This window comes from Ovis aries, chromosome 1, assembly GCF_016772045.2.
Source record: "Ovis aries strain OAR_USU_Benz2616 breed Rambouillet chromosome 1, ARS-UI_Ramb_v3.0, whole genome shotgun sequence".
Taxonomy (NCBI): domain Eukaryota; kingdom Metazoa; phylum Chordata; class Mammalia; order Artiodactyla; family Bovidae; genus Ovis; species Ovis aries.
The window spans coordinates 101320419-101426096 of NC_056054.1; the positions used below are offsets into that span (position 1 = coordinate 101320419).

The 105678-nt window shown below is 42.3% G+C and overlaps 2 protein-coding genes and 1 long non-coding RNA gene across 17 annotated transcripts; 2 read left to right on the plus strand and 1 right to left on the minus strand.

The window, feature by feature from the left end:
* The first annotated feature begins 16165 nt into the window (after positions 1-16165).
* Positions 16166-18471, plus strand: PSMB4 (proteasome 20S subunit beta 4). The gene is made up of 7 exons (XM_004002491.5): positions 16166-16329; positions 16574-16780; positions 17003-17149; positions 17316-17397; positions 17760-17876; positions 18075-18163; positions 18348-18471. The coding sequence occupies exons 1-7, from the start codon at positions 16190-16192 to the stop codon at positions 18358-18360; spliced, it is 795 nt and encodes a 264-aa protein (XP_004002540.3). The 5' UTR covers positions 16166-16189; the 3' UTR covers positions 18361-18471.
* A 1492-nt stretch (positions 18472-19963) lies between these two features.
* On the minus strand, positions 19964-79915 carry POGZ (pogo transposable element derived with ZNF domain). Of its 15 annotated transcripts, none has more exons than XM_042255053.1 (19): positions 79785-79915; positions 51869-51993; positions 50736-50894; positions 41396-41571; positions 40386-40494; positions 38938-39228; positions 38639-38857; positions 35907-36013; positions 34887-35224; positions 34340-34494; positions 29374-29474; positions 28545-28691; positions 25541-25675; positions 25252-25424; positions 24955-25095; positions 24419-24475; positions 24108-24220; positions 23833-23857; positions 19964-23703 (listed from the first exon to the last, which is right to left on the minus strand). In XM_042255053.1, the coding sequence occupies exons 2-19, from the start codon at positions 51990-51992 to the stop codon at positions 22032-22034; spliced, it is 4242 nt and encodes a 1413-aa protein (XP_042110987.1). In that variant the 5' UTR covers position 51993; positions 79785-79915; the 3' UTR covers positions 19964-22031. The 15 variants fall into 15 exon arrangements, with proteins under 15 accessions (XP_042110987.1, XP_027830656.1, XP_027830644.1 ...); XM_027974855.2 differs by lacking the exon at positions 79785-79915 and adding an exon at positions 68471-68816 and having other exon boundaries at positions 38639-38830; XM_027974843.2 differs by lacking the exon at positions 79785-79915 and adding an exon at positions 68471-68816.
* On the plus strand, positions 79761-95242 carry LOC105613571 (uncharacterized). Its single transcript, XR_003588241.3, has 4 exons — positions 79761-79896; positions 80271-80396; positions 83124-83431; positions 93271-95242. It is a non-coding gene; the product is annotated as an uncharacterized LOC105613571 (long non-coding RNA).
* The last annotated feature ends 10436 nt before the right edge of the window (positions 95243-105678 follow it).

Sequence of the window (105678 nt, forward strand, 5' to 3'; positions counted from 1 at the left end):
TCCCATCACCTCATGGTAAATAGGTGGGGAAACAATGGAAACAGTGACAGATTTTATTTTCTTGGGCTCCAAAATCACTGTGAATGGTGACTGCAGCCATGAAATTAAAAGATGCTTGCCCCTTGGAAGAAAAAGCTATGACAAACCTAGACAGCATATGAAAAAGCAGAAATATCCCTGTGCGGACAAAGGTCCATCTAGTCAAAGCTATGGTTTTTCCAGTAGTCACGTATGCATGTGAGAATAAAGAAGGCTGAGTGAGGAAGAATTGATGCTTTTGAACTGTGGTGTTGGAGAAGACTCTTGAGAGTCCCTTGGACTGCAAGGAGATCAAATGAGTCAATCCTAAGGGAAATCAACTCTGAATATCCATTGGAAGGACTGATGCTGAAGCTGAATCTCCAATGCTTTGGCCACCTAAAGTGAAGAACTGATTCACTGGAAAACACAGATGCTGGGAAAGACTGAAGCCAGGAGAAGAAGGGGACAACAGAGGATGAGATGGTTGGATGGCATCATTGACTCAATGAACATGAGTTTGAGCAAGCTCTGGGAGATGGTGAAGGACAGGTAAGGACTGCTGCAGTCCATGGGGTCACAGAGTTGGACATGACTGAGTGACTAAACAACAATTTTTTGGGAATTCCTCTAGTGGCCCAGTGGTTAGGACTCCATGCCTTCACTGCTGAGGGCCTGGGTTCAATTCCTTGTTGGGGAACTAAGATTCCACAAGCTGTGTGATGCAGCCAAAAGAAAAAAATTATATATATATATAAACACTTTTCATCAGCATAATTGAAACTAAAATAACATAACATTTTCTTTATCAGATTGGCAAAAAGTGAAACAGTGATAATACCCAATGGTTTTGAGGGTGTGGGGAAATTGGGACACATTCTAATTACACAATCATACACCATTTACGAGAGTCAAAGTTTGATACAATCTGTCTTAGTTGGCTTGGGCTGTTATAACAAAATACCACAGACTGGGTGGCTTAAACAATAGAAATTTATCTGCGTAGTTTCGGTGGCTGGAAGCACAAGGCCAAGGTGCCAGCAAGGTTGATTTTTGGCGACATTTCTGTTCCTGGATTACAGATGGCTGCCTTCTTGCTGTGCCCTTACCTGGCCTTTGTGCATGTCGAGAGAGAGAGCTCTGGTGTCTCTTTCTCTTCTTATGCAGACACCAGTCCTGTAGGATCAGGGCCCTACCCTTCTGACCTCACTTAACCTTCAATTACCTCTGTGCCTTGTCTCCAAGACAGAATTCAGAGCTTCAATACGTGAATCAGGGCGGCTGTGAGGAGAAGCAAAATTCAGGTCATGACACAGTAACACAGTCTTTTTTTGGGGGACTGCTCCACCAAGCACGCATGTGGAATTTTAGTTCCCCAACCAGGGAGGGAACCCATGCTCCCTGAGGTAGAAGCCTGGAGTCTTAACCACTGGACCACCAGGGATGGTCTAGAGAATTGCAGATATATATATATATGTGTGTGGGTGTGTGTATTTTAAATATGTTTATTTATTTCTGGCTGTGTGGGTCTTCGTTGCTGCTCAGGCTTTCCTCTAGTTGCGGCGAGCGGAGGCTACTCTGCAGCTGCGGTCCTTGGGCTTCTCATTGTGCTGGCTTCTCTTATCACAGAGCATGGGCTGTAGGGCGTGCAGGCTGCAGTAGCTACAGCTCCTGGGCTCTAGAGCAAAGCTCAAGGGTTGTGGTGCGTGGGTTTAGTTGTTTCACAGCATGTGGGATCTTCTCAGACCAGGGATTGAACCTGTGTCTCCCACAGTGGCAGGTGGGTTCTTTACCACCGAGTCATCATGGAAGCCCCATTTGAAATAGTTTTAATATGTCTAAGTTTTTAAAGATTTATTTTAAAAATATTTTGGCTGTGCCACACAGCACGTGGGATCTTAGTTTCCCTACTAAGGATCAAACGTGCATCCCCTGCAATGGAAGCATGGAGTCTTAGCCACTAGACCCCCAGAGAAGTTCCCATAACATAGTATTTTTGAAAAGCATCTGCCAACATCTATTAAAATTAAAAATATGCTTATTCATCATAGCCAACAGGTGGAAATTACCCAAATGTCATCAATAGATGAATGAGTAAGTAAAATATGGTATATAGCTTCTGTAAGATCTTAGCTGGTGAGGGACAGGGAGGTCTGGCGTGCTGCGGTTCATGGGGTCGCAAAGAGTCGGACACGACTGAGCAACTGAACTGAACTGAAGATCTTACAGAAAAATCCAAATGAACATTTTGGCCAATCCAATACATACAACAGGATATTATTTTTCCTTAAAAAAGAATGAAATTCTGACAAACAAAATGAATAAACCCTGAAGATACTATACTAAACAAAATACGTTGGACAGAAAATGACAAATATCGTGTGGTGCCACTGACTATGAAGTATTTAGAGCAGGTAAACTCATAGAGATTCAAAGTGGAACAGGGCTTACCAGGGACTGGGGTGAAGAGGGAAGGGGTAGATATTGTTTAATGGGTATACAGCTTCTGTTTGGGATTAAGAAAAAATTCTAGAAATGAACAATGATGTTAGCTGTACAATATCGTGAAGATACTTAATGCCATTGACCTGTACACATAAAATGGCTTAAATAATAAATTTCATGTTATGTGTACAATAAAAAACTCAAAACAATTTTAAACGTACACACCAATTTATACAATGGAATACCACACAGTAAAATAAACAAACAAAAACAATCATACCATTATATGCAACAACACAGATGAATCTCAAAGTGTTGAGTGGAAGAAGCCAAACACAAAGGAGTGCATACTGCATTATTCTGTTTATCTGAAGTTCAAGAGCAGACAGAATTTCTATGTTGACAGAAGTCAGAATAATGGTTTTCTTTGCTGAGGAGGATTATTGATGAGGAAGGAGGAAGGAACATAATAAGAGTTTTCTGGGGGAAAGATTTATATCTAGATCTGAATGGTGGTCACATGGATATCTACACACATAAATGTTATTTGAGCTGTGCATGTAGAATTTCTACACTATAGATAAACCCATAAAGATGTAAAAAAAAACCCACGTATCTTTGATTTAGAAATCACAATTTTGGGACTCTAACAAAAGCATCACTAGGTAATAATAAAAGTTTGCACATCATAAAAACAAATCACAAGATTCTGGGACAATGATGATTACACAGTTTTTGAATCTCACTGAATTCTCTCATAAAAATAGAACAGCTAGGCAGCAAAGCCAAAATCCCAGTAACAGTGACAAACTGACAGGACCGGAGCCCCAAGATATCCAAAAACAAGCGGATGGGGACAAACCACTAAACGTTAAAAGACCAGTGTGGTGTCAGCACTTGTGTGGGAGACACCCTGGGGCCTCTGACACACCTGAGAATACCAGACCCCCAAAGAGCCAACAGACATTCACGGGAAAGCAGAACAGGGTAATTTGGAAACAGCAGTTCAAGCAGAGCAGGGCTTTGCCCAGTGATGCAGCTGAAGAATGCAAGGAGTCCGTGGTAAGGTCTGAGGGGGCTGGAGAAGCCTCGGTCCCAGGAACCTCTGACTGAGTGGGAAGGCTCCTTCTGGGACAGGGCTCCACACTGAGGAGAAATTGATGCAAGCAGAATAAAAGTCAATTAAAACAGGACAATAGAGCCAGATGAAGAGAAGGAAGGTCTAAGGAAAAGTGAAGAGAAAGCTAGGAAATCTCAGAGAATGTCTGTTTTTTGAAACATTACCTAAAAACAACAGCAGAGGGAGCCCTGTGATGTCAGAAAAGCTATCCTGAGCCACGCCTCTTAGAAGCTCCGGAAGACAGACATTTCCGAAAGAAAAGAGAAACAAGAAAGGATAGAGGGCAATTCCCACACAAAGTCATTATAAAAATAAAGAGAATAAGAAGCAGAATAGCATCCTTACTGACAATGAAAGTACACCAGGCAGACATGTCCACGAGCAGAACAAACTGTTCAGTTCAGTTCAGACACTCAGTCGTGTCCGACTCTTTGCGACCCCATGAATCGCAGCACGTCAGGCCTCCCTGTCCATCACCAACTCCCGGAGTTCACCCAGACTCACGTCCATTGAGTCGGTGATGCCATCCAGCCATCTCATCCTCGGTCGTCCCCTTCTCCTCCTGCCCCCAATCCCTCCCAGCATCAGAGTCTTTTCCAATGACTCAACTCTTCTCATGAGGTGGCCAAAGAACTGGAGTTTCAGCTTTAGCATCATTCCCTCCAAAAGAAATCCCAGGGCTGATCTCCTTCAGAATGGACTGGTTGGGTCTCCTTGCAGTCCAAGGGACTCTCAAGAGTCTTCTCCATCACCACAGTTCAAAAGCATCAATTCTTCGGTGCTCAGCCTTCTTCACAGTCCAACTCTCACATCCATACACGACCACTGGAAAAACCATAGCCTTGACTAGACGGACCTTAGTCGGCAAAGTAATGTCTCTGCTTTTGAATATGCTATCTAGGTTGGTCATAACTTTTCTTCCAAGGAATAAGCATCTTTTAATTTCATGGCTGCAATCACCATCCGCAGTGATTTTGGAGCCCAAGAAAATTAAGTCTGACACTGTTTCCACTGTTTCCCCATCTATTTCCCATGAAGTGATGGGACCAGATGCCATGATCTTCGTTTTCTGAATGTTGAGCTTTAAGCCAACTTTTTCACTCTCCTCTTTCACTTTCATCAAGAGGCTTTTAGTTCCTTTTCACTTTCTGCCATAAGGGTGGTGTCAGCTGCATATCTGAGGTTATTGATATTTCTCCCGGCAATCTTGATTCCAGCTTGTGTTTCTTCCAGTCCAGTGTTTCTCATGATGTACTCTGCATAGAAGTTAAATAAGCAGGGTGACAATATACAGCCTTGACGTACTTCTTTTCCTGTTTGGAACCAGTCAGTTGTTCCATGTCCAGTTTTAACTGTTGCTTCCTGACCTGCATACAGATTTCTCAAGAGGCAGGTCAGGTGGTCTGTATTCCCATCTCTTTCAGAATTTTCCACAGTTTATTGTGATCCACACAGTCAAAGGCTTTGGCATAGTCAATAAAGCAGAAATAGATGTTTTTCTGGAACTCTCTTGCTTTTTCCATGATCCAGCGGATGTTGGCAATTTGATCTCTGGTTCCTCTGCCTTTTCTAAAACCAGCTTGAACATCAGGGAGTTCACGGTTCACGTATTGCTGAAGTCTGGCTTGGAGAATTTTGAGCATTACTTTGCTAGCATGTGAGATGAGTGCAATTGTGTGGTAGTTTGAGCACTCTTTGGCATTGCCTTTCTTTGGAATTGGAATGAAAACTGACATTTCCCAGTCCTGTGGCCACTGCTGAGTTTTCCAAATTTGCTGGCATATTGAGTGCATCACTCTCACAGCATCATCTTTCAGGATTTGAAACAGCTGCACTGGAATTCCATCACCTCCACTAGCTTTGTTCATAGTGATGCTTTCTAAGGCCCACTTGACTTTACATTCCAAGATGTCTGGCTCTAGATTAGTGATCACATCATCATGATTATCTGGGTCGTGAAGATCTTTTTTGTACAGTTCTTCCATGTATTCTTGCCACCTCTTCTTAATATCTTCTACTTCTGTTAGGTCCAGACCATTTCTGTTCTTTATCGAGCCCATCCTTGTGTGAAATGTTCCCTTGGTATCTCTAATTCTCTTGAAGAGATCTCTAGTCTTTCCCATTCTGTTGTTTTCCTCTATTTCTTTGCATTGATCGCTGAAGAAGGCTTTCTTATCTCTTCTTGCTATTCTTTGGAACTCTACATTCAGATGCTTATATCTTTCCTTTTCTCCTTTGCTTTTCACTTCTCTTCTTTTCGCAGCTATTTGTAAGTCCTCCCCAGACAGCCCTTTTGCTTTTTTGCGTTTCTTTTCCATGGGGATGGTCTTGATCCCTGTCTCCGGTACAATCTCACGAACCTCATTAATACACTATTTCAAAATGAGTTGAAAGATATTGTGAAAATAATGTAGGAAATGAAAGAACAACAGCAATGAGAATTTGAAAAATGCAGCTATTAGGTGACTAAACATAGGAAAGAGCTGAAAATAAAAGAAAAAATCTTTTCAGAAATGAAGACTAAATTAGAAGGAATATAAGACTAGGTATATATAATAGGTAATGTCTTAAGAGAAATAGAAGGTAAAATTTTTTAAATTAAAATAAATGAAGAGATACAGGGAATACATACTAAAAACTAAAAATCAAGAAAAAAATTAAACAACTATATATTGAACTAACATACCACATATAAAAGATTATCAATTCAGAATAACCACTGTTGTCACGTTCTGGTAAAATTACTGAGATTTAAGGGAAAAAGTATTTCATTATCCAAGCTATCTACATGAGGGGGAAAATTATATTGTCATGAGACTGTTTGACAGGAACAAATTATGTCAGAAGAATTCCCTGGTGGCTCAGTAGTAAAGAATATGACTGCCAATGCAGGAGATTCAGGTCAGTCCCTGGGTTAGGAAGGTCCCTTAGAGAAGGAAATGGCTACCTACTCCAGTATTCTTGCCTGCAAAGTCCCATGGACAGAGGAGCCTAGTGGGCTATAGTCCATGGGGTTGCAAAAAGACTTATCAACTAAGCAATGACAACTGAGATACACTCAAGGGGGAAAAATGTGGGCTAAGGGTTTTATATCCAGCAAAACTGACTTGGCAGTTTGAAGGGCACACACAATTTTTACTAGTGATAACTAAGAGAATGTATATTCCATGAGCCCTCCCTGAAGGATCTAGAAAAAAGCTTTACAAACAAAATGATTACAGCAACATCAACAGAAGGGCTGGTGGTAAGACATATATATGTGTGTGTATATATAACTTATAGAACCAGGAATAAATATATGTTTATTTTCTTTTCCCCAAACTCTTCCTTTGGTGAACAATTCAGTCCAAAGCCATTAGGTGGGACCAAGCAACGTGGGCAACCGTGTATGAAGCAGAGAATGGTGGCACAGCAGAGATGTGAGGAGGACATCTGGGCAGGGAGGCAGGTGGCAGTGATAGGGAACTGACACAGGCTGTTGGAGCCACAGGAGGATAGAGGGTGTGCACTTGGAGAGATGGCCCAGGACGGTAGCCCGAATGGGGTCCAGAGAAACCTTCATGAATGGATGGTCCAGTAGGCTGTTGGAGCCAGAGCAGAGTGAGGAGGGCAATGCTGAAGGGATGCAGATGCTGACAGTGATGGAAGATTGGTTATGCATAAAAGAACTGATTTACATACAGAGAGAGGATAATTGGAGCTAGATTTCTCATTTTCAGAAAAGGAAATTACAAATATGGAAAGGGAGGAGGTCAGAATATGCCCAACAGTGCTGGATTGAAATTGGAGATACTGGTATAAACCTGTATAGATAGTTTTCAGTTCAGTTCAGTTCAGTTCAGTTACTCAGTTGTGTCCAACTCTTTGTGACCCCATGGACTGCAGCACACCAGGCTTCCCTGTCCATCACCAACTCCTGGAGCTTATTCAAATTCATGTCTATCAAGTGGGTGATGCCATCCAACCATCTCATCCTCTGTCATCCCCTTCTTCTCCTACCTTCAATCTTTCCCAGCATCAGGGTCTTTACAAATGAGTCAGTTCTTCACATCAAGTGGCCGAAGTATTGGAATTTCAGCTTCAGCATCAGTCCTTCCAATGAACATTCAGAACTGATTTCCTTTAGGATGGACTGGTTGGATCTCCTTGCAGTCCAAGGGCCTCTCAAGAGTTTTCTCCAACAACACAGTTCAAAAGCATCAATTCTTCAGTGCTCAGCCTTCTTTATAGTCCAACTCTCACATCCATACATGACTACTGGAAAAACCATAGCTTTGACTAGATGGACCTTTGTTGGCAAAGTAATGTCTCTGCTTTTTAATAGGCTGTCTAGTTTAGTCATAGCTTTTCTTCCAAGGAGCAAGTGTCGTTTAATTTCATGGCTGCAGTCACCATCTGCAGTGATTTTGGAGCCCCCCAAAATAAAGCCTGTCACTGTTTCCACTGTTTCTCCATCTATTTGCCATGAAGTGATGGGGCCAGATGCTATGATCTTAGTTTTCTGAATGTTGAGCTTTAAGCAACTTTTCCACTCTCTTCTTTAACTTTCTTCAAGAGGCTCTTTAGTTCTTCTTCGCTTTCTGCTATAAGGGTGGTGTCATCTGCATATCTGAGGTTATCGATATTTCTCCTGGCAAACTTGATTCCAGCTTGTGCTTCATCCACCCCAGCATTTTGCATGACATACTCTGCATATAAGTTAAATAATCAGGGTGACAATATACAGCCTTGATGTACTCCTTTCCCGATTTGGAACCAGTCTATTGTTCCATGTCCAGTTCTAACGGTTGCTTCTTGACCTGCATACAGATTTCTCAGGAGGCAGGTCAGGTGGTCTGGTATTACCATTTGTTGAAGAATTTTCTACAGTTTGCTGTGATCCACACAGTCAAAGGCTTTGGCGTACTCAATAAGGCAGTAGAGGTTTTTCTGGAATTCTCTTGCTTTTTTGATGATCCAATGGATGTTGGCAATTTGATCTCAGGTTCATCTGCCTTTTCTAAATCCAGCTTGAACATGTGAAAGTTCATGGTTCATGTACTGTTGAAGCCTGGCTTGGAGAAGTTTGAGCATTACTTTGCTGTCTTGTGAGATGAGTGCAATTGTACAGTAGTCTGAACATCCTTTGGCCTTGCCTTTTTTGGGGATTGGAATGAAAACTGATCCTTTTCCAGTCCTGAGGTCACTGCTGAGTTTTCCAAATGTACTGGCATAGTGAGTGCAGCACTTCAACAGCATCAACTTTCAGGATTTGAAATGGCTCAACTGGAATTCCATCACCTCCACTAGCTTTGTTCATAGCTTCCTAAGGCCCACTTGACTCTGCACTCCCGGATGTCTGGCTCTAGGTGACTGATCACACCATCGTGGTTAACTGGGTCATGAAGATCTTTTTTGTATAGTTCTTCTGTGTATTCTTGCCACTTCTTCTTAATATCTTCTGCTTCTGTTAGGTCCATACCATTTCTGTTTTTTATTGTGCCCATCTTTGCATGAAATGTTTCCTTGGTATCTCTAGTTTTCTTGAAGTTTATATATAGTTTTCAGTATATATATTGATTGATAGATACAGAAATAAATATGATGTAAATGTATGTGCACAGCTCTATCCACTAAGTAATCTTGGGGACAGCAAAATCTCAGTAATGAACTCACTAGAAACCAAATTTGGCCTCTAAATACCAAGGTCAAGAATTTCAGTGGTGGTCCAGTGGTTAGAACTCTGTGCTCTCACTGCCGAGGGCCCGGGTTCTATTCCTTGTAGGGGAACTAAAATCCCACAAACTGTGTAGCCAACAAACAAACAAACAAACCCGTCCTAAAACAAACAAACAAACAAAAAGAGGAATAAATATCTGTCTCCACTAAAAGGAATCAAGGTCCTTTGGGAAAATGACTGATCCAGGGCTGGTGCAGAGAAGGTATGCGCCTGGAACATCTTGTTTTGCTAAAACGTAAGGGTGTGATCAAATAATGACGTGTGTGTTGGTCACTCAGCCATGTCCGACTCTTTGTGACCCCATGGACAGTAACTATCAGGCTCCTCTGTCCATGGAAATCTCCAGGCAAAAATATTGGAGTGGGTAGCCCTTTCTTTTTCCAAGGCATCTTCCCGACTAAGGGATCGAACCCAGTCTCCCACATTGAGGCAGACTGTTTACCATCTGAGCCTCCAGAGAAGTCCAAATAATGATAGGCTACGTTAAAAGGATCCAGAAGCCAGTATTTTTAAATTAAAAGGCTCTTACTGGCCAAATCTGGAATAATTTGAGCATCAGAATGAATGTTTATATCTATGAGTTCATGCTGCTGCTGCTGCTGCTGCTGCTGCTAAGTCGCTTCAGTCGTGTCCGACTCTATGCGACCCCAGAGACGGCAGCCCACCAGGCTCCCCTGTCCCTGGGATTCTCCAGGCAAGAACACTGGAGTGGGTTGCCATTTCCTTCTCCAATGCGTGAAAGTGAAATGTGAAAGTGAAGTCGCTCAGTCGTGTCAGACTCTTAGCGACCCCATGGACTGCAACCTACCAGGCTCCTCTGTCCATGGGATTTTCCAGGCAAGAGTACTGGAGTGGGCTGCCACTGACTTCTCCCTATGAGTTCATAAAAATATATTAAGAAAACTAACTGGTCACATTTAGATAATGATAGGGGCAAATCATTTTAAAAGTCATTAAAGAGAAAGAATAGAGCATTTATCTGACCTTTCTTAGATGGGTTTAACACCAGTTAACCAAAAAGTAGATGAGAAATGTCTCTTTATGGAAACACTTAAGTTAATGAATGAAAACAAAGTTATAGAATTAGAATGTCATTATTGCGCAACACCAAATAAATTAACTGAAAAGGAGCAATTGATAATATCACAATAAAGAGAGACAACTAGACACAGTGGGCACACTGTGATTAAAAAACACACCACCGCTTACAGTCTTGCCAAAGGCATCAAATATGTAAAGAGACCTCTGGATTGAGCTGTCTATGTGCAGGAACTGAAGAGGACTGAAGAACATGTCAAAATACTCTATTAGCATGCAATCAGTAAAACCCAGGCTGTGGGCACAAGGTAGGGTACACAGCGCAAACATCCTGAGGTCTTCAGCAGATACACTGCCATGCAAAGAAAGGGCTGGAGGAGGAAGTATGTAGATTAAGAAACTCAAAACACATATAAGTCAAATAAACAGGAAATCCAAAGTATACTGTCCAGGGAAGCACACTTGGATAATGAAAGTATAAAGAAATCCAAGGGGATAATTATCACAAAATTCAGGAGAATGGCTATTTTCAGGAGAGGGAGACAACTGCGATCAGAACTGGGCTAGCTGGAGAAGTTCCATTTCTTGATTTAGATGGTAGTTTTAAGGGTGGTGGCCTTAAAATGATTCATTAAGTCATATACTTATTTATGTGTGTTTTATTTTTCAGTTTTACAAAGGTTAACAAAAAAACAACACCTAATAGCCTTCTGATTACAGATGTGGTAGGCTGATAACGGTTTCCCAAGATATATCCACAGCTTAATCTCTGGAAGCTGTGAATATTTCCTTTTCTGCAAAATAAGGAAAAAGAGCTTTTATGTGGAAAAAGGGATTTTCCCTGCAGATGTGATCAAACTAAGGACCTTTAAATGAAGAGACTATAATGGATTATCTGGGTGGGTCCTACATGTAATCACAAGTGTCCTTATGAAAGAAGAGCAGACGGGGATCTGATAGAGGAGGTTCCTGAGCAGAGGAAGTAAGAGGAAGATGGAGAGAGATTAGAGTGATGTCAGGACAAGGAACACCAGGTAAGCAATGCCAGCAGCCACCAGAGGGTAGAAGAGGCAAGGAATGAATTCTCCTCCAAACCTCCAGAGGGAGCATTGCCTTGATGTTGCTTGGCTTTCGGAGTCTGGCTTCCAGAACTGTGAGAGAAAAAAATCTGTTGTTCTAAGCCACGAAGGTTGTAATTACTTGCTAAAGCATCCACAGAAAACCAATACATCAAGCAAGCTGTAGGGCAAGGCTGGTCAGTATTCCTCATACAAGAAGCTAGAAAAGTTATAAAAACCATATTCTTTTGAAGGAAACAAGGACATGTCAAAGGAAAGAAGACTAAACCAAGCTGAATTCCAATGACAAGAGAATCTTTCTGAAGTGAGGTGAGCCCAGGCTAGAGATAAGGCCTAACTTAGCTAGAATGTCTCTGCTTGGGGAAATCACTGAAGATTTTGATGGCCATGTAACATTGGAGTGACAAGTTAAAACTTAAGGGGACTCAAATGATGGCTAGTTTTATATATGGAAAATTTGCTGAACTCTGGGAATGTTCATGAGACTGGAGAGTTGGACTAAAAGCTTCTAAAAGGCACAGTGAATCTCCCCTGTGTGTGTGCTTATTCACTCAGTTATGTCCAACTCTGTGACCCTGTGGACTGTAGCCCACCAGGCTCCTCTGTCCATAGGGATTCTCCAGCCAAGAATACTGGAGTGCGTTGCCAAGCCCTCCTCCTGGGGATCTTCCCAACCCAGGTCTCCCGCATTGCAGGCGGATTCTTTACCATCTGAGCCACCAGCAAAGCCCAGTAGTGGAGTGGATAGCCTATCTCTTCTCCAGGGGATCTTCCCAACCCAGGAATCGAATCGAGGTCTCCTGCACTGAAGGCAGATTCCTTACCGGCTGAACTACAGGGAAGCCCAAATCTCCCATAGTCTGGCATTACTGACTAGGAAATGAAGACTTTCTGAGGCAGGGAAAGAAGAGCCTCAACCACTCAACTGGTCTCCTCCTCAAGATACTTGCCAGATTTTGAGACTCCCTGGAACAGGAGCCTGGAGAGCTAGCTCAATCTTCTACCTGTCCAGCTTTTAGTTAAAAGATTGTGAGGAACATGCCTGAAGAATATGGGTGAATCGGGCTGAAACAGCAACCCAACCTTGACATAGCCTAATCCTTGCCAGGATGGACTGCTCAATCCCTCATCTTATCTGCCTAATGGGAAAAAGGGAGAACCCTTTCTGGGGGAAGGGAACATGATATGGAGCCTCTGTAGTTATTCACAGTTTCTGGAAAACAAAAAAAAAGCATGGGACTTGTAAAGAGAAGAAATATGACCAAAATGAAAAGAAAAAAAGAGATAGTAGACTCACAGATGACCCAGATACCAGAGTTAGTATGTACGCGTGGTGCTCAGTCGCTAAGTCAGGTCTGACTCTTGACAACCCCATGGACTGCAGCCTGCCAGGCTCCTCACACATAGGATCAGTGATTTCAACAAGGGTTCCAAGCCCATTCAGTGAGAAAAACAGTCTTTCCAACAAATGATGTTGAGAAAACTGGTTATCTATATTTGTAATAATGAACTTAGACCCTTACCTTACACCATAGACAAAATTTAACTCAAAATGGATAAGAGATCAAAACATAAGGGCTCTAAGTATTAAGCTGCTAGGAGAAAACATAGTGGAAATGCTTCTTAACAGTGCATTTGGTAATGATTCCTTGGATATGACATCACAAGTATGGATATGCTATCAAAAGTATGGGCAAGAAAAAAAGATATACAGGACTACATCAAAATCTGAAACTTCTGTGCATCAAAGGACACTGTTGAAAAACAATCTGTTTCTGCTTTTGTGGAAATTTTGGTGTAAAACGACAGCCAGTTTTTAGATGAGTGTAACACATGCTGTGAGAAAGACATTGCAGAACTGAATTAGAGAGGATATAAAATTGCAAAAATCCCTAGCGCATACCCACAGGCAAGTGCATCTATGAATAAGCTGGACACATTTTCTTTTTCATCTGTCTGTTATAGCCCCCAGAGCCTGGCCCTGAGCAGGTCAAGAAATGATCCTCAACGCTTTTGTAGCTGAAGTTTAAAATTCCACTTCTCCTAAAGTATGGAGCATTAGCACTTTCACTGTGGGAGTGTAAAATCTTAATGAGGTGGTGGTGATGGTGATGATTAATTTCAATTTAGTCTAGTGTTATTTCTTTTCTGAGCATTTCAAGACATTCCTTATAACCAGGGATATCCTGACATGTTCCAGAACCAGTCTGATGACTACTGATTTAAAACCTTGAACACTGGTGAGAGCTATATACTAATTAAACTCAAAGCCAACCACAGAAAACTGGGCGAACTTAAAAATGACTTTCCAGATAATACCAGACCTGATTTAAAAAGAGAAGAAACTTCTTAACTTGCCTTGTTTCAGTTTAACTTACGACTTGCTGTTTTCTTCTTAGCACAAAAGACATGCTAGTCACCTTCTGAATACTGCATCATCAAACCTTTTTAGTGGTTTGCTTTCCCGGTCATCCTACTCTCAGGCTGGACGAATCTAAGGTTCTTTCACTTTTCTTCTTTTCGACCCTGTAGAATTTGACTGCCTGCCTGATCTCTGGAACTGGTACTGGTCCTACCAGAGCCTTAATCTAGGGATCTAAAATGGAGTGAGACCAGAAACCAGCAAGCCACCTCAGGCCATTTCCAAACAAGGATATAGTCAGTTAATTGATGGCTAAATTGCTTTAAAGTTCATGTGATGAGGGCTCTCCTAGCTATGAAAGTCAAGGATTCTAGCAGTTTTGGAGGAATCCCAGTAAGCCTTTTGTTATCACCTGCTATGTGTCTAAGTAAGCTTCTGAGAGGCCCAAGAATCACCTGGAATATGGGGGTTGGGAGAGGATGGCTATTAATTAGAAGGAAAAAATAGACTACCTGGTTTTCAAGTCTAAAAATTGACACAAAGAGCATCAGTTGGGTGCTTATTTAATTTATATGCAGAGTACATCATGAGAAACGCTGGACTGGAAGAAACACAAGCTGGAATCAAGATTGCCGGGAGAAATATCAATAACCTCAGATATGCAGATGACACCACCCTTATGGCAGAAAGTGAAGAGGAACTCAAAAGTCTCTAGATGAAAGTGAAAGAGGAGAGTGAAAAAGTTGGCTTAAAGCTCAACATTCAGAAAACGAAGATCATGGCATCTGGTCCCATCACTTCATGGGAAATAGATGGGGAAACAGTGGAAACAGCGTCAGACTTCATTTTGGGGGGCTCCAAAATCACTGGAGATGGTGACTGCAGCCATGAAATTAAAAGACACTTTCTCCTTGGAAGAAAAGTTATGACCAACCTAGATAGCATATTCAAAACCAGAGACATTACTTTGCCGACTAAGGTCCGTCTAGTCAAGGCTACGGTTTTTCCTGTGGTCATGTATGGATGTGAGAGTTGGACTGTGAAGAAGGCTGAGCACCGAAGAATTGATGCTTTTGAACTGTGGTGTTGAAGACTCTTGAGAGTCCCTTGGACTGCAAGGAGATCCAACCAGTCCATTCTGAAGGAGATCAGCCCTGGGATTTCTTTGGAAGGAATGATGCTAAAGCTGAAACTCCAGTTCTTTGGCCACCTCATGAGAAGAGTTGAGTCATTGGCAAAGACTCTGATGCTGGGAGGGATTGGGGGCAGGAGAAGGGGACGACAGAGGATGAGATGGCTGGATGGCATCACTGACTCGATGGACCTGAGTCTGAGTGAACTCTGGGAGTTGGTGATGGACAGGGAGGCCGGACAGGGAGGCCTGACGTGCTGCGATTCACGGGGTCGCAAAGAGTCGGACAGGACTGAGCGACTGAACTGAACTGAACTGAACTGAATGCAAGATCTTGACCCTTCCCTTTCCAGGGTTTCAAGACCTAATGAAATAACTTCATTTCAATTAAGCTAAAATTTCATGCATTGCTTTAGTTCAAATTAACTCAGGGAATTTAAAAAACAAAACTGCTTTGGTTTCCTGCTGAGTAAAAAATTTTGCATCTAGTTGTGAAGGGAGGAGTGGCAAAGGAGTAGTTTTAGGATTATTGTTTGATTCTAGACACTGCTTTCAGGCACTGCTACAGAATCACACTGAGATGGGAACGCTTGGAATTTAGTTACACTCCCACAGTCGACCGAATTTTTCTGCTAAGAGGTAGGCAAGAGCATCTGACAATCAGAAAACTTTCACAGATTTGTCCAAGGTCCTACAGAGTGAGTGATGCACCTGACAGAGCACATATCCCAAGGTACTCGCAACTGTTTGATTCCTTTTTTAAATTCTGAGTTTGAAAACTCAGACCTACCATTACTTGCTCTGTGAACGGGTTAATCGCTACACAAGTCTCGGTTTCTTATCTGTAAAATGGGTCTAATATGCCACATGAGGCTGCTTTGAGAAATACAAATTTAACAGACCCTGAGTTCACTGTTAGTTTCGTACGGGGTTTTCTTTTCCAATCTAGAAAGAGAGCTGCTTCCTCGCGCAGCGTCAGCGTCTTGAAGTGCCCCACCCCCGCCCCATATCCATCTCCCACACCACCCACCCCTTCCTTGAATTCGTGTGTCTGAACACAGTTCTAGTCCAGACTCTTCCGCGTTGTGACACGAGGTCACGCAATTCCAGTTCTCAGGGTCTCGATCGCTGCCCGGGACACAGGTACGGTCGGCCCCGACCTCATCAACATGGCTGCTGGAAGTGGCTTGTAGGAAGAAGAAAGGTGCGGCACTGCAGGATCACTTCCGCTTCCGTTGGTGCAAAAGCTTTCACTTCTCGTGCTACCGTGACTAAGATGGAAGCACTGCTGGAGTCGCGGTCCGGACTTTGGGCCGGGGGTCCGGTCCCCGGGCAGTTTTACCGCATTCCGTCCACTCCAGGTTCCTCTGTGGACCCGGCGTCCGCGCTGTACGGGGCTCCGATTACGCGCACCCAGTAAGCTCTTGGCGCCTTAGCCTGCGCAGGGGGAGGGACAGTGGGGCCTGGTGCCTCCCGCCGGTTCTGGGAGCCGGGGAAGTCGAGGCGAAGACCCGGGGCGCGCGACAGCGGGGGAGCTCAGGGAGGAAGGTCTCGGAGAATGAAAGGAGCCGTGGAAAGTCAGAAACGGAGCCCGCAGCTCCGGAAGCCGGCTCGTGCTTTTCGCCGCGCCGCCCCTCAGCAGACCTCCCTCTCTCTCTAGGAACCCCATGGTGACCGGGACCTCTGTCCTGGGGCTCAAGTTTGAGGGCGGAGTGGTGATCGCAGCAGACATGCTGGGCTCCTATGGCTCCTTGGCTCGTTTCCGCAACATCTCTCGCATTATGCGAGTCAACAACAGCACCATGCTGGGTGCTTCCGGAGACTATGCTGATTTCCAGTATTTGAAGCAGGTTCTCGGGCAAATGGTGTAAGTCATCTAGAGAGTAGAAGTAGTTGCCAAGTGGGGAGGGGAACCCACAGTTTTTTAATCCCTTCAAAAATTTCTGCGGGTAGAGAACAGGGAGACTTGCTGGGGGTGAAAGATGTGAGAAGTTTTGCAAATAGTTTATTTCAGTGGGTTTAAATGGGGAAGATTGTGGTAACGTCTTTTCGGGGTGGATGGAAATCCTGACTTCTGTTCTTTTATAAGGATTGATGAGGAGCTGTTGGGAGACGGACACAGCTATAGTCCTAAAGCTATTCATTCATGGCTGACCAGGGCCATGTACAGTCGCCGCTCCAAGATGAACCCCCTGTGGAACACCATGGTCATTGGAGGTTATGCTGATGGAGACAGGTTGATTTTAATACAAATAACTTAATTTCCTTGACCACCCAACCTCTAGTGCCTGTTTAGTGTCTGTCTCTCCCCCCTGAGTGAATCCCACTTCTGCCTCAGACCCTATAGTCCCATTCTTCAGCTAAGATACAGAAACCTAAGATGACCTATTGTGTCTTTTTAGCTTCCTGGGTTATGTGGACATGCTTGGTGTGGCCTATGAAGCCCCTTCGCTGGCCACTGGTTACGGTGCATACTTGGCTCAGGTAAGTAGTCAGTTGAGGGGTAGAAGACAGAAGGTAAGATTAGTGGCTGTCTGTTTTACCCTTTAAATTCGGGCATGAGAAACAGACTATGTTCCCTACTGCTGGGTTTATTTTTGGTCTAGAGGCTGTAATGACAAGGTGGGGTATGTCTTGGAGTGAGTCAGTATATGTATGCAAAGTGAGGACACCCATGAATTTCCCCTTCAAGTGGGTCTTAGCACAAGTAAGCAGAATTCATTCTGCTGAGGCAGTAAGTAGAATGTCAGCTTTTCACTTATGATTCTCTTTACATCATGGATTTGCAACAGATCATCTGGTATTCAGCCCATGGTATCTCCTGTTTTTTCCTCCCATCTCCTTAGCCTCTGCTGCGAGAAGTTCTGGAGAAGCAGCCAGTGCTGAGCCAGATGGAGGCCCGAGAACTAGTGGAACGCTGCATGCGAGTGCTGTACTATCGAGATGCCCGTTCTTATAACCGGGTGAGAAGTGTGAATAGTAAATGGGGATCTAATTGGCAGGCTGTGCAACTCCTGAGTCTCTATATGTTGAAGAACAGGCCATTTCTGTGTCTATTTTTCACATTTCAGAAAAACCCTCCATTTGACCTTTGACCAGGCCTGAGGCGTCTTTGATGACAGGGTTGGTATTTTCATTGAGAGCTCTGCTTTTTTTTTCAGTTTCAAATTGCCACTGTAACTGAAAAAGGTGTTGAAATAGAGGGACCCCTGTCTGCGGAGACCAACTGGGATATTGCCCACATGATCAGGTGACTGACATTAAAATTACAGTGGAATAATAGTTGGGAGATCCTGGTTGTAGTAAGGTTGGTTTTTCTGGAGGTCTCAACCAAAAATTCTCTGGGTGGCAAGGGTTTGGGTTGAAGATAGAGCTACTTTTGGGAATTGATTTCTCACTCTATGGCTTCATGATTTTATCATCTCTTTTTTTAGTGGCTTTGAATGAAATACAGATGTGTCATCCAGAACTGAAGTTGTACCCTTCTTCTAACTTTGAACTTGGTTGGTTCAAAGGTACTATTCTTTTTGTAAAATAAATAAATCCTTTGAAATGCTGGCTGAGTGGTTGTATCATTTGACTAAGTCACACCAAGAATGAAACTGCTAAGTACTGCTATATGCCATCTCCCTGCATAGTCAGAGAACTCTGGTTCTTGTAGCACATATAGACTTCTCTGCATAATACAGAAGCTCCACTACTGTCTTCATTTGGGTCTCTACTGAAGGCTGCTTTCTGTAAAAGTCAGACTTGATCTTTGTGTGATAATTAGCTTTTGTGTTTAACATTTTTCTTCAACATTCTCACCCATGCACTAGACTCTGAAATAGACTTTCTGGTTAATGTTGACTGCATATGGAATTTGTTAAAACATCATTTCAAAGATGGAAATGTAACATCTAGTCGACCTGTAGATTACTCCCAAACCTGAAGTAATAGCCTTAATCCTGCACCCATCCAACGTCCTCACCCTTCATGGGGAAACCTAATTTTGACATATAACCTAAATGTTTATTTCCAAATCTACTACTGATTTCTAGCACTGTAAGATCAGAGAAGGCAATGGCACCCCACTCCAGTACTCTTGCCTGGAAAATCCCATGGACAGAGGAGCCTGGTAGGCTGCAGTCCATGGGGTCACTAAGAGTCAGACACGACTGAGTGACTTCACTTTCATGCATTGGAGAAGGAAATGGCAACCCACTCCAGTGTTCTTGCCTGGAGAATCCCAGGGATGTGGGAGCCTGGTGGGCGCGGTCTATGGGGTCACGGAGTCGGACACGACTGAAGTGACTTAGCAGCAGCACTGTAAGACCTCTTAGAATATTGTGTTCACTTAGAAGTCCTGTAGTTGTGAGTCAAATCAGTTGGGAGTTATTAGCCAGTTCTTTTGCCAGGATGGTGTTAAACTTGAATTTTAAAAAACATCCTGGGTAATACTGATGGTGTAGTATCTTTTCTAAACCTCTTTTTGAGAAACTAGTATAGGCAGGAAACCCCAAAACTACTACAGGCATACCTTGTTTTTATGCTTTGCAGATACTGCAGTGTGTTTTACAAATGGAAGGTCTCTGGCTACTCTGCATTGAGTAAGTTTAGGTGTAATTTTTCCAACAGCATTTGCTTACTTTGTGTTACGTTTGGTGTGTTACCCTGATCAGTGATCTTTAATGTTACTACTGCCAAGAAAAGATCCAACCCGCTGAAGTCTCAACCGGTGATAAGCATTATTTGGCAGTATTTTTTAAGGTATCTAACTTTTTTAGACACAGTGCTATTGCCTGTTTAATATACTATAGCATAAACATATGCACAGGAAAACACAAAAAATGTGTGACTCGCTTTGTTGTTGATAGTTGCTTTATTGCGGTGGTCTGGATCCCAGCCTGCAGTGTCTCCAAGGTATGGCTGAAATTCAGGGAGGTGAGAGCTGAGGGAGAAATCAAAACCCTTTCACTTGTGTCATCCATGATTACAGTTAGCAAAATTTAAGCAAAAGAAAACCATCAGCTTTCAATCTGGATTTCACACACTCAGTCTCAACACAAAGTAGTCAATAAATACTTGTTTATTGATTAAACTGAATTATAAAAAACAAAACAAAAAAAACTTCCTTCTACTACTAAGCCATGCAGGCAGAATCCACAAAAGTAATAACTTCCCGGCCAAAACCCAGCCGATCCACTGTTGGTATTATGGCCTTAGAAAAATTACCCATCAGGAAAGTCATACAGTGTGCAGAGGCCAGGAACCCAGCTCTGCTAAGTCTGGGGCTGCTGCGGAGACTACCAAAGAGAAAGATTAGTCACTGTACACAAGAGCTGACCATAGTTCTTGAACTTTCTGAAAGGCAAAGTTTTGACTCAAAAGTCCATATTCTGTCAAAATGGCATCAGGCAAAAAGCTGAGGAAGAGAAGCCCAGGTGGTTCCTCCATTCATTTTTCATATGCCACGGGTTCACAAAGCTGGCCAAGCTGTTTACGGAAGGGAACACTCCAGTTCACTATATTATAGTGTGCTGGGCGTTAAAAACACAAAAAGAAAAACAGGTGAGGAGAAACAGGTGGTGTACTACCAGGCCCATCACATTTTGAGCACCTCCCAGTCTGTGAAAGCCTGTTCAAATAGGGTCACCTAGGAAAAAAACCACATTGCTTATAAATCCGTTTCCCCTCAATTTATTAAATGTTCCACTTATGTACATTTTAAACTTGAACCATTTACAAGCCTACGCGGGTTGCCTCCTTGGCTCACAGAAGGGAAACGCTGCAGAAAGCCTCAGGATGGACAGAAAGACAAGATAGTTGTGGGAAAGGTAGACCTGGATTTCTTTTGCTCCTTTTCTGTTACAGTACATTTCAGTCTACAGTCATGAGTACATACGATTAAAAAAAAATCCCTCATGCAAATTGTAGAAAAACTTTTCTTTCCTTGAAGCTGGCAGTGAAAAATAAAGATTCATGTCTTTTTCTTTGTGCACACCCCTATGTGTTTCTTCTTCAGGTCAGATTCTTCTCTAAGCGTTGAGAGAGAGAGGGGAAAGCCACAGGATAAGCAGGATTTCAACAAGTGGTCTTTTTAAAGTTCAATACAACTTCTTGCAGTTAGCTGCTGGCTGGAGGACATGTGATCCCTTGAACAAGTATGCTGTCCACTTAATAGGAAGTTCGACAAAGCAGGGGCTGCCCCGTGGATTGCAGGATGAAGACCCATACACTGGGAATGGCTTCCACCCTAAGGTTCTGTGTGATCACCTCAGTACCTCTTGCTTGCTAATGACCCATGTATGATCCTTTGTCCAGAGGGATGGTGTAAGAATAGGGAAGGGGGTCAAGGATCATGAGTGCAAAGAATATTGGTTTTATTGTGGTTTTGTTGGAGGGAGGGTGGTGAGGAAAAATAATCTCATCATCTTGGATGATTAAAGGTGGTTTCATGCATTTTTAAAGCCACAATTTTATATCTAGAGTTTCTGTGGAAACCAACATCTCTGGAGAGGGAAGGAAAGAAAGGAGAAGGAAGAGAGAGTTCAGTGGGATTCTTTTTCCATTTTCATTTTTATATAAAAGTGTTAAGACCACAATGAAAAAACTTTATCCATATATATATATAATAAACCAGTTTGTGAGCTACAACGTTTGTCTTTCCCATCTTCAGAAATGTTCTCACATTGACAATGGTTGGATAGCATCATGCCCAAAGACATTGGCCACACAGTAAAACAAACAAAACCCAGATGTACTATGATACAGTTGAGGTAAAAGGGGAAACAAAAAATTTAACATTCGCCCACAAAGGATTTTTTTTTCTTTTTCTTGATTTTTGTCAGAAAAATACCAAACACAGTGATTTAAATTTAAAAAAAAGTCACAAAAACCTGTTTTTAGCAGAAGTGAATGACCAACAGGCCAGCTTATCGGCTCAGACGTGATCGCTATAGATTTTCCTAATAATCCACAAATCCACAGGGATGTATATATAAGTCAACATCAGGGGGGAGTGGTGGCATAAAATTAAAAAATATAAACCCAATACCCCCACTTGGTATGCCCCTTTATCCTCTAACCCCCCTCACACTTCCCCACCCCTACTCCACACCCCTTTGTGACCCCAACACTCAAATCTCCATCAGATCTAGGTCAGCTTCTTCAAAGCCATAGAAAGACTCGGTCTCGCTTTCACCCTCAAAGAGCTGGTGAAGGCTTTCAGGCTCAATTGTCTCTTCCGGAGATGACCTGGGTCGAGGAGTGGAAGCTGAGGGTTCCTCGGACTGTTCCCCACTCAGCTTTAGCTGCTCCTCTAGGGAGGCAATTAGCTCCTCCTGCATGTCAGCGTTTCGTGTGGGTGAGTTCATGTTGCCATCAGGGCCAGGCAGAACGCTAGCCACCAGGAAGGACCGCTGAACTAGCTCTGGACAGTCCCCAATAACACCAAGCACCTCAGCCAGCCAGACCAGAACTAACTGAAGCAGAACATCAGAATCACACGCGGTATCTCCCATTTCCCGAGCCTGCTCCTTCCACTTTTTGTGCAGGAAGTTCTTGACAGTCCGCTTGATGCATACATCTAACGGCTGGATTTTGGAGCTGCAGCCTGCGGGGACGACCGCAGGCAAAGTGCTAGAGGCACTAAGCATGGCCAGCACCTCTTCCGATAAGTGAGTGCGGTGGCAGTCCATCACCAGCATGCCTTTGCTGCGCTGGCAAGCCGTGTGTTTTCGCCACACTCGGGTTGACCACAGCTCCATGATCTCATCGTCACTGTAGCCACTCTCCTTCGCCTCTAGCAAGATAGAGTCTGGCACGTTAGCAGGCTGATCCATCTGTCCTCGGTAGAAAACCAGGGTAGGGAGGACAGTGCCATCTGCCAGGATGGCCAGCACCACGTCACACCAAGGCTCCCCCGTGCCCACTGTCTGCAGGGCATTCTCCTTTCGGTCTTCACTGCTCAGTACCTCCGTATCGAGGAACAAGGAAACCTCATCAATAGCCACAATCATGGACAAGGACAAGTCCTGGTTGTGAATTTGCCGCTGTACAAATTCAATGAAGAGTCCTGCATTCTCTGCCACATCCTTAGGTAGAGTGTGGGCCACAGCGCGCCGTGCGTGGGGAGTCAGGTGGTGCCGTAGCATGAAACGCACAGCCCACTCGTATGAGATCTTAAATCCCCCCTCCAAGGAACGTCCTATTTTGGTGGCTTTCTGGAACAAGGTCTCCTCATTTACAGGTAGCTGTTGCTCTCGCTGGGTCAGCACCCACTCAGCCAGTTTCTCTTCTGCCTCTAAGCTCAGATACTTGCCCTCCAGACTCTCCCCCTGAGAGGCCTGGAAGCGCCGAAGCCAACGCCGGATGCGTCGCTGGGGGTTTCGGAAGTGTTCAGCTGCCTGTTCCGTGTTGCAGCATAGGGCAAACAGGACCACTCGAAGCTTCTTCACAGAAAGCTGCTCTTTCTTGCCAATGCCACTGCTACTACCACCCCCTGACGCTGGCTCAGGCTCCTGGGTGACTGGGCTCCCTTCATCCTGGTCGTCAACATTCAGACATTCGGCCTCCTCCGCAGCCAAGGGTGGAAGGGCTAAAGTCTGGAGGTGCGTGGGGGTGGGTGGTGGGGTTGCAGTTGAGGCCGGTGACGGGAGTGCCTGGGCCACAGGAGCTGGCAGCTCTTCAGGCTCAGCTGGGGTGACTCCAGCAGACTTCACAGTGGCAGCTTTATTAGAGGAGAAGGAAGGAGGAGGGTACAAGTTTTTCAAGTTCCGGTCGTGTGCTCGGTCACGAGTCTGGCCATGCCTAAAGGGTTAGCAGAAAGGAAGAAAAAGCTCAGTTAAATTAGGAAAACAAAATAATAATATTTGTAGTAGTAATAAAGAATAAACATACTATAAAATAAAAGTTAAACCATCAAACGAGTTCTGTTACCTTGAGTGAGATATCCAAGTGAGTCCTATGGGAAATAACACAATAAAAAAATGTTAGCTTGGTGAAGAAACAAACCCACCTGAGACAGTTCTTGAGATTTTAACCAAAAAAGCAAATCTACTACTTTCCCAGTCTTATCTAAATCTCAAGTTAGAATGCTTCCACCCTGGTGAAGTATGTCTCAGCAGCAGATGGGTTAGGCTGGGAGCAGACGCACCTGCTCACTGTGACCTGCATCCTTAGTCCCACCTACAACCCCCATCTCTCTTACTCACCCCGTGGCAGGATGCTACTGGATCTATGAGAAGGGTTGAATACCAAATGCTTAGCCATGGCATCTCCCACAGAGGTAACAAAGGTACATGAAGTGCAGGCCAGCTTGCTTCCACTGAGAAAGAGAGTCAAGAGTATGTCAGACAAACACAGCAATGACTACTGAGAGTTAAGCTTCAAGGCTTAGTAAAGAAAAAGAGTGTCCCTCCTTTCTCCTCTCAAATTAATGCATATGTCTATCCCCCAAAGTAATATAAGGGATTTAATGTAAAAGCTTGAACAATTAACAGTCCATCAGTAAGTTTGTCATTACCTCACAGAATTTTTAAACAAAGCCAAATACTTGGGGCTCTTCCGTGGAACATGATTGCTGAGAAAGACAAAGAGAAAGTTGTATGAGTTACATGGTTCAGCTCACTAAACTAGAGATCACCAGCCATTGACAAGGCCTGAACAAAAGAAATGCCTCTTCAATCAATCCTAACCTCAACCCAAGCCCATCGCATTAATATTTCCTATTAATATGCAAATAGATCCTGCAGGTGGGGGGAAACCTATTAAAAGGCATAGTCTGGTTGGAGGTGGAGGGGTGGTGACCACGTCAGAGGCCATATTTCTAAGAAGCACCCTGGCCCTCGTACCACATTTTGAGTAGCACGGTTGTACAAAACCAGATTACAGACCAATGAAAGCCAAATAAAGCCGGGTCTGGCCTCTGACTCTACTAGCAAAGGTGCACAAACAGCTCCAAAAGTTGTAGGGGGAACCACCAGAAGCAGGGGAGGGAATGAAATGAGTTCTGAAGAATCTGAAATCCCAGAGAGGAACACTGGTTTAATCCTGACTCACTTGATCATGTGGTTGGCGTAAGCTCGAGAACAGCAGGTACTATAGCGACACAGAGAGCAGTGAACGTAAGTAGGGAAATGATTGGGGAAGTCTGGGATCTCAAAGCTGCACTCCAGACACGTCTGCCGGCCCATGACACTCCTGTCGAGAAACAAAGAAAATCTTATTACTGCCTCAGGGGTCCCCAAACCATACAGATTTAGGCAACAGAGTCTGCTTAAAAGGCTACCAGATGACACTGGCTCTCAGGAATAGCTGTGCCCACCCGGCCCCCAGCCTCCAAGAGAAGGCACTGACATTTTCCTAACAGCTCTCTTCTGGACGTTGCGCTGCACAGGGGGGTAAAGGAAGACGGGCAGAGGGTCTGCTGAGGAGGCCAGTGGTGCTGCTTCCTGCAAGCTGCCAGGAGGTCCATCACTGGAGGGTACAGGAGCAGCTCGTGGCTGCCCCCGGGAAGCCCGGATTGTCACCTGGGAGTCAAGGGAAGAAATAATTAGACACTACCTACGAAAGACCCTCAGAACACTGAAAAGCTCTCTTCCTCCCCTTCTTGGATCCGTGAAGGGAATGCCGACAAACCCCTTACCTTGGTGCCTGGTTTCAAGCCTTCCAGCTGCTTGGGTTTACGGAAGGTTTTATGGTGCTGCAGCTTGTGTTCAATTTTGTCCTTGGCAAAGAGAAACTGTAGCCGGCATTTGTTGCAGTGATAAACATTCCTCTTCTGAAGGGAAAAAAAGAGACAGAATCCTTTAAAGGTTCCCAATGAATTTTCTTCCTGAGGAGAAGGTAGATCATTGCCAATCATAGCATTCTTTCCATCTTTCTGTTGATAATTTAACAGAGTTAAAAAGAAATAGACAACATTTAACACTGAACCTAATTTTCCAATCTTTATCTATAACTTTATATATTTTGCAATACAGTTACAAGCCTTATTATTAGGTGGTGAGAATCATCACGTCCCATGCTCCCAGAGAAAGGTGGACTGAAAGCCAGGTTAACTAGGTCCTCAGAGCATCACCCACTGACTTGCTTTAACAGTTTGGCCGAGTGGCTTCAGCTTTACTTGCCCTATTACTATTGTTTTTAGTTTAGTTATCATTTTTATTTGAAGTACTGTCAATGTTCTTTTCATCCTTGATAAAATATAAGCTTGAGACTGTCTTATTACTTTATCTTTACAGTGTGGATGGACATTGCTACTATTTCTGGATATTATTTTTAAAAAATACAATAAAATGTACATGGTGAAAAAAACCCCATACTTTTATTTTGTACTCCTTCATGCGCTAAGTTTACCTTCAACTGCACTCCTCAGTCCCCTTCCACAGAAACAACTTGTTACCAGCTTCCTGGGTATTCTTTCACAGATGGTCTGTGCAGATAACCATATAGCAAACTCAAATGTCTCCATTCACCACCCCTGTTTTCCTTTCTCTTTTTTAACAAACAAACAAACAAAAAGTACTTTCCTACACAGTGCTGTTTTTTTTTTCCCTTTTAACACATCAACACAGATATGCCTCCCTGAAAGGCCATTTTGAGGATTCAGTCTGCCCAGTATCGAAACAGGACACGTCTACGATTCCTTCCTAGGACAGCGAAGGCTCTGTAACATCAGCTACAGGTGGCAGTTCCTATGCTAGTATATGGAAATACACCAGTGGGGGATTACAGCAGTCACTATGTGTGAACCTAAGAAGGTGCTTACAAGCGAGAAGCCAGGGCACGCGTGCACACACGTGGATGTCACCCACTGGTGCACCCATCTTGTTCTCTGTTTTGGTCCCTCTCTATGTACCTTCACTCGCCTCCTCTAGGGGCTCCTTTCCTGCAGCATTTTAAAACCAAGGCTTATATATTCCATCTTCAAACCAAAACACAGCAGCAGCAGCAACTTCTCCCTTGCTCCTCCTTCCCTGCGTCTGCCACCCCTGGTCCTGCCCTTCATAACTTTCTTTAAGTAAGTTCTCTCCATTCCTTACCTCTCATTCATCCGTCCCACTGAAATCTGGCTTCTACCCTGCTGACCAACGAAATGGCTAAATTAAAGGCTGGCCTCTCACGTTTCTATCTTGCTGATACCTTCTTGCAACATTTGACCACACATTTTCCTTCAAAATGCTTTTGTCCCCGCCTCTTCCTCGACATCACGACTCTTTGGATTTTCATCCCAGGACTATGGCCCTGGCTTTGTAGAGAGAGAACTCAATGGTCTTTCACCTTATTCTCAATTTGGGGGTTTGGGGGTGGGGGTGAAGCTTCGCACTTTCAAGTTTAAATCTACTGGATTTATATAATGATGATTTCTAAGTATCTTTCACAATTCAGGCCTCAGACCTATATATCCAACTATTTAGTACTCAATTACACTTGATGTCCATAGATACTGCCAACTCAGAATATCCATCCAAACAGAATCCTCCCCTCAAAAGTTACTTTCTCCAGTGTTCCTATCTCAGTATAGTCTCCCCATTCATCCAATTACCCAAGACAGAATCCTGGGCACTATTCTTAACTACTTCCTCACTACCTTCACCTAATCCATCTCTAAATTACAGATAGCACTTATCTTCTCAGTATCTTGCAACTCTAATCCTCTTCATTTCAAAAGCCAATAGCCACTATCATCTCTCAGGTAAACTACTGAAAAAGCCTTTGGCTTGTCTCCCTAACTCTTGGAGCAGCCAGTGTAATCATAACTAAAAGCAAATGTGAACACATCACTCCAGGATTTGAAAATCTCTTCAATGGCTTCCCAACATCAACTTTTGTTTTAATTAACAGAAGTCTGTATTTTATGTTGATTTGCTTAGTTTTTACATACACTCTCTTTTTTGGTTCTAGGTTCCCATCCAGGATACCACCTGGTATTTTACTAGTCATGTCCCGAAGTTCCTCTTGGCAGTTTTCCTCAGGCTTCTCCCAACTTTTTATAATAAAAGATGAAGCGCCTTTTTATTTTTTAAACTATTTTATTTTTTGGTCAGTTAAAGCCACAGGTTTGTTTACTGGTCATGCCGTGAGGCATGGGGGATCTTAGTTCCCTGACCAAGAATCGAACCTGGGCCCTGCATCTGAGAGTGCAGTCTTAAACAGTGAAGCGCCAGCAAAGCTCTGGAGACTCCTTTTTATGGCTCTAAGATTCTCCATGATATGTTCTCTAACCTCCAACCTCCCCCATACCCTACACACTCCAACCACACTGAACTTTCAATTCCTTGAGCCTCCCTGTGCCTCTGAGCATGCTGTCCTTCTAGTCCACTTCACCTGGCTCATCCTTCCTCATCCTTCAGGTCTTGAACAACACTTTTCCTGGAAGACTTTCTAGGTTCCCAGAGCAGGTTATGTTCTTTTTTATATTCTGTATTTCCCCTAACACAACATTGCTCCTGCTTTATTGTACTATTTAACTGTCCCGTTTAACCACTAAATCTCCAGCATCTAGCCCAGTGCCTGGTACATATTACTGGAATTCAATACATTTTTCAAACTCACACATATAATCTTCTCCACCAAAATTATTTGCCTCGCTCAGATCTGGCCCCAGCACCCATAATTAAGCAGGGCAATTGCTTGGTGTCTGGTACCTGGTGCCTCATGTAATGCTGCTGGAACGCACTGCCATTTTTGAAGACCTTCAAGCAGTAAGGGCAGAGCAGGTGCCGAGTATCTTCATGGATCATCCGAAAGTGGACGTCCACCTCAGAGTAGAGTGAGGAGCGGTACTGGCACACCTGAACCACATAAGGGAAATAAGCTACAAGTGAAGTGAACAACTGAGGCCTTAGAAAAGGGGTAGCAACAAAGTGTTAACATAGAAAGAAAATTTCTCCTAAATGTACAGAAATCAAGTTATTTTTCTGAATTTGTAATGCAGAGTTATGTTTGTGATCATGAATTCAGCCGTGAAATATAGTAAAAATGGGAAGGACAGGAAAGTCTGAAAAGTCCAAATTCTCGCTAAGAGGAGCAGATTTTTTCCTATCTCCACAGGAAACATTCAGGGGACAGACACTCCCTCACTTTTAAAAAACTACGTATTTATTTGGCTGCACTGGGTCTAGAACTGCATGTGGGATCCAGTTCCCTGAACAGGAATCAAACCCAGACCCCTGCACTGGGAGTGCAGAATCCTAGCCACTGGGCCAACGGGGAAGTCCCAGACACTCCCTTACTACAGGCATTGTGTTCCAAGACTGGGTTCCTCAGCTGGGTACATGCATATATCCTTTATGTTTTTCTCCTGCATGAAGAACCCTGAAAATAGAACCTGGGTTCAGTATTTCTTTTGTATTTCCTCAGTGTTCCTTAAACTGAGTATGTGCAATAGATACTGGGCAGTGTTCATTAGTGGAATCTTCACATTCAGCCCGAGAGCAAAAGACCAAGCAAAGCTCCCTAAGGAGAAGGCCGTACCTGGCAAACATAAGGCATCTCTCCAGGCTTATGAGTGTCCTTCATATGCTGGAGAAACAGTGGCTCGCTCTCAAATGCCCACTCACAGATCTTGCACTTGGCTGTGAGAAGAAAAACAATCGGTAAATACACTCGAAAATATGACCAAAATCCTGCTGATTCATAATCTTTACTTTCTGACTCCTGTATCTTCATTTGCAATAGTATTAGTAACTTATGGGGTCTCTTCTTTTCTTTAAAATGGTTGTCAACAGTTGTGTTGCTGATAAAAAGTATCCTTCTGTCTCTAGCTCAGATGTCTTCACCAAAGCTCCTTTCTAGATTTTGAACTCTCTACAAGACATTTACACAGGAATAGTTTACCATCTACAAATATGGATTTGTCCTTCAAAGACTGACAACATGAACAGAATTTCTTGCCTTCTTATGAGTTATTGCTAATAAACTGAGATAATTAAACTTTAAAATTAGCCATTTTATCAAATGTCTATGTAAGGCTGCAATTCTAAATTTTTGGCAAATATTTTAATTGCTACATACTGTGAATTATACAGGCAAAATAAAGACAGTTATTTGTATTTTTCTTAACATTACTAAAATTATTTTCAAGTTTTTGTGAACACAAAAATTGTAAATTGGAAGTGCTAAGCGCTTATTTACTGTCTAACCCCTGCCCACCACTCCCAAATGAGTGAAGCTGAAATAAAACAAATGAACAAAAACCAGGGGTTTTTAATACGGGGTCCAAGGAACCCAGGTATCCCCTGAAATTATCTGCAAAGAGTGAAATGTTTATTTTGGGGGGAAGTTTTGTGTCGATTCTCAAAGGCATCTGCAACCCATTTAGAACCACTTCCCAGAAGTACATCAGGTATGAGAACCAGATAAATAAAAAATTCTGCCTAGAATGAGGAAAAGTTGATCACGTAAGTTGAACCTTGAAAGAATAGTGATTTGCCAGACAGAGAAGACAAGAGAAGAACTTGAGCAAAGGCATGGAACTGCATGACATGTTTGGGATACTGTAACTAGTGGCATGACAATCTTTTCTCCTGTTTTCCTGCCCTTTACTTCTCAATTCACTTTGCTTAGCTTCTTTTTTTCTTTTCTAGAACACTTTAAAGCACTGGTATTTCCCAGCCTTCTGTCCAAGCCTTTTCCTAAATCAGCTCTATTGTTACAACTGCCTCATAATATCAATAGTAACATTTATTAAATAATTTCTAATGCATAAACAATATCCTAAGATTTATATGGATTATCTCATACACAGAAAATCAGTGAGAAAGGAATCAAAGCCATCAATGGATTTAAGGGATCTCTAATAACCTTTCACACCTGTTCTAAGGGGAAGGAGTTGATTTGAAGAAGATTCAAGAGGGAAACTTGACTGATTTTCCAAAGTGGCCATCCTAACACTGTCCCTCCCAGCACTGTCACCCTCACCTCCTTAACACCTACCTCAGTCTCTTGCTTTGAGAAAACAGGTGTGAAATACTATAGACTCTGCTTCCTGCTTTCCAAACTTGGAAGAACAGATCCTTTTTGCCTTTCTAAGGTTCATCCAATCTCATCATTCCATGTATATATACCATGACTTTACTAAACAAGGGGTTCTCCCTTTCCCGAGTCTTTCTTCACAAAGAATCCTCCTGACATGTGAACACAAGAAAGCATCTATCCCTCAACCTTACCTCTTCCTTCATCTATTGCCCTTAAACAAGTTTAAACACAATAACCCACTGATGTTCTGGAGACAATTCAGGAAACTTGAAAATGAAGACAGATGATGTTGAAGATTTATGATTAATTCTGTTAGGTCTTGATAAAGATACTATGGCTATGTTTTTTGTTTCTTTCTTTCAGGCTGGAAATGACGTTTACTAAAGTGTTAACTGTATCAGCTGGACTGATCAAGTTTATACTTGTTTAAACTTGTAGTTATCACAAAGTATGACTTCCATTAGAACCCGTAGCTTGAACACAGATCTGGTTGCTCAGGGCATGAACCCCAGGAAGACCACTGGACTCTTGTCGCACCTGGCCTCAGTTTGTGACAAAAGTCCCACTCTCCCTGGGTGTCTCCCATGGCGTCTGCTCCGTGGGTTGTACAAGAATGATTTTACGTATGCAGAGCCATCTACCTGTTTCAGAGTAGGGTAGTTATGCATTTGCTCACATGAATAACCAAGTGTGTCTCTTCCCATCACCCTTCAGAACCCGCATTCTTCAGGGACCCATCCTAAGTGTTCCCTAAGATTCCTGATTGCGGTCCATGTAGAGTCATGAGATCTGCAGTGGGTTTTAACTCTTCAGTAAACGTCAGCTCTCTTACCTCTTGGCCCCACGTTGAGAGGTGTAGGTGGAAAAAGGCCATCTTTTCTGATGAGGACGGGAATGCCTATGTATTTTAAATGTCCTTACTTTTCAGAGATATATAATGAAGTATTTAGGAGTGAAACGTCATTATGTCTATAATTTAAAAACACTTCAGAAAATAAAAAAAAAAATTTCAAAACTAAAAACAATGATCTCAAGATGTTAACATGAAAAAATGAGCTACTTTCATGAAGGATCTGCCACAGATGCAAAAAAAAGGGAGTTATAAAAGAATCCAAGAGTAAAATTGATATATACTAAAGCACAGAAAAGGCATTTACCTGTGTTCGGATCAACAATGTCTGGGTTTTTCATCAGTATAAACCGAAGTCATAAAATACTCAAAAAATTAAAAGTCAAGGATAAAACCGTGGTAAACGAAAAGGAAAAGACTGATGAGGTTCTGCACTGTCCACTTTGTTTTTTCCCATTAGGAAGAACTTATCTTGTTATGTATAGTACAATATGTAAGTGGACTACCACACACCACCAGATCTGTATAAAAGCAGATGTTTTCGCTGGGAGATTCAGATGAGTAATTTGGACTTTCCATCACTGACAGTGAAGAACGTGGGACCTAACTTAGACCAAGTTGCTACTCTGCTGCATGTGGTGTTATGATGGTTGAAACCATTATCTACTCCACCCACTAACTGTTAGTCCAAAGTTCCACTGCCTTCTATAGGAACCACCAGTATACACATAGCTAGTGACATATGAAATGGGATGAGCTCAAATTGAGACTATTTGCTCTGGTGTACACACTAGATTAAAAAAAAAAGAATAATTTAAAATTTGTTTATTAATTAAAAAATTTTGATTATATACTAAGATTATCTTGGCTATTTTGAATTAAATAAAATATACTATTAAAGTTAATTTCACCTTAAAATATTTTTATTTCAAATGACTACTAAAAAAATTAAAATTACATACACAGCTCATTATATTTTCTGTTGATAAGCACTCATCTGGGCCACTCATGACAATCCTACTTCCCTTAACAATATGATCACAGCCAAAGAGATATAAACGGAAAACAATTCTGCCTTACAAGGAACAGACCTAGGAAAGACACAGGAAGACATGGCCTCTTTTTCATCTGCACAATCTTACATTTGAACGAATTCCTGAGATTAACATAGCTTTTCTGCTAGAAAGCCAGAGACAAGAAAATTGTTGAAAAGTAAAGACTTAAGTTCTGGGCTTGAAGCTTACTCCACCTTAAGTCTTCTCAGTTAAAGGATCTAATCATAGATGTCTTTAATGTTTAATCCATTTTTAGTTAAGATTTTTAATCTGCAGCAAAAGCATCTATATTATGCATATTTTTCTCTCTACATGTTTGCTCATGCTGTTCCCCATCACATAAAATCTTTTCTTACTGTTTTCCATCCACCTAAATCCTTCTTGTATTTAAGACCAAGTTTATACATTACCTATTCTGTGAAATCCAGCCATAAGGATCTTTTCCCTTCTCTGAACTATTCTACCGATCATTCATATCATCCAATGTCTGTATTTATAATAAATACATAGTCTTGTTCTCTTGTCTCTTCAACAAAACTAGAAATCCCTTATATGATAAAGGAAATATTTCTAGAAGACTGGATTCAAATCCTCACGTCATCTTATTAGAAGTGTACGCTCTTTAGTAAATGACTAAATATTTCTGGGGTTGTATCCAGCCTGTTTCTCATCTTTAAGATGTAGCCAACAAAGGTCCGTCTAGTCAAGGCTATGGTTTTTCCAGTGGTCATGTATGGATGTGAAAGTTGGACTGTGAAGAAAGCTGAGCACCAAGGAATTGATGTTTTTGAACTGTGGTGTTGGAGAAGACTCTTGAGAGTCCCTTGGACTACAAGGAGATCCAACCAGTCCATTCTAAAGGAGATCAGTCCTGTGTGTTCTTTGGAAGGACTGATGTTAAAGCTGAAACTCCAATACTTTGGCCACCTCATGCGAAGAGTTGACTCATTGGAAAAGACCCTGATGCTGGGAGGGATTGGGGGCAGGAGGAGAAGGGGAAGACAGAGGATGAGATAGCTGGATGGCACCACTGACTTGATGGACATGAGTTTGGGTGAACTCCGGGAGTTGGTGATGGACAGGGAGGCCTGGCGTGCCACAATTCATGGGGTCGCAAAGAGTCGGACAAGACTGAGCGACTGAACTGAACACTCCAACTCATCTTATATTTCATGAAACTCTTAATGGTAAAGTACTTTATAATATTGTTTTATCCTACATAAAAACTACAACATTACTAACTAAAGTGAAGATCCAAATACAGATGTTTGCTCCTTCTATAAAACAATCTAGGTAGCAAACCCTTAAAATATACCTCTCTACGGTGGACCAATGCCCCTAATATTTGGAATTGAGCACTGAACTCAACTCAAGCTTGAACAGAATAGAAGCCAGGCTTGTAAGAAAACAGAGCAAGTGAAGTACTGACTATAAACATGCAAAAACCTACCTGACACTGTTACCCACATATGAATAAATATAAAGGGCTCCCCGCTAGTACCATTCATTGAGTGAAGAACAAAGTACACCCCTAGAGTTTATGAACTTCCAAACTTACTAGTTGATTCATAGGGACTATGAACATTTTCCAAGTGGCACTGGAGCTGGAAAGGAGTGGAAAACTGGCGGTAACAGTGCTGGCAGATAGTATGACCATCCACCTCACCATTCTGCTGATCAAGTTCTACATGATGTTTCATATGGTTCATAAATCTGTAGCACAGCACAAAGGAAAAGTACAGACAACACAAAAATCAGAAGCCTTGGAAATGTAACAGCGGAATCACAGAACAAGACTGTACATATGTCCCGCCCTCCACCTTCCCACCCAACTTCCTCTCTTTTGGGACAGTCCTTTGCTCAGCCCAGAAACTAAGAGAGTTCCCGAAACTTATCTGAGAAAGGAGATGCACTGGTCTCACTCTACCCAAAGTTATCTTTTATTTATTACCACAATATTTCCTATAATAGTAGTTATTGATTTGATAACCCTGAGCAAGAGAGGCTATAATCAGGGCCATTCTCCAAACAGAAAAACTGAAACGTGTAAGCAGCTTTCAGCCTTCACTTGTCCAAGGTGAGCTCCAAGGCTCTTCAACACTCACCGAATGTTGTTTTTTAGCCTTTTGGTACAATGTGGGCATCGGAAAGATGTGGCGACCTTAGGGAAGTTTGTGAGCTGGGCTACCGTGCCACCATCCCGGCCATAGTAGAAGTCATCTACTAGCATAATGAGCTTGGTCTGGACGGCATCACCCACATTCTCATTTGGCTCTGGTACTTTGGTAGGTGGTGACAGAGCAGGAATAGGTGTAGAAGAGGGAGTGGAAGCAACAGGAGCTGTTTTCTCAGGGGATGGGGGCTTTGCTGCTGATGGGACACTGGGTTCTGAATCCAGAGATTTTCCTTTCTTCTGGTATTCAACCATTTCTGGACAACAGTACTATAAAGAAAGAAGATATCTGATCATCCTGGTTCTCCTGGGCTGGGATGCATGCACTCCTCAGGTCCACTAACATTCCTTGCCAACAGTTTGGTTCTAGGTATTCTCACCTAGCTTCCACCCTGCAGTTTTCTACAATGTCCAGGTCTCACTCTTTTTCATGTGTCTGTATGAGGGTACTTAATATATAGATATATGCCACTCCAAACACCATACTTTGTACTTCTTCCTGTTTTAGAGCCTTGAACTACTCACTAGTATAAGCTGGTTCTGGGGTCCCTGGTAGGAAGAAGTCCCAACCTTTGCATCTGGACTAACACCAAAAAATGAAAGGCTTGAGTTGGTAATTGCTTAATAGCTCCTGATTCATCCAATGACACAATAAACAGAAAATGAACTGAGGCCAAAAAGTTCTGATTATCTAACAAACCCATCCTTCTGTGCAGTTCAAAATCTACCAACTAAGGAATTAAGGTCACATATGCTCTGATCTATTTGAGGGACTTTAAATGTTTCCTATTACATTTTTGAGTTCATTCTAAAACAGGCCAAGAGTATAACCCATTAAAAAGCTTCCAAGTCATTTCAGAGCCCTTGCCTTACACTCTCCCAAGACTATAGGAAGTAAATAGTGAATGGTAGCCATTTATGCTGGATTCCTATCACAGGTAACATCACTTACACACATGTGACCTCTCAAAGCTTCAGTAACACGGAAGTGAGCATTACACTGTGGACATATCTTCCGTCCACCATCCTGGAGGTCAAACACTGGGATGGGCGAGGTCACTGGAAGAAGTGAGAACACGGTAAGATTAGTAAGATCCTAGAAAAAGACTATCAGCCTTTTAGAAAAAAAGGTTATTGAACACTTCATAAGGGGTATAATTAAGGCTGGTAAGCAAGCATGAGAGGTCACTATGAGGCACATTCCTTTTACCATTCTTCTAACTTTAGGCCAGGGGTTAGCAAACCACAACTTGGAGACCAAATCCAGCCAGCTGCCAGTTTCTGCTTGGCTAATGAACTAAGAATGGCTTTTAGTGGGTTGGCCAAAAAGTTTGTACAAGTTTTTCTGTAAGTTGTTGGGGAAAACCGAATGAACTTCTAGGACAACCCAATGTTGTTGTTCTGGTTATAAATCATGGTGAAATATACTTCACATAAAATTTCCTCTTAAGCATTTAAAAATGTTTGGTTCAGTTGTTAAGAATGTTCACATTTTCGTGCAAGCAATCTCCAACACTCTTTTCATCCCTCAAAACGGAAACTCTATGCCCACTGTTAATCCCACACTGTCCATTCCTCCTAGAACTCCAGCAACCACCACTCTACTTTCTGTGAGTTTGACTGCTCCAGATGCCTCACGTAACTGGCCTCACAGTCTCTGTCCTCTTGTGACTGGCTTATTTAGCATGATGTCCTCAAGGTTCATCCATATTATATCATGTATCAGAATTTCTTTCCTTTTTAAGGCTGAACAATATACCACTTAAGTATTGATGCTTTTGAACTGTGGTGTGGAGAAGACTCTTGAGAGTCCCTTGGACTGCAAGGAGATCCAACCAGTCCATCCTAAAGGAGATCAGTCCTGAATATTCACTGGAAAAGACCCTGAGGCTGGGAAAGACTGAAGGTGGGAGAAGGGGACAACAGAGGATGAGATAGTTGGATGGCATCATCAACTCAATGGACAGGAGTTTGAGCAAGCTTCGGGAGTCGGTGATGGATAGGGAAGCTTGGCATGCTGGACATGAATGAGCGACTGAATATACCACAGTATATATACACACCATATTTTGTTTATCCATTTATCAGTTGATGAACATCTGAGATGCTTCTATCGACAGGCTTTTGTAAATAACGTTGCTGTGAACACGGGGGTACAAGTATCTGTGTGGGTCCCTGGGTGTATATACCCCAAAATGGAATTACTACAACATGTGGTAATTTCATGTCTCATTTTTTGAGGGACCATCATTGCATTTTACATCCCCATCAGCAATGCACAGGGGTTCCACTTTCTTTACATCCTTCACCAACAGTTATTATTTTCTGCCCCCCCTTTTTTTTTTTGGATAAGAGCTATATTAATCGGTATGAAGCAGTATTCTCTGTAGTTTTGGTTTGCATTTTCATGATTAGTGATGTTTAACATCATTTTGGTGCTTAATGGCCATTTGTATATCTTCCTTGAGAATTCTCTATTCAGCTCCTTTGCTCATTTTTTAATTAGGTTGTTCTTTTGTTGTTGGTTGAGCTGTAGAAATAGTTTATATATTCTCTATATTAAGCCCTTATCAGATATATGATTTACAAATATTTTCTTCCATGAAAAGTGAGTTGCTTTGCCACTCTCTGTAAGCCTAACCCTTGATGCTCTAAAGTTTAAAATTTTGAAGTAGTCTCATTTATCTACTTTTTCTTTCGTTGCCTATGCTTTTGGTGTCATATGCAAGAAATCACTGGCAAATCCAATGTCATGAAGTTCTCCCCCTATGCTTTCTTCTAAGAGTTTTATGGTTTTAGGTCTTTTATTTTGGTATTTAATTCATTGAGTTAGTTTTTGTATATGGTGTATGGTAATGGCCCAACTCCATTTTTTTGCATGTGAATATCCAGTTTTCTCAATACCATTTGTTAAAAGTTTCCGTATTTTTAAAGGGTTCAAATAAAAGCAAAAGAAGTGTAAGATTTTCTGACACATAAAAATAAAATGAAATTCAAAATTCAGAGCCCATAAATAGTTTTAGTGGCACACAGTCATGTCTAGGGCTACTTTTGCACCAAAATGGCACAAAGCAGTTGTGACAGAATCATACTGTACATGAAGCTGAAAATATTTACTATCTGGTCCTTTACAGAAAAGGTTTGCCAAGTCCTATTCTAGGACTGAAACTGAAAATGGTTATGCTCATAATCCTTCTACACCTGAAAACCTCTCTACCAAACCTCAACTTTAAAATCGAGTTCAGAAATCCATCTCCTCTTCCCTGAACTATCTTTTTTGATTATCCCACTCATCTCTGACCACTCAATCCATTTCATTAGTCTCCAAAGCACAATTAACAGAAAATTCCTTTGGGCTGACTTAGTTACACTTTTCTGGAGAAGGAAATGGCAACCCACTCCAGTGTTCTTGCCTGGAGAATCCCAGGGACGGGGGAGCCTGGTGGGCCGCCGTCTATGGGGTCACACAGAGTTGGACACGACTGAAGCGACTTAGCAGCAGCAGCAGCAGTTACCCTTTTCACAAGTGGCAATCCCCTTTACCACACTAAGTTTCTGTGATAACAGACTATAGCAACTATACCCTATTTTCTCTATTTCACAGTATAGACGTCTGATACAATAAATACATTACACTAATGTTTTTGAATGATTGGCAGCCCAGAGTCTTTCTGATTATCGTACCTTTCATTGAAGACTCAGGCCCGCTGGTTCTTTGAGAGCCATGTGCGGAGCTGTTGTTGGATACCACCACTGGCCCAGGACTCTGGCCCAGGGAAGGGATGGTGTTAAGGGTATTCACCAGTTTGGCCACTTCATTGCTATTTTCACCTGTAACACCAGGTCGCTTCACAGTGACAAAGCTGGCAATGCTCACTGCAGGTGGAGAGGGGAAGGAGGGAGCTTTGTTGACCAAGTGATAATCACCTGTTCTCCAGCCGCCACCCATCCCAGGTCTGCCATCTCCTCTTCCCAAGCCTCACCTAGTTTGGGGTTCTGAGTCTGGCTGGATTGGCCTGGAGGCTGGACAGCAAGGTGCCCCAGTGAGGTCGGCTGTGTGGCAGTGGGCGTGGTGGAAGTGCTGGGAGTGGACTTGGTCGACTGGGACTGGGACTGTGGGACGGTGCTTCGAATGGTCAGAGTGGCTGGGATGACGGTGGTGAAGGTGTTGGTGGTGGGCCGCACAGGCATCGTGGAGCCTGGCCTCACAGGGGTCATCTGAGAGAACACTTGTGGGACGCCAACTGTCGGCTTAACAAACTGGGTACCTGGGGCTTCAAAAGAGAGACAAAGAAAAGCACCAAATCTTGGTTAGTGAGCTCTCCTAAAACACATTCCCTCTGTGTTTACCGGAAATACTGCAATAGGAAAAGATTATTTCCCCAAACTGCTGAAAGCAGTTAGCCTCAGTAAACAGCCCTAAAAACATTACAGTGAAAGCAGATTTCCATCAGCTCCTCCCGAAACACCTTAGCACACTGCCCTTTCTATTCCAAGAGTAAATCATGAATAGCCTCACCTTGGTATTGGAAGAGAATAATGGGTATAGAGTGGGAAGCAGTATGGGTATACACAGGCCAAGAGGCAGAGCTGGTTCTGAAAAAAGTAATCCTCCTTTCTCAGAATACTAAACAGAGTCTTTCATTCTCTTATACAAACTCACATAGAAGACAGACTGTGTGTGGCATTCTACTAGGATGTCCCAAAGGTGAGTCTCCTGGATCAACTACAGACAATTCACTTACAAATATTTAAGAAATATCAGAACTAGGTAGGATAAGCTCAGACCTGAAGGCCAAAATCCCAATGGGCTCTGAGAACAATGACAAAAACTTAGGAAGACAAGCTACCTTTACCACAACTAAAATAATATAGTATTTTTTGTCCCAAAATGTCGTAAACACTGAATATAGAACTGGGGGCAAAATTACAAGATTTTAAAGAATTACCTTTCAATTTAATTTCTTAAAAAAAAAAAAAACAAAACCACTAGTCATTGGCAATATTCATCCTCAAAGAATATGCCATTTAACTTATATTCCAAATCTATGCTGTAAAATGCAAGCAAAATAAGTTTATAAGTCCACCATGTAAGTAAATAGACTTATTAGGAATATAGAATTTGGGAGTTTGCATTAATAACAGTCTTTCAGGATAACAAACAATAGCTGAATAAAACAGCAGAAACAGAAAAATAACTATAAGAACCCTGTTTTACTACCTTATGAAAGGTGGTAAAAAGTTAAAAAGAAAAATAAAATTACCACCCTGGCCAAAGGTTAGGAAGTTTTTAAAAAAATGGGGCTTAAATCAATATGATTTTTATAGTTTCAGAAAGTATACTTTTTAAATGACCTTCCACACTTAGAAACAACAAAAGCAAGTCTTTTGGATGCTGGTTTATTCCAAATGGGTAGACATTTTTCCTTACCTGGGACTAGTGTAATTGGTCTAACCGTTTGGCCTTGCTGTACGTTCAACACAATCCCAACCTGATTCATTGCATTTTGTACAGGCCGGACATTTCTTACAGGAAATCCCTGCATTAAAAAGCAAAATGATCTTTAACATGGAGATCAGCTAACACTAGCAGAGACTGTATTCAGACCTATGTCCAAAAAATTCCCACACTCTCACCTAATGATTCTCTCTCTCGAATTAGAGCTTTTAAATGACTGAGATGGAGAAAATTTTGGACTTCTGGCAAACTTCTGAGTGACAAATATTAAAACTGGAGACTGAGGTTTGGTGCATATGAACTAAAATGAAAACCTAGTTCTTGTCTTAGGAGAATCTCAGTTTAAAAAAACTCATTCACATACTGACCCTTAGGAATGGGGGAAAAAAACTGACACTAACGGAGTGATTCAGCATATAAACAACTGTAGGAAACTGTTCCCAAAGTCTACTTCAAAAGGCCATACGCTCTGGGAAATTTGTAAGACAAGGCAGGAAAAAGCATCTGCCTTTTTATCCCACACCAGCACTGGGTTTTCAACTCCAATTCACATTTATATCAAATAAGCCATCTTCCTTCTCTTTCAAAGATCTCCCTGCACTTCACCAATTTTGCACCTATATTTCTGTAAGTCAACTAACTCACCCCATTTCAAGAAAAATAGCCCAAGCAAAGGGTGAGAACTTTTGAGGACCAAGTGTTAAGGCTTCCTCATGCAAGCTTCCCACTCTCTCCTGCCTAGACCTCAATCAAATTACTTAATAGCCCTCTGGGGGTATAAAGAAGAAATTACCCAGCTGTATGCTATGTTGGGCTTTCTACTAAAGTCAGCATCAAATTAAAAAACTAATAAATGAGAAAGCCAGATCAATGGACATAACCTAGAACCATTTGTAATTATGCTGGAGACTCAAGTCAGAGCCTTCAAAGGTTCCCACAGTTCCAGAATTCTACCAGGTCCCAGAATTCAGAGTCCTACTTACCTGTGTAGTGATAAATATTGGCTGTGAGGCTACCGGGGAACTAGTCACATGGTTGGCATTCTGCATGACCTGCACAGGCCTCAATACTGGTTGAGTAACCATTGTACCAAGACCTGGGGCTGGATTCTGGGTTAGGATGAGCGGCTGTCCACCTTGTTGGACCAAAGAATTGCCAGCTAAAGGGTAAAAGGAAGAAGAAAAAAAGAAAGAAAACACTGTAAGCCACAATTTATAAGCAACACAATGGTCTTAGGTAAGAAATGGTGTGCCCATGTATTAAGATATCCAAGACTCACTCACCTCAGGTTTAATGTCATCAAACTTACCAAATATTTAAGCTTTACCCAAAGCTACAATTAACAAAAAAATACACAGATACAGAAAGTTCACTAAAATCTCCCTCATATATCTTAACTTGTTATTTAATTGCTAAATTGTGTCTAACTCCTTTGCAATCCCATGGACTGTAGCCTGGCAGGCTCCTCTGTCCATGCAATTTCCCAGGCAAGAATACTGGAGTGGGTTGCCATTTCCTTCTCTAGGACATCTTCCTGACACAGGGATCAAACCTGTGTCTCCTGCACTGGCAGGCAGGTTCTTTACCACTGAGCCATCAGGGAAACCCATGTATCTTAACAAGGCATGTCTTAACACACATGGTAAGACTTTTACATGGCTATCACTTTGATGATTTAAGTGACCACATATAACTTCCCCACACCAAATCAGCAAAACCAAGTAACATATAAATTCTTTCTCCATATTTTTACTACGTAAAACCTATTTTATTGGAATGTGATTTGTTGTTAATCTACCTTAAACTTTTTAAGAGGAATATTCATCAACAAACATTAATTCAGCTTCCTAGTGAGCCAAATCTCAGAAATGCAACAGATTCTCTAAATATCCATTGCCTTGTACAGGATGTACAGGTATGGAAACAGAGACTTATGTCATCAGAACTTAGAAAGAAAACACCTGCCAAAACCAATAAATATGGCTTTAGAAGGTTCTTTCATGAATAAATAGTAATAATATCATAAATATTTGAAAACTAAAGTATTTTAAATTCTTTTTCCCTTGTGGTAAAAGTAACTTTGGAAATGTTTTTAAGTCCTCTATTTGCTGGATGTTCTCAGTTCCTCGGTCATGTCCAACTCTGTGGCTCCTTGGACTGAAGCCCTGGAGAAGGCAATGGCAACCCACTCCAGTACTCTTGCCTGGAAAATCCCATGGACGGAGAAACCTGGTAGGCTGCAGTCCATGGGGTGGCTAAGAGTCAGGCACAACTAAGCGACTTCACTTTCACTTTTCACTTTCATGCATTGGAGAAGGAAATGGCAACCCAATCCAGTGTTCTTGCCTGGAGAGTCCCAAGGATGGAGGAGCCTGGTGGGCTGCCGTCTATGGGGTCACACAGAGTTGGACATGACTGAAGTGACAAGCAGCAGCAGCAGGACTGTAGCCCACCAGGCTCCTCTGTCCATAGGACTTCCCAGGCAAGAATCCTGGCACAGGTTGCCATTTCTTATTCCAAGGGGTCTTTCCAACCCAGGGATCGAACCCTTGTCTCTTGAGTCTCCTGCACTGGCAGGTGGATTCTTTACCGCTAACTCCACCTGGGAAGCCTCCATTTGCTAAGTTTGGCTAAAAAATCATTAACGCTGTTTCCTGATTTACAAAGACTACTCTAAATTCTATTTCAGAGAGCCAGTATGCCTAAATCAAAGATTCAAGCAAAATACTGCACTCTTTTCACTAGAATGGGATAGACTCCTCTGAAGTTTTAAGTTACATGTGACAAATGGTGTTACTAGTTAGTTACAAAGCTAGACCACCGAAGTGGGTATATAGATGGCTGGCTATTAACGGGCCAACAGTGACTTGTTCTCCCAGAAACTGAGAGACCATCAGTGGACTAGACTCTCACATAGTTACTGGGCCAGCAGACAAGTAATTATAGAAGCTGACAGACAAAAAAAATCCAAGTTCTGTCTATGCTAACTATATGAGTCCTTTTCTATATATATATGTATTTCAACTTAAATATTTTATTATGAAAATGTTCAAATATATATAAAAATAGAACACTAAAATAAACCTCCATGTACCTATACTAGCTTCAATAATTATCAACTTAAGGCCAACCTTCTTTCATCTGTACCTCGCACCCCCCTTACCAGCTCCCATATTATGCTGAAATAAGTATCAGATCATATCATCTACAAATACTTCAATATATATTTCTAAAAAATAAAGATCCTAAAAAAGAGGAAATATAACATCATTATCACTCCTAAAAAATGTTATAATTCTGTGACTACAGTGGATAACACAAGATATAATTAAAGTTTGCCGAGAGAACTTAAACATTCTCACTATTCCTATCCTAGCCCCCCAAATGATAAATATGTAGGGTGATGGATATATTAACCAACAGTGAGAATCCTTTCACAACACATACATATATCAAATCCCCACAATGTACACATCAAGTATCTTACAATTTTATTTTTCAATTATACTCAATAAAGCTAAATACATAATTCTTAGGGGCTTTCCTGGCGGTCCAGTGGTTAGGACTCTACACTTCCACAGAAGGGTGCACAGGCTGGATCCCTGGTCTGGGAACTAAGACCCCACATGCGGTGCAGTGCAGCCACAAATAAACAAAACAATTCTTTGATCTTAAATATCCAGTTAAAATTCAAATTGACAATTATATTTTTTTTGTTTGAGTTAGGTTACAAAAGGGTTCATAAAGTCCAACTGATGGGCATCTTTAATCTCTTTTAACCTATAGCTTCCCCATCCATCTCTTTTTATTCCTTCACAATTTATGGTTGAAAAATATTGACTAAATAAAAAAATATATTTTTATTCACTATTTTAACTGCTAGGGTAAAAGAAAATAAATTATCTGTTATTTATCTGAAACTGAAAATTCTTAAGATAAAATCAGTGCCTCGACATCTCATCTAAATATAGGAAGGGAAGGATGGAAAATTTTTTGCATTTATGTGGAATCAACTAGCATTAGAAAATCTCAAAAGACAGGCCTTGTTTCCATGAAATCTATACATAGTCTGCTACTATAAAGAATGTTAACATAAGCATTTTCTGCAAATATTCTCTGATGTCAGGGTCATGTTTGAATTTTGGTGAATCGTTAGGACCTTTCCAAAAATAAAGTGCAAATAAAGAAGGTTTCTAAGCCTAGACTAGGTTTACAATTCAACTGAAAGCAAAACCAGCATATGGCAAGTCACCCAGAGTAAATATTTATTTAATGAATTCTATAAATTCATTCTAATACAATAATTCCAATTCAAACAAATGAATTGTTTTTAATGATTCCTGCATTCTTATTCTTTCCTAAAAGAAATGCTGACAATTCAAACGTCTTCCAAAGCTCTATTTCCAGAAAATGAAAAAGTCAGTCAGAATCTTGAGGCTTAAAAAAGCCTTTAAAAGAATCATCCAACCAATTCTCTACCTGTAGGTCTGCTCTGTTAGGTACCACAGCCTTAAACAGATTAAATAATAGAACATCCAACTGCTTCTCTCAAAACACATTCTGTTTATTTTACAAATCTGAAGGTCTTGATTTTTTTCATTAAGTTTATTTACATAGCCTTAAACCCCAGAGATAAGAGGGCTAAATGGAGTTGAAATGGACCAAACAGGAATTGAAAATCGTAATTACAGTAAAAAACTTATAACATTAAATTCACATCATTCACAGCTCAGAATTAAGCAGGTCATTCCATTTCATAATGTTCCTTTCCAATGCATACATACGATCAGCCAGAACTATACGAATAATTTCTGAATGCTGAGTGATGGATTCTGAAGAATGGCAAAAACAACAGTAAAACATCTTCTGCAATTTTATTCCTAATATTTTCTTAAAAAAGAAAAAAGCCTCACTGAGATGTAATTCACATACCATACATATTATATCACCCATTTGAAGTGTACAATTTGAAGGCTCTTTAAAGGTGATAGCACCCCACTCCAGTTCTCCTGCCTGGAAAATCCCATGGACGGAGGAGCCTGGTAGGCTGCAGTCCATGGGATCACGGAAGAGTCGGACACGACTGAGCGACTTCACTTCGCTTTAGTATATTCCACAGGTTTTATGCAATCATCACCACTATTCAATTCCAGATTTCATCATCCCCAAAAGAAACCTTATACCCATTAGCAGTTATTCCCCATTCTACTTTCCCCAGCCCTGGCAACCAACAATCTTACTTTCTGTTTCTGTAGATTTGTCTATTATGGGCATTTCATAATAATGGAGTCATACAATATGTGGTGGCCTTTTTGTATTTGACTTCTTTCAGTCAGCATGTTTCCCAAGGTTCATTCATGCTGTAGTATACACCGCTATTCCACTTCTTTCTATGGCCCAACAATGTTCCGTTCTATGAATATACCACATTTTGCTTATTCATTCAACATCTTACGTAGTTTTCACTTCTGGGCTATAATGAATAATGCTGGCATTTCAAGAGTATTTGATAGAAGTCACACAGTTGTATATTTTATACAAAAAAGAAAGCTAGACAAACTCAATCTATTAATATGTGCTTATCTATGCATGAAAGAAATTTTAAGCCTTTATTTATTTTTGGCTGTGAGACTTACGGGATCTTTCCCAACCAGGGATTGAACTCAGGCCCTTGGCAGTAAAAGCTCGGAGTCCTGACTACTGTACCACCAGAGAACTTCCAGAACTAAAGAATTTTTGGAAGGACACACAAGACATATGTAACTGTAGTAACCAGTCTATACCTTTTTTTAAAAAACAATGAACACGGGTCAACATTTTAATTTGAATACTAGAACGTTCTAAAGTAAATAAAATCAATTTTTATATTTCAACAAAATTTTTGCATATAGGCCACAGGAATCAAAGGTCCATTCAAAGAAATTAAGTCATATGATCCTCATCTTGGGCCTTGGAACGCTGTGATCAAAGGAAAATTTAGCAAAACTGGTTGCTCATAGCACTTTGACAAGATTATTTTGAGAGAAACATAGGAAAGGAGTATAATGCAGTGGGAAGGCCACAAGTTTCGAGTCTAAATAATTCAAATCCAGTTGAGTCACTTACTATTTGACTCTCTACACCTTGGTCTCCACATCTGTAAACATGAAAAAATCTCCAGCGGTTCCTCATCTTTATATATATATGAGGGTCACTAATTACATGTTGAAAAAGAATTCTAGGGATTTTCCATGTAATAAAAATTTTTTTTTTTGATATCCAAAGATTGACTGGTGAGGCCATGTGTAGAGCAATCTCTTATGGCAAATTTTAAATGCCTGTCCCAGGAATCTCACTTTATATGACAGATATGCTCTCATAGTAGGCACAGATATGATGCCTGAGAATGTTCATCGTAACACTGTTTATAATCACAAAAAATGGGATTGTAATAAATGTCTAAAAATATGGAAGGTAAATGGTTATATCCAAAAGTAAGAATACCAGGTTCACTTCTACTGGAAATGTAAGATACAACATGTCTAGATAGGCATTTCAGGAAAAATACTGACCAAAATCCTTAAAAACTGTGATAACCTCTGATACAACAATTTGACATTCAGAAATGTATTCTCAGAACTAAGGATATGAGAAAACACAGATGTTTACAAAAACTCTACTACGGCTGATTTGTCTGTTTTCTTCTGCCTCATCCTGATTTACAAGCAAAATCTAGAAAACCTGCGGAAGTGTTTGGTGGCTTATCTAGGAATACTACGAAAACAATGCTGTTATTTTTGGTGAAGAAAATAAATTCTGTATAGTTTATTTTAGCGTAAATAAAATGTGAATTTTGTGTAAAGTTCAGATATTTTTGGGGGGTGGGGATGAAACATATTCTTATGGTAAATTCTCTTTTCAAAATATTTATCATCTTCACAATTGAAGACAAGTTCTTTTTTTTTCTTTCCTTTTTTTGGTATATGGTTTACTACTTTGGGGAATAAAAAAGCCATTTTAATTGGGAAATTATTAAGATTTATCTAACTTTTAAAATATTACATGCTATATGACCCCTGATATAAATTGTTAATTGACTATGTCAAAGTCTTTGACTGTGTGGATCACAATAAACTATGGAAAATTCTGAAAGAGATGGGAATACAGATCACCTGACCTGCCTCTTGAGAAACTTATTTGCAGGTCAGGAAGCAACAGTTAGAACTGGACATGGAACAACAGACTGGTTCCAAACAGGAAAAGTGTTAGGACCAAACAGGCGCCATGACAGGCTTCAGGGGGCCAAGGTAGGCCTAAGTCTCCTTTACAGAGGGGCTGAGTTATTGCCAAGGAGGAGCTGAGATCATCCTCTGCAGGCGCCAGGACTCGACCAATCAGTATACTCCCTGTAGCCTGGTTCAAGCTTATCAGGACAAGGACGAAAACCCCCTGAGAAAGGCCGCGCGCGGGAAAATCTAGCCAATTAGCAGATGCTAAGGAGCCCTTGCAACCAATCCGCCCCTGCCAATGCCCTGTCTTTGTCTTAACCTTATAGGGCTCGGGCCCTCGTTCCATTCCACTGCATTGGATGAAACTTGGGTCCTGGCTCGAGCTAGCAATAAAATTCCCTTTTTGCGTTTGCATTGCTGTGGATGTCTTGTTCTCTCAGTTCTGGGGATTGGGACCTTGGGCATAACAAAAGGAGTACATCAAGGCTGTATATTGTCACCCTGCTTATTTAACTTCTATGCAGAGTACACCATGAGAAACGCTGGGCTGGAAGAAGCACAAGCTGGAATCAAGATTGCCCGGAGAAATATCATAACCTCAGATATGCAGATGACACCACCCTTATGGCAGAAAGTGAAGAGGAACTAAAAGCCTCTTGAAGAAAGTGAAAGAGGAGAGTGAAAAAGGTGGCTTAAAGCTCAACGTTCAGAAAACTAAGATCATGGCATCTGGTCCCATCACTTCATGGGAAATAGATGGGGAAACAGTGGAAACAGTGGCAGACTTTGTTTTTTGGGGCTCCAAAATCACTGGAGATGGTGACTGCAGCCATGAAATTAAAAGATGCTTATTCCTTGGAAGGAAAGTTATGACCAACATAGATAGCATATTCAAAAGCAGAGACATTACTTTGCCAACAAAGGTCCGTCTAGTCAAGGCTACGGTTTTTCCAGTGGTCATGTATGGATGTGAGAGTTGGACTGTGAAGAAAGGTGAGCGCCGAAGAATTGATGCTTTCGAACTGTGGTGTTGGAGAAGACTCTTGAGAGTCCCTTGGACTGCAAGGAGATCCTACCAGTCCATTCTAAAGGAGAAGTCCTGGGTGTTCTGCTGGAAGCCAGCGTGAGGAATTCCACCCGTGACAAAGTCATGAGGCAGAGATCTGATGGGCAGGGTCGAGTCAGATCTCAGGTTTTCCCCCTGGCATTTCCTGAACATGTACCCCCCAAAATAAGAATCTGCCTGCTTTTCCACTCTTCTGACATTCTCTGGAAAAAGTCAATTCAGGGCTTTAGTCTTCTGCATTTGAAAGAGTGTTTCAATCCAAAAACCCCTCTGATGGCTTTCTAGCCTGCCTGCAGGACTCGTACAGCTGCTCATGTGATTGTTTGTGGCCTCCTGACCTCAGGAGGCACAGGAAGCTTAAAACATCCTAGGAATGTAGGGGCTTCCGAGGAGTCAAAATCATTAGAATAGGATTATTAAAAGTTTCATTTGTTGAGCCAATACTTGCTGCCAAATTTTCATATCCTTTATTTTTAGATATAGTTGGTATATAGAAAAACAAGTAGTAGACCTGGTATTAGCAACATTAGCTCTTTGAGTTAAGTACCTTCTTTGTTATAACCCACTGCGCCTTTGTTCTATAGAGATGTAACTTAAGTGCTTTAAGGAGATGCAGATTAAAGAAAAACACTTGAGGGGAAACGAGATTAACATTCTTTAAGAAAGAGAGCCAAAAAAGTGTTACAAGCCTCCTGGCCAGAAGATCATGTAAATCACCTGAGACCTTTTGTATACAAAAAAGATATACAGAAAGGGTCAGGACTGCTGCCCCCGCATAACTCTGTATCTTCCATTATGTAAAATTTAGGGTATATAAACAGCTTTTAAATAATAAAGTTGGAGGGGGTTTTTGCACAAGCCTGGCCTCCCCCATGTCGATTTCTTGCTCCCTCCCTCTCCTTTTCGGGCTGATTCCTTGGAACATGGAGGCTCACTGTGTCTACTTACTTGTCCCGGCTTCTAAGATCTGTAAGAGAGAGAGCCCAAGGCGGGGCACTCTCCGATATTCAAACGGGCGCCGGCGGCCTAACGTAGACAGTGCAAGTTCCTTGTCCGGAACTTTATTGGTTTTCCACGTAAGCCAAGCTAATCAGCCTCTTTTCTCCACTAAATTTTCCTACTACACTATTTCTTCCTGATCTAATCTTATATTAATAAATAAATAAGTCTTTCCTCGCCAACGCTGTCCCCGCTTCGAATTCCCTGGATCTGCCAGGGTCCAGCCCTGAGGCTGAAACTCCAGTACTTTGGCCACCTCATGCGGAGTTGACTCACTGGAAAAGACCCTGATGCTGGGAGGGATTGGGGGCAGGAGGAGAAGGGGACGACCGAGGATGAGATGGCTGGATGGCACCACTGACTCGATGGACGTGAGTCTGAGTGAACTCCAGGAGTGGGTGATGGACAGGGAGGCCTGCATGCTCCGATTCATGGGGTCGCAAAGAATCAGACACAACTGAGCGACTGAACTGAACTGAATGTAAATGAATGAATATTGCAAAAAAAAAGAAAATAGGAAATGAAACAGAAGCCAATACTATGTAACTTCACTAGTCAATAAACTCACTAAAAAACAAAAAAAAAAACCACTACTCTTTCACCATTTCCTTCAGGTAGACAACAACCCTATCCTATTTTCCACACCCAGGAACCAATGACCAAATGAAGCTGCCAAAGAAATTAGGAACAAAACTACTCTGGGAGAATTCTTACCAGGCTAGTGGAGCTCTTCTAATTAAAAACAAACAAACAAACCCGTCCCCTTCATATCTCCTTAACAGTTAGGAATTTGGGGGTTACATTTTCTTTCCTAGAAATTATCAGTAGTAAGACAGCTGCCCTCTGACTTGAAACACCAGCATCGATTCAGCACTAACTCAGAATGAACACCACCACTTACTTCCATATCAGAGAATCAGGACTACACTCACTCCAACATCAGCAGAACCACATCAGTACCTAAAACTGAACAGGTACAGCTAATCTTAAGACCTCTTTTAGTCTCTCAACCCTCTAGCCCAGGAAGAATTTCCCAGCAGTCCCACTTACCATTGTTGTTGGCAATGAGTGTGACAAGAGTCTTCTTTGTACTGTCGCTGTTCTGTGCCCCGCTGCTACTAACGGTGGTGGATGTAGAGAGATGCCCAGCGACAGAAGCATGGGCAGCGATGGGCACTGGAGCCGAGACAGGCTGCTGGCTCACAGAAACTGCGGGGAAGGGGAGGCACAGTCACTTGGAGACAGGGACAGATGACACTGAAGGACACTTTCCTAATCTTTCATCTTACTGCAGGTCTCTATAGCCAGAAAGTTTCCTGCTTTATTCGTAAATCTGACTGGTTATCTGATTTCTCCTCCTATGGGTCCCTCACACCACAAATTAGACACAATGCCTTCTTTATTGTCTCAGATTTCCTGGTGAATTAAGTTAGATTACAAGCTCACTGAACCAGATTTCACTATTTTGCTTATAGAGCACAAGCAAACCTCTAGAACTCAAAAGGCTTATTATCACCACTACTGGTATTCATAACTGTGCATTAGTAAGCTCTCCACAAGACCACGAACTGTCCTGTTTCAAACCAATGCCATCTTCAGTTCTCAAGGCAGGAAAGATTTAAAAAAAAAAAAAAAAAGAGCAACAGATACAATTCAGGAGAAAAAGAACTATCACCCACTTTATGAATTTAGGGCAATCTAGAATTTGACCCTGCAACCACACCTTTTTGAAAAAGAAGCTACAAGCCTAAGTTTGTAAACTGTCCCTGAAGGCAGACACAAAGCAAATTCTGCTCAGCTCACAAAGGAAACCAAGTTCAAATAAAACAAACCAAAAAATCCCTCAAGACTATGGGAACCTGTTTCTCACTGGGTATATAAATGAACACTAACACACACCACTTGTTCACACATCATTTCGTAAGAGAACTGCTTACGTGTTTGATAAATATTGGTGAACCCAACTCTCAATGTTTTAAATTTATTAAATATAGTGTTTCTAGTTTTGTGTATAAGGAAAACCAAAGCATTTACAGACCAGAGAACAGGGGGAAAAGGTCGTACCAGTGCCACAGAGAAGCAACCCTGAATTCTTAAAGTTTTGCACCTCATACTTTCTTAACAAAACCGCCATTCAATTCAGTCAATATAACAACAATCTAAGATCAAAGAGTTTTTGTTACCTGTAGTAGTTTTATCCACTGAATTATAATCCTCAACTACAGAATCCTCAATGACATCACTGATTTTCTGCCATGGCTCCAACTCCTCCTCCTCACATTCCATAAACAGGTCGGTGTCCGCCATGCTACAAGAAAAAAGATTAAATTAAGATACTGACCTCACAATGGGAGAAATAGTTTTATACAAAATATGGAATCAGACTCTGAAGCTATTGGTAACCTACACCACTGCGCTTCCTCTACCATTTCCCCTAACCTCCTCCATTTCCAAGGTTCCAGAATGATAACTTTTATTCTTAAAAAAAAAATTAGTGTGGAAGACTCCACAGCAAATTATTTAATAATTACGGTTGAAAAAATTTAAGCTATAATACTCAGGGCTGGGATTAGGGTGAGGTGAACTTTGTAAGCGGAGGGTCAGACCTTTTTTATTTACAATTACTACTTCGCTCATTATGAATTTTTTTGCACGAATACGGAGTTTTAAAAAATGATACATTTGCCATTTGAGGAAAGCATCCTAGGAACTTGTTTGGAAAACCAAGAACTTCTGAAGAAAGCACTAACCATTCTGTGCCTAGACTGCTGTCCTACTGATCCTGGACTTGAGGTACAGTTCCAGTCTCCAGCCAACTCTGCTTGCTTCAGACTGGCCCCCACAATCCTAAGTGGCAAGAGCCAGTTCCCGAGCATCATCCTGTGGCCACTGTTTTGAATTCGGTGCTCTCTGTGTGCTGACAGACTCTTGGTTTGTCACATGTCTGAAGTCAAGGGGAGGTTCTGTCAGCAACCAAGGACCTCTCTGCTCAGTCCTGAATAGTTTCCTCCAAGTCCCTGGCTTATCCTGGAATTTGTGCTAGCAAATCCATATGGTGGTTGTTTAATCACTAAGCTGTGTCCAACTTTTGCAACCCCATGGACTGTAGCCCGCCAAGCTCCTCTGTCCATGGGATTTCCAAGGCAAGAATACTGGAGTGGGTTGCCATTTCCTTCTCCAGGGTATCTTCCCGACCCAGATATCGAATCCCAGTCTCTTGTATTTAGCAGGCAGATTCTTTACCACTGAGCCACCAGGGAAGTCTGTACCTATCTAATACCTAAAATATATTTAAAGGTAGTTATAAAATATAAATATACCAACTCTATAAAGGTATATAATTATACCATTCCCTAGATTTTTCTCTAATTGTTTAATATATTGTACAATTTTAAACACACTGTATCCTTAAAGTTGTTTGCCCATTTACCTTTATTTCAAAAATCTGAACAAAAGCCCAGGATACACTTAAATTCTGTGGTGAAATTTAAATGTAAATAAAATAAAAATAATAGCACAAAAATGATATATAAAATACGATTTATCTTGATTACTGAGCCTTTCTGTACTCAAGATAAGGGCCATACTCTAATTTCAACCTCTGTGCATGCGTGCATGCTCAGTCCTTGACTCTTTGCGACCCCAAGAACTGGGCAGCACCTGGGAATTCCAACCTTAAACTCCACCAAGATTTTGGGAAGTCAGCCTTTAATTTGAAAAGGCTTGAACTACATTCTTCTTTTAAAAATAAAGCCTGCCTATCTGCAATGCAAATGAACAGCTATTATTATTATGCTGCCCTCCAATGTTAGTTGAATGAAGGTCAAGTTTTTTGCTTTGGAATGGGGTAGCACTACCGCCCAATGTTCAAACAAAGCTTTCACTGCAAGAGTTCTCAGTGCCTCAGTAGCTCAGAATTTTTTCCACCACACCCCTAAGGCAAAACAAACAAAACCACCAATTTAACCATTGCGTTAGGGCCATACAATTTGATAGTTTGCAAGATGCCCAACAGATGGCGTTGTTTACTTGAAAATTTAAAATATTCCATAGCTAGAAAAGGGCCCATTTTAACGAGTAAAGTGCTTTACCTGATTCTAAGTGGTCTCTAATATTCTAATTATTTATGTTTTCTCAAATCAAAACCATAAAGGAGAGATGCTATGAGTAAGGTAAGAAAAGGCTCTAAGGTATCAACTTAAATTTCCTTGTCATTTAGTTGCTAAGTTGTGTCTTGACTTGAGATTCCATGGATTGCAGCCCACCAGGCTCCTCTATCTGTGGGATTTTCCAGGCAAGAATGCTGGAAGGGGTTGCCATTTCCTTCTCCAGTAAATTTTCTTAGTTTTTCATTTAATTTACATATACAAAAAACAATGCTAGCCAGAAACTGAATTTAAAAGAAGCCAAATCCGTATCACAGGCGTTCTTTAAGACTACACAACACACTTTTGTATTTTCCAGTCTAGTTCCACTGAAAAAGATAACATTCTAAACAACTTTTTTCTAACTACTTAATTGTGGTTTTCAGTGTCATGAATATGGATATTTTAATAGTATATCCAAAGGCTAGTCTTCTACCTCAACCACTTATAGCATCTTAAGAGACTGAGTTCATGTTTTGTCAAACAATGAAGATTAATAAAAACGAAAGTTTCCTCCACCTCACAGTCAAATTATGTTATTTTCACCATGAAGAAGGTATTCTAAGAAACAAAGAGTGGAAAAGGCAGCTGTGAAAAGATGGAAAGGACATTTATATCCTAATTACTTTTTACCAAGTGAGAAAAAATAACTCCCTAGGGTATATGCTCTGCCAAGACAACCAATGTAAATTAAAGGGTTAAAGATAGAAAAGAAAGTTCAACTCAGAATATATTTTTCAAGATTTTTACAATGTGAAAGATGGAGTTAACCAACAAGGCGTATCAACTCAGAAAAATAAATCTACTGACTGAACATATTTTATGACTTACACCCAAAACATCTCAGGAAGACACTGAAATCAAGTTTTTCAAACAGTTCTCAATTCTGATCTAGACTCTGTATCCGAGAATGGGATCAGTCCTTTCATTTCACCATCTATAGCTCAGGGTCAAAAAATTAACTCTGCTGAAAAGATGGGCCATGCCAAAATAGATATCAACCTGAATTAAATTCCCTGTAAACTTTAAAAATGAAAAATGCAAATTTAGTACCCTTCTATAGTTTTCCAGCTATCAAAAAGGAATTTTCATTAATACAATGAAGTGCTATATTTAATATCTTCACCAAGATGCTCAAGAAACACAATTCTCTGATCCATGAGAATACAGTCAAGTCATCTGTGGCATATAGTTACCTTTCAACTATTGTTGAACAAAGACAAGAATTACTATATATGTAGTACTAAAATGAATAAAATTTTCCAAATGATCAGTCTACTTGTGTTTAACTTCTCTACACACTAAACCTTCAACTTAATTTCTCACAAGGAAAAAAAAAAAATCTGTAAATTTTCCCTATTATTTTGCTATAAAGGATAAGTGTACTCATAGGCTTGGCATATATTTCACACTAAAAAACAAAGTTATATTCAAGTTGAAACATTTTCATTTCTCCTGAAAAAGTGCCAGGTAAAAATGTGAATTTTGGAAATTAAAGGCCAGCATGTAGGGAACACCATACTCCATCAAGAGGAAAACCTGGATAGGCAGTAAATTTGAGGTTCACACTGTAGCCAGTAAAGGGGCAAACCCGCCATCAATACCCTAGGGATTCCTTTTCTGCTGTTCTTAAAATAAGATATAAACTTTAATTATATACAAGAGTAGGGAACTCACTGGCAGTCCACTGGTGAGGACTCTGACTACAGGGGGCCCAGGTTCGATCGTTGATTGGGACACACACCCACACCCACACCCACACACACCCATAACCCAGCTTTAAACATTATCAACCAGGCTTTCCTGGTGGTCAAGTGGTTAAGAATCCATCTTGCTATGCTGGGGACACTGGTTCAATTCCTGGCCCAGGAAGATCCTGCATGCCCCGAGGCAACTAAGCCCATGAGCCATAACTAACGGCTCTCACACTCCACCATAAAACAAGCCACCACAATGAGAAGTCTGCACACCGCAACTAGGGAGTAGCCCCTGCTTGCTGCAACTAGAGAAAGGCTGTGCACAGCAAAGAATATCCAGCACAGCCAAAAAATAATTTTTAGAAGTATCAACCAACCTTATTTCATGTATGCCCTCTTTCCTTCATATTATTTTGAAACTAATTCCTAATACCCCATTCCTAAATATTTTGTGTGTTGTATGCGCTCAGTCATGTCCAACTGTTTTTGACTGTAGCCGTCCTCTGTCTATGGAATTTTCCAGGCAAGAATACTGGAATGGGTTGCCATTTCCTACTCAAGGGAATCTTCCTGACCCAAGGATTGAGCTCGTGTCTCCAGCACTGGCACCTGAATTCTCTACCACTGCACCACCTGAAATATACTGTGTATCTCTAGAACGTAAGGACTTGAAAGATTATGTATATATTAAAAAAAAAAAAATCACAGAGAATTCCTTGGCAGTCCAGTGATTAGGATCTGGCGCTTTCACTGCCAGGGCAGGATTTGATCTTTGGCTGGGGAACTAATATCCCACAAGCCCCTCAGCTAAGTTAAAACCTAATCAAATAAACAAGTCATAGTACCATTAACATGGAGAAGGCACTGGCACCCCACTCCAGTACTCCTGCCTGGAAAATCCCATGGATGGAGGAGCCTGGTGGGCTGTAGTCCACGGGGTCGCTAAGAGTCAGACACGACTGAGCGACTTCCCTTTCACTTTTCACTTTCATGCATTGGAGAAGGAAATGGCAACCCACTCCACTGTTCCTGCCTGGAGAATCCCAGGGATGGGGGAGCCTGGTGGGCTGCCGTCTATGGGGTCACACAGAGTTGGACACGACTGAAGTGACTTAGCAACAGCAACAGTACCATTAACATGCCTAAAAAATTTATAGGCAACACTGAAATATACAGGCAACACTGAAACCTCAAATTCTCTCAAATACCATAGTTTTTCTTTTTTTTTAAGATTTATTTATTTTTGGTTGCACTGGGTCTTCACTGCTGCATGTGGGCTTTCTCTAGTTGAGGCTGCTGCTGCTGAGTCGCTTCAGTTGTGTCTGACTCTGTGTGACCCGAGATGGCAGCCCACCAGGCTCCCCCGTCCCTGGGATTCTCCAGGCAAGAACACTGGAGTGGGATGCCATTTCCTTCTCCAATGCATGAAAGTGAGAAGTGAAAGTGAAGTCACTCAGTCGTGTCCGACTCAGCGACCCCATGGACTGCAGCCTGCCAGGCTCCTCTGTCCATGGGATTTTCCAGGCAAGAGTACTGGAGTGGGTCGCCAGTGCCTTCTCCAAACAGGGGCTACTCTTGGTTGCAGTGTGTGCCTCTCATTGTGGTGGCTTCTCTTGTCGTAGAGCAGGGACCCAAGGTGCGTGGGCGCAGTAGTTGCATTACATGGGTTTAGTTGCTCTTTGGCATGTGAGATCATCCTGGATCAGGGATTGAACACCCCTGAACTGGCAGGCAGATTCTTGACCACTGGGGAAGCCTCTCAAATACTGTTATTGGAGGATGATTTACAATGTTGTATTAGTTTCAGGTGTACAGCAAAAGGATTCAGTTATACACGTTCATATATCCATTCTTTTTCAGATTCTTTCCCCTATCGGTTACTATGGGATACTGAGCACAGTTTGCTGTGCTATACAGCAGGTCCTTGTTGATTATTTTATACACAGTAATGTGTACATGTTAATCCCAAACTCCTGATTCATCCCTCCCTCCACCTTTCCCCTTTGATAACCGTACATTTGCTTTTTTCTCTCGTTAAATTATTTATTTGGTTGCTCTGCATCTTCACTGCTGCGTGCTCCCTTTTGCCAGTTGTGGAGAGGAGGGGCTACTCTGGTTTATGTGTGCAGGCTTCTCATCATGGTGGCTTCTCTTGTGGAAGACAGGCTCATAGAACCCAACGGCTCAGTAATGTGGGGCACAGGCTTAGTTCTTCTGTGACACGTGAAATCTTCTCAAACCAGGAATCAAACCGGTGTCCTCTGCATTGGGTAGATTCTTACCCACTGTATCACCAAAGAAGTTCATAGATTTGTTTTTGAAGTCTGTGAGCCTGTTTGTTTAGTAAAGAAGCTCATTTGTACCCTTTTTTAAGATTCCACGCCTAAGTGGTATTCTGTATTTGTCTTTCTGTCTGACTTCACTCGGTATTATAACCTTCAGGTCTATGCATGCTGCAGCAGACGGCACTGTCTCAGTCCTGTTTATGGCTGAGCAGTGCTCCACTGTACACATGTACCACATGTTATTTGTGTCTCTGTTGATAAGACATTTAGGTTGCTTCCATGTCTTCATTAAATATCATATTTCTTAAAGTTTGCTTTGATTTGGAGTCAAATAAGGTCTACATATTATGATTATTTGATAGATTTCTTAGGTCTCTTTTAATTTCTAGGTCTTGATTAGCTGGATCTACAGGCGTGGTTAGATATAGGTTTAACATTCCCCTCTCCCCCAACAAGACTACTCTTAAGGGCAGGATTTTCTTCTATCAGGAACCCTCTCATTCAGGCTCAATGCCTAGATATAGTCATTCTAAATCTATAATTTCCTTTTCATTTGTTAACTGAAACACTCTGATTTAAAAAACAAAAACATATCTACTATCTGGTTACCCAGTGGTGCAGTTCACATAGAAGTCTTGATTCTTTCCATCTTGCTTCTCTTTATTTACCAGTTTTCAAAATAATAATCTGTTTCACTAGCATTTCTTCAAAATGACCAATAAGCTTGTTCTTAAACTATCATTATATCACATTACAGATTTAATCATTTGATGGGCTTTGATCCACAGCAGTTAACCTTATTGATATTCAAAGTGTCCTATTTTGCTCACTGGAACTTCTCAGATGGCTCTTGAGTTCTTTTGACACAGTGCTCAGGAGTGTTTGATAAAATTCTGGGTATGGGATAAATAAAAAGTTCCAGGCTCATCTCATACATTCCTGCCCCATATCAAGAATCATCCATTTTCCCAAGGAACCCTGATTCCTTCTGTTACAGAATGATATTCCAAGATCAGACTAGATGCTAGGGGTTTTTCTGCTCATTTTAAACATAAAATTATTTCCACATTAATCCCCAAGTCTTAGTCAGCTACCTTCAATTTGCTTCTGTGTCATTTGGGAAAAAAAAAAAAAAAAATCCACATCTACAAATAATCCTTGTCTTAGAACCTTAAAATTCTGTTTTCTCCTGAGATTCTTGAGATGTTTCAATCTTTTAAACTTATATTTATTAGTTCTCAGTACTTTCACTCTTTTCCAAACCTTTCCCTTCCCCTTCACAAGATGCTGACATCATTTTCCTTACTGGTAGAATTCACATCTAGTTAAAAAAAATTTTTTTTAAGAAGAATCAAAGAGGACACAACATATAGATTTTAATCAAGTCCTTTAGCAAGTAACTTTTTTCTTTTAGTCTGCCTTCATTACCTTAACACAATCATCTAGGTTTTGTGGAATTTTTAAGCAGTTTATTTTTTATCACTGAGTAGAAGCCGAAACTCCAGTACTTTGGCCACCTCATGCAAAGAGTTGACGCACTGGAAAAGACTCTGATGCTGGGAGGGATTGGGGGCAGGAGGAGAAGGGGACGACAGAGGATAAGATGGCCGAATGGCATCACTGACTCAATGGAAGTTGAGTCTGAGTGCACTCTGGGAGTTGGTGATGGACAGGGAGGCCTGGTGTGCTGCAATTCATGGGGTCGCAAAGAGTCAGACACGACCGAGCGACTGAACTGAACTGGGTGCTTCATTTATGGAGAAACCATCATTTGTTTATCCATCCACATGTTGGCAGGTAGTTGTTTTCAATTTTCAGGTTATTATGAATAAATCTGACATTTGGGCACAGGTCTCTGTATGTACATATGTTTTCATTCTTTTGGATAAGTAATCTGAGAGGAACTTCTGGGTCATACGGTAAGCCTGTGTCTGGCCACTTTTCCAAACACTAGGATAAGCAACGTCTGCTGCTAAGTCGCTTCAGTCGTGTCCGACTCTGTGCAAATCCATAGATGGCAGCCCATCAGGCTCCATTGTCCCTGGGATTCTCCAGGCAAGAACACTGGAGTGGGTTGCCATTTCCTTCTCCAATGCATGAAAGTGAAAAGTGAAAGTGAAGTCGCTCAGTCATGTCTGACTCTTAGCGACCACATGGACTGCAGCCTACCAGGCTCCTCCGTCCATGGGATTTGCCAGGCAAGAGTACTGGAGTGGGGTGCCATTGCCTTCTCCAAAGTAGCGTCTGACTTTCCCAATTTACAAGTCCTGCAGACACGGCCTTGTTATTTATTTATTACTTTATAGTCATGCTACAGGGCATATGGGATCTTAGCTCCCAGACTAGAGAGTGAACCCTGAATTAGGAGCACAGATTCCTCACTGATGGACCACCAGGGAAGTCTCTGCAACTTGCTTTATAATGTGAAGTTGTTTAGCTCCTATGACCCTTGAAGTTTCGGGCTCTTAGCTGATACGCTGGAACAATAGGAACATTCATATTTAACTAACATGTAAGACAATTCAATTTAACATTCTTCCCTTAACTACCAGAAATATCTGAGTGGGCAGGAACCATGTCTTTCTTACTAAACTGAAACAAACAGATCTACGATGTGTCAGCTTCAGGTGTACAGCAAGTGGCTCAGTCATGCCTGCGTATGCTCTTTTTCAGATCCTTTTCCCTCACAGGTACTGAAATAATGAATACAGCTCTCAGCAACTATTTAAAAGACTGTCTTCTCATGAATGCCGAGATATAAACAGATCACTCGAGAATTTTAATCAAAACTTTTAAGTACTCCTAACACAAACTTTATCCACAACACATAGCTAATAAGGTTCTTTTTCAAGCAAACTGGGAGGTGGGAGGGGGATGAAATAAAGACCTATACTTGACTTACAAAGGAAGAGCTGCTTTCTACCTTCAATAAAATTTCCAACATAGCTAAAAAAATGTCATCATATTCCAGTGTTCTTCAACATATAGTAAAAACAGTCCAAACTGCGCAACATATCTACAGAAGGTAACTATGTTCAACAGCCGCACACAGATTATAGAAAAGGAAAGCTAGATCATTAAGGAATCTACATATGCCAGTGGCTTTTATCCAACTCATAACATTCAAACAGGGATAATCTGCCCCCAGAAGACATTTGGCAATGTCTGGAGACACTTTTGGTACTCATACTAGGGGTGGGGCTGGGCAAGGGTGCTACTGGCATCTGTCTAGAGACAAGTGCCCAGGGGTGCTATTACACATCCTACAATGCATGGGATAGCCAGGGACTTACCAGGCCCAAAATGTTAACAGTGCCAAGATTGAGAAGCCCTGATCAAACTGAATCCATGTTCTGAAGCAGAAATTTAAAAAAAAAAAAAAAAAAATCATCTCACATTCTATGCATAAAGAACTCTCATTTTCCTTTTAAACTGAAGTACAGTTGTGTTCAGTTCCGTTGCTTAGTCATGTCCAACTCTTTGCGACTCCATGGACTTCAGCACGCCAGGCTTCCCTGTCCATCTCTATCTAACTCCCAGAGCTTACTTGAACTCATGTCCATTGAGTCAGTGATGCCATCCACCCATTTCATCCTCTGTTGTCCCCTTCTCCTCCCACCTTCAATCTTTCCCAGCAATTCTTCTTCAAAGAATCCCAGCGGATTCTTTACTAGCTGAGCCACAAGTGAAGCCCATAGTTGATTTACTTTGTGTTAATTTTCTCATTTCTTTCAAAAATAATTTATCCTCTCTGCAACAGAAAAGATGAGCACAAGATTCCCATGAATTGTTCAAATGGTTACACCTTACACAATAAAAATATTTTTATAAAGCTCATATAAATCTAGTTTTGTTTCACCCTATAATGATCTGCCCGTGAAAGAGCTTGTTCCTGCCTAAGTACATCATTTCTCCTTAGAAAACTTTAGCACAGCACTATGACATTAGTTCTCTAAATTTATGGTTACTATCAGTAATCCCCATTATCAGTATTAACTGCGGTAAATAATCCTTGTGAAAATAATTTACCAAAGTCCCCAAATCTCCATTTTGAAAATTTCTGGTTTTGACCTCTTTACTATTCTATTTCTCTACGGGTTGCTTTTGCTAAATATATCAATTGTTCTCGCCTCTTTAACTTTCAGATCATTTTCTCAGAGGGTGGCGAACCAAAATGACATGATGCAAACTTATTACTACGGTCCTTCTCAAAGTCTTATTGTGCTTGAACTTAAAATTACAGAAGTAGCTCTATATCTCAAAGCCAAAGGTTATGACAATAATAAACTTAAATAGAAAAATGTGAGCTGATAATCCAAACTCTACCTGTCATCAGCTGTTCTTTTGTTAAAACAATAAAAAAAAAAACAAATAAAAGCTATTAACAACAATATGCAACCTGAATCAAATCTAGCACTTAAATTTAACTTCCAGTTTTTAGGAAGTATAGCAACAGAAGAATAAGTAGTACCACAGGGAAATAATTGAGATAAACCCAAAAGTGGGACATTTTAAAACAAAATAATCAGACAAATGCAGAAAACAGAATACTTTATAAAACTAACACACTAAAAATGTCAAGCACACACCCACAATTACACACATGCACACACACAGAGAAGACTAAACCAGACTGAAAGAAACTAAAGAGATATAACAAAATGCAACATGTGAAACCACTGGATTCTGGTTCATAGAAAAGGTATAAATGACATACTGGGGACAACTGGAACATTCAAAAATAGACTAGATAAAATTATATTTGAGAATTTTACTTTTCTTAGAAAGGATAGCATTATTAGTTATGTAGGAGAACGTATTTAATCTTAGCAAATGCATGAAATGTTCAGTGGAAGTATCACGACTTTCAGGTGGTTCAACAAATATGTATTTGGGTGTTTTCTTATAGACATCAAATATGCCAGCATGTTAAAAATCACTGAGTCTAGCTGGTGCGTTCATTGTAGATTCTCCTTGTATTCTTTCATCTTTTTTCACATGCATGAAATTTTCTTGAATAAGGTCTGAGAATCTAATGAAAAATATGGTGGCTACAGTTGATAACACTGTATAACTGAGATTCACTAAAAGAATAGAACTTAAATGTTCACACATACACAGCCTAAGTATGTGAGGTGACGGGTGTGTTAACTGAATGGGGGAATAGTTTCACAATATTTATGTATGAAATTATCACGAGGTACACTTTAATATCATACAATTTTATGTCAGTTACACCTCAATAAAGGAAAAAAAAAGGAAAAAGAAAAAAACAGGGGGAAAACTACTAATCATCTTTTGGTTGTGATATTTTATACCTGTATATTCTGCCATTTCCTTTTTGCTATTAATTAAGTCAAACTGGTAGCCTTGTGGGCTGAATTTTCTGTTAACCTCTTTTCATTTCTAGGAGTAATTTTCACATAGATTATATATACATATTTCTTAATATATTGCATAATAATTAAATAGTCCTAGGAAAAAATAAAACTAAGCTGGGGTACACAGATTTCCAAGGAGGTACTGCAAGATGAGATGAACACTGCCATCTTCCATTAATCAAGGCATCTCGATCAGCTGACATCTTGGTAACTATCTGATTCCTCTGTTCTGTGGTAGTAATCTCACTGGTAACGTGACTTCTGTGTACTCAGTACATTTTACTCCACACTGCAACTATTACAGGACTACTGGCGATTTTCAGTCTTTGGCATTCATCTTTCACCGTAAGATGGGTGTACCAGATACATACCTTTCTAGGGAACTGTTACCTTACATGCTGGCAAATATGGTCCTATAAAACCAGCTAGTGAGTAAAAACCTATAGAACTGAAAAGCAAGATACAAAGAGACATGCAATCTTATTTAAAAGTAGCAAAAAGAACCCCTCAGTTACAACTGTCAGTGTACTTCTGAGGTATTTAATGGGCAGAAAGGTTTACCTATCTTCATCTCAAATAAGATGAAGAAAACATCTGTTTTCTACCAAAATTCTCCAGACAGATTTGGCTTTTGAAGCTCTGGATTCCTATGTCTGACTCTTTTATAGTGCTGAAGTTCCAGGAATGAAGAATTCAGTACCTAACATTTTCAATTCACTGCTAGTGCATACCCACCCATAAATCAAGATAAAAAGAACATGTGGAACAGTAAAAATGTTTTAAAAACAAACAAAAAATTTAGAATACTACTCTCTCTTGCTCCTGGGTGAGAAATAAACAATAGTAATCCTCAAAACAATTTGCATTTGTATTCAAATTGAAGGCAAAAGGAGAAGGCGGGGGCAGCAGAGGATGAGATGGTTAGATAGCTTCACTGACTTAATGGACATGAATTTGAGCAAACTCCACAAGACAGTGAAGGACAGGAGAGTCTGGCGTGCTGCAGTCTATGGGGTCGCAAAGAATCCGGACACAACTTAGTGGCTGAAAACAACAAACGTCAAGTTACCTCAATTTTTTCCTTTAAAAGGGATTAATTCCAGAAAATCTATAGGGCTGAATACTCAGTATGGCTACGAAACAAATTATTGTTGAACTAGTAGTAAGCAGCTTTTATTTACCCAGTCTATCATTCACAGGAACTATTGTAGAACCTCACATATAACTTTCACAATGGGTTCTTAAATACTCTTAATAATCTAATATTCCTAAACATAAAATACTTCCCACTTATCTGGCAGCAAACTTCCTATCAAGAAGAATCCATATATATTCATTATAAGCTCTCTACTGAACTGAAGTGAGCAGTTAAGTTTCCTATTTTTAAAGAATTCAATATTCAGTTTCTCTCCCAAGAAAAGTTCTTCATTGACATGCCTGTTGTCTAAATTCCATTTCTACTCAATTTAACTCTGCCAAAGCTAGCAAAATGTTATTTCCTTCTCCTCTCCTCCTGAGTTACATATAAAAATGTTTTTGTGGATATGGTTTATTATCACAAACCACACTGCCAAAGAATCTATCAAAGTCTTATCATACTGATCTATAACAAAGACACTACCAGTTCTAGGATTTGCAATTTAAATCAGAAATCTCCACTTACAACCAAAAGACCTATACGGAGAAAAAAGACGAAACACCATTTGGAATATATTTTATTTTACTGTCATATAATACCAAGCATTATTATGCACTTTACATTCATTACCACAATGAATTCTCTAACTGTGTCCTAAATAATACACTTTATGCTGCTGCTGCGAAGTCGCTTCAGTCGTGTCTGACTCTGTGCGACCCCACAGACGGCAGCCCACCAGGCTCCCCCGTCCCTGGGATTCTCCAGGCAAGGACACTGGAGTGGGCTGCCATTTCCTTCTCCAATGCATGAAAGTGAAAAGTGAAAGTGAAGTCGTGTCTGACTCCTAGAGACCCCATGTACTGCAGCCTACCAGGCTCCTCCATCCATGGGATTTTCCAGGCAAGAGTACTTACTGGAGCGGGGTGCCATTGCCTTCTCCTAATACACTTTATAGATGAGGTCAAATGAGGTTTAGAGAGTTTAAGTAACTTGCCCAAGGTCACAGCTGGTCTGGTATATTTACTAAGCTTTTTTGCTCTGCAGTTCTCTTCCAATTCACTGCCTCTTCCACTATTAACTCCAACTAACATTTCTGAATTCTCCAGAAGTTTCTAAATAGGAGACAGATTTGGATGATCTCAGGAGCAGAGGATAGGGCAAACCCAGTTTCTGGTCTCAGAACCCCTTCACATTCTTAAAATTATTAAGTATCTTAAAGAGCTTTTATTAATGTGGAAAAGATCTTTTGATATTTACTTTAGAAATTAAAACGTAAAAAGTTTAAATATTTATCAGTACAATAAAAAACAACAAACCCATTACATGATAACATAATTAAAATATATCAAAAATTTTCAATTAAAAATGACTCTTTTCCCCCAAACAGTGAAATGATGTTGTTTCACATTTTCGGAAATCTTTCATGTCTAGGTTAATAGAAGGCAGTTTGATTCTCAAAGCTGCTTCTGCCTTCAGTCTGCTGTTCTATGTTGTTTTGGTTATGCATATAATGAAGATCTGCTGTCACACAGACAGAAAAAGGGAAAAGCATTCTAAAAACCTTTTCAGATAGTTGTGTGTATTAAGACAGTACTAAAACTAGACAAATAATAGTTTCTTAAACAATAGCTGGATATTGGAATCTGAACCCCTCCTGATGAAAGTTACGTTAAACTCCATCAGTGTATGCTGAATTTTGAAGATTACTCACAGTGACCTGAGTTATGCAAAAGTCATTTGAAAATACAGATTTACTGAATTATGCCTATCTTCCCAATGTTGACACATTTCACCATAAAATATGTTTGAAAAATCAGTCATTAACAATGACTTGCAAGGAAAGTCTTTTAAGTACCAGAAGTTGTTAAACTTGATATCAAATTTTTAAAAATTCTAATTTTCACTCTCAAATTTTTATCACTGAGAATACTGTCAATTGTTTTCCTTGAGGTGACAAGCTCACTTCACTTGCTTTCAAGAAAACATCGCAAACACTCAAGTGTGAAAAACTGTAGTCAGTCGTTCTTTCCAAGTAAAAATGCTGGCCCAGGAAACCAGCAACTCGCCGCTAAATCTCACAAGTGCCTTTCCTTATGACAAAGATTTACCGCAGTAGGCAGAATCAGTGGTTTATGCACATTTCCCATTTGGTCACGGATTCTTACGAATTAAAAATACATGTACCGAAGGGTTGAAATTTAACGGTTATTTTTACTGCTTCATCAAAGACATTCTCAAGTAAGTATGGTAGTTGTTTCCCACAGTAGTTTTTATCAAGTGTTGCCTTTGGACCATCAGCGCAAATGCCAGTGAAAAAGCTAACCAGGGTTTCAGTATTATTTTGAAAACAGTTACCACCTCCTAGCTCTCCCAAGACGGCTTGAGGGGAACCCCAGAAATTAGCAGGCCACATTTTGGGAATGGCTTTTCCAGATTTTACCACTGGTTCAAGGTGGGGTGGACACAAAATCATGTTCATCCCAAGAGACTATTCTGTCAGTTCCTTTAGCTTGAGATACTTCAGCATGGCTGGTATATTACAACCATAATATACAAAGGGGAGGAAATCAAGGGCATAGACTGCCACTTAATTGTTCCAAGATGATAGTTTGAGCACCTTTATGCTAAAACCGTAACTCTTAATATGGTGGTTACCTTAATCTGTCTCAGCTGAAGGACTGCAGATTAAAAGCGAAGAGACGATATACCCCCCTCAGCATCCCATCCAAATAAGCTTGGAGCTGAGGTATCCCGCAAACAGCACTTTTAGCGACCTGCAAGGTACTTTTTATGCATCCTGAAGTTACGACCGATTGTGCTAACAGTTCAAACTCCCAGAGCCAAAAGCAACGGATCTCAAAATTTAACGTCATTTGCCAAGAAGCAGCCCTCCGCCCCCGCCGTTTCCCTTCATCTAGATGGAAAAATTCCTTTGAAAGTCAAATTGCACGTCTGTGGGGTTTTGCGAGGAGGTGGGAGGTGTCTAAAGGAGTGTAGAGGGCTGGGCCACAGTCTGCAATAGAATGACGGCTCTTCGGAGACAGGACACCTGTATCTCAGTTTCCATCTCGAAAAAGAAATTTTGACTAAATGTCTTACAAGACTCCTTCCAGCTCTACCTTTTGCTGAGGTGAAAATGTCCTAGACAAGCAGAGAAACGTCCAGCATTATTAACAGTTAGAAGGAATCCCGCGTCTGCCGGGAGAGAAAGCAGGACAACTTGCGAAAGCAGAAAAAGCAGGTGGATCAACGATATCCCTCCTTTTGAGAAGGTGCTAAGAATCTAGAGAAAATAGTCCCTGGGATAAACATGGCGCCCACCGCGGCAGGATATAACCATACGAAAATAAGCTTTTTCCGCCCCATCCCATTTTATAAATCACGGCGCCATCCCGAAGAAATTTTAGAGCCAGGGGAGGAGACTTTGTAAACTAACTGCAGCGCACTAAGGCTTCGGATGTACTACAGGCGGGATTACATAACACAAGGGAGCGGCTAAGCAATCACTCATTTTCCTCCCCGCGCTCAAAAAGAGCGCCCCGCTAGCTCCCCGGCGGGGGTGGCGGGGGAGGGCCGAGCACCACCCCCACCCCCGGGGGACGTCGGCCCGCCGGCCTCCCCGGCGCGGCCTCGCCCCCTCGCCCGCCCCTCCCGCCGCGCCTCGCCGTCTCGCCACCGCCCGCGCCTCCGCCCCTTCCCCAGCGGGCCGCCGCCCGCACCCGCGCCCGCCCACTCCTCCGAGACGCCTCGCGCCGGGTGTGCGTGTGGACGTCGGGTGTGTGCGGGACCGTGGGGCGCGAGTGCGCGCGCGCGCCGCGGCGGGCGCCGGGGGGCGGGGGCGGCCGGCAGGCAGACAGGGGCCTCCCCGGCCCGGCCCGCCGCGCGACTCCCGCGGCTCCCGGGGCGCACGCACTCACACACGCGCCCGCGCGCCGCACCCCACGCCGGCTGCCACCGCGGACCGCGCCGCCACTCGAGGGGGGCGGGGGCGCGCGCCGCCGGGCCCCCGCCCCCACCCCTCGCGTTCCCGCCCCATCCCCCTCTCATTGTCTCGCCTCGGAACGTCTCGCCGAGCAAAAAGATAACGGAACCCCCGGGAGAAGGGGGTGGGGAGAGGGAAGGCTCGCTCGCTCACTCACCTCCCGTGGTCGTCGCCGCCGGTAGTCTGACCCGAGGAAGGCGCCGTCGCCTTAAAGGGACCTTGCACCCGGCGCCGGGAGAAGGGGGTGGGAGCAGGGGAGGGGACGGGGGCTTGGGGGGGAGACGGAGAAGAGGGAACCGTTGAAATCTCGTCTCCGCGAGGGTGAAAGGAAACCTCCCTCGGGTTCGAGTGATTTGGGGTGGATTTTTTTCCCGAGGGGGGCGGGGGGGCCCCGAGGGAGGGGGGCGGGGGGGCCAAGGAATGCGGCTCCGTGTACGGGAGCTGGCGCGGGGGAGAGAGACGCCGACTCCCCCCACCGACCCTCTCGCTCCGCGGAGGGATACGGCTCGTCACTTCCGCCCTCCCCCTTTTGTGGTTTTTCAATTGGTTGGAGTGCGTGGCACGTCATGGACTCATCCTAACTCATGCCCGGGCTTCTTTTCTAGTCAAGTTTGTCTGGGCCTGCAAATAAATAAATAATTTAAAAAATGAAATGAAAAATAATTAGCTTTAGAAGCAATCTCTAAATTTTGGTGAGAACGATGGGGTTTCCAAAGGAAATACTTCCCTGGACTTCCTGGGAAAATTTTGAGAGTCTCTACACTTTCCACCCAAGGCTTATACCTAATCAAGAGGATAACCTCATTCTATAGGCCAGATGGTGAGGCCCAATGGCACCAACGACTGTCATTGGAACAAAGGCATCAAAATGGCACTCACTGTACCTCAAGAGACATTTCAGTCAAGTAGCATTAAGTGAAGAGCTTTTAAAAGCTATTTTTACCCTGAACCTCTCTAGATTCTGGAAGCCACACGTGATTGCTTATCAAGGTGATTCATGTATGGAAGCTGCTTTGAGATGAATAGACTCATCGTAGATCTTCAAAGAAACTGTAGACTCCCCAGTAGCTTTTAGCTCCAATCAAGGCTGAGATGGATTGGCCTAAAGAAATTGTTTTGTCCATTCAAGATTATCCTCCTGTTATTCTACCTCAAACAAAAACTAACCTCTTTCCCAGGTTAACTTAAGAAATTTTTTCCTTTATGACCTCCTGAGGTGATAAAATTTTAGTATTTCCCTTGGATATTTGAGGATATTATTGCTCTTTAAGCAATACACAAATATTTGTTCCAAACCAAATGCTAAGTCAAAGTACTTGGTGCAAGACTGGCGGATGCAGAACCATATTTATTCCTTCTCTTGTACACACTCCAAACCACCAGACTATGAAAATAGGCAGTGGGAGGAAGCATCCCAGATTGTGCTCCCATGCACACGCATGCACCACCACCTATCTTCATCACCCATTTCACACCAGAAACATGTGAGTGGTTTCAACTAGTCATTCACAGGAAGAACTTTATTCTGTGAATTGTAAGACTCACTGAGCCTTCTGAAAATACTTCTGAAGCTTTTCCAGACCCGATCTGGAAAGGCCCATGGTGGGATTATGGAATGAATCGTCAAAAGACATTCTGCATGAAGCTCTAATCCTATTTTATGTTTTCCTCCAAAAATTATTATAATTCATTATAATGTCATTTGCCTCAAATATTCTTGCTGAAAAATATTTTGCCATGCTCTTAAGTGCCAACTTATGATCTATGCCAATGAGGTCTAACCCAGCAGATTGTACCATCTCCCACTGATCAATAACCATTAGAGTACCTTACTGAAAATGCATCTATGCATCCATTCATTTATTCAACAAATATTTATTGAGTACCTGCTATATGCCAGGCACTGTTCTAGGTGCTGGGAATGCAGTAACAAAGAAAACAAAATCCTTGAATTCATGGAACTTTAGTGAGGAGAGACATACAATATACATGTAAATTGTTCCAATATCTATTATAGAATACCAAATGGTTGCAAAACTTGGTGGCTTAGCACAACAGTTTTATTATTATCCCTCACAGTTCTGGGAGGTCATCAGAGGACTAAGCTAAACAGTTCTCACTTGGAGTCTCATGCAGTTGCTGAGGCTGAAGTCATCCCAAAAGCTTCCTCAAAAGTTTAGAAGTTGATGATGACTGTTGGCATGGACTGCACCTAGGGTTGTTGGTCAGGACAGTCAACAGTTGGCCTCTCCATGTGGCCTGCTGCTGCTGCTAAGTCGCTTCAGTCTTGTCCGACTCTGTGTGACCCCATAGACGGCAGCCCACCAGGCTCCCCCGTCCCTGGGATTCTCCAGGCAAGAACACTGGAGTGGGTGTTTCATGCATTTCCTTCTCCAATGCATGAAAGTGAAAAGTGAAAGTGAAGTCGCTCAGTGGTGTCAGACGCTTTGCGACCTCATGGACTGCAGCCTACCAGGCTCCTCCATCCGTGAGATTTTCCAGGCAAGACCCATGTGGCCTAGGCTTCCTCATATCATAATGGCTGAGTTCCAAGATTGAGGGTCCCAAGAGGACCAGGCAGAAGGTGTATGGGTTTTTGTGACCTAGCCTCAGAGGTCACTGAGGCTAGCATCACTTCCACCACAGTTACACACCCACCTTGGTTCAAGAGGGATGGGAAACATCTCTCAAAGGAAGTAGCAGAAACATCACATTGTAAGTAAAGTAATAATAGTGATATGGTGTAAGTGCTAGGGGTGAGGAAAAGGGAAAACAAGGAATTGAGGGTGTAGGAAAACAGTAGGGGTGGTTGGCAGAGGCTTCGTCATTAAGGTGACACTTGAGCACAGCCCTGAAGAAGGTGAAGTCAAGGGAGGATTTTGAGCCAAGGAGTGACATGGCCTGACTAACATTTTTAAAGGACCGCTCTGGCCACTTGGAGAAAACAACTGGTAGGGGCAAGGTTAGCGAGCTATTGCAATTTGCAGGTGAGAGATGATGGTGGCCTGGACCCGGGTGGGAACTGTGGAGCTGCACTTCCGTTGAGTGAGTTCTGGAGTATGTTGTTTACTTCTATGTGACCTCTTTTTCTCTAATTTAGTTTGTGCCCTGGGAGACAGTTTTGACCCATAAGGGCTAACAACATGTGTGTGGGTAATGGTACTATGCCTGCCACAAAGAAATAAAGGAAGAATATTCTGCTGAATGTTAAAATGGGAGTTTTGCAGGGGCTGGGGACACCTTTGAAGAAAGAATTCAGGAAACAAGGATAAAGATCAACAGATCATCACAGGATGGAGTAAGTTCTTTGACACTGGAAAAGATATTCTCGCTCTGCCACAGCCTGGGGGGATTGATCAACAGCTGAATGACTGATAGCTGGAAGAAACCGGGGAGAGAGGCATCTGTAACCTCAGAGCATTTGAAGAAAACTCTAAACCTTGCAACACCAGAGCAGCATCTCGAAAAAAACTATATAGTTAGCATTTCCATTTCCAGAAATGTATTCCCCTAGCTAAACAGGGAAAACCCATATTACTTTGGACAGTCTTGGAACATTGTGTCATCAGCTAACACACACATTTCTAGAGTGAAATATTAATAATATGATTGATACTTGTCATTCTCCTGTATTTGAACCATCTTGATGATTACGGGAAAAACCAAAGCAGCAGAACAAATAGCCTGGATCAAATCCTTAGGAATGAATTCACGTAGGCCTCTATAACATATTGGGGATGGGTCTGAGAGCCAACCCAGTTTCCTGTATTGAAGAAATTGGGACCCTAACACTGCTGCTAAAAAGCTATTCCAGTCTTCAGTAACCAGCTTAGAAAAACTGAATCGTCTCCGTATGAGTTTCTAAGAAAGAAGGTCAAAAGTTAATGGAAGTCCCAAGTTGGGCATTTCACAGTTAGGTAGCAGGAGGGTGTTTCTTTTCAACAGTTTTTGGAAACACTTATTTGCTTCCTTGGCTTATGGTTTCTGCCACGAGTTGAAAATTGGAAACACCTGTAACTTGGAGAGAGTCAAGGCAGAGATACAAATGACTTCAACATGTCTTCAGAAGTAGTGAGCCTTGGGTGCCCCTCTGCTGTCATTTTGTTAATGTACAGACCCAGTCACTGACTGCTCAGGTTCAGTGTGAGGGTGACCAGTACGTGTCAGGGTGGGGATTGGAGAGGACTGTGAGGTCAGTCTGGGAAGAAAGCAGCTTTGTGGGGACCAATGCCAGGTTTCCTTAAAAATGAGCATCCCGTTCTTATAGAACACACTTAGGGTCGTCAAAACCAAGAGCTCAAAGGGAGCGACTCATTTTGGAAGAGCTAGGAAAACAGTGGCAACATTTTTCACCATCTGAACATCTCCCAGCTCAAAAAGATTGACAACTGATTGCACTTAGCCTGGAAGTCTACAGAAGTCAACATGTAGGAGGAGAAGGAGACACGAAATGTCTAGCTTGACAGGGAAATCATCGGGAAATAAAGGGCAAGTGAAGAGCTATATCTGACCGCTGTCAAATAAAAACTGGGGAACTTGGAGGCTGCTGTAGATTGTACTTATGAATATTGCTTGGTAATTCCTTCTGTTTATAGGCTCTGAGGTTTTTCCAAGGGGCTCAGAAAATTCTCAGGAGGTGAGAAATAGTGGAGGAAGTTTTTCATATTGGGTTTCTCAAAGCAGAATTCCTCATTCTCTTCCAGCAAGAAGCAATGGAACGTCTCTGTCTTCAAAATATATTTTTCAAGAAATGCATGAGCAGTAACTGCATCAGTCATGAAGACTTCTCTGTGAGCTGCTATATGATTTCATGGAAGATAATACCTTAGTTAAATTTAGAATTAATATTAGTTAAGAGATACCGAGAAGCAAACCTATACTTATTGCATCTAGGTTGTTGCCATGGAGGTGAGCAGGTATAAGAATTGAGTAATTAAACTGATTCCATAAAACTTCATGGAAAAATGAATTGGATTACTTCATGGACACACTTGTGGGTTTTGTTTGTTTTTCTGGTTTTACCAGTTTATTGCTACCAACCCATCTCCCTCCACCCTCATGCATGCATTCTCAGTCATGTAACCCCACGGACTGCAGCCTGCCAGGCTCCTCTGTCCATGGACTTTCCCAGGCAAGAATCCTGGAGTGGGTTGCCATTTCCTTCTCTGCTTTATGGACACACTTGTTATGTGGCTTGTTCCTTACAAGAGATTGCAAAGCAAAATTTAATTAAAAATTGTTTTTGGTCTAAGATACATTCTTTTTCTAATTTAGCAGTGTTTGTTTTTTATTATGGTTGTAATAATTTCCAGACACAACTGTGGATATTAAAAAAACTTGAGTCATCCTTTTGAAGGACATGAGGATTAAAATCATTGTTTTACAGTTGAGGAGATTGAGGTATCCTCCAGAATTAAGTTTAAAAATTTTCTGGTGTAGATAAGTGGTCAGATTTTTGGGGGGTATCTTCTAATTGTTGGTTATATACAGTAAGAGTTAGAGATAGCACAGAGACCATCTCCTGTGATAACCAAAGAGGCATTTTTAATGCCTTTCCCATTGCCTGAAACATAAAGGTAATAAAATTTGAAAATGTGAAAGTGCCAAGATTCACCAATTTAAAATCATTTTAAAGGAGGAAAATTATTTAACCTTCATTCAGCCAGGAAATAATTCTCACTTCTAGGTTTGCATATAAATGCATTGGTGTGTTAGTACTATGAGTCAGGTGGGGATATGAATTTCCTCTTTCCTATGCACCTGCTTCCTGACAGCCTCTGATCTCCGCTTCTCCTATTTAGAAATCCTATTCCTTGTTTAGAAAAGTAAATGTTAACGTTTTATGTATTATGAAACTATTGATAATCTCTGTGAAAGCTATGGATAATCTCTACCAGAAAAATGCACATTTGTGCATATACACAAAATTTTGCAAACATTTTGCGGTTTAAAGCCCATTCCCATGTCTGTACATGGTCCCCAGGGAAAGCACCTCAGGTCCAGGGCTCGGGCAAGATGCTTCATGTCCTATCTTCCCAGAGAGATGATAGCCTCTCAATAATCATATGAACAGGTGTGCCCAAAGAACTATAGAGTTCCTTCTTATTATAAGTAGCTTATTATTGTTGTTGTTACTGTTATTTTATGTCTTCCTTTACCTTTGCCCAAATGTTCTTCAATATCTGTGAGAGTCCAAGCACCTCTAAAACCTGAAAGATGATCAGATAGTCTAGCTACCTCAGCCGGCTGAACTTGGTACCACTGGAACTGAGGAGGTTATCTCTGATTCTCCAATCCTACAAATAAAGTGACCCTCTTGGGATGCCTGGCCCCACTCCACCTGATTCATTGGCTGTGGCTTATTGAATATTCATGTTCTCTCTGCATTTCTCAGGCTCCCTTGCGAGTGTTAGGTAGGGCCTCAAGATTGAGTCCTGGCAAATGGGAATATGGGTATTAGGTGATGGGTGATTCCCAGCCCACTTAGAGACTGGTGTGGCTGTCCTCTTCCTCTTAGAGGAACGGTAGAAACATAATATAGAAACATATCAGCCAAGGCTCCTAAGTCACCCCACGGAGAAGACCTGAACTACTGAGCTTTTCAAAATACATTGGGTTTTACCAGAACGACCACAAACCTTTATTGTGCTACGCCTTTGAGATTCGATTAATTTGCTAATTCAGCATGGCCTAACTATACTGATAAATACATTGGTATAAAGACTGGATTTAAAAAAGAAGAAAGAAATTACCCCAGCACATTTTTATGGCTAAGAATGGAAATAAGTATGGTGTACTCTTGCCTGGAGAGTCCCATGGACAGAGGAGCCTCGTAGGCTGCAGTCGATGGGTCACAAAGAGTCAGACACGACTGAACGACTTCACTTTCACTTTCACAACTTGATAGAGCTTGATATTCCCTACATCGCAGGGTTACTGTATTATAGATATGACATTATATAAAATGCCTAGGATGGCACCTGGGTGATGTTAGTTACTCCATAAATGGTGGCTTTTATTAGTTCTTGAGATATCCTAGCCCATAAGTATTTAATGGGACATGATAAAACTTGACTACACTCATGGATGATAGGCTCCATATTCTGATTCTTTCTCAGATTTCTTCCCTTTAGGGTGTCTCTCCTAACTAGTTTGGGTGTGGGGCTCAAGCATCTTTTATAAAATCACTGCAAATCATAACTTCCAAGAAACAAACTGTATACTGTCTTTAATCCAATAAAAATTGAGTCAAACCCGGTTATTTCTTCCACACGTTAACTAACAAAACAGCATAACAGGCAGAATACTATCTCTAGGTGCTAATTCTTGTAGTCCAGACAATGAAAGAATATGACATATGAAATATTGCTATATGAGGGACTTCCTTGGCGGTCCAATGGCTAAGGCTCCATACTCCCAATGCAGGGGGCCCTGGGTTTGATCCCTGGTCAGGGACTAGATCCTGTATGCTGCAACTAAAGATTCTACATGCTGCAGCTAAGACCCGGAACAGCCTAAATAAACAATTCTTAAAAAATAAGGTAATGCTGCCGGAGACAGACAGTACATTCTGGATTGGTGGGGAGGAAAGCTCTATGCAGGCTCAAGTCTTCAGTGAAAACTTGAAAGAATTAGGGCTCAGATCTTGTCTTAAAGCACAGGTAGCATGTAGATAAGTGAAGGAAAGGAAGAAAAACATTCTAAGTGGGCAACAGAATGATCAAGGTACTGATCAAACTTACAAAGGTTAAATATCAGGTTAAATCATATAAAATTATTGGGGTTTTTGGGTAGGTAAAAAACAGTCAAATATGGGCAATTTCATCTTGTTCAACCTAATAAAAGTGACATCTGTGGCATGGTATACTGGAAGTTTCAACTGTATTGGAAATGTTCCTGTCTTTTGTACTGAGTAGTAGTAGATACATAAGTTCTTTACATGACTTCTTATTTCTTAAATATTTCACAATTATTAAAATAATTAAAAGAAAAGCAAAAAAAGAAAGTTAAGTCTCATCAAATAAATAACTCCTTTAGGTAACACTTTTTCTCTGGATGAAAATAACATTTCTCAGCAATCTCACATTTTCTCAGCATTCTCATACCTTCACCCTCTTTCCCAGCATTTATCCAAGTGTACCAGCAGGGCTTATCAACCATATGACAAAGGAGAGAACCCAGAGACCCCTCAAGTGCAGTGTCCTTTGACTCCTCTGCCTTTGGGGGCCATGTCCCCTCTCCACCTGGCCGCTCCTTGCCCTGTTGGTGTTTGCAGCTGAAATTTGTGCTTGGAGACCATACAGCTATGATCTGCGAGGGGGCCTTCCTCAGGGTGCTCAGGCCCTGTGGCCCTCCCTCAACCTCTTCTCAGCTCTCTGACTGTGGGTCCATGAGGCCCATGGCGCCCTGGCCCAGGGTAGCCGAAGCAGGTGGTTCCCTCTGCAGTGTTCACTCCGGGGTCACCTTGCCCTGAAAGTTCACCCCTCCAGCCACCAGCCAGAGAGTCAGTCACTGTGGCTTTCTCAGGAAAGCTGAATCTCCAGGCCTCCTGCCTGAGCACACTTCTGCACGGTGTCACAGAGCGGAACAGAGCCTCCCGGGCCTCCTGACGAGGGCCCAAGTAGGACCAGTCCCTGCCATTCCCTCCGATTCTATGATGCACCTGGGTCATCTCTACGCAGAAGCCTGGAGGGGAGAAATTGGGACACAAATCTGGCAGTTTCCCCCTTGTGCTTATTTCTTGTTCCCATCTTCCCATCATTCCCCAGGACCAAAAACATAGCGTCCTTCTGCCACTGAGCAGCAGGCATCGGGCCTGGCAGTCATACCCTCTGGGAGAACTTCCTGAATTAAGTTCCCCAAGTGGGGCTCTTCAGGGAGGCACAGGAATTCTCTTTTTCAAAGGGAATTTAGGAAATCCTCTTTCAAGCCACTAACCTGGGCTTATAAAGTTCTTGTCTTGCTATAAAATCCCATGTTGACTGTCAGAAGCCAAATATCTCAGTTATTTCCCCCTCATTCCTCTGTAACAAATCCTTATTTCCCCTAGGCAGATGAATGTCAAGGGCCAACTGAGGATCAAGTCATTTTCTCAGAAAGGGAAAAAGGAAAGCATGTTATTCTTCAAAAGATTACTTTTCTAATTGCACAAAAATTCTCCCCATCCCCTGTTGCTCTCCCTCAAAGAGCTCCAACGACTCTCATGACCCTTAAAGGTCAAACACCAAGATTTACTGGCAGGATTGGTACTCAAACATGAACAGCTAGCTGAATAGCAACCCTGACCCATGACGAACATGTACAGGAAATAAAACCAGTTAAGTAAGTTCACAGTGTTTGCTTTTCTTCTCTCCCAAAACACATCTGTGTACAGCTTTGTATACAATTTACCCAGGGGCTCCCCTTCCTACATCCACGTTTGCAATGACCCCTTCCTGCCTGGGAAATAAAATCTGTGGTGCACTTCAGATGCCAGTTAACAAGGCATGACTTACATAATCTATCTCACTGGTATCACAATTGCCTTTTAGGCAAGAGGTCTTTGGAGGAAAACACTCAGATTCCGTATTCAGTTAGTGAAAAAAAAAAAAAAAAAAAATGAAAGGAGAGACCAGGTAAAGAGTCCTGCCAATCACAAACCAGCACATTACTTACCCTCGTCTAAGCTCAGTTTCTTCAATTATGAGATAGGGTTATTAGGAGAATTCACTGACCCGATGCACGTAATTTGCTTAGCACAGAAAAGTGTTGAGAAATAGGTGTTAATGATAATCATCATTATTATTTTATTGTTATTACTGGGCCAGTGGCCCACTACTGATGATGGAAGTGTTTCCCTGCCATCAGCACCTTTACCCACACATACATGTGAGCCTTTTGATCCAAATGTTGAACTAATGAAAATGGCAGGAATGAAGTAAGCGTGTGTAATGGGGGCAAAAACAGAAATTTCAGTCAGAGACCATAGTCCTGATTAGCACAAAAGCAAGCTTCCCCCACTGAGAAGGGACAAAGTCAAATTCAAGCACTTCAGGCTCTCATATGATTTATATAGACCAATAAAAATATTTTAATAAACAATTAGGGAAAAGAAAAATGTTTATTTTAAAGTAAACATATATTAAAAAATAGACCCACAGGAATACTTGACCACATGATGTTCTAGTAACCCAGGCTTTCAGGTCTGCACTTCCGACAGCGCTTCCAGACGTGGAATGTGTCCAGGGCCCCGGGGTCACACGGTAATAGAAGAGCCATAGAGAAAAGAGGAGCTTGGCAGAATTCCCTTCATATTTTAAGCTACAGCTTTCTTTACTGAAATAATAGCTTTCAAGACACAAATTGTTCACAAGCCATTAATAGTATATATTAAGATGGGAAGATAAGCAAGAAGAATAACTAAGTCTGGCCTATTCTTTAAATGGGGACATCCTTGGTGGCTCAGACAGTAAAGAATCTGCCTGCAATGCAAGAGACCCAGGTACCATCCCTTGAAAATTCCCTGGAAAGGGGAATGGCAACCCACTCCAATATTCTTGCCTGGAGAAGTCCATGGACAGAGGAGCCTGGCAGGCTACAGTCCACGGGGTCTCAAAGAGTTGGATAGGACCAAGCAATTAACACACACACTCTTTAAATGAAACACTGCCTAAGTAGAGCGGAATGAAGTAGATGACTTTTCAAACCCTTCTAGGTCTCTTAACATAATTCCATTGTCTATTGCAGTGGTTTTGCAGACATTTTTTTGACAACACACAGCAAGAAATATATTCTACTTCTTGATCTGGTACATGCAAACATGATACTGGTTTCATGAAAGAATACTGACTCTTAGTACATAATGTTTTTCTACTCTTTTACTCGGGCTCCTTCCTTCCTTCCCCTTTCTTTCTCCCTCCCTTCCTCTCTAAAATTCCTTGCCAAACTGATTTTTGCCACTTATAATCTTAAAAAATACAGGCCTACTGGGTTTTTCTAATCACTACATATTTCTGCAGGTGAGTTTACCCATCCCGAATATGGATAGAATTCAGCCAACTTCCCAGGACAGCAGTTTCTAGGTTTGACTTTGGTCTCTAGGATATTTAATAAGTCATTCCCAGGGGATCTTGTTTTCTCTATAGCTGAAGGTAAGGATTTAGGAGCCTGGGGGAAGAAGGGATTCAGATGAGAATCAACAGAAGGAACTGCAAGGTCTGAAGACAAGAACCATTCATCTGGTACAATATATTTTGTTAATTTAAGAAAAACTCTTATCTTAAATATTTAGCATCATCAAGCACCTTTTACAGTTAACCCAGCAAACAAAGCTCTGGCTTGGAGGCCCAATCATTTATTTTCACTGAAAAGAGACCTCTTTTCTAAAAGCCAGGTCCCATCCCCCGCCCCCAGAGCCCCGACCCCTCCCAGGCCTCGGGTAACTTTTCCCTCCAGTTTGGTGGAAGGTTACATTAGAAGAAAATAGTCCCTACCGTCTAGAAACTTTTCAGGGGAAAAGAGGGCGTTTGACGTGTGGGTGGGTGTGCGGAAAGCGCCAGCAGGAGCAGCGGGAGCGGCGAACGCCGGGGGCTGGGCTGCAGACGGGTGCGGAGGCGCCAGCGGCGGGGGCGGGACGGGGCGGGGGTAGCGAGGCGGGGCGCAGGGGAGACGTAGCCCTGAACTCTCCCAAAGGGCAGTGGCTGCCGGCTCTCCTCGGTTGAGCGGTCTCTGCCCGCGAGGGGGCGCTGGCGGCCGGGGAGTTAAGGATGGGGCCTTGGCCTCCCGAACCCAGTGAGTGGCTTGGGTTGTCAAGACTCGTCTTTTTTTTGATAATTTCTTTTTGTCATGATGGTCTTTTGGCCTCCGACTCCGTGAAGGGAGCCATATTAAGAGTGCAGAAGAGGTGACCTGGAGGAAAAATTAAAAGGCGACTTTTAAACATAGAGTTTTTCTTTCTTTTCTCTCTCAAATTAATTTAGATGTAAATTACATTTGGAAAGATCAGGCTGCAAGGCTCTCATTTACCCTCACCAGATACTTAGAATAAGATTTCGGTGTGATAGTAATTTTGCCAGTGGAGGCCGACTCCCCAAAACATCACCCTGGTAAGTAATGAACATTTCCATGGGTTATGACTTTGAGGTTTTGTTTTACTCCATTCTAATACATGGCCTTTCTAAAAGTGCTTAGATCATAACTCAGCCCAGGTTTAATTAAAGTTATTTTTGAAAAATCTCGATGGGTAGGTAATTTACCTAGCTTCTCATTCAGATTGAGGAAATTTTGCTTAATTGCTGCATGCATTTCTAAGTATCTTTTGCCATGCTGTTTTTAGTGTGGATGGAAGACAGTCTCTCTCTTTCCTGGTTGGTATGTCAACAAACATTTGAGGAGTGTTTAGTTCAGAATACTGTTGGGTATTAAGCATTAAATGATCTGATATACCTGTCAATTTCATCAGAAACAGCATTTATGTATACATATAGTCTATATCGGGCTTCCCAGGTGGCACAGTGGTAAAGAATCCGCCTGCCAGTCCAGGAGATGCAAGAGTTGCAGGTTTGATACTTAGGTCGGGAAGATCCCTGGAGAAGGAAATGGCAACCCACTCCAGTATTCATGCCTGGAGAATTACATGCGCAAAGGAGCCTGGAAGACTACAGTCCATGAGGTCAAAAAGAGTCAGATGCGACTGAATGCACACACACATACACACACACACTCACACTCACACATCTATACCATGCTATACACCAGAACACACACACACACGTCTATACCACGCTATACACCAGAAATCTTTGTGAAATGTAGACTCAAATTAGAGACCTTGTTTTATTTTGCAATGAAATGGAGTTAATCTCATTGCAGTGTTGTGTAGATTTTAAGATACCTAGGATATAATAGGGACTCATTAACTGATAACTATTTATTATTTATCTAGATATGCTCCAAAGTGCTTTGCTCATGGCAAACAGTAAATACTGGTTGAATGAATGAACATGGCATGTTCCTTACTATATACGTAGGGAAAACACCAGGATGGGGATCCAGTAGTGCAATGACGTCATCAATGAAGCTTAGCATGGAGGTGTCTGCCCTAAAGCCCTTTCACCAGATGCAGGCTCTCTTGACCTTGGAATGTGGATTACTTAAACTTAAAATTTTAGGGGGAAAAAAATGGGTGCCTACTTGACTAGTAGGCCCTCGCCTCTTGTTAGTATGGAGCTTGAGAAGTTTTCTTAAATGTGGAAAAGCTAAGCTCACTTGACACAAATCAGGGGGAAGAAAGGTTTCTACAAGTTATTCAAGTTATTCATGTCAAAAGCGATTAGTGGGCCCCAGCTTCCATTACATCATTCACTGGGAGAGTGTAGGCTGGGAGCTCTGCAAGTCACATGATTCCATGGAGGAATTAAGGCTGAATTTTCTTTTGTGTTTCTGCCCTTAGCTATATTCAGTAGTAAGCATGTTTGGAAAAGGTTAAAACAGAACATGGAGCTCTAGTTTATTTTAATGCTGTCAGACTGCAAAGCAGTGGAAACTTGCTGAAGAGATTTACCAAGCTGTTTCCTTAAAGACTTTAGTGAATTAATTAAAAGGATTCTGAGAGATACAACATGCCAGACCCCTACTGGCTCATAAAATTGTTCTTTCTGATTGATGTGACTTGACAGCTAAGCACAGCGCATGTAAAGCTGCAGGGGAATAAAACAAGAGTAGTGCTGATGTGTTCAAAAGACATGTGAGTGTTCCGCTTGAATTGGCTGTGACCACAGAGTCAGCTGGACACTGTGCTCGTTTCCTTTGGCTCAAGTACCCGAGCTCCGTAGCAGCTCAGATTTGGCAAGGTGCTCAACCACTGAGTGAAAATCAAGTCACAGCTTCAGAAGAGATTCACAGATGGCGATGTGTAGGTATTCTGTTTCATGTTTTAGTCATTGCCTTTAGAGTGCCTGCTTTAAGGTGGTACTCGGTTACGGAACCATGCCTGCGCCACGGTCTCCAGAGGGACTGAGCCACAGGTGAACTGTGTTCTTTAGTAGACAAATATCTCAGACAAGCAGATGGGTCGCAGAAGTATTCTAAAGTTTTTAGCCAAATTCTGGGCAATGTTGGGTCTAACTGATTTAGAAAACACATTCTTTTTCAGCCAACAGTGAAGCCAAGATTGTTAACAATATGATCCAACACTGAAAGCCTTCATCATTAATACATACCTGCAGTCAGAATTTGAATGTGACCTGGCCAAATATATTTACTCATTGAATGCTTATTTAAATAAGTGGTAGGCCTTGGAGATACCTCAGTTCTTATATTCTCTCATAGTGCTGTTTAGTAGGAGCATAATGTGAGCCATATAAATAATTTAAAATTTTCTGGTAGCCACATAAAGACATTAAAAAGAAACCAATCACATTAATTTTAATAATGTATTTTATGTCCACCAACTATATAGATATCATTTTAATATGTAGCAATATAGAAATTATTAATATTTGCATTCTTTATTCTGAATTGTTTTCTAATTCAGTGTGTGTTTTACACTTAGAGCACATCTCACATTGCACTGCTCAGATTCCACATATGACGAGTGATGTTGGGCACCCCAAGTCTAGAGGGAAACACAGAGGAGTAAAAAGGTAATTTCAGTAAGACGTAATAAAGGCAATGATGAGAGAAGTGTAAGGTACAATGAGAACACATAGAAAGGGCTTAGTTCCTTTCGTCTTCCACCTGAAATTTCCATACTTTTCTCTGCTCCTCTGTATTCTTCCTGCCACCATGCCAATCCAAGCTGGCATCATCTCTTTCCTTGATTTCCCCAACAGCCTCCAAAATTGTCTGCCTGCATTCACCCACGGCCCTCTCTGCAGCTACAGTGGTCTTTTGAAAATGACCGTGTGGGACTTCCCTGGTGGTCCAGTGGCTAAGAATCTGACTGCCAGTGCAGGAGACATGGGTTCGATCCCTGGTCTGGGAAGATACCACGTGCTGCAGAGCAACTGAGCCCCGGCACTGCAGCTGTTGAAGCCTGCTCACCTACAGCCTGTGCTCCGCAACGAAGAGCAGCCGCTGCTCACAGCTAGAGAAAGCCTGTGCACAGCCAGAAAGACCCAGCGTGGCCAAAAATAAAGAAGTAAGTACTTTTGAAAAATGTCCATCTGATAATATCATTCCCCTGCTGCAAACCTTAACTGTATGATGAACGCACGTTGAACAGGTGTGGAATGATGGATATAAAACCCCCGGCACAAGGCTTCTGCTCACTGGTTGGTTCTCCCATCTCCCTTTCGCTGTCTTGTTTCTGTCCTTTCCCTCCCTGGCTCTGGAAAAGCCATCTGCCTCTCACTTCCTCTCATCACTTCTTAGTCCCTTATCATTTGACTTTTCTTTTTTCTTTCTTGCTTTCCTCTTTCCTTTTTTTTCCTCTCTCTCTCATGCTTTAGTTTATTACAGTATAGAATTTAAACAGGCGTAAATTTTAGTGCTGTAGGGAGTTCCCTGGTGACCTAGTGGTTAGGATTCTGGTCGCGATTCTGGACTTTCACTACCGTGGCCTGGGATCAGTCCCTGGTCAGAGAACTGAGATCCCATCACACAAGCTTCACAGCACAACTGACAAAAACAGACAAAAAAATGTGTGCTGTAGTTATGTACTTCAAGTTCTTCATTTTATTTGTTTATTTGCTACTCGGCATGTGAGATCTTGGGCTTCCCGGGTGGCGCTAGTGGTAAAGAACCCGCCTGCCAGTGCAGGAGACATAAGAGACACAGGTTCAATCCCTGGGTCAGGAAGATCCCTTGGAGGAGGGCATGGCAACCCACTCCTGTATTCTTGCCTGGAGAATCCCATGGACAGAGGAGCCTGGCAGGGTATAGTCCATAGAGTCGCAAAAAGCTGGACACGACTGAAGTGACTTAGTGCAAATGCACTCTTGTGAGGTCTTAGTTCCCTGACCAGGGAATGAACCTATGCCCCTGCACTGGAAGCGAAGTGTCAACCACTAGACCATCAAGGAAGTCCCAAGTCTTCATTTTAAAACTTAGAAGAGATTGACCTTGTATCAGGATTAAATTAATATGCTTTTTATTTCAGCATGGCCTTCAGTTAACTCTTCTTATAGAGAACTTCTGTAGACGCAAACGTATTCTCTCCTGGGAGGAAAGCAATCTCCTTTCATGTTTTGAGAGGAGAAAATGATGCAGCTATATACACAGTATCCTCCTCTAGTGATTTGGAACAAGTCAGAAGGAGAACCCAGGTACCTGCCCGTAGCTGTGCCTTTCTTAGGTAGATGGCTGCTGCCTTCTGGCAGTAGGGCAGTGAGGCAAGTTAATTATTCAGTGTCAGTGGAGGTAAATAAATAAATGAATTACCTAATTAAATAAACCTTCGGGGTGCTAAAAGCTGGCAGTTTCCTTAACCACACACTTTTTTTTTTGAGAACCAGTTCTCTTGTATGAAGGAACAGCCAACCCAGGCATATGGGCTCTTCCCTTTTACCTCTGAGAAAGTGGATTTATGACCGTCTGTACTCATCTCTCTGTTTATGTCTCTGACATAGGCCACTCTGCCAGTTGCAAGCGCTCTTTCTACCTCCACTGAGAACATGGAGAGATTCTGCCATTACAAAAGGAAGTGTTGGTTGCTCAGTCGTGCCCGACTCTTTGCAACCCCATGGACTGCAGCCCTCTGTCCATGAGATTTTCCAGGCAAGGATACTGGAGTGGGTTGCCATTTCCTTCTCTAGGGGATCTTCCCAACCCAGGAATAGAACCCAGGTCTCCTGCATTGCAGGCAGATTCTTTACCAGCTGAGCTACAAGGGAATCCCCTACAAAAGGAAAGAAAGTTATAATTCAAGAAGGACTTCCTGGGCTTCCCTGGTGGTCCAGTGGTTAAGAATTTGCCTAGCAATGCAGGGGACAAGGGCTCGATTGCTGGTCCGGGAGGACCCCACACGCTGCAACTACTGAGCCCACACGCCCTAGAGCTGTGCTCCACAACAAGAGAAGCTGCAGCAACAAGAAGTTCATGCACCACAACTGGAGAGAGGCCTCACTCACCATAACTAGTGAAATTCCACATGGAGCAACAAACACTCAGGGCAGGCATAAACAAATAGATATTAAAATTAAAGAAAAAGAAAGGACTTCCTGCTGTCAAGGCATGACAAACACTAACACAAAACAAGTGAGGGAAAATCTTAGCTGAGAAAAGATGTCTCTGTTATAGAAAACACCCCACCTCACCCCCTTCCCCCATCCCAAGCCTAGCTTGAGCCCTACTCCCAGAAAGGCTTGGGCGTTCAGAGTCAGAATCAGCAAGCTTTTGTTGAATAGACAGATACTGCATACAAGGCAGTCCCATGTACTTCTTTCTACTACACCCATTTAATATTTGAACTTAAGAGAAACCCTCCAACTTTTTCCTAAATGGAATTTTATTTTGAAATGAGATCCTGCAGCATGAGGACCAACTACAGAAATAATTTAGTGTTAAGGGACCTCCACAGCCTGAAGCATTTTTCCTGACTTGGACCATGTTCCATGCACATCCAGAGGCTATACCACATCCTACACTAACAGCTTGTTCTTAACCTCCCACTTCAAAGATTTACTGAGAATTTCTTTCTGAGCAGAACTACTCTTGTGAAAGAAATAGTAGAAGCATGCTGTGTTAGTTAGGATAATTGCTATAATAGAAAGATCCAAGTAAAGGACATAGCTCACATACAGTAGTTTATTTCTTGCTTCTAGGGTTATATAACTTTTGAACTGTGGTGTTGGAGAGAACTCTTGAGAGTCCCTTGGACTGCAAGGAGATAAAATCAGTCAATCCTTAAGGAAATCAGTGTTGAATATTCATTGGAAGGACTGATGCTGAAGCTGAAACTCCAATACTTTGGCCACCTGATGCGAAGAACTGGCTCATTGGAAAAAGACCCTGATGCTGGGAGATATTGAAGGCAGGAGAAGGGGGTAACAGAGGATGAGTCTGTTGGATGGCATCATGGACTTGATGGACATGAGTTTGAGCAAGCTCTGGGAGTGGGTGATGGACAGGGAGGCCTGGCGTGCTGCAGTCCGTGGGGTCTCAGTCAGATATGACTGAGCGACTGAACTGAGGGCTGCAGAGCAGCACTCCTCCATGCAGCCATTTAGGAACCCAGGTTAATGAAAGCCTGCAAAAGGCGTGGAGGAAACACCTAGGAGGTTTTTATGAATCTAGAAGTAGGGCTGTTGTCGTTTTTTTTGCTAAGTCATGTCTGACTTGGCGATCCCATGGACTGTAGCCCACCAGGCTCTTCTTGTCCACAGGATTTCCGAGGCAAGAATACTGGAGTGGGTTGCCAAAGAAAATTTTCATATATAGAGAGGACTGAGCCCCCAGGATGAGGGTGAGCAATGTGGAGCGTATCCATCCTACTTTCATTCACCCTGGAGACCACTGACGGCCATTGGCATTAGTTACCATCCAGAAGGATGTGACAGCTAAGGCCTGAAGGAAAACTGTTGTGTTTATTGACTGTTCATCTCTCACACTCAAACTTTTCTTTCCATTCTCCCAACTATGTCTTAATTCATCATTTCCTTTTTTTAAAAAAATATGTATGTATTTGGGGGCACTTGGTCTCAGCCGCTGCTCACAGGGTCTCTGATCTTTGTTGTAGCAATTGGGATCTTCAGCTGCAGCATGCTCAATCTTTTAGTTGTGGCATGCAAACTCTTAGTTGCAACATGTGGAATCTAGTTCCTTGACCAGGAATCGAACCCAGGCTCCCTGCATTAAGAGCTTGGAGTCTTAACCACTGGACCACCAGAGAAATCCCCAGTTCATCATTTCTTAAACTACATAAATAGCCTCCTAACAGAGGCCCCTACCTCTGTCCTCACGCACCTCAACCCCATCTAACATGTGACTCTCACCATCTTATGCTTCAATAGTTCCTTGTCACTCACAGGCTTGAGTCAACTTCCGTGATAAAAATCCCATCAGGACATTCACATTCCAGTCCCTTCCTACCTCTTAGACCTCATCTCTTGGCATTGCGCCCTGGGCATTCTGTGTCCAGCTTTGTCTTCCCGGCATACTCTAGGTACTGACGTGCCTCCTTGCCCGGGATGTGCCATCCTTCCTGGGATGTGCATCCTTCCTGGGATGTGCATCCTTCCTGGGCCCACTCCCACCTGTCCGTCAATTCTCTCTTTAATGTCACTCCATCAGTGAAACCTTTCTTGATTCTCCTCAGCTTGGTGATGCACCCCTTCTTCAGAATAATCGTAATTGATTGGTAAAGAATAGTTATCTCTCTAAAAAATGTATTTTTCTCCCTTAGACTACTAAGTGAGGCCCTAGAACGTGTGTTTTCATTGTGTATCTCAAGCGCTTCATGTGGTTTCTGATGAAGTGTTGGTGTTCAGTGAAGATTCGTCAAGTGAATGAATGAATGGTTTTTAACATTTGGATCATTTAAGGATGAAGATGCTCGTTCTTGTCTGTCACCCACCTAAGAATAAAGGGTTTGGAACTTCCCTGATGATTCAGTAACTAAGACTTCGTGCTCTCAATGCAGGGGACTCTGGTTCAATCCCTGGTCAGGGACATCCCATATGCCACAACTGAAAATCACACATGCCACAACAAAGACCTGGCACAGCCAAAAAAAGAAAGAAGAAAAAGAAAAGAATAAAGGGTGTGAGGAAGATAGGACAGGAAGTTGACACAAAACCAGAAGAAATGAAAGTTGGATCTCAGAAGACTGTCGAATGAGAGGACTCTGACATGTCAGTGTGTAGGGTTGGATGGGACATCTCAATGCTGTGAGAGAGGAGACTGCTCATCAGTACCCAATCTTCCATGCCTCCTTACTAACAGAGAGCCCTTATATTATTCAAAGTGTCAGTAAGCCTAGCTTATTGGAGGGGGTTTCTTGGAACAACTTTGAAAGATGGCTGACTTCGCTGGGAGGTCTTCCCTTTCCCTCAGCCTCATTTCTGCTGCTTAGAATGGATGTGGTATCTGCAGCTGCAAATCTTGTTACCAGGAGACAACCCTGAGGATGGAAGCCATGGGCTAAGGAGAGCAGAATAGAGACATAGAAGGAGCCTGAGTCCCTGATAGGATGGAGTCACCCTGCTGGGCCTGCCATGCCTATTTTGAACTTCTTCCCCATAAGAGAGAACTAAAGTTTCAATTTGTTTAAATCACTCTTACTCACATTTTCGGTTTTATGTGAAAGTGAAGTGAAAGTGTTACTTGCTCAGTTGTGTCTGACTCTTTGTGACCCTATGGATAGTAGCCCGCCAGGCTCCTCTGTGCACAGATTTTCCAGGCAAGAATACTGGAGTGGGTTGCCATTCCCTTCTCCAGGGGATCTTCCCGACCCAGGGATCAAACCTGAGTCTCCTGCATTGCAGGCAGATTCTTTACCATCTGAGCCACCAGGGAAGCCCAAACTAATCCCAGCTGATACAGAGGAGATATTTACAGAGTCCTCATACATCACATATTTCATGCATGTTACCGCTATAAAGGATAGTGCTATAAAGGTTAGCCAGCTTGCTCCTTGTCCAGCTGTGTGTTATTGGGAAAGTTACTTCACCACTCTGTGCTTCAGTTTCCTCATCTGTAAGATGAAGACAACACAATAATAGCACCTCCTCATAGAGTTATGAAGACTGGAGAGTTCCTGTATGTAAAATGCTTAGAACTGTGCTTGGCGTATAGTCAGTGCCTACTGTTGCATGCATGCTCAATCACATCCGACTCTGTGACCCTATGGACTGTAGCCCACCAGGCTTCTCTGTCCATGGGATTTTCCAGGTAAGAATACTGAATTGGGTTGCCATTTCCTTCTCCAGGGGATCTTCCTGACCCAGGGATAGCACCTTCATCTCCTGTGTTGGCAGGCGGATTCTTTACCACTGAGCCACCAGGGAAGCTGGTGCCTACTCTTAGCAATTGCCATATTAGCAATAACATAATCGCATTCAGATGCCTGACTGTAGCTCAGAAAACTTCAGTAACTTGTCTAAGGTGACACAGTAAGTGGTAGAGCCAAGCTGCAAACACAGGCCTACATGAATCTTAAAACTCTGCATTTCTCCGTGCGCTTTGGAAGGACCCAGTGTGGGTAGGCTGCGGGGTGGAGGGCAGGAGACTGGATAGATGAATGAAATCCTGCCTTTTGCTCCGTGTGACCTTGAGTCTTCCCCATGGAGCCAACATCCATCTCACCATCTTGTGGCCACAGGATTCACTGAGGTCTTGATAGAAGTGACGTGGAGTCCAGTGGGGAGAGCTAAAGCCAGCCAAGGGCTTAGCTGAGCCAACCATGGGAGGAAGATGGGGAATTTAAGGAGAAGGAAGGCAGCAAGCAAGTTCAAGGGAAGCATGCTCAGCCTGACTTCCCAGTCCCAAGTCCCCATCCTTAGATCTAAGAGTGTCAGCCTCCCATAAAAGTGAGGCTCAGGAAACTCTAGGCAGTTGATAAGACCTTCTTAAGCATGATATGGGGCTCTCAAGAGAAGAAATGGAAGATATAATCCCCTCAAGGAACTGGTCATACAATTATCCATTTAAGCAATCAATCAGCAGACAAAACTGTATATGGTTAAGGGCATGACTCTTTAATAGAAAACAGAATTGTATATGGTTTATTTGTCTGAAAGTGAAAGTCATTCAGTCATGTCCGACTGTTTGTGACCCCATGGACAATACAGTCCAGTGGAACTCTGCAGGCCAGAATACTGGAGTGAGTCACTGTTCTCTTCTCTGTGGGATATTCCCAATCCAGGGATTGAACCCAGGTCTCCTGCATTGCAAGTGGATTCTTTACCAGCTAAGCCACCAGGGAAATTGGACTGGGTGTGAATTCTGTCTCTCCAGTTTGCTGTGTGACCTTGAGCAACTTATTTAACGTCTCTGTGCTCCGGTTTCCACTTCTAAAAGAAGGGAGATAATACCACCTGGTCATTAAGTTCTCATGGCAAGAATACTGGAGAGGTCATGATCATGGTATCCAGTCCCATCACTTCATGGCAAATAGATGGGGAAAAAGTGGAAGCAGTGACAGATTTTATTTTCTTGGGCTCCACAATCACTGCAAACAGTGACTGCAACCATGAAATTAAAAGATACTTGCTCCTTGGAATGAAAACTATGACAAACCTAGACAGCATATTAAAAAGGAAAGATATCACTTTGCCGACAAAAATTCATGTAGTCATGGCTTTTCAAGTAGTCATGTATGGGTGTGAAAGTTGGACTATAAAGAAGGGCTGAGCACTAAACTGATGCCTTCGAATTGTGGTGCTAGAGAAGACTCTTGAGAGTCCCTTGGATGGCAAGAAGATCAAACCAGTCAATCCTAAAGGAAATCAACCCTGAATATTCACTGGAAGGACTATGCTGAAGCTGAAGCTCCAATATTTTGGCCGCATGATGCAAAGAGCCCACGTATTGGAAAAGACTCTGATGCTGGGAAAGATTGAAGGCAAAAGGAGAAGAGGGCAGCAGAGGATGAGATGGTTAGCACCACCACCTCAATGGACATAAATCTGAGCAAACTCCAGGAGAGAGTGAAGGATAGGGAAGCTTGGTGTGCTGCAGTCCATGGCGTTGCAGAATCAGACACAATTTAGCAACTGAACAATAATACCACCTGGGCTTCCTAGGTGGCGCTAGTGGTAAAGAATCCTCTTGCAATGCAGTTGGCCAGGTTGGATCCCTAGGTCAGGAAGATCCCCTGGAGGAAGAAATGCAACCCACTGCAGTATTCTTGCCTGAAAATTTCAGAAACAGAGGAGCCTGGCGGGCTACAGTCCAAGTGGCCACAAGGAACACACACGCATAATACCACCTACTTTATAAGATCATCATGAAGATTAAATGAGGTAATATATGTAAAAGAATAGCGTCTGACATATAGTATAAATGCATAGTGTGAAAGTCACTCGGTTGTGTCCGACTCTTGATGACCCCATGGACTACACACACACTCCATGGAATTCTCCAGGTCAGAATACTGAAGTGGGAAGCCATTCCCTTCTCCAGAAGATCTTCCCAACCCAGGGATCAAACCCAGGTCTTTCACACTGTGGGAGGATTCTTTACCAGTTGAGCCACCAGGGAAGTCCATAAACACGTGTTGTTTAAATAAATATATACAATTCGAGAGTTATGGATAACATATAAATGAAACACTCCTTTTGTAGTTTAGCGCCATAAAAATTCAAAAACAGGAAAAATCATAGGAGAAAAGAAATTTCACTATTTTAGTGGAACCCAATAATGGACAGAGATGTGGGCTGGGTCCAGGCAAAAGTATGGAGGCAGAAACTGGCATGGTCAATGCTACGGATGAGGTGGGGGTGAGAAGGGATGGTCAGACAGTAGAACTGGGGAATAGGGAGGGAGAAGGTTGAGGTCTGATTACATAAGACTCTGAAAGCTAGATTTGCTTTACTGGGCAATGACGAGTGGTTGGAACATTTCATGATGAATGTGGCCTATCTGGAAGATTCATCTGGCAGATGAAGATTGGAGAAGAGAAAATTAGAAGGAAGAACAATTAGGAGGCAGTTACAAAAATTCTGGCTTGAGGCAGTGAGAACCTAATTTAATATTGCATTAGACATGGAGGAGATGAGGGGAAATTTTGAGATATATGGTTTTATTTATTCTTTTAATTTTTATTTTATATTGAAGCATAGTTGACTAACAATGTGTTAGTTTCAGGTGTGGAGAAGGCAATGGCACCCCACTCCAGTACTCTTGCCTGGAAAATCCCACGGACAGAGGAGCCTGGTAGGCTGCAGTCCATGGGGTTGCAAAGAGTTGGACACGACTGAGCGACTTCTTTCACTTTTCACTTTCATGCACTGGAGAAGGAGATGGCAACCCACTCCAGTGTTCTTGCCTGGAGAATCCCAGGGATGGCAGAGCCTGGTGGGCTGCTGTCTATGGGGTTGCACAGGGTCAGACACGACTGAAGGTACTTAGCAGGAGCAGCAGTTTCAGGTGTATATCAAAGTGATTCAGTTATACATATACATGTGTCTATTCCTTTTCAATTTTTTCCCCATTTAGGTTATTATAGAATATTCAGTGGAGTTCCTGTGCTATACGGTCAGTCTTTGTTGGTTGAGATATATGGTTTTTAATTTATTTTCAAAAAAATAAAGGTAAGTTATACTTAAAGTTGATCTTCCCTGGTGGCTCAGCTGGTAAAAAATCTGGCTGCAATGCAGGAGACCCCGGTTCAATTCCTGAGTAGGCAAGTTCCCTTGGAGAAGGGATAGGCTACCCATTCCAGTATTCTTGGGCTTCCCTGGTGGCTCAGATGGTAAAGAATCTGCCTGCAATGCAGGAGACCTGGGTTTGATCCCTGGGTTGGGAAGGTTTTCTGGAGGAGGGCATGGCAACCCACTCCAGTATTCTTGCCTGGAGAATCCCCATGGGGAGAGGAGCCTGGTGGGCTACAGTCCATGGGATCACAGAGATTCACACATGACTGAGAGACTTAGCACAGCACAGGACAGCATACTTAGAGTTAAAAAAATCGAATAGTACATAAAGGCGTAAAATGAAAAACAAAATCTCCCTTCTCTTCCTCACCTCCAGTCTAGCTTCACAAAGGCAACCACTTTTAACAGTTTCTTGTGTATCTCAGAAGAGTTTTAAGCACATAGCTGTCAATAAACAGTTGACTCTCTTTTTTTCAAGGAGGTTACGTTCTATAATGTTGCTTCCAACACTGAATTAGCAAATACCATTGCTCCTGGGGGGAAATACAGGGTAGGTTCTTGCAAGCCTCTGATCAGAACATTTTCAACTAATAAATTCATAACCTTGTTTTGTGTTTCTGTTGAAAGACACCTTCTTTAATAACTATCGTTTCGTTAACTCGTGACTAACAGCCTTCTAAATCCTGCCTGAAGGAAGCTTATTTAACACCTGTTTTCTCTGTAGGGCACAGCTCAGCCTTCTTGCACCTGGAGGCGCTTAAGCACTACCGTTGGGGGCCACTGAACAGTGAAATCACCAACAAAAACCAACCTGAAAACCACACAGCTCTGAACAGACCGTGAACAGGACACTTGGCAGGATAAGAGCTGAGACAAGAGGCGGAGTGTTGCCCTGTTGGGCCTCAGCTGTCCCATGACTCAGATTTGTTGTTGCTCTGGACTTGTCTGGGAATGACCATGAAAACCTTATGAGCACTGACTGGGGAATTACAGATAAATTTTAGTAAGTAGGCAAATTGACAAATACAGAACTTACAAGTCATGAGGATGAACCAAAGGTAGAGAGAGGACCAGTTTCTCAACCATGTGACTTGATGTGACTTGTCCAGTCATACAGATTGTATTCGGAAGGGCCTTGAGCTTGGTTTAATGCTCTGCTGCTGTTATTGTCCTGAAGTTCCTAACTTAAAAGCAAAAATTATTGTTGATTTACAATATTGTGTTAGTTTCAAATATACAGCAAACTGATTTGGTTATATATATACTATACATAATTTTATATAAAATAAAATTAATAAAATATTTATTTTATATAAAACAGATTATTTTCCATTATAGGTTATTATAAGATATAAAATATAGTTCCCTGTGCTATACAGTAAACCCTTGTTGCTTGTTTTTATCTATTTTATATATAGTAATGTGTATCTGTTAATCCCATACTCCTAATTTATCCCTTCCCCCCACCTTGAAATTCTTAACTTTTGAACAAGAGGCCTCATGTCATTTTCACTTTGCACTAGGTTACAAATTATGTAGCTGGTCTTGTCTTTATGTTTGTGTATGCATATTTAATTGCATGAATGAGATCATATTATAAATACCCTTTTTTCCTTCTTATAGTTTTCTTTTTTAAAAACTCAATCTTCGGTGGTATTTTTATATAGACATATATAAATCTACTTTCATCCTTTTAACATCTGTGGTGTAGATGTATCATGATTTATTTTTCAAGTCTCCAGTTACTTTGGACAATACTTTGTTTATGAATTTTTGCTTTTAGGAATTATGCCAAAAGAACTACCCTTGTTAAACACACACACGCTTCGGCATATCATCCAATTATATTCATACACTAAACTAGCAGTAGAATTGCTGCTAGATTGAAGTATATTTGTATTTCAAATAATGATCATTATTGCCTTGTTGCTCTCTAAAAAGTTTGTACCAGTTCTCACTCATACCAAGAACATTTGAGAATTTATGTTCTTAAATACAGCTTGCCAACTTCACAAATTTCCAAACTTAAAAAAATTTGTCAATCTGGGCTTTCCTGGTGGCTCAGTGGTAAAGAATGGAAGATCCGTTGGAGAAGGAAATGGCAACCCACTCCAGTATTCTTGCCTGGGAAATCCCATGGAGAGAGAAGCCGGCTGGGTTACAGTCCATGGAGTCACAAAAGAGTTGGATACAACTTATTGACCAAACAATACCGTTCTAAAAAAATAATAATGGAAAAAAAAAATTGCCAATCTCATCAGCTGAAGAGGTATTTTGAGCTTCCCTGGTGGCTCAGTGGTAAAGAATCTGCCTGCAATGCAGGAGACCCGGGTTCAATCCCTGGGTTGAGAAGATCCCCTGGAGAAGGAAATGGCAACCCACTCCAGTATTCTTGCCTGGAGAATCCCATGAACAGAGGAGCCTGGCTGGCTACAGTCCATGGGGTTGCAAAGAAACATGACTGAGCAGCTGACAAACGAAAGAGGTGTTTTGTAGTTATTTTAATTTGCATGTATTTAATCATGTGTGAAGCTGCACATTTTTTCGCATGTTTATTAATCATTTTTTCTCTGTTTTTGCATCTCCTATTGCTATCCTTTCTTCATTTTCCTATTAGGTTGTCTTTGTACTTTGTATAAATTAAAGAAATGAACCCTTTGCTTGTTATAATAATTATAAATAATCCTGACTTATGAGTCTTTTGCTTTTATTTGCAGCATTGTTTTTTCCAAAACAGAAATGAAGATTTTTGTGTTATACACCGAAACTTCTGGATGAGAGATATTTTAAATTTCAAACAGGGAATTCCCTGGTGGTCCACTGATTAGGACTCTGCGCTTTCACTGCTGGAGTCTGGGGGAGCTAAGATCCTGCCAGCTGAGTGGTATAACCAAAAAAAAAAAACCTTTCTTAATCAATATTACTTGATGATAGCTCAGATGTAAAGGGCCTGGGAAAGGAAGACATCAAAAGACAACAGCAATGTTTCTAGATTTGGGGAATAATAATAGTGTCTTTACCAGGTTTCTCCGACAGGAGTTCTCTCAGTGATAGGTCCTTCACCACGAGCTTAGGGAGCTGAAGTTTCAAAATCAAGAGTTCATTAGAGTTTACTGCTTTTATTTTTTAATAAATGATTTAGGAATAATTTTAGATTTACAGAAAAGTTGCAAAGATAGTAAGTAAGAGATGGTTCTCAGATACCCTATGCCCAATTTTCCCTATTATTAACATATTACATTAACATGGTGTATTTATAGCAATCAATGAGCCAATATTGACACATTGCTATTGACAAAGTCCATACTTTCTTCAGATTCCCTTGGTTTTTAGTCTCATATCTTTTTTCTATTCCAGGATACCATTGGTAATGTCTTTTTTAGCTTCTTATTGGCTGTGACAATTGAGTTTCCTGATTTTTGTCACTGTCATTCCACATCAATTCACTCATGGGAGCAAAATCCTATCTGAGCTAGCCGTCCCAGGATAGAGGATCAGCAAATAACTGACTCTAGATTCCTATCTTCCCTCTCTTCCTGCTTCAAATCCCCCTTTTCTGAGGCGCTCAGCCACCCTCCGCTTCCTCTGCATTCGCTCCAGTACCCTGCACATTCCTTCTTTGTCCTCTGACTTCAACCTAGTATTGATTAAGTCTTCCTTTGAAATCAAAGACTGTTTCCTAGACTCCTTTCCCTAAGATTAGGATTAACCCCCACATCTTCCCATAAATTTGCTTTATTTATTTATATAATTGTTTGTTTGTTTATCCCCTGAATCAGGGTAGCTGGCTAGTTTTCTTAGCAGCTAGTCTCTGGTACAATTCTAAGCCTGGAGTTGCTCCTGATACCGGAGAGAAGGAGGACTATAATTAGCTGCTACTGCTGCTGCTGCTAAGTCGCTTCAGTCATGTCCGACTCTGTGCAACCCCATAGATGGCAGCCCACCAGGCTCCCCGGTCCCTGGGACTCTCCAGGCAAGGACACTGGAGTGGGTTGCCATTTCCTTCTCCAATGCATGAAAGTGAACAGTGAAAGTGAAGTCACTCAGTCGTGTCCGACTCTTCGTGACCCCCATGGACTGCAGCCTCCGTCCATGGGATTTTCCAGGCAAGAATACTGGAGTGGGGTGCCATTGCCTTCTCCACTATAATTAGCAGAGTCAGGGAGGTTGGGAAGGAGAACCGGTTACTGGGGAATTTAGCGCACCTGGTTTGTATGTGTCCTAAGTAAAGGTGAGATGCACAAGTGCAGACATCCTGGAGCAATTTAGAAATACAGATTTCGTACGCTGATGAGAGGTCAGTGTTTAAAAGAGAGCTTGGAGACATGTTGTCTACTTTTGGAGGTGTCAGTAGGAAGCATGAGAGTGAGAGAGAAGAGTGGGGGCAGAGGAAAAGACCTTGCCCACAGTCAGGGGATGGGGAAGACACTCCCACGTAGGAGGCAGGGGAGGAGCTGGAGTCGTAGATTACGGACAGACCGTTGGTGTAGGAACCCAAGGAGGAAGGAATATGGAACACTAGGAAGCCATTCAGTGTAGGGAGGACTAAGAAAAGTCTTCAGTTTCTGAACTCACCTGCAGAGGAGGGATGAGAGGACTTGGAACCCTCGCATAAAATAAAGTGCTTGACTCAGACATAGTAAACAGAAAGGAAAGAAAGAAGACAGCAGCTTCAATCTGCAAAAGAATGGGGCTAAATTTCTCCTATACATCTTCAGATCATAAGGAAGGTATCACAGGGACGAATTATTGAAGATGATAGAGAAGAAAGGGAGGTTAGTGGAAATAAGATTCTAGCTTTCAGTTGTCCTACTTCACTTAAGACGTCAACTCATGAAAGGCAGGGGTTTCTGTCTGGTTTGACTTCTTTAATATTCCAGAAGCCTAAAACAGTGTCTGGTACCTAATGGGTTTTCAATAAATATTGCTGAATGGTGGAAAGGAACAGAAATTATTAAGTCTAGACACTAAGAGGAGAGGCTGGTTTTAGAATGAACGATAGATAAATATCTCTTCCTCTGAGACCATGAGGAAAACTGAAGAGCCAGAGGGGAAGAAGGAACTTATACCTGAGGCCCTAAACTGAATAATAAGGTACCCGATGATGATGGACTGCAGGAGAGCAGATCTGGCAGGGCACTGAGGGCAAAAATCCCTTCCTGCTCCCATGCAGGGAAGCCAAGAACTGGCCTGGGACACCAGCTGGGCACTCTTCCCAGCCCTTGCATTCCAGCCGAGTACCCTGCACAGTGAAGAAAGGGGGCTGACAGTGCAGTGACATGATTTAGGTTAATGAACTACTGACCGTCTGCCAAGTGGGTGGGAAGTTGTTTTTGTCTGCCTGCTTCTATGGAAAAAAATTTTTATGAATGATTCATCTTGTCTCATTACTCAAGAGCACAAATTGATAACAAGAGTTTAAAATCTAGGGAGAACATAGCTACCTCCACCCTATCCCACAGCCCAGTTTTTGGTGGATGGGTACATTCACCCTCTCACCTTCTTGATTATGAGGATTTCACAGACGTGTGTGTGTGTGTGTGTGTGTATATATATAGTCAAATTGTATATTTATATGTGCGCAGTTCAGTTCACTGTGTGTCAATTATACCTCAATCAAGCTGTTTAGAAAAAGGAAAACAGAATCTTACATGTAAAATTATTTCAATCACAGAGTTTGGATTATATATAACATATATATACACAAATACATACACAGGGCTTCCCTGGTGGCTCAGATGGTAAAGAATCTGCATGCAGTGTAGGAGACCCAGGTTTGATCCCTGGGTCAGGAAGATCCCCTGGAGAAGGGAATGGCAACCCACTCCTGTATTCTTGCCTGGAGAATCCCATGGACCAAGGAGCCTGGCAGGCTACAATTCCTGGGGTCACAAAGAGTCAGACACGACTGAGCGACTAACACACACATATATACATACATATATATATATATTTACTTGCATATATAAATTCATCTAATTTATCTTTCCAATCCAAGAGAAAGTCATTTTGAAATAAATTATTTGAGGGGAAAATAAAGATCAATCTAGGGAGACAAGATACAAAGAGAACACTGTAAGATTTCCAGCCACATCCCAGGATAAACTAAGGAATTCCTTCTCTCAGGGGGAAGACTGAAAAGGAGAAAGAAAGTTTTTGGTTAGCTGGGGGTGAGAGTGTTGTGTTCTTTTTGTAAACTGTTTGTAATTCTTCTTGAGGTCATGCTCTCCTTATTATCTTCAATCTATAGAAGACCCTCTCTTCCACAGCCTGGAGAGAAAGATGGCTTTTTCCTAGGAAGGCCTGTTGCTCTGCCATTCTGCTGCTGCCAAGGGTCACATTTCTGCATCCTCCTGATACACTACAGAACTCGAGAGACACCGGTACGACTCACCACATAGATGGATCTGGGGCCTCAGCGGTGAACCAAATCCTGGCTGAGGCCAGTTTACTTTAAACTTTTCTGAAGAGGTTTTGTAAATCATTTCCAAAGGAATTAAATTTAATCGAGTAAGGCTGAAATTACTCCCACTGTGGTCTCTGCCATCACCTGGCAGTCTTAGGGTTTTTATGCCAGATAATATGCCTGAAATAGTGCTGGGTGCTGTTCTTATCCCTAAAGAGGCAGGCTTGGTTCTTGATCTCGACTTGAAATTCAGAAAGCCTAGAGAATAAAAATCCCTGGGGTGAGGGTAACAAATCAATATTTACTTTGTGAGTTGGAACTGGTCTGCTTAATAAAGCTCGTTCATAAGTGAGGAAGGTTAAACATCAACTCACTTCCTGAACTAACAGGCCCCCCAATTCACCAAAAATCTCCAAAGGACTAGAGGGAAAAGAGCCAAGTGTGCTAGTAATTGCTGTCTAATCCTTCAGGCTGTGCCTCCAAAGCCAGTTCCTGCTTTTGGTCAGATCAGTCCCCAAAACTTGTCACCATCATGATGCCCTTTAAAAATTGTCTTCATAGCACTTACCAGTGTTTCATCAATTACTTTATCTGTTTATTTTCTGTCTCTCCTACACTGGAAGAGAATCTCCATGGGAGCAGGGATCTTACCTCCTGTTTTCGACATTGTATTGCCACAATCAGGTAGTGTAATGGCTTCCCCAAAATGGGCTTCCCTTGTGGCTCAGTGGTAAAGAACTTGCCTGACAATGCAGGAGATGCAGGTTTGATCCCTGGTTGGGAATGTTAGGTTGTTAGAATAGGAAAAAGGAGTCCAAAATGGTGGTGGCTGAAAGACAAAATGGGCTTCCCTTGTGGCTCAGTGGTAAAGAATCTGCCTGCAATGCAGGAGACCCGGGTTCGATCCCTGGGTTGGGAAGATCCCCTGGAGAAGGAAATGGCAACCCACTCCAGTATTCTGGCCTGGAAAATCTCATGGACAGAGGAACCTGGTGGATTGCAGTCCATGGGGTCGCAAAGAGTCGGGCACAACTGAGCGACTAACACACACACACACACATACACACAAAAGACAAAAAGAGGAAAAAGTCCTTGAAAAGGGAGCAAAGGAAAAATTTATGGACCCAGAATGGGAACCTCAGGTGAAATAAACACTCCCTCTTCCTGATCATTGATAGGTGTTACGCTAGTCTTAATTTGCAAAGGGCAGGCTCAGGGGGTGGAGACAAAAGGTATAAAAAGAGGGAGCCAAGACAGGCTGAGGCCTTTCCTTCCAGGGTTGGCCTGCCCTCATGCCTCCGGGGTGTATTATCCTTTGTTTGCCAAATAAAACTCTGAGCTGTAACCCTGGTCCTTCGTTTCAAATCTTTGTTGTGGCAAGACTGAACAGAGGAAAGCATGCACTCTCCCGAGTGCAGGGAAGATCCCCTAGAAAAGGAAATGGCAACCCACTCCAGTATTCTTGCCTGGAAAATCCCATGGACAGAGGAACCTGGTGGGCTACAGTCCGTGGGGTTGAAAAGAGTCAACCATGACTGAGCACGCGTGCACACACACACACACGCAAGTCCCAGGGGGAGTGATGGGCAGGGTTCTTTCCTCGCCTGTCTTGTTCAGTACTGTATATCTGCAGTCCAAGGGTCGCAAAAGAGTTTGATGCAAACTTAGTGACTGAACAACAAACAAAAGACGGCCACATCCAAATTCTAGGACCTCCTGAGTATGCTACCTCAGGTCATTAAAGGGACTTTGCAGATTTAAGTTAAGGATGGGGAGTTAAAAGTAGGGATTATATCCTGCATTTTCCAAGTGGATCCAATGTAATCACAAGGGTCTTTATAAGAGGGAAAGAGGATCAGTGTCAGAGGAGATAAGACAACAGAAGCAGCTAATCAAAAGTGGGAGAGGGGCTGGCAGGTGCTGTGCTGCTGGCTTTGAAGAGGGAGGAAGGGGCCACGAGCTAAAGAGTGTAGACAGCTCCTAGACGCTGGAAAAGACAGGGAAATAGATTCTCTACTAGCCTTTAGAAGGAGTACAGTCCTGTGACAACATGATTTTAGGATTTCTAATCTCTAGAACTGTAAGATGATAAATTTGTTTGTTTTAAACTGTTAAATTTGTGCTAATTTGTTACAGCACCCACGGAAAACTAACATAAATGATACCTGATGCATAACAGACTCTTAACAAACATTTATGGGTTGACCAACTTCCTCATATATGAGATCCCAGCCAACAATACAAACAATACTTTGCAAACTTCATGGTGGTGTATAATAGCCAAGTGTGTTCATAATCCTAAACTCATTTTATTTTCACAATTATTCTTATGTTACAGACAGGGAAATTAAAACTCAGTTGTCCAAATTCCCATAGGTTTTAAGAGGCAGAAAGTAGACTCAGAACCAACATTCTTATTTTCTCCTTATTTTTGTGTAATCTATAAACAATGTTAACAGTAAAGGACAGGTTGTTAAAAATTCATTTGCAATCCTATTATTCTAATAGATCAATCAGTTTTATTTTTCTGTTTTCTTCCAGGTTTTATCTATGTAAATGTAAAAAATCTTTGTAATTATAGTATGTGATATATACATACGTAGTTTTAATTTTTCCTTGTTAATATATTTTACTGCCTGTGTGTATTGGTTTGGGTCTTTTGGGAAACAGATGCTAAGACAAAGTTAACCATAGAAGAAGTTTATTGGGGATGATACCTGAGAAAGATACAGAGCGAGGAAGCAGGATTGGGCGAGGAGAATCCCAAATCATGGTGCAGCTCTGACAATCTCAGCAGGCCCAGCAGGGAGGTCTGGGACAAAGATGGCCAGTGAGAGGAGTCTATGGTGCAGAAGCTCCATGAAGCTAAAGCTCTAATACCTTGGCCAACTGATGTGAAGAGCTGACTCACTGGAAAACACCCTGATGCTGGGAAAAATTGAAGGCAGGAGAAGAAGGGGATAACAGGATGAGATGGTTGGATGGCATTACTGACTCAATGGACACGAGTTTGAGCAAGCTCCAGGAGATGGTGAAGGACAGGGAAGCCTGGCGTGCTGGAGTCCATGGGGGTGCAAAGATGCGGACATGACTGAGCAACTGAGCAACATGGAGCAGAAATGGCCAGTCCTGGTACCCACATTGGGCTCAGTCATTCCTGGGGGCTGCCTGGGAAGAATCTGGTCTCAACCTGAATATAATAATGAATCCTGAAGCTGCTGCAGCTGGAAGCTGTGAGGTCATTGCATTCTGGCAGGTGAACACAAGTACTTTCCTGAAGGGAATCCACGTGGGTCACCTCCAGGGCTACGACAGTCCACTCCTTATGTCATGAGGATTCACTTCTCCCTACATATTAAGTGTTCCCTGGACCTCTCCTCCTCAGGAGAGACTTGGACAAGGGAGGTTAGTGCAGTAACGTGCGGTCCCATCGCTGCAGCTGGTCTCAGGGCTGCAACTTGTGCTCACTGTTTCCTTCCTCCGCTCCAAATCCCCTTTGCTCTCAGCCATTACCTCTACTGGTCTCAGTGGCTTACCCAGTGGCGCAGCCCAAACCCCAGCCCCTGAGGGGTGTGAGGTACCTTTTCAGGTCAAAATTGCTACATTTGTCCATTCAGGGTCAAAACTAGGCAAGATGTGCCCGGGTGGGTCACTGCACATATTCCTCCCTGCCCAAACTGGGTAGTAGCAGGTTACCTCTTCCCTAATCAGGGCCAATGACCCCCAGACAACATGGTCATTTCTCTTCTTGCTTGCTGCTCCCTGTGTACAAGGAATCCAAAGTGACCAGGTGGCAGCCATAGCATGAAACTCAATGTTACCCTTCTGGGAAAAATATAACCCTCTGGGGATTAGAACCGCAAACCCTGCAGAGCCCAGAGTTGCAGAAACAGTCAGTGCAAAGTCCCCAGTGAGTCACTGAGAGTGATGGTGATTGGGTGCTGTTGTCTGAATGTTTTAGTCCCTCCAAAATTCATAGGTTGAAATCCTCATGCCCGGTATGATGGTGTTAGGAGGAGGGGTCTTTGGGAGGTGAGTAGGTCAGGAGGGTAGAGCCCTCATGCATGGTATTAAGTGTCCTTATTAAAGAAGTCCAAGAGAGACACCTCCTTGCTTCTATGTGAGCACACAGTGAAAAGACAGACATCTAAGAATCAGGAAGCCCTTACCAAATACTGAGATCCTGGGTTTCCCAGACTTCTGAATCATGAGAAATAAATGTTGTTTATTAGCTACCTGATATGTGGCATTTTATTGTAACAGTGTGAACTAAGATTTTGGGGCTACTCCTTTCCTGCTCTGGGCCCCATTCAGAGCTGGCAGTTTTTTGTCACCCAGTATGTGGGCCAGAGCACTATTCCTAGTGTGGAAAGCATTGTCTTCACAAGCTGAAGAGGCCTCCCAGGTCTCTGATCCCTTCTTTGCGATAAGGCATGGAAGATGAAGCAGTATGTCTTTTCCTTTGGAAGGGATGTCCTGGCATGTCTCTCCAACACTGGAATCTTAAGAACTTGACTGATGCAGTAGGCCCCTGCATTTCTGTAGGGATTATCTTCCACGCTGTGGCATGCATGTGTCTTCCCGAGGCTGTTAGAGCTGTGCCAGCTCTTCTTGCTCATCCTGACCGATTGGCGTGATGTCATCAATGCAGTAGACCAAAGGGTGCTCCGCAGGATGTCCACACAGTCCACATTGCTTCTGACTAGACAGAGTGGATCCACAGGACCCTGGACTTTGACTGGGACTCTACTTACCACCTGACTCACACAGGGTCCCACCCCAGCAGTGGGGTAAGGATGATGCTTTGGGTCTCCAGGGGTCAATGTCAACTGAGATTCTGTGTCCCACAGTCCTCAATATACCAGGGGGTTCTTTCCGATCTTTACAGTCACCTGAGTAAATAGTCATAAGTCCCTTTCTGGAAAGACTGGGGAATCACTACAATATATACGTACTGTGGTGTTGCCAGTCTTGGAGACATGGACATCTCTTTAATCAGTGAATTCTGGGTCTGGAAACTGACTAAGGCTGGGGAACTAGATAAGAGATCATCATTTCTTTTTATTTACTGGGACCTCCATCTTGAGTTTCTGCTCATCTATGTTTGCTTTCTTTTGATTACATATATTCAGTAATACCCTTGTTTTGACTGCCCCTAGGGATGCCATGTTCTATTAGCCATCTACACAACTCCTTGTGTCAAGCTCCTGGGCTGTCACTATGACCTTGCTAGTCATTAGGATCATTATAACCCCCAGCCTACTGGCAGTTAAATGTTGCCACTTGGCCTCTATTGCTTTGGGACCCCATTATCCCTGTTGTTGTTGGAGAGCCAGACTGTGACAGCATCTTCTCTTGCTAGCTCTGGTTTGCAGAAGAAAACTGTCACGTGAGTGTATGTTCCTCGGTTCTTTGTCTCTTCACAACAAAGGTTTGGAGCGATGGACATTAAAGACCTCGGTGCGTCACAGCTCTTGGGTCTTGGACAAACCGTGTTATAGCTCTTAGGCAAATCACTGTTACAGCTCTATTTTATTTAGAAGATAGCAGGAGAATCCATCCTTGAAGCGTGAGGGCATGCCAACCCAAAGACTTGAAGAGAAGAGAGTGGAGAAGCACGTGGGAGAGGGGGAGAGAGAGAGAAAGAGCGCACGCATGCAGGAGAGGAAGAGAGAGAGAGAAAGCACACGCACGCGGGAGAGAAACAGAGAGAGAGCGCGCTTTGGCTCCTCCTTTTATATGTTTTTGCCTCCGCCTGGGCCTGCCCTATGCAAATTGGGCTTAGCCAGGAGCGCTGTTCGTTCTACCTGAAGTCTTCACTCTGGCCTTTGGACCTTCTTTTGTTCTATTTTCTTGGGCTTTTCCCTTCCTTGTCTTTTAGCCACCGCCATTTTGGACTCCTTTTCCCTATTCTACCTACCTAACAAAAAACCAACACCGAGCTTCTTAGTAATGCGTGACTCCTCTCACCAGCACATTCCTGATGGCACTGGTAAAGGGACTGTTCTAGCCCACTCCAGTATTCATGCCTGGAGAATCCCATGGACAGAGGAACCTGGTGGGCTACAGTCCATGGGGTCACAAAGAGTCTGACATGACTGAAGTGAATTAGCATCCACGTAGACCTTCCATGGAACATCCTTTGGTAGGGTTTTTGGCCTCTTGTCATTGACTCTGGCATGATCATTTCACTGAGCCATTTAATCCTTTCTTCCCCCAATTGCTGTGGCAATCCAGGCAACTGAACTTCACTCAGCAAAGGTTATCACATCCTCCATGTTCCTAGGAGCCACTGAGGCAGGTCCTTAAGAGGAAGTTAAATTCTATCGCAGGAGAGGGGCAGGGTGGTCCCAGTCAATAAGCTCTTCTTTACCCAGTCTTGTATTGCAGCCCCTTGATTAAGCACCATCAAAAATCCAATTCTATAGATATTTCCCAACTCTCACAGTTCATATTGGTCAGTTGTCACAGCTACTTTGGGGGTGTGTCCTTTTTTTCCCTCATCAGGACCAGTATGTTCCCACTGGACTATGATGTAACTTAACCCTAATAAGATCCTGGCAGTCAAGAGAGGAGGTGGAGACAAATTCTGAGGGCATGGGGGTGGAGGTGGCGGGAGGCCTCTGCAGTATCTTTCCACATGGAGGGAATGCTAGGTCCTAATAGGAAAGGGTGGGCCCCCTCTTAAGGCACTGAGGAGTTCAGAAGCTTGTAGGGAGTCAAAAA

Bases quoted from the DNA above. Each gene is read 5' to 3' on its own strand.
- POGZ (XM_042255053.1), bottom strand. From the start codon at position 51,992: ATGGCGGACACCGACCTGTTTATGGAATGTGAGGAGGAGGAGTTGGAG. The intron at 24,476-24,954 runs GTGAGTCAGGAT...TGTCTTTCTCAG, and splicing joins TACGCCAACCACATGATCAA to CAATCATGTTCCACGGAAGA. The intron at 23,704-23,832 runs GTAACAGAACTC...CTAACCCTTTAG, and splicing joins ACTTGGATATCTCACTCAAG to GCATGGCCAGACTCGTGACC.
- PSMB4 (XM_004002491.5), top strand. From the start codon at position 16,190: ATGGAAGCACTGCTGGAGTCGCGGTCCGGACTTTGGGCCGGGGGTCCG. The intron at 16,330-16,573 runs GTAAGCTCTTGG...CTCTCTCTCTAG, and splicing joins GCTCCGATTACGCGCACCCA to GAACCCCATGGTGACCGGGA. The intron at 16,781-17,002 runs GTAAGTCATCTA...TTCTTTTATAAG, and splicing joins CAGGTTCTCGGGCAAATGGT to GATTGATGAGGAGCTGTTGG.